This window comes from Thermobia domestica, chromosome 9, assembly GCF_964235325.1.
Source record: "Thermobia domestica chromosome 9, izTheDome1.hap1.1, whole genome shotgun sequence".
In the NCBI taxonomy this organism is placed as follows: domain Eukaryota; kingdom Metazoa; phylum Arthropoda; class Insecta; order Zygentoma; family Lepismatidae; genus Thermobia; species Thermobia domestica.
In genome coordinates, this window is record NC_137462.1 from 141514655 (window position 1) to 141637693 (window position 123039).

Below are 123039 nucleotides of genomic sequence, written 5' to 3' on the forward strand. Positions count from 1 at the left end.
TATGCCGAATATCAACACATCATGCAATCATTATGTCTTAATTTTCTAATCTGGTTAAGCCAGAAGACACTCAGTTATTTTAATAAAGTAACTTTTCGATTGCTCTAACAAAATTGGCAATTTACAGTCATGAAACTTATAGGAACAAGGGTATGCAGAGCAAATCAAGAATCCAATAACAAACTGTAGTAGAATTCTACAACTCCTTTTAAAAACAAAAAAAAAAAAAAAAAAAGAGGGACAATTTATAATGCTAATTGCACCTAATCGGAAATAATTCGGCCAATTATATGTGCTAGAAATTATGCTTTTTGGCAGCAATTTGTAATAATCATACTAGAAGAAGTGATTACCGGACAATTTAAATTGAGAATAATAATAATAATAATAATAATAATAATAATAATAATAATAATAGCGCCTCGGTACCAAAGTATTCGGAACCTCAGATTCATAGTATTTTAAATGCTAATCATAGTACTTTAGGAATTGAATTAAATTAACCACCCCTAACAGATTTCGTAACGAGACAGATATAAAAACAGAGAAGTAAAGAAAACAAAAACTGGTTGCGATGGTAAGTATTCATCGATACTTTTGTACTAGACGTTATATGCAATTGCCTAGGAGTAAGTGTCTTTGCAGATTACCTACTTCACAGCAAGGACAGCGAGGTGAACCATACCGGAATAGGTTCTATAGATCTCAGATAAGGAAGCTCACCTAACTAATTACCGGAATTATGTAATAAGTATAACCTATTTATTTTCTTTTTCTCTATATAAATTAAGAAGAGAAAGGTACATGGATTATTAAAAATTAAATATTATTTTGTGGTAGAGATCAGGATTGCTAGATTGATAAATGATAGATTGATAAATGATAGAATGCCATGAATAAGGTACAATGCAATGTAGTTTGTTTTGCCTCTCCGGGCAACTTTTGCTCTACAACTATTAAGAAAAGTAATTTTTTGTATTTGACGTATAGTATGCTCATAAGATTATCTTAAATTACTGCTAGTTCATTACTGTAATAGTAAATGTTCCTTCATAAGTACGATTGGTTTCATGCAGAAGTATATATTCAGTATTGTCTTTCATTAATAAAAAAAGGGCTTGTTTTCAATGATTAGGAATGATTAGAAACTTCAATAACCTAAAAGTAATTAGTCTAAGACCTAAGCAATAATTAAAAAAAACAAAAAAAAAGAGTAGTACTTAACTGATATTAATGTCACTGTAGCCCCGCGTTGACATCCAAATGAGGACGCTTACTTGCGAACCTTAGTTTTAACAAGCAGAGGGAACCGCCCCAGGAAGTTTCTAGGCATTACCCCGTACCCCTCTGTGAAACCCAAACTAATCTTTCCACCACAGGAAATGTTAATGAGTAAACGTGTGGTTACACACATAGACCAGATAAGCTCGCTGCTAGCTGAGTAAATCATTATTTTGCCATCCTTACGGAAGTAATACTTCTCAACTCGAGTTTGGAATTGTCTCTCAAACTGGGCCCCGCGATCTCAATTAAATTAGCCGTGGAGAGTACTACTGGCTCACCTAAGTGAAGTAGGCTACATGAACAACTAATGCAATCATTATTCCATTTTCGTCACTTAATAAATGGGTTGCACATTTCGCCCCTCTCCCTCTTTGTGTTGTCCGACTCGAATTAAAGAATAAATAACCAAATACTTACCCTATCCGTTTCTTTATGGGAACAGCCAGCCTACATGGAAACTAGGCCGACCACCTAATTGAAACCATTTCCTTGACTGCCATGAACATCAAGTGAAGACAAAACGGTTTCCTCCCACATACCCATTTCATTGATCGAGAATTCCCATAGCTAGATGACTGAGAACTTACCGTTCTTCCTCTTTTCCTCTTCCTAAGATGAAGTCGAAAGGAAAACACACAATAATCAGATCCTCACTAAACGGTGAGTGGTCAGCGCATCTTTTACCGGTAGGAATATAGAAAGTGATGCACTCCTTTCCTTCACATTTAAAAAAAAAGAGAGAGAGAACTAAAGTAACTCAAAATTTCATAAATTCGGTGCAGACAGCACACTTCTTTGAAATCGAACCAACCGAAAGCGGAAATTTTGCGTAGTAGGCCTTACTGTTCAAGATAGGTAAAATTGACATCCGTAAGACGATGTGTGGTTAGAACACCTTCCATCTGTCATTCCCGCCTCTTGCTAACATCGTTACGATTCAACATAAATGACTTCATTAAGAACCTCGCATTAATGTGTGGTATTCACACCTCTCTCTCGTACAATATTTAAGTCTCGGAAGCAGTCCTCGATTATATTTCCATTGACCAAACATACTGCACCTTTGATTACACATAATACTTCAATACTCGAAAAGCACAGGCCTGCGGTGATACTATTCACACCGATGATGGTTAACTAAACCAAAACTTTTACACTGGGTATACTTCTACCCTAATAACCCTATAAGTTTTCACACAAAGAAACCCAAGAATCATCCGATATAATATTGGTGGTAATAACCACAGTCATTTAAAAAAAAGAGGAATTAAAAAAATCAACCTAGTAAAAAAAACTTGTGACCATCCCACGGGTCTTTTCATCTCTTCTCTACTGTACTCATTGTTGATGTCATATTAAAGACCAATGACAGTACGCATGTTACAAGTTGCCTCGTTCCAGGAGACCATTTCATTGAGCTGTCCTGATTACTTCCGTGTGACCCAAAAGGTACCAGGACCCGAGATGACCCGTTGAGCCTAGAGTCAAAGTCTAAGAAGCCGAGTGAGTTTCTACAACTGTTCCAGTGTAGCAGAGTAGAAAGGTTTATCACCGTCCAGCCTAGTCACATACCTGATTGGTGCACGCCAAATGCCTAACAATGGATGCAGATCCTTATTCATAAGAGACTATGACCATTCAACATGACGCTCCCACACTCAAACGTTAAACGGCATGAAATGTTAAGAAGTTTACCAGATGTTAGCTGAATCAGCGGCGATGAACTTTCATAAGTTTACACAACTAATAACCCGTGACTCTAATCACTGTGTATCTTCGGTTAATAACTAAGGAACTCATAATAAAGGCAACAAGTAGCAGTGTCAACTCATCCCCGTGAAAAGTGAATAACATAATAGGACCCATAGTAACCAATCTCTGGAAATGAACATTTTCATTATCTTCAATCATATCATCTCTCTAAAAGAACTAGACAAGGACTATTTCTCTTCATCAGTGTTCTGCCATACGTAAAGGAACTGATATTTAGGGACTTTCAATAAAAACGTCCAAGGCCCAAGTTGTTTAACAAAATATCACAGTTGTCTTTACTTCTATGGACTGTCAAACCCAGGAGAGAAACCCATCAGTGGAATCCGAAATGGTTGGAATGCAACTTAGAACTACCTTTCCGCATCTTGTATAGCCTCGATGCTGAAGCAGAAGGACAATGAACTAAACCGAATATACATCAATATATTGTGCGCGCTTCATTAATCATGTAACTAAGTGAATTGTATATGTGTCATTACGTTTATATTTCGTTATCTACTGGTATTATCTTATTTCTTTATAGCCGTAAAACCATGTTACACTATGAGGCTAACGTTTTAGAAATATTATAATGTATTTGTCTTTTTGTTTACATCACTGAGGGCCTCATGCTATGTTCGTCGGGATTGAACCCAAAACTTCCTATATATGCATCACTAACCACTATATCACTATGCATAGAAATCAGGGATGATAACCGATGATTGTAGGTATCCGGTTTTTCAAGCTAGTATTCTAAGAGATAAAGGAAGTAAATTTTAAATTATGATGAATATTGTAATTTTTAATATTACAATGTTAAAAAAATAAGTATCTTAAAAAGGGCTATTTTGTCCACTTGTTGTGTAGCAGTCAGACAATGAAGCGGAAACACTACATCCTGTTTGTAACCACAATAACTTGTGTGCTAAGAACTGTTTCCGCACAACAAAGATAGGTATTCCTTTAATAAAGCAACTTTCCTGCTAGCTTGCTTAAGCCACAAGAACAGAAATCTAATCTTGTTTTAGATTCTTTTTCTTTTTTTTCTTTTGATATACGAGAGAATCACCTTGGAACCGAACCCCGGACTTACAGACGAACCCCTTCCCACAGTGCTGACTGATGAAAAACATAGTATATCAGTAATAATAGACACTAATCATAGACTGTGGCCGCCTAGTTATCAACTGTCTCGGGCACGGGTTCGAAGCTGATTCACTCGTATGCACCATTTAGTATTACTCGGCCTTCATAAAAATAACAATACAGTGAGAACCTCATCATGCAGGTTGCTAAATAAATCCTAATCATCCTCATCTTATTGGGTTCAGAGGAGGAATCCATTAACTCGTTAATCGATTCCATCTCACTACACCTATAAAGTGTTGATACATAAATTATTTCCACATGAAAATAACTAATAGATAAATGTAATCTTTAACCATTTCTCTCAAACATCGAACTCTTGTACAGCAACTTGAACTCAGTGTCGTTCAGGGTACTAACGAGGTTCGAAGTCGAACAATAAGATAAGTAAGGTTATATGATTATCTATGCGACTAGTGATTCAAAGCATGGAAATTTCCTGTGCGGCCACTGATCGCATGACTCACATAGCCTTGCTTGCGAAGGGCGTATCACAATATGGTACTTAATCCTATTCAACCTATGTAATACTTCAAAGTTAACTGTAAAGCGGATCACTCGCCTAATAGTATCATTCCTACCATGATTCATATATAACTCAGTTCCACAAGGTAGTATTGTGAAGTAAGATTATACCGCCCTTCACCAGTATGATGTATTGTAATTATCTTAAAATGCTTAACTAAATGTAAGCGGTCAATCCATAATCAAGCAGTGGCATTTCGATCCTTAAGGTTTGGTTCTTATGTATTACAACCTAATTATTAGCATGTAAGATTTTGTAAGTACAAAACCAAAAGAGGGTCCATAAATGCAAGGTCTATTATAACGATACTGATCATTAGGTATCCTTGATGTGGAATTTGATCATACCTTCAATTGAGTACTTAAGTTTTATTCAAAAAAAAATGGACATAAGGGTATTGAAATGTCAACTGCTTGACTGGTTCTAATAAGTGATGAAAGGTCAACTAAAGGTAATTATAAGATAGAATCATGAGCAAGGAAATACATATCGATGTAGTTAGTTTCAAGCTATCCTCTCATGTTCAATTCTTATCACAAGGGTCATAGTATCACTTATTGTCTCAGCCTAAATTATTGTACCACAAAGGTAATTAACCTCTTCTAATTGCCATTCTAAAGCCTTTGATTGTAACTAACGATGATGCACTTGGTTATGTTTCCAAGGTTTTATATAGGCTGGTTCAAATAATAGTGGCCACAATTTGGGTCAAAGAAAATTATAATGCAATAATGTAAGAGTTTCAATACATGACCTTCAGGTAATAAGTTTGTGTGTCTCGTTTCAAAGTACATATTGTGTTTGATCTTTCATCGCCACGACTGCTCCGAGGTAGGAAACAAACGTGTACAAACCTCATAAGACAAACTGAAGTTGATATGTTCTAGTCTGGTGTCAAGTATAATTGCTTACCAAGTATTGATGTACTACATCAAAGAATTATGTAATTTTCTGAAGTAACACCAATTGTTCATTATTAACAACAATCATTCTTTTTGTAAAAGGTTTGGCACGTCGCTAATTAGAAATCTCGTTCATTCTCACTCATTCAAAAAAAAATACTCATTCATTACTTTTCACTCAGTTGTTTTAGGAATTTTTATTTTGTTTGAAGCTTGCCAACTAATTTAACCCTTTGACGTCGGATGGGCATGTTTAAAAAAAACACAAAAATCTTTTAAACATACAACGTTAGACTTTTTTTCTTTTTCTTTTTCTTTTTTTTTTGGAAGGCTGGGGCAGATGTTACCATCTAAAGTCGCCGATAACCCTGATGGCCGGGTTTCGATTCTGTGGTTTGGTGTGGGAGCTAGGGGTGGTGACATAGTGACAGGAGACAGGGGAGAAAAATATTCTTCCGGGAATGATTTATTTAAAACTCTGCCTGGCTAAGCTGTGTTCCTGGCCCCTGTTGGCTGTAAGACCGCAGAGCAGCGAACAGAAATATAAAAGACAAAGCAAAGAAGGTCTTGTGCCATTCATGATGGCAGAACGAAATCCAGTTGTAAAGAAAGAACAAGGAAACCCTAAATATATAGATAGTAAAATAATAAATCTCAACAGAAATATAGTTTCGCCGCGAGGTGTATAGCCTAGCATGGGTTAGTACCATAGTTAGCCGCTAGGGCAACGGCAATGTTAGTTGTACTCTGCTTCCTGCCACGTGTCGACTCCTGCCCACGCGCTCCTCGAAAGGTGCTGGATTGACCTTGGCTATCGGCCCACACACTCCTTCAAGGTGAGATAGAGGTCGTAAAGACAATAGAAAGAAGCTAGATTGGCCTTGACTATCCGCCCACATGTGGTGCAATATGGTGCAATAAGGTGAAATACGGAAAGTGGTGCAATCGGATGAAACACGGTGAAATCTGATGCAATAGCCACCGTCCCGAGAGTATAAAAGAGGTGAGTTCGACCTTGCCGATATCCTGTTTTGGGCCGGCACTCAACCTGTGCTGGTCTCGTCTCCAATTTGCAGCAGTTGCGCTACTACTTCAGACTCAGGTATGCTGCCGAACCTAGAAATTATTTCTAAGTTCGCCATCAATATGATTTAACTTGAAATTTCTTAAAGAAGCGATAACATGCCAAGAAAAGCTAAAGGGTTACGCGAGTATTAACACCTTACTTGCTGCTCGAGTCCTGGTATTTCTTAAATCTCTTTTCTTTTTTTTCTTCTCTTCACATTTTTACAATATGTGGAAGTTTCGCGAACTGAGGAGCAGTCTGTAGGCTAGTAACATATATGTAAGATGGAGTAATGTCAGTTAAACTATAAATAGTCTGGTCACGCTTTATGTAACTCGATTGTACTTCTCCTCTTTTTGATTTCTTTCGTAATAAATACTTTATTATGGAATTCTTATTTATTTATTTATTGGACTCATTTAATGATTTAGGTACAAGCCAAGAATCCTCACATTTGTACTGGGCGATTCAGGTACAGTCTTAAAATTAAGCCTCTGAGCTACGAACTTCGATGTTACTTCTCTTCCATTAAGGAACCAGTTACTTGATTCCAGACTAGCGACCAAAGAAAACGCTCAGTTCGAGGTTAATCGCGGATTAATACAAAATCCGTCAGCTAGGAGGAAGAATACGAGAGAGAGAAGTATAGGTTCATTCCATCGAACCTGTCCTGTGCGTATGTTGCACAGGTGGTGGAGCCCCCAAACCCTACTCACACACCAACTTACTAAGAATAAATGTAACAGATTTTTGGTTCCCATGCCGGGAATCGAACCCGGGCCTCCTGGGTGAAAGCCAGGTATCCTAACCAGCTCGATGTTCAGTATCAATTTACTAAGATACAAGAACATCAAAGACAGTTACGTCTAATACGCCGATTAGCTCAACAGGCTATGACGCAAGCACAGCAACGCACAAAATTACGTATAGATCAGAATCGACTGCCGATTAAACTAAAGGTTGGAGATTTAGTCTTGTGTAGAGACTATCTCCCAAAGAAGGGCATTAGCCCTAAGCTAGCACATAAATTTGTGGGGCCTTATTACTTACGAAATATCTCTCCCACGAACGCCTGTAAAATAGAACTTGTAGCCAATCCAAATAAAACCCAGATAGTTACTATCGAAAGGTTAAAGAAATATTATACTCGAAATTCGCCGACCACTGGTGATACGACCAGTGATAGTGACGAGGATTAAATGACAAGAGCATAGATCATTCGAAGCTACCGTGTAGTTACCTTGAGTGCGGTGAACGGGCCCATTTCTCACCATACTCGAAGTCGCTACGCAGGAACTAAAAGTAATCTTAAAAGGGACGTCCCAATTCAAACTATCAAATTAAATTTAAGTGTTCCTTTCTATTTTTGATGTCGGAAAACATTTTGGCAGCTGATCAGTGTGAGTGTGACAAGGCACCAAAGATGGAATGGAATAGATAGACACAATTGGTTAGGTTTAGACTTTTGCCCAAAATCTAAGTCACTGAAAAAGGTCAAACATCAGTGTTAGCTGGCTAACAAGACTATAATCTCAAGGAGCTCCTCTAAATAATTGAACAGGTATACCTGCTAAAACCTTACAATCATAAAACTTTAAAAAAAAACTATGGATCTATGGATGCCATGCCGGAACTATGGATCCCGGTAACGATCCCTTAGGCTACAAGCTCAGCTAATAATAAGTAAGCAAATTGTTCCGTGGTTATCCTAACCTCAATACCTAATCTAGCCTTACAGGTTGCGTTTATATTGGCTAAGGAAAATGTATTTTCGTTCACAGAACGCCTTCATCTGGTTGAAAAGCTGAAAATATTGGTTACTCATCTCAGTCACGTAAGTTAATTTAAAACTTAGTACAAGATTCAGCTTGTGTTTGCTTGAATTGCCTGTTTGACAATTGGCATGGCTACAAATAGTACAGTAACTATGTCGCCAAAAGTCCCTACGATCAAAATTGACAGTTACGTTGGGACACCTGGAGAATCTCTGGAAGATTTCCTCCAGACGTTCAAATTAGCCGCAAAGCTGTACAAATGGAGTGACAGATTCTATTAAATACCTGGTAGCTTATTTATACGGGCCTGCTCGCGATTTCTGTGAACTACACTGTGATGAGCTACAATCTCTGGCAAAATTTGAGGACGCCGAAAGTAAGCTACGTACAGCATTCGGTAATACAGATAAACTTTCTGACAGTTACGCGAGTTTGCATAGTAGGATGAAGAAACCTGAAGAAACGTACTCACAGTATTATTTTGCAATGATGAAACTTTGTCAGCGTGTATCTCCTAATATGAGAGTTGAGGATAAATTCCAACACCTGTTACGGGGGTTACCAGCTGACGCCCTTAGTTATGTAATTGAAAAAGGATGTGATGCACCAGGAGAGGTAAAACTCGCTCTGGAACGTTACGAAAAGGCTCGTGCCCACTCACAGATACGTCGGGCACAAACTTCTCCCTCACCTGCTGTTAAATCGGTAGTCAGGATTTCGAGATCTCCGTATCCTCGAAAACCATCTCCTAAAGCGACCCCCCAGAAATTACAATCAATTGCGGTCGAAAACTCCGAAAAATCTAAAACTAAGAGACCCTTACTGTGCTTCAGATGTGGACGAGCTAGGCATTTGCGAGCTCAATGCTGGGCTAACACCCATATTTCAGGTGTACCCTTGACAGATAAAGCACCAGCGAAGCGTCCGCAAATAAACGGTTCTAGGAGTAATGGCATCAATAACTGGCGAGTTGCTCCTAGTATAAATAAGCAACCTTTCTCTAGCCGATCTTCCCAAGACCAGCAGCGACCAAAATACTCTAATAGACCCCAACCTGTGGAGAAGCAAGTTACTTCTCCAGCGACGCAAAATAAGGAAGATTAAAAAAAGAGAAGAATTCTAATGAGCTAGGGGGAATCATAGGGGGTAGGGCCAGTAATTTAATAGTTTTTTTGGTTATCGTAAGAAGTAGACTATGTTATAATCACCGAAGTAAGAAATTTAGAAATTTTTATGGAAATTTAGAGATTTATATCTAGACTAGCATAAATCTCTACTTAAATTAAGTAAAGTATAAGGCAAGCATCAACATAGGACTATTGTGTGATTCTTTTATTACTTATAGATTTAAGAAAGAAATTAGGTAAAATGGCGCAGGCGATGGAAGAACCTGTGAATTTCCACGTGGACGATGTTCACGCGACATGGGAAGCGGACGTAAGCGAGAACGAGAGATACTATATACCACCCGCTTATTTCTTCGCTCTCGAAAGCTTGCAATTATCACCTGGGGTCCATATATGCAAGGAACTATCGGTACTCCTAGTACCTCCTCGGTTTAGCGACCAGGAACTTGAACTGAATCCGCTTAATTATACTTTGAAACCCTATATAGACTTCGATCAGCTTACACAAGCACAACAAATTACCATCTGGTTGTATGAACAGATTCATACGTTAGAATATGAACAAGGGGACTGCTATCTCGATGAAGCTATCGAGGAGTTACGACCTCGTATCCCCGTTGGGTCAATTATATTCACTTACGGTGAGATAGCCGCTGCCACCTTAAGGGAATTATTTCCACAACTATTCGTTATGGACCTGAAGCCGTTCATTACCACCCCTCTGGAGCTATTACCCGATCCAGAGATTCCTTGTCCCCATTCACCAAACCAATTTGCACAATATGGCTGTGGAATTGACAAGGTTATGCGAATGTATAGTTGGTATATGCAAAAGATAGGATTACCCTGGTGGGTAAATCCTGCCGGCCTACATGGAACCGACCATTTAAAAAAAGGGACCAGCAGCGAGGAACGAGCAAACGTATGTCTGCAAATCAAACAAAATATAGAAATTAAAAGTTATTCAAATTGCACAAGTTATCAATTACGGCGTACCTTAATTCTCGTTGAGTCCCCGGCTTATGAATTAAACGCTTGACCCTTCTTGCGTAGATGACGAAATAAATCCATGGATCTGGAAAGAAACAGAACACAGAGATACCGAGTTAGTTATTTATAATTTGTTATTTTTGCTTTTGCAATATATAAGAATCTATAATCTATAACATGACTTTAAAAAAATCTATCAAATGTCCTATGCATTATTAGTAAAATGAAAAACTACAAGAAATTAAGTAATCTTAAGTTAACCTTAACCTACATCTTAAAATTCACAGATCGGTAATGAACAAACTATATTCCAGTTTTATTTTCCTTTTCTTTAAGATACCGAGAAAGTTACCGGTTCTCACGACACCACGAAGTCAGGATTGTAAGTGACCTTACATTCTTTTCTCCATGTCGCTTGTAACGCGTATGACAACTTCCAAATATTTTGCCAAATCTTTTGCTGCTCAAATTCTTACCATCATCAATCGAAGGCTTTCACCAGACTTAGTGTATATCCATTTAACGCACGATTTCCTTGATTCTTTAGAAGTAATTTGTACAGGCCTTGCAGGTAGAGAACTGTCTGTAGACGAATTAACGGAAGCTATTAGTAGCCTGACCGAGGGAATTATAACCAGTATCCAGTATGTCCAGTCTAGGTCAGCGGCTACGGAATCACTGTTCCTGTTGTCCCTATCGGGAAATGGCTACTCCTACGAGATCCAGTTTTGGAGATCAGAAGTGCCCTATTACAAATAATAAGAGTAGTATCATCCCACTTAGAGTATGGGAATATATCACTCTTTGGGAGCGGAATCTCTGGGAGAAGCTTTTTGCCTTCATACCTCCCCGGCAAGCATCCAGGATGTTACCACCCTTTTTCCGCTACTATTTGCGACGTTACCTTGCATTAAATTACTATAAAATGAGAAGCTTTCTTCTTTTCAAAGCATGGTTACGGGGATTCGGATCTAGAACCAGACGATGGATGAAAGATGTGTATGCCACCTACGGCTTTGGTTTCCGTTTGTATCTTGTCATGGATACAAACGATACATCACTTCAATTGCGAGTAGCATCTAGACCGGTAACTTGGAACGAAGTGTTAGAAGAAGAACGCATTTCATTGTAAATTCGAATGACACTCGCGTCTAACCTTCCACTATTTTTTTTGAGTATTAAAACCGAAATATCCATAGAAAATCTTACCTAATCTATTAGTTCCAATTTTGCACTGATCTTTCCGTCTGAGTGGTGGAAGGAAAGAAACAATTTGTGGCCAGGCCACCTTTCGACCCATACGATAAGCCACTCACGAAGGCGAATAGTCCATTGTTCTAACATGATTTTGAGCGGAACTGAGTTCAGTCCTATGGGTACGTAAGAGGGCAGTGCATTTGATAACACTTCGGTACCGTCAAGAGAAAGAATAATGGGTAGTTCCTCACTTATGATCCACCACCATAGCGCATTATGAAATCTGACAATTTCAAGAAAATATAAATCCTCCTCACTACCGAAGTCCGGCATTACTACTATCTAATAAAGACAGAATATTTGATATTACTTGAAGAAGGAATTTAGGATATCCGCTCTCATTTTGTTTTTGTTTTTTTTAAACGCAAAACTTTGACAAACGGAACAAATAACCTAAATTTTGCTTATCAACCGGTAGCAAGACTAGAATTAGTGACTGTCTTCTAGTCATGTAACCTCTCCTCACCTTTAAGATTATCAATCCTTTGACATCCGGAGTAAAAGCGAAGAAAACAAATCAGCAACCCAAGTAATATAACGGTCCCTTATACAGAACAATTTCTTCATCTCTTCATCAGAGATGTTCTTTTTCCAGTACGGCAAATTTACCAGGAAACCATATGACTAGCTAGGAAATAAAAATTCCAACATAAGTTTATCTGATCATGAAATAATACAACACATTCTTAAATTTAAAAAAAAGAAATGTATTCTACAGAGCATGCTAAGCGGTAAATTTCAAGGCACATTAGGAAGTACAAGATATATATATCGCATGACTTATTCGCATAAATGTTCCTAAAAGGACAAGATTTTTATTATGATATACATCGTACGAGTTCCCTACCAAAATCAACATTCTCCTAGTAACAAGACCTTAATGAGACAATACGGATGTAAAACGGAAGTGAAATAAATATCTACAATAGCAAAGGGTAGAGTTATTCCCGCCTCTGGTATTTCAATTGTATACTCGTATAAGTTCAGTGAATGCATAATAGCCCCAACAAAAGTTGTCATGGCTATTAAGTTACCCTTACGGCAACGTGGATCTACATTACAGCTCCTACATCTCCGATTTATTCCCTTCCAAAGGAAAGAACAAGTCTGTCATGTCAACTTACCGATACGGCAAGTGGTTTTACGTTCACCGGAAAAGAAACTTTTAACAGCGGATTGTCATTTGTCACAAGAATCCATCTGTCTTGCTCGCGAATTCCAACCACACGAATTCGGCACACTACCATGCCTCACGGCTCTTATTCATTCGAATTCTTCTGCAATTCATTAAAATTGTCCTATGACTTGCCAATACTTACCAGAAATAGGGTTATTTCATAGGTTAAACTTCACTACCGTAACTATCTTGGCACGTCGTGAATTATCAATTCATATACTATGTCCAGAAGCCGATATTCCTAACATGTTTTCACCAGACAACTATGGCAGTTTCTTAATCAATCTTGGGTGCAGATGTTCAGTAAAACTACAAGGCATAACTCAAAAACCAATATATCCTTGTATAACAGATAAACTACAAAAGTCCCGAGTAGTGAAGCTAATTCCGGTACAATGGTTGAAGCATATTACTCATTCGTTAGTTCCGTTGTTTTGTCATCCTTGTACTTTGAAATCACATACCTCATATCAATCACTCATGCCTAATGATTATTATACTATCTTTATTATTAATATCATCCTGGTATTCATTTCCCTTATTATTGGTGCATCAGCTAGTATTATGACAGTAATTATATTGCGCAGACATATACTACTTCGACGTCGTCGCCGAAGACAACACTATTGCCACAGGACCTCACCTCCTACCCCTCCGCACTATTTAAGTGTTACGGGATAGTTATATATCAGTATCAATTGTGTATGAAATAAGCTAGCAAGCACGACAAATTTCGTTGTCTCTATCTTTCCAGATCATGGATGTCGACCCAAGCACAAACACGCCCTTTCCATCAACGCACGATCTACGGGAAGAACGAGTTCGCTTGTCCACCTTTACTAACTGGTCGGTACCTTTCATCACGCCAGCTTCCTTGGCTCGTAGTGGCTTCTATTTCTTACGTGCACCTGACCACGTAAAATGTATCTTCTGTAACATCGAGATTGGCTCATTTGAACCCGGGGATACTGCACACAAAGCACACACGCGATGGGCGCCATATTGTCCATTCCTCCGCGGGTTCCAGGGCGGGGACGTACCCTTGATCCCTCGATCCACCCCTCATAGAACAGGTCATGACGTGTGTGGAAGCCTATGTCTCGAACTGAGACCACACTCTCGTTCTGAGCGGGACCCCCTACCAACTCGTTCATCGCCCGAAAACGATGAAGTACCTGTGAAAGGCCCTGTACATCGTCAGTATGTTACCGAACAGTCACGTTTAGATTCTTTTAAGTCTTGGCCTGTGAGCCTTAAACAAACACCGGAAGCATTAAGTACTGCAGGTTTCTTTTACACTGAGAAAGGTGACGCAGTCATCTGCTACTATTGCGGCCTAGGCCTCCATAAATGGTTCCCAGAGGACGACCCGTGGATTGAGCATACTCGTTATGCTCCCAAGTGTGCCTACGTTTCTCTTAAAAAGGGATAAGAATTTATTAATCAAATACTGAAGTCGTCTTCCACCTCCTTACCCAACAATGGAAAGGTGTTGGCTATCGGCCCACACACTCCTTCAAGGTGAGATAGAGGTCGTAAAGACAATAGAAAGAAGCTAGATTGGCCTTGACTATCCGCCCACATGTGGTGCAATATGGTGCAATAAGGTGAAATACGGAAAGTGGTGCAATCGGATGAAACACGGTGAAATCTGATGCAATAGCCACCGTCCCGAGAGTATAAAAGAGGTGAGTTCGACCTTGCCGATATCCTGTTTTGGGCCGGCACTCAACCTGTGCTGGTCTCGTCTCCAATTTGCAGCAGTTGCGCTACTACTTCAGACTCAGGTATGCTGCCGAACCTAGAAATTATTTCTAAGTTCGCCATCAATATGATTTAACTTGAAATTTCTTAAAGAAGCGATAACATGCCAAGAAAAGCTAAAGGGTTACGCGAGTATTAACACCTTACTTGCTGCTCGAGTCCTGGTATTTCTTAAATCTCTTTTCTTTTTTTCTTCTCTTCACATTTTTACAATATGTGGAAGTTTCGCGAACTGAGGAGCAGTCTGTAGGCTAGTAACATATATGTAAGATGGAGTAATGTCAGTTAAACTATAAATAGTCTGGTCACGCTTTATGTAACTCGATTGTACTTCTCCTCTTTTTGATTTCTTTCGTAATAAATACTTTATTATGGAATTCTTATTTATTTATTTATTGGACTCATTTAATGATTTAGGTACAAGCCAAGAATCCTCACATTTGTACTGGGCGATTCAGGTACAGTCTTAAAATTAAGCCTCTGAGCTACGCACTTCGATGTTACTTCTCTTCCATTAAGGAACCAGTTACTTGATTCCAGACTAGCGACCAAAGAAAACGCTCAGTTCGAGGTTAATCGCGGATTAATACAAAATCCGTCAGCTAGGAGGAAGAATACGAGAGAGAGAAGTATAGGTTCATTCCATCGAACCTGTCCTGTGCGTATGTTGCACAGGTGGTGGAGCCCCCAAACCCTACTCACACACCAACTTACTAACAATAAATGTAACAGATTTTGGTGGAGGCGCCGGGTATATCTCTCAACATGAGTCAAATCTATGTTTCTTACTACTTTCCTCTTTAAGTCTTTACAATCTCTCGGAATCTCGAACCACAAGTCCTCGACATGATTATCATTCTTGTCTGCTAGAGAAAGGTACCTGGGGTGAATAGCCATCACGTATTTATGAAGGAAATCAACCCCCAAGATTACATCGTATGAACAACTCTCTGCATCGATAATGACTGCATCGATGTACCTTCTACGAGTGGTTTTTAAATGATCCTTAAAGTAACAATATGTCCTAATTACGGGGAGGCAATCCGTTGGTGCAGAGCCTACTCCTTTTATCTTTACGTAGCCCTTTAGCCTATCCGCGATAGGGAATTTGTGAGAAATATATTTACTAGATACGCACGTTATTTGGGCCCCACTGTCTATGAGTCCTGACGTCCAGCGGTCTCCTATCTTGATTCTAACAGTACAAAGCTGACCCTGACCTCTACCTATTCCGTAGTCATTAACGTGGGTATTCTGATAGCATTTCCTGTCCTTCTCTGTCAAAATGTAGTCGGAAGAATAAGAGCACATTTGCACGAAATCGGGCCTTGTTTCCATCTTACTTTGCTGCCAGTCCCAACGATCATTTCTCCATAATACATCTTCACCATTACGTGTCTGCCTGGCTCCTTTGGCTGATTCATATTTCCGTAAACAGTCTTCATACTGATCTAAATTGTCTGTATCCTCGATATTTAACATTAGATAGTACAACACATCCGGCAACAGACTGGCCCTAAGTTTGCCCAACAATTCCATTCGGTCCAAGTATCCACGAACGTATTTGAGGTCCTTCATTAACCTGTACAAGAACGATACACTATTTTCGCCTGGTTTCTGTTGTCTAGTTGCTATACTATATTCTAAGTCAGCCCGATACGCAATGTCCGGAAAAGCTAATCTCAACCTATCCTTCATTAACAGGTAACTCATTTCAGGATGTGAACTCATCTCCAGTAGTACCCAATCGTATGCACTACCTGTAAGGCAGATAGGTAGGTAATCTCTCATTTGTACACTATCCCAATCGTATATATTAGCTACCCTTTCGTAAGATTGCAAGAAAATATCTACTGACTCGTATCTACCTGCCGAAAAACGAGGTATCTTAACATTTGGATAGATATGAAACTCCCTAATTTGCGTCGTAATAGTACTAGTACTTTTATCCTCGCCCTCGGGCGGAGAAGAACGAGTATGAGCTGTCAATAGTAAGTTTGAAAAATGAGGTTTTTCTAAACTAGGTGGAGAGGGCGGCCTACTGGCCGGACTAGCTTTAAAGTCCTTCTCGGATTTTACACTAAAATTTTCCTTCTCTTCCGAATTAGTTTCTGGAGGAGGCATGACCAATTTCTCATCACTGAAACTGTCATCTGTATATGATGTATGTAAGGAGGTTTCGTTTTTCACTTCTCCATGGTACTTCGGAGAAGACCAAGGTTCGACGTAAGCCGAACCGGAAGAAGTTTCTAATTCACTTGAATGTTTACCGTTCAAATCTGTACCGTAGTATGAACTAGATGCGAAGTTTTGTACCTTATCAGTTTCAATTTCAGTAGACAGGAAGACTCTACTAACTGGGGAAATGAAGACCATTTGCGAAGGACCCTGTCCTTCTGTCTCTTGGTATTTTCTCATTTCTTTAGTCGCTGGAGATTCCTTATCACTACACTTAGAACCAGTACTACATGTAGATGGGGAATTATTTCCTAAAGAGACCAAGTTCGTACCTGTAGTATTTTGATCTGTTTTAGTTATACTCCGGGGAGGAGGGGGGAGTGCGGAAGATTTTTCTTCCCCATTTTCTCCCAAACAGACAACCGACTCGTCATACTCAGCATAATCGAATATCCTTTGTATGTTGTCAAACAATCGGCTTTCGGACCAGGAATCGCTATTTTCTTCTTTTTCTTCGTTCACGATGCCCATATGACTGTTACTACCGAGATGACTGGGGGTAGTGTCACTCTCTTCTTTTTTCTCTGGGGAAGGAATATTTCTTGCCGAAACGGTGTTAACATCGCTATCTTCTTCCTTGTCCTCAGGTATGAAATCTTGCATCATTCGTTGATGTGTTGAGGCGATCGCTGGATCCCAATAATGATAGGAGAGATCTTCGTCAGGGCTCTCTAGAGACAGCGGAGTCTCGTCGCTATGAGGTAGTCTCGGCGCCAAGATCGGACTGCTTTCAGGAAGATGTTCTGTTTCTTCTTCGGAGAGCGAATTTTCTCTTTCTAGCTGCTGTAATTTGTAACCTAACCACTCGTCTTGGAAGGACTGGTCGTCGTCTGAATCTTCACTACTAACGTGACCATTTGACCATCTAACGCTCTTAACGGAACTAAGTAAATTATCAATTTTACCTAGCTGCTCTAATTTTTGTTCCAACGGGATGTTTTTGTCAAACATAATAGGATGCGTTTGCGAAGCAACGGACCGTAGAACCTTAAGATCCGGATCCGTTTCAATGCGGATCATCTTAGGAAACCTGTAGTCTGTCTGTATACTAACATCTCTTTTTGGCAAGGCTTCAGTTTGTATATCTACGTCAAATTTTCCTAACACTAAGTCTGTAGGGCGTAAGCCCTCTATAACAGTTGAAGGATCGGTTTGAAAAACAAGACCTATTTTCTCGTCACCCACGTCTGGACGACGCAATACTGTAACTTGTATTTTCTTATTTCTCATTTGCTTAACCCAGGGTCGAACTAAGGTCCCTACCACTGGTGAAAATCCTGTCTCTAACGATTTTCTAACTTGGTCTACAATTTCATCATCCCTACTCTGACTCAAAGAAATCGAGTCATTTATCTTACTCTCTTTTTCATTTTCCACGTCAATACGCGCATAAATAGGTTCTTCATTCATATCAGCGTCTAAAGGTTCACAACTAATATTAGCATATACGGGTTCCAGTCCAGACTGTTCAGGAACAGACTGGTCAGGAATCTCTGACGGTTCATACTTAATTGGGAAATAAATTACTTCTATGCCCTCAGGCTCGTGTGAAGAAATTTGTTCCTTGTCGTTATTAGTGCTCGACTCAACTGCGATTGACTTATTTTCTAGAGCCTCTATTTCTGTTTCACTTCCCTCAACTAAGTTCGATTCGGTATTGGGAACGACATCTGAAATAGATTCTAATTCAATAGTCCCGCGAGGGTCTATTTGACCTGCAACGATTAATTCTGCTCTTTTTAACTCTTCTGCTAAGTTTAATTCGTTTGCTAAAGTCTTCGGATCGACTCCCGGTGGGGTCTCATTCATTTCCGTCTCAGTAAACAAAGTTCTAGGAAAAGGTTACGGTTTCTCACATGTTCCTGCGTAGACCGTCGCAGGGATTGGTTCAGTCCCTACCGGACTGGATGTTGCCAGTGGCGTCATTACGCAGCCAGAAGAAGGCGGTTCCTCTATCTTAATACTAGGAGGGTCAAGATATAGAGTTCTATCGGCACTAACATTCAGATCTCCTGAAGTATTTATTTGCCCCGGATTAAATGGAGGGGGAGGATATTCAGGAGGACCATATCCTGGCGATTTCATTTTGTGGCAATTTGTACAAAAGACGTTTAGCCATCTATCTATAATATAATTATGCTTTCCATCATAAGCTGGTGAATTAGGACAATGTGATTTGCCTATGTCCCGCAATTTTGTTTTTAGTTTCTGCGAAAAACTCATGTTTGTTTACAATTTTCAGTTCAGCTAGTACTCGTCCGTGACAATGCCCTTGTTAACCTACTTCTTATTTTAGCAATGAAAGGAAGAAGACAAAAACGTTGTGGTTCATTGCGTTATTTCCTTCAATCGTACGGAAATAAAAAAAATATAATTCTAGATTGAATTTATCATAATAGACATACTTCCTTCTTCCTGTATATTTTTATTCCTTTAAAAAAATGTAGGATTTACGCAGTATATTGATATTCCTGTTATTTTTAAAACCAAATTTAATGCTCTGTTTTATTTTATCTTCTTTTACTTTTTATCAAATTATAATTTCTGATAAGTATCTCAAATTACGCCGATATTAATTCGCTATAAAGGCTAGTAGGCTGAAGGGATTACATGCTACTAAGTACGTTCACTATTCGTTTTTTTTTAACTAGCGCAACAACACTGTCTATTTCTATAGTTTCCTAAGCATAACTTATAATATTAGCACTAAGTAATTTACGAAAAGAAAGATAAACTACATTTCCTGCGATAACATAACCAAGCAAGCCAAAGTAAATGTAAGGACTATACAAACCAAAATTATTGTACCCGGCGCCTCCACCAAAATCTCTTACATTTATTGTTAGTAAGTTGGTATGTGAGTTTGGTTTGGGGGCTCCACAACCTGTGCAACATACGCACAGGACAGGTTCGATGGAATGAACCTATACTTCTCTCTCTCGTATTCTTCCTCCTAGCTGACGGATTCTGTATTAATCCGCGATTAACCTCGTACTGAGCGTTTTCTTCGCTCGCTAGTCTGGAATCAAGTAACTGGTACCTTAATGGAAAAGAAGTATCGAAGTTCGTAGCTCAGTGGCTTAATTTTAAGACTACCTGAATCGCCCAGTACAAATGTGAGGATTCTTGGCTTGTACCTAAATCATTAAATGAGTCCAATAAATAAATAAATAAGAATTCCATAATAAAGTATTTATTACGAAAGAAATCAAAAAGAGGAGAAGTACAATCGAGTTACATAAAGCGTGACCAGACTATTTATAGTTTAACTGACATTACTCCATCTTACATATATGTTACTAGCCTACAGACTGCTCCTCAGTTCGCGAAACTTCCACATATTGTAAAAATGTGAAGAGAAGAAAAAAAGAAAAGAGATTTAAGAAATACCAGGACTCGAGCAGCAAGTAAGGTGTTAATACTCGCGTAACCCTTTAGCTTTTCTTGGCATGTTATCGCTTCTTTAAGAAATTTCAAGTTAAATCATATTGATGGCGAACTTAGAAATAATTTCTAGGTTCGGCAGCATACCTGAGTCTGAAGTAGTAGCGCAACTGCTGCAAATTGGAGACGAGACCAGCACAGGTTGAGTGCCGGCCCAAAACAGGATATCGGCAAGGTCGAACTCACCTCTTTTATACTCTCGGGGCGGTGGCTATTGCATCAGATTTCACCGTGTTTCATCCGATTGCACCACTTTCCGTATTTCACCTTATTGCACCATATTGCACCACATGTGGGCGGATAGTCAAGGCCAATCTAGCTTCTTTCTATTGTCTTTACGACCTCTATCTCACCTTGAAGGAGTGTGTGGGCCGATAGCCAAGGTCAATCCAGCACCTTTCGAGGAGCGCGTGGGCAGGAGTCGACACGTGGCAGGAAGCAGAGTACAACTAACATTGCCGTTGCCCTAGCGGCCAACTATGGTACTAACCCATGCTAGGCTATACACCTCGCGGCGAAACTATATTTCTGTTGAGATTTATTATTTTACTATCTACATATTTAGGGTTTCCTTGTTCTTTCTTTACAACTGGATTTCGTTCTGCCATCATGAATGGCACAAGACCTTCTTTGCTTTGTCTTTTATATTTCTGTTCGCTGCTCTGCGGTCTTACAGCCAACAGGGGCCAGGAACACAGCTTAGCCAGGCAGAGTTTTAAATAAATCATTCCCGGAAGAATATTTTTCCCCCCTGTCTCCTGTCACTATGTCACCGCCACTAGCTCCCACTCCAAACCACAGAATCGAAACCCGGCCATCAGGGTTATCGGCGACTTTAGATGGTAACATCGTTTAGATTGTATGGAGAAATGACCGTTGGGACTGGCAGCAAAGTAAGATGGAAACAAGGCCCGATTTCGTGCAAATGTGCTCTTATTCTTCCGACTACATTTTGACAGAGAAGTACAGGAAATGCTATCAGAATACCCACGTTAATGACTACGGAATAGGCAGAGGTCAGGGTCAGCTTTGTACTGTTAGAATCAAGATAGGAGACCGCTGGACGTCAGGACTCATAGACAGTGGGGTCCAAATAACGTGCGTATCTAGTAAATATATTTCTCACAAATTCCCTATCGCGGATAGGCAAAAGGGCTACGTAAAGATAAAAGGAGTAGGCTTTGCACCAACGGATTGCCTCCCCATAATTAGGACATATTGTTACTTTAAGGATCATTTAAAAACCACTCGTAGAAGGTACATCGATGCAGTCATTATCGATGCCGAGAGTTGTTCATACGATGTAATCTTGGGGGTTGATTTCCTTCATAAATACGTGATGGCTATTCACCCCAGGTACCTTTCTCTAGCAGACAAGAATGGTAATCATGTCGAGGATTTGTGGTTCGAGATTCCGAGAGATTGTAAAGACTTAAAGAGGAAAGTAGTAAGAAACATAGATTTGACTCATGTTGAGAGATATACCCGGCGCCTCCACCAAAATCTGTTACATTTATTGTTAGTAAGTTGGTGTGTGAGTAGGGTTTGGGGGCTCCAACACCTGTGCAACATACGCACAGGACAGGTTCGATGGAATGAACCTATACTTCTCTCTCTCGTATTCTTCCTCCTAGCTGACGGATTTTGTATTAATCCGCGATTAACCTCGAACTGAGCGTTTTCTTTGGTCGCTAGTCTGGAATCAAGTAACTGGTACCTTAATGGAAGAGAAGTAACATCGAAGTTCGTAGCTCAGAGGCTTAATTTTAAGACTGTACCTGAATCGCCCAGTACAAATGTGAGGATTCTTGGCTTGTACCTAAATCATTAAATGAGTCCAATAAATAAATAAATAAGAATTCCATAATAAAGTATTTATTACGAAAGAAATCAAAAAGAGGAGAAGTACAATCGAGTTACATAAAGCGTGACCAGACTATTTATAGTTTAACTGACATTACTCCATCTTACATATATGTTACTAGCCTACAGACTGCTCCTCAGTTCGCGAAACTTCCACATATTGTAAAAATGTGAAGAGAAGAAAAAAAGAAAAGAGATTTAAGAAATACCAGGACTCGAGCAGCAAGTAAGGTGTTAATACTCGCGTAACCCTTTAGCTTTTCTTGGCGTGTTATCGCTTCTTTAAGAAATTTCAAGTTAAATCATATTGATGGCGAACTTAGAAATAATTTCTAGGTTCGGCAGCATACCTGAGTCTGAAGTAGTAGCGCAACTGCTGCAAATTGGAGACGAGACCAGCACAGGGTTGAGTGCCGGCCCAAAACAGGATATCGGCAAGGTCGAACTCACCTCTTTTATACTCTCGGGGCGGTGGCTATTGCATCAGATTTCACCGTGTTTCATCCGATTGCACCACTTTCCGTATTTCACCTTATTGCACCATATTGCACCACATGTGGGCGGATAGTCAAGGCCAATCTAGCTTCTTTCTATTGTCTTTACGACCTCTATCTCACCTTGAAGGAGTGTGTGGGCCGATAGCCAAGGTCAATCCAGCACCTTTCGAGGAGCGCGTGGGCAGGAGTCGACACGTGGCAGGAAGCAGAGTACAACTAACATTGCCGTTGCCCTAGCGGCCAACTATGGTACTAACCCATGCTAGGCTATACACCTCGCGGCGAAACTATATTTCTGTTGAAATTTATTATTTTACTATCTATATATTTAGGGTTTCCTTGTTCTTTCTTTACAACTGGATTTCGTTCTGCCATCATGAATGGCACAAGACCTTCTTTGCTTTGTCTTTTATATTTCTGTTCGCTGCTCTGCGGTCTTACAGCCAACAGGGGCCAGGAACACAGCTTAGCCAGGCAGAGTTTTAAATAAATCATTCCCGGAAGAATATTTTTTCTCCCCTGTCTCCTGTCACTATGTCACCATCCCTAGCTCCCACACCAAACCACAGAATCGAAACCCGGCCATCAGGGTTATCGGCGACTTTAGATGGTAACAATATATATATATATATATATATATATATATATATATATATATATATATATATATATGTGTGTGTGTGTGTTATGATATTTTGTATTTACGAATAAAGTATAGTTGTTAAGTGATAATTTGTATTCTCTGCATTTAGGTTATGTCAAATATGTTTGTAATATGCAGTAAGTAAACTGCGTTGAGCATTACAAATTTAACTAAATGTTAATATTGCGTTAAGCATTGCCGTGTTAACTGAGCGTTACTATTTTAATTGTTTCCTATTTTAATTAAGTATCCAATATCTTTATTCGATATTGAATACAGAATATTTTTGAGCAAGTTTGTCAGATTTGAAATTTTTCACTTAGTAAAACATATTTAAGATTTTTAAGATATATATGATTTGCAATTTGTTCATAAAGGTCATGTTTGATTCAAACATTTTATTCTGTATCAAAAATAAGTTAAACTTTTCTTGATTTGAAAGGAAAGAAGTGTTACCATTTTTATTACTTGTGCCACAATCTAAATATATATTGAAGTAATTCACAATTGATTTAATTATATTTTATAAAAGTTGTGGAAATTAAAAATTAAAAAGTTATTCAAATTAAAAAATTATAATAATGGCCCCTTGTGTCGTTCAATATGGCCCCTCGTGTCCATTATCATACCAAATTTCGTAAACTCACGTTTTCAAGTGCGTTCAAAAACTATAATAAGTCAATGTGAATAAACTTAAAATAAAATGTGATTTTAACCCTTTGGAAACCAGTGGAATAGACAACCCAGTTTGTAATTGTGTTCTTATAATGAAGTGTAATTCTTAAGAATTGGAACTTAGGGTTCTTGCCCAATGATTGAGCTCAATCAGTTCACATTCCCCTCCGGCGCCAGAAGTGACAGTAAATTTGGTATGTTTTCACCAGCCCTCGTATTCTTAAGGAAAATTCTTGGAACTAGCGCCTAGCCAGTCGAAATTTGCAGAAGAGCGAATCCATGAAATTTTTCTACCGAGAAGGTACCTTTCTTCTCAAGACATTCTAGTACCTCTCGCCGAACCGTATTTGGAAAGGTGTTCGCTCGTTCCCTTACTCACACCTACGCAGTCTGTTGTCTGAAATATGAATATCTTCAATTATTAATTATTGATTAATATTTAATGAACCATCTAGTGCCTACGTATTGGTTATTCAATTAATAAAATAAATTTTTCTTAATGGTGTATAAGTGACTAAAATGTTTAATAATAATGTGTATTTTTATAGGAACTATATACTTACACCATTCGTATCAATTCGCTCTCTTTGTCTGCAAAAGTGCGTTGAGGCAAGAAAAGCAATCAACTTCTGAACAACCAAAATCAAGAAGGTGGATATGTGTATCCCATACTAGAAAAAACGCATCAACAATCAATATGACTAAGTTTGTGTTCATATTTTATAAGATAAAAGTAAAACTTGGACAACGAAAAAGATTAAAATATACTACCAACCCCTGTAATATTTTTAGTGATAATTGCAAAGTCAAAAGTTTCAATGCAATTCGTTGTGTTAATTTCATCAATAATGTTTTAACTAGAAATATGAAAATGCATCTAAGTTTTAATTATCGACAAAAACTACAAAATGATGTAGCGGAGGACCAATGCTAGGAAGAATAAAACCAGCATGCAGACGGAGTAAACATTCTAATAAACAGCGCTAAAAACTCTCGTCATCAGTGAACAGTGTTCTAGCCTACGTTATCAATTGTTCGACTTTCGTAACCGAAAATACGTGCGCGGAAATATCAATATTCGGTCGTCGCGTAATACGGGGGCCACTCGAAAAGTATTCTAGTGCTTGTAAAATGTAGAGTGCGACAATATGTGAAAAGCTTAAAATATACGTATCAAATATATGTTTTGTGTGAGTTAATTGATATGCAAGTGCCGTAATAGTGTGCATGCTATATAATATTTTGCGTTAGAGGATAAGTATTGTGCATGTGTTTTATTTATTATGTTTGCAGTTTTTGCAGTGCAATAGGTTGGTATTGTCTTTCGTGGAATACATAAAAAATATATATATTGTACTCAACCTTCCCCGAACACTGACCATGTACTGGGTAACCACGAACGAAACGATCAGCTGATCCAGCTGAGGTGGACGCAGGGAGTAATCACAAACACGGTATATATCAAAAGTCCATGGTTCAAATCCTGAGTTTCACCAGTTTAGTTATTAGTTAGTTAATGTTTACTGGTGGGTTGGTATTTCTTAATCCAAAAGTCTGTTTTTTTTTCATGAATCAGTATAAGGACGTTCAGGGATCAAACCCGATACCATTAAATCTATTTACTCAAACGGTAGCCCACAAAAAACAAAACTAACACCCTCTTATAAACTCTGTGTAGGGACAACACGCAAAAACAAACGAATACGGGTTTTTTTATTTTCTGCGGAGAAACGGTTTTAGGGGGGCAAAAGTTCCCACCCAAAATTTTGAAACTTGACTCCCGAAAGGCAAAAACAAGTGGATCAAAGTAAATGAAATTGTGCACAGATACTGTAGACGTAAAATGAGGAGATACAGGTTTCGTATTTTCCTGGAAAAAACTGCTGGGTGGGGCACGGACCCTTCCAAATCTTTGATCACGATGTAACGTTATATTTATGTTATTCCAACCCACAGTTCGTGTAATTTTTAGACATATCAACACAGTCAAAATACCTTAAATAAGACATCTTGTAACACTATTAGCTTTTATTTCTTTTCACTTAACTTCATTAACACGTTAGCCATATTTCGGTGTATTTTGCACCCCATTATTTGTGCATCAGAAGTATGCACATGGCGGCCAACATGTATACTTTTTCTTTTTTCAATGGTTGTCATAGCAACATTTTAAATAAACAATTATCCGCTGTTATGGTAACGAAGAGTACCTATTGTATACATAAAATGAACATATATATTTAGCTACTGACATTAAATCTTATTTCTTTGTATTTATAATCAACTACAGTATAAATTTATTTCTTCTTCTTCTTCTACACGACAGATTGTGTACTTTTATGCACCGTTCCCCGAAACCAAGATATAAAAATGGAAGAAATTCCCAAAATAAATATACAATATAGTTTTAACGAAATGTCAAAAGTGCTAACAACAGTATGTTAGATATGTGTAAAGGACATATAGAATTGCAATTAAACTTTGTGTAGGAACAATACGAAAAAAATAAACCAATACGGGTTTTATTTTTTCTGCGGAAAAACCGTTGTAAGGGGCAAAACCCCATCTAAAATTTTGAAGGTTGACGCTCGAAATGCCAGAAGAAGTGAATAGAAGTGAACGAAATTGTGCATAGTTATTGTACACACAAAATTAAGAAAGGTTTCGTATTTTCCTTAGGAAAACAATTGGGTGGAACACAGATCCCTCCAAAACTTTCATCATGTAATATGAGAAATGCTAATAACAGTATGTCAGATGTGTGTGAGGATATGAAGAATTGCAACGAAACTTTGTATAGGAACAATACTCAAAAACAAATGAATACGGTTTTTTTATTTTCTGCGGGAAAAATGTTTAGGGGGCAAAAGCCCCATCTAAAATTTTGGATTTTGACGCTCGAAAGGAAAAAAACAAATAAACCAAAGTGAACAAAATTGTCCATATATATTGGAGACGTAAAATGGGAAAATATGGGTTTCCTATTTTTCTGAAAAAAAAATGGTTGGGTGGGGCACGGACCCCTCCAAACCTTTTATCACAAAGTATCAAAAGTGCTAACAATAGTATGTCAGAAGTGCTTAAATGACATGAAGAATTGGAACGAAACTGTGGAGTGACAATACGCATAAAAAAAACGAATAAGAATTTTTTCTGCGGAAAAATGGTTTTAGGGGAAAAATTCCCCACCCATATTTTGAAATTTGACTCCCGAAAGGCAAGAAGTGGAGCGAAGTGAATGAAATTGTGCACAGATAATGCAGACGTAAAATGAGTTAATACGGGTTTCGTATTTCCTGAAAAAAAACGGTTGGGTGTTGCATGGACCATTCCAAACCTTTGATCATGAAGTATCAGAAGTGGTAATAACAGTATATCGGAAGTGCCTAAAGGACATGAAGAATTGAAAAGAAACTGTGTAGTGTGAATACGCAAAAGAAACGAACACGAGTTTTTTATTTTCTGCGGGAAATCGGTTTTAGGGGACAAAAGCCCCCATCCATATTTTGAAATTTGATTCCCGAAAGGCAAGAAGTGGTGCGATGTGAATGAAATTGTGCACAGATAATGCAGACGTAAAATGAGTTAATACGGGTTTCGTATTTTCCTAAAAAAAACGGTTGGGTGGGGCACGGACCTTCCAAACCGTTGATTAAGAAATATATAAAGTGCAAATAAGTAGGGGAGACCGGGGCTGGTTAGCGAACTTTTCATTCTTTATTTTTTTATGATCAGATGGTGCACTGTATTGCAATGTTATGGATGTGTACTTACAGACCAATGTTTCCTCTAATAAATTCAATTTTTGTTTTTGTTTTGCTGCTTACAGTTTTCGGGAAATAAATTTTTCTTTCTTTTAAAACGGATTATTCCAACCGACCCTCCTAGTAAGGGGCTGGTTGGCTGATATTGTGGGGCTAGTTGGCATACTTTTTAAATATAGTAAAACACAAACAAAAAATGAATTTATTCGAAACAAACGTTATTTTTCTAAATTCTATTATATATATTGCAATGAAGTAGGCTATTTGAAGTTTGAAATGACTTTTATTCACAACATTTAAAAAAATCAACATCATGAAATATGAAAACTTTTTTCTTTCATACTTGCTTGGTTGTCATGACATTGAATGCTACAAGATTATCAAACCACATCAGTTTTAATATGATTTGGTGTAGGTTAATTCTTCACATTATTTCAAAATGTAATTTAAATAACTGAACTATCAAGAGACATAGTTTATTTCCCGCTGTTCACAAAGTAGCTAAGGGAAACTAAGATATGTTTTAGCTGAATTATCGAGAAATGCAGTTTATTTCCTACTTTCCACAAAGCAATAAAAAGTAATAGCTAGGTCTCTATTTTTGTAACAAAAGAGCACATACAAAATATTCTTGATCCTTAGAATTAGGCCTATTCAGAAAATTCAGAGTCCGGCATACAGTCTTATCTCAATTTCTAAATTTTGACAGTAATCCAATACGTGCATGCTATTCTATAACATTGAAATAAAAAATTGGTAGAACTGTAAACAGCATAACAATAAAACAAACAATGTAACAATAAAAGTAAAATGAAATAAAATTCCACACGGGGTTCTTTGGAGCACTTGCCAACCAACCCCAAATGCTATACGCCAACTAACCCCAAGCCCATTTGTGTAACAAAGTCGTAATTACTCAGCTATTTTTTGGGATTTACGTTTTATTGTTTGAATATCCATAAAAACAAAGTTCAGATCTAACTAATGTTATTGTTAGAACAAGGGTACAAACGTCTACACATCTCTTCCAACTGTACATTTTTTTTTTAATCTCAAAATAAACAAAACTTTCAAGGAATCAACAAAACAAGCAATTTCCCTCTCTCTTTGTATACTCCTTCACCGTCACGGTATCAGTGGTACCAGGGCCTCTTCAACGCCCATTATTAACACCCTTCCTCAACACAAAAAATCACTTAACATCCTCCCACCTTGAGTTGGTGGACAACTCAACATGGTCTACTACAGAAATCTCCCTTTTTTCTTTTACAAATCAAGTCTGTCTGGAACTTTGATATTACGACCACTTCTCGATTTTAAGCATGACAGTTTAGAGTCCAACGGTTTTTCGCGAGGAGCGCTCCAGAATGAACCACCCGATCTTTTCACAAGTTCTGGTTGCTTACTTCTAACGGATGCAAACGTTGCACAGGCCGGAGAGCTAAAAGGAAGACATCCGTCGACAGTGCCGTTACAAGTTCAAAATGCACTGCCCTGTACACAGCACAAGTGAAAACACACACCCAGGCCTTCTGATTACCCTTCAGAAAAAGTGGGTCAGCCATGTCTACTCCTACCACTTCGAACACTTTTGCATCTCGAACGCGATCTTCGGGAAGCGGCGCGGTTACTGGTTTTGCATTTTTCGCAGCATGTCTTTTGCAGCTGACGCACTCGTTTACCACAGCTCTCACTGTTTTCCTGCCACTTAAAATCCAATTCGCTCTCTGAGTATATTCAACAATATTTGTGTACCAGCGTGCTGATGTTTCACATGGTGATGGTAGATCAGTCGCTTCACAACTTTGTGCTTTGACAGTAACACCATTGGGCTTCGGAAATCCTCATCATCTTTCCTGTAAACAATTTTTGTCTTCACCCGTATGACATCCTTGTTGTCTTTGAAAACTTCTAAACATTTCAGTTTTCCATCCTCTACGCTGATAAAAGATTCTGTCTGGATCAAAAACAATTTTTTCCGCATCGAAAAATTCTTTACATGCCAGTTCTCCAAATTGCCTTCAATCGCGTTGGGACCTGCAATTACTCAAGAACCGAAGAATCCAACCCACCATTTGCACAACCTGTTCGTATTTTGAAAACTTCTTGTAGTACCAATCGGCTTCCACAGTTTCAAAGATGGTTAGACAAGTAGTTCGCATCTCGCTTTGTATTGTTTCCTTGTCTTTGGTCTGGTCATTGTAGTTTGAACAAGGCCAAGTCTCAATCGAGTTTGCCAACCATGCATAACCCTCCCACCACTGCACTCCTACAAGGTGCTTTGCCCTGCAGCCCCTTGACGGAAGGTCCGCCGGATTCTCTGCTCCCATGACATACCCCCAGGATGACGGAAAAGAAAGTTGTCGTATTTCTTGTACCCTATTTCTCACGAAAACAGACCAGTTCTCATCTCTTAGAATCCAGGCTAAAACAATGGTTGAATCACTCCAGAAAAATAACTGCACATCCTTCCAAGGGAAAGCTTCACACACCGACTTAGCTAACCGTGCTTCTATTAAAGCCGCCAGCAATTCCAAGAATGTTCAAGGTTCAATGCGAGATTTCGCTGGAAGCAACTTTACCACCGATTTTCCATTGTTTCCTATCCTCAGAAAAGTGACCGCTGCATAATTGTCTTGACTAGCGTCGCAAAAGGTATGGATCGTGCAGTGTTCTAGATTTTCAGTAACTCCAATCCATCTAGGAATACTAATATTACGCAAGACCTTTAATTCTTGGAACCATCTCAAAAATTCTTTCAAATTACCACCGATTTCATCATCCCAGCCTATTTCCAATTTCCAGGTTTTCTGTAACATCATTTTGGGATAAACCATAACAAGGGCAGTAATTCCAATCGGGTCAAAAACTTTATGTGCGATCGATAGCATTGTCTTCTTCGTGATAATTTCCAATTCAACGTCTTCCAACCATGCCAAGTTGAAATGCAAAGTATCTGTCTGTTTGTTCCAACAGAGACCAAGAACTAAAGCAGGGATTAGCTGTTCTTCAAACGAATGTTTTAATCCTCTCAGATTAAAGCCTCCTTGTGTCATCACATCTGTAGCTTCCGATACAAACTTCTGCAGCTGGTCTTTATCCCGAACACTTGCCACTATATTATCGACGTAGAAGCTTTTCAGCATTTGTTGGGACCAGTCATTGTCAATATCCAAAACCCTTTTTAAATGGTATTCTATGACGGCCCCTAAAATAAACGGACTACACTTCAGCCCAAAAACAATTCAGGCGTAGCGAAACACCTTCATTTTTCCGTCCTAATCATTCTCCCACCAAAGAAACCATAGATAGTCTCTGTCCTCCGCTTTAACACTGATTTAGAGAAACGCTTTTTCTATATCGGCAGTGACTCCGATTATTTTCTCCCGAAATCTTAAAAGAACACCAAACTCAATCAGGTTTGGACCACACTCGAGACACTGATTCAATGAAAGATAGGTCGGTAATCTGGAGGATGCATCAAATACGGGGCGGATGCGGGTAGTAACACTAGTGTCTTTTACTACAGGTCTATGAGGAAGATAATGCCCACAAGTACTGGAATCATCTGTTGAAACTTCTTCAGTGATTCCACTTGCCTGCCATTGAAACAGAACCTTTTCATAGTCCTCATACAGAGCTTCTCTCTTCAGTTTGCGCGTGGTGCTCTTCAATCGTTTTTCAGCCTCCTTGAAATCCGTTGGAAGCGGCAGATGCCCATCGCACCATGGTAAAGAAACTTCATATCGTCCGCATACTGTAAATTTTACAGAATCGAGAAAACACTGTTTAACGGAAAGCTCGTGTTCTGCTTTTGATTTCTTCTCGACAGGGTCCGTGATACCTATTGAATCTAATTTCCAAAGGTCGGACAAGTTTCCCTCCTTTCCAAATAACGAGGTTACCATCAAAGCTACATTCAAATCAGCTGTTTCCTCTCGAGGCACTTTTCCCATAAATGTCCAACCCAAATATGTCTCGATAGCTACAAGACCGCACGCCAACTCCACTCGCTGACCCGTCAATAACTTTCCTGCCACATCAGCCCTAATAAGAACGGAAATAGGTTCATTTGTTTTACCGAATCTGACAAAACGATCTTCTTCTCTTTTAATTCTGTCACCCAAGAGCCATTTCCGACCGGAGCAACATCCCCACATATGACAGTCTGATCCAAAACGTCAAAATTACATGTAAATGTCTTACTGAGATTACCCAGACATATCTTGTAGCACTTATGATTTTGACGCTCTGTGTTTAAGCCCCCGAACAGAGCATGAACAACTGTCTCTTCTTTATGCGAAGTGTACCCCATCTGTTCTACTACACCATTTAAAATGTACGACTTCTGTGATCCGGTATCAACCAAAACACGCACGCATGTTTCACGTTGATCAGACAGAAGTTTTACTCTTAATGTCTGGAGAAACACTTTCGGATTCTGAGAAAAATTCGTCATTGCAACATCACGATTGCCTGTCGTGTCAGATATCTCACTTGATGTTTTTATTTCCGCACACATTAAAGTTACATGTTTCTTCCCACAAACAACACATATCAAATTAGGCTTGCACTTTTTCGATATATGGCCTGGTTTCATACACAGGTAACAGTACCCCTTTTCTTTCAACACTATCAATGGTCTAACCTACTCATTTTCTGAGCACTGAAACAATCAGAACTGCTGTGTGATTTCTCACAAAAAACGCACTTATTAATTATGTCTACAATTTTCTGGGTAGCCACTAACCCCGCAGCTTTTGGCACTTGATCCTTTCCCCACTGTTTGTTTGAAAACTTAACTTTCCGAGATTGATTTTCGCAGTTTTCAAACCGAAACCAGCCATAGCAAGATTGATTCTCTCTTCACTTTCAACTTCCGACTTTAGACATTTCATTAGATTGGAAAGTCTTTCTTTCGCATCGCCAACTTTCGTCACATTCAAGTTAACACTACGATTCCACGCCTTCAAAAATTCCTCAGGAAAACATGATTCTACAAGAGGGAATAACATAGAAGCACACTTGTCTGTGGTAACACCTAACGTTTCTAAAGCACGTAAGTAGCACTCAAGTTTATCATATAACGTAGACAACGTCACTACTCCTTTGGATTGGTGAGTAGAAATAACTAGTTTCAACACTTCTCTTACATAGACTTCTACTTGAAGTTCATCTCTACCAAACTTGTTTTTTAAGCTTTCTACTACTTTGGGATAGTTTTCTGCACTGGGGGGGGGGAGGGATATTTCAACAACTTCTCTAGCCCGGGAACCTTCAACAGTTGCTTGAATCAAATACTGAAACTTGTCCTCGGGTGCTATATCTTCATCCTGGTCAATTTTTTAAAACTGGCTCCAAAAATTTAACCAATCTTTTATTTATTTCACCACTAAACTTCCGCAGTTCTAATTTCGGTAACTTAAACTTCTTTACACTTGCACTGCATAGACTTTCCTCTTTATCCGCACTGTTTAAAATGTTACCGAATGACGTGATGGAGTCTGCTTCGGTAATTTTCTACCTCCTCTACTCCTTTGTCCAAATCAGCATGCTCTTCGTCCAGTGAAAGATACATTATTTTGGAGTTTAGCTCATCAGTTCTGTTGCTCTCTCTTCCAGTAACTCGAAACACACGCGCACCTCCTGCTTATCTGGATCACCGTCTATTAATTGTTTCAGTTTATTTTCTGTTTTAGTAAAAGCAGTTCTAGCTGCTTTTCTCTGCTTTTGCAAACGTTCCATGCTGTGTACAGTATTTACTTCACTCACGTAAACAGAAACTTCAAAAACATTATGCAAGTCTTGTCATGGTCGCCACAGAAATGTCTACACATCTCTTCTTCCAACTGTACAATTTATTTTTAATCTCAAAATACACAAAACTTTCAAGGGATCAACAAAACAAGCAATTTCCTTCTTTCTCTCTATACACCTTCACCGTCAGGGTATCAGTGGTGCCAGGGCCTCCTCAACGCCCATTACTAAGACCTTTCCTCCCGTCAACAGAAAAAAATCACTTAACAGCTATATTACTTACCTCTGTACTCCAAGTAGTGACGATTCTGTGATGTTGCAACGGAGAACTGAAAAAAATACTTCAGACTGGGAAAAACACTCTTTATCTAATAGACGCCGCCATAATCCGCAAGTTACAAATTCCATATGAAGGTGGCAGCTGCATCCATAGGTCGCTCTTTTATGACAGCAGCAACAGCTCATTATGCTAATTAATGAAGGAGTTATATGCAGTTCGTCAACCAGCCCCTGCTGCCAACCAGCCCCGGTCTTCCCTATACGTTAGAAGTTTCTAAATGACATGGAGAATTGTAACGAAACTTCGTATAGGGACAATTTGCAAAACAATAAATGAAACGTGTTTTAATTTGTGTTGAAAAACAGTGTTGGGACCTAGGCCCCCTCCGAAAAAGAAAGTAAATATTACCGTAATAGCGCAGGAAGGAGGAGCATAGGCGGCACCACAGTGGGTGCAGTGGGTGCAGCTGCACCCACATTAACTTTGATTTTCAGATTTCCTACAACAATCCTTTCTATTTTGTATACTTCTTGTTTCCTGTGTTTGGATATATTTGAGTCATTTCTTAAGTCTCTCATAAGTTACTTGCTATCATGCCGTGTTTTTTTTGTTTGTTTGTTTGTTTTTTTGTTTTTCTTTTTTAAAGCCAAACTTAGGGATTATTTTTGAGATCTTAAGGCTCAATAGTGTAGAGCGTTCTGGCAAAAATGTTAGAATGTGTTCTCCCATCCTTGTCTGCACCCACATTACCAAAATCCTGCGCCGCCTATGAGGAGGACCGAAGTAAATGAAATTGTGTGTAGATATTAGATATGTAATATAAAGCCTTTCGTGTTTTTCAAGTGTTTTTATCCGATTTGCTTAAAATTTCGCATATCAGCAGTAAACAGGAAATAAATCGACACGTGCTTTTGTTTATGTGGAAAAAGGGTTAAAGGCACCTCCTGAAATACTATAAAATACGCTATACTGTTTACCATTACTATTAATCTGCCAAATTTGAAGGAATCGGATGGAGCCACTTGTGAAACACGAAAAGCATTATTTTACATATCCAATATTTACATACTATTTCATTCGCTTCGGTCCGCTCCTTCCGCCACCCAACGCCTCGGTCCATCCAACAGTTTTTGTATTTTCAGGAAAATACGAAACACGTATTACCTCATTTTATGTCTACAATATCTGTGCATAATTTCGTTCACTTCGATTCACTTCTTCTGGCCTTTCGAGCGTCAATTTGGATGGGGCTTTTTGCCCCTTAAAACGTTTTTTTCCGCAGAAAAAGAAAACTCATGTTGGTTTATTTTTTTGTATTTTCCCTACACAATGTTTCGTTGCAATTCTTCATGTCCTTTACACAATCTGACGTACTGTTATAAGCACTTTTGATATTTCGTGATCAAAGGTTTAGAGGGGTCCGTGCCCCACCCAGCGGTTTTTTCCATTAACATATGAAACCCGTATTCCCTCATTTTATGTCTAAAATATCTGTGCACAATTTCATTCACTTTGGTCCATTTCTTATTGCCTTGGGATAATGATTTCTGGTGAGTCCACCGTAAACACCGTAAACATTCGCGAAGACAACTCAAGAACAGGTTTTCTCTTCTAAAAACAATAAGACGAAACCGGGGAGAAGGCCGTGGAAAGAGCTAGAAACCACCTGCTGCTCGAAAACTCTTTCATCTGAGTCATTTTTATGGACCGTATGTACTCCCGAAGTTAAAAGCAGCCAGACTTTTCAGTGTACCAAAATTCTGTACACTTACGACAGGTTCCATACACTAACACACTGACAGCTGCTAACAAGACTACCGTATGAAATTTTATGGTTACGACGGAAAAATACGCTAGTGTGTGGGGTGCATTACTCATTTTTTTTTCAAGATAAACTGGTTCTTGATCAGGAGCGTCATTTAGGGGGCAGAGGGGGCAATCATCCCCGCAAGAGTTTGAGAAATACATATACTTTAATCCATTGTCTACTAATATAATAGTACAGAACTTGAAAGTCTTTTGTCGGTGGTGCTCTTGCACCCCTCAAGAGAAGTCTGAATAGACGCCACTGTTCTTGATCTTAAAGAGTTATATTGTGTTGAACTGCGTTATGGTGAGAGAGTAATGTGTTACAATTGTTTGTTGAATAGGAAGTAGTTTCAACATCTACTATAACTTTATCTATACAAGTTTCAGAGCGCTGTGTCATACGCGCTGGAATGTGTATTGTGTGATGTAGGCCGAAGGATTACAAAAGACTTGATAATATTTTTAACTACAGGATAAAAAGACAAAGAAACATATTCAGCATTACAGATAATATAATAGTGGTAACTGTAAGTATATTTGTTCAAAACTTTTTTTTTTTTTTTTTTTTTTTTATGTATCTGATCTAAAATATGCATCTTTCTTAGCAGTAGCGCTATCCTGACAATACTTTCTGGTAAAATTCTGGCGGTGTTGTTCAAGAGTTTGGCGGAATTTGAGGTCTCCTTGCAACACTGTTCCAAACAATGAGAGTGGGAAAATCATGATCAGCTGAGTTTGTTTTTGTAGTCGTCAGGAGAGGAACGTTCTGCGCACAAATTTGTTTTAAAAGGTGGTATAAAATAAAAAAAAAATGCAGGAAAGATATTCGACGAAATAATATTAGGAATATATCGCTCTATTTTATTGTTAGTTTGAGTGTTTTAGAATTAGTGCAGATTAAAGCCGTGCTTGTACAGAGAATTTGCGTGTTGGTAATGATTCTTTGAAGACATTTTCTGTAAGGAAGCATGCGGAAAGTATGAGGATATACCTGTGGGCGTGTAAATACGGAATATAGGGGCCGCTTTATGAAATTATTTCACATTAATTATTTTCGATGATCTTTACAATATCCGATCTAGTTGGTATCCATACGTAGGTACTACAGATTATATTTGATTAATTTTTAACAAAATTGATGCAAATTTTACTAAGCCTAAACTAACCCGATCCTATTCTACCCAAGTTATCCCTACTCTGGTTTACTCTACAATACCCTTTTAAAGCGTGCCCACTTCCTGATACGCAGCTGGACCCAGTATTGTAAATTTTACCCATTACTTTTTTTTTTTAAAAAAAAAAAGGCCTTAATGTGTTCTACAATGTTATTTTTTTCGTGCATGTGTAAATAACAACGGTCAATGTTCCGTTAAGGGGTCCAGTGTCTTTGACACCACTTCTTTCTATTGATTTTCCTTTGATTACATAATGCAGGGGTGCCCACAAGGGGGGGCTATGACGCAAACTGCGTCATTGAAATATTGGGGGGGGGGTAAAAATCTATATAAATATGTTTGAGAGGGTGTAAAAATAAATCGAAAAGATTTTTTTTTTCATGGAAGAACACCTACGGATAGGCAATTGAGGGGGGGTGCGTCATGGACACGAAGGGGGTGGGCACCACTGCATAATGTAACGTTATATTAGGTTAGCTTAGGTCAGGTTATGTTAGGTTAGCTTGAGAGGGTCCAATGTAGTTCTGGACCCCCTTAACGGAACATGGACTATAACAACTTACAGATTGATAATATGCCTGCAATCTGATATGCTGTGAAAGCGTTTGTTTATGCAGAAAAAGTAACATTCCATTAATCTCCGCCAGGTTTGCAGCACGGCAAAATGTGCAAAAACAAACCAGCTTGTGCTAGGTTGCCACTAAAAACCACGAGTGGATCAATTCACTGCAATAGAGCCCCATAGGAGCGATACCTTATTATATGAATTAGTCACCACTACACAGATATTCACCGTTTCTTCATGTTAGAAGTACTACTTTAACAAATATCTGATAGACATTTTTATTATAATCAATCATGTATATATGTATATTTCTGTTGCTAGTATTCTGAATACGTATATTATATGCGTTGATAGTGGCAAGGTTCTAGATCACAGGTCCCCTTTCTCATTTAGATGTAAGACAGAAAACAACGTGCCCTGCGAAGCTCTAACCGGCTTTCTCTCGGTGCAGTGTGGAATCATTATAGGTGCAGTGTGGAATTCTATCAAAACTACGTAAAAAGCTGCTGTTCACCATAAACATGCACTAACCTTTGTTAGAGGTGGTCACGAGAGCGAAAACTGCATCCAGTTTGGTGCAGAACAAGACAAAGCTGGTGACTGCATGGGAGTACGTCTGTACGAAACAAGCGCATTAACGACGGTGGGTATTGCCATGAACTATCATCCACCTTAAACATTCAGCAACTAGTGTTTGGTGGTCGTACGAATAATATATGCCATACCTATTTGGACCTACCTTTATTTCAGAGACTTTTGGAGAATCCCTTGCACAGAGCCTCTTTGTTCCTCGTAAAAAGATACTCGTGCATGTATCCGAAATGTTGAACAGATGTGTACGGCTGCATATAAGAGTACGGTACAGTTACGTGAGTTCTTTTATAATTTTGAAATATGTGTTCCATACATTCTATTAATCAATATAACAAATGGCCGAGCACAAAATTAGTCATACGAAAATGTGAACATACAGTATATAAATTGGAATTAATATCAGTGGATGTCTCATTCTTAAAAATTTGCAAAAAAAAAAAAATACTACCTTACCCCAAAATTTCTTACTTGTACCGACGTCACTTCGAAAAATACTTTACAAAAAGTTTAAAGGGCTCTGTTGAAACTGATGGTAGAAACATATGAAGAATTTTCTGCGTAACATGTATTAAGGCTCTTTGTTGCTCGTAAAAGGATGCTTGTGTATGTATCCGAAATATCGGACAGTTTTTTACTGCTTCTAGGAATACAATTATGTATTTGTTTTCCAATTTTGAATATGTTTACTTTCCTACCGTTTTTGGCACCCTCTTGCTCGGAAATATGCGGTTTAGATCATATGTTTATACTGACATTTTTTTTTTTTTTTGTGATGCGTGGTGTGTGTGCATTAGTTACATTGCACATAAACAGTAGTAGTGTGGAAATATACAGATTAATACCAGATAATATAAACTCATGCTCCTCCTAATTGCGGTACAGATTCAATCAAAGGTCGCAATCAGTTCATTACAATACTAGCGAGAAGCATCAATCAAAAATGTAGCATTACGCGGCAAACTGATGGGGAAAAATAAAGAATAAAAAGTATGAAAACAAATTTTGAATATTCGTAGTTTGAGTAACGTAATGCTACTTTTTGTTTAGGGAGTGTACCAATTTATGTTACTTTTTAGTTAGGTGTGGGTGTCTTCTGAGGATTTAATATGGAATTTTTTCTGTCCTCTTTACTTTGATATCCATAACATATTTATTTATATATACGCGGATATTTCATTTATTTTTGTATGCCTTTTCGAAGTACCTAGTAAGAAATGACGTAAACACGTTCGTAAACATGGTTGTCCAAAAAGTCGAGAGAAGTAGTTATTAAATGCTTGTTCAAAAGTTGAGTGAAGTAGTCCTGGTGAAAAAGATTTCACCCCACAGTAAATCTTAAGTATAAGCGTTTCAGTTTACTTTATAGAGAGCCATGTTTATGCGTTGCTGTGTGCTCTTTTTCTTCTATTTTATATTTCTTTAAATTACCTATTTCTGACTGTTTCACTGGTACTTTGGAATAATTACCGAGCATATAGACTTATCAGTATGTACAATATTAAACAAATGTTCTAATGAATATCAAGTAAATAATAATAAACAAAACTTTTCAAGTGTAACAGTTAAATGATAATACAGGGAATATAAATTCAATTGTGTCTGAATATGTCTATTTACAGACCATATTTTGTTCATTTTCAGGTATACACTGATGGATATTCGCCTTGTAGTTTTCTGGACCATCTATGGTGTTGCTTTTTGCCAAGTTTCATACCAGCCTGAGCAGATACATCTCTCTTATGGAGGCAAGTATTAGATTTGAAGCAAATTGAACATGTCTTTCATTAATTGGAGGGAGACGATCGCCAATTACCTTCTTTATTTTTGTGTTTTCTAGGCAGAGTATGTAGAATATTATCATTAACATTACATTCAGAATGTTGTGTTTTTGGTATAATGATATTATTCTTCGTATTGTTTACAATATATAGAAATATGCATGTAACAGATGCTTAAAGCTTACTTTTGTTATTACTTTTTAGATGAATTGTTAACGAACTCGATTGTGTTAGGATACTGTGCTTGACTCTTGGGAACGAGCCCTGAGCAACCATCCTCTGGCCTGTAGAGCGGTTCTCACAGTGGGGAGCCATGTATACGAAAGGTCAAGATGTGCCTGCGGTAACCTGTGAGTAGAAACGGAAAACTATCGCCGTACCTTTTCCAAAATCATGCAACATAGGGAAAAAGAGAGGAATCACGCCATTAGCTATGGAGGGAATGACATAAGAAAAAATACCTAGAAGGCCATGATTGAAATATACTAACTAAATAATACAAGATGTGGGGGCAAAAAAATTCCATAGAAATAAGAAGTCTGGCTCAGGATAGGAAAGGATAGAAAACATCCCGCGATTATGCCCTTTAGGCAAAGGGAGACGATGATTAAGGCACATTAATTATGATGATGATGCAAGGATTGGTGAAATGAGAAAGTGGGAGGAATCGGGAGCACCCGAGAAAATCTACGGGCACAATGTTGTTCACCACAAACTTTCTTGGCCTGGGATTAAACCAGGGACCCCACGCACCAGAGATAAACGCTCTACCACTGAGCCACCGTCTTCTCCCCTTCCAAACCAATCAAACGATTGCTGACCTGAGAAGACGAATTAAGTTTTATTAAAAATATGATCTTTATAATTCGGTCCAAATATCTGCAAAGTGTATGCGCAATGTTTCGTTGTTTTGGAGAACTAATAATTCGTAAGTATTTATTTATTTCAGATGACCCAACCCAGATGGTAGTGACGTGGAGTACAATAAACGATACAGGTACATCGGTTGTGGAGTTCGGTGTTGAGGAACTCAATCAAGTCACTTACGGCAATCCAATACGTTTTCAAGATGGCGGAGATGAGAAAAGAATCCAATATATTCACAAAGTTAAGTTACATGGATTGCAACCTGGTCAGAAGTACAGTAAGTTTACTTTTTAAATATGTTGGTAAAATGTGTATATTTGCCAATTGTTTCATTTTAATGTACATTACATATAATTTTATATCATAATTTGTCTCGAAAACTTCAGGAAATCAGAGAAGGTAATTTAGCTCTTGGAGTGGCGAACTTTGCATCGATACAGAAGATACATCTTTTCTATCATCCAGAGGGATACATCTTTTCTATACTGAGAGACTATTTGTTTAATGAAAATTTTTTCCTGTCCTAATTCATTTATTAGTTGTTTCTTTGAAATTAATGAGACTTAAAATGGTAGTATGGGAAGAAGTGGAACAGAACTTACGTCACATAAGCATATCTTGCTAGACGTAATCCTTAACCATGTATGAAATCACAAGACACAAAATACCATATATTTCTGAATCCAAGACGACCTCCATTTTTTAACAAAGGATTACGAAAGAATACATCTACTGTGTACAGCACATGCTGGTATATTCTCAAAATTTACTACAAAACTAAACTAAAAATGAAAGCAGATACAGATCCCTCTGACTCTCCGTGACTGGAAAGGTCTGCTGAATCTGCGAATGTTCAAGTCTACAGCGATAGGCAAGCAAGAAGATAAAGTTAAAACTTAATGGGAGATTGTGATGCTGTTCAGTAAAGAAAAACTGCACATTATATATACGAAAACAAGACGGCTCCATATTTTTGGGCACGAAATTGAAGGATGGGGAGTCGTCTTGAATTCAGAAATATACGGTGAAACTAATTATTACTATTGACAATCCGAATTGATTCCTCACAATCAGAATTAGTCATTTATGAGTTATGTTTCACTTTACTGTTTAAATCCTTACCTTCCTTTTAAATATGATTACGTATAGCTTTGAGCTATATTACTGGAAACTTTTAAAAATAATTTGGAAAGAATTGGATTGGTTTGCGTTTAACGTACCATTTCAGCATCAGGGCTATATAAAACAAAACCTACTGTTTAAAGTGGTGTCCAAACCACTATTTGAGTTTTTATCCAAACCAAGTACCCTCTCCGGGAGTCGAACCCATGACTACGCACTTTAGCCACTAAGCAGTGGAGGCATGTCAAATGGAGGGGGAAAAAGAGAGAGAGAGAGAGAGAGTCGTTTTATTCGCTGTATTGTTGTAGACACAGAGGTTTAAATGAACACTAGCAGCTGGCTTATGCGTAAAATTCAAGTAGAGATGGAATGGATAACTGGAAAGTATCTGCATAACAGTTAATCATACAGACAAAGTTTTCCTCGATGGTTGACTTGTTCAGTAGATAGCCGTAAGTTAGCTTCCAATTTTTGTTCTTAGAATATCTGCGTCTGTAGAATACGTGAACAGAAACATCTTTGATTTCTAAGGGTTGTAGAAAGTTCAATGAACAACGTCCGTTGAGAATTCTCCAGACAGTATAGCAATTCGGAAGGTGATTTTGTGGAATTTGGCTGTTGAGTATTTTTGAATTTTTGAGATAGGTTTTCTTATATCTATTGACAATTCAAGGTGAAAAATGGACTTAACAGCATAAGTAGAAAAGAAAAGGAACTAGAATAAGGAAATCTGCTTACTGTAAGAATTGTGACCACAGCAAATGTGTCAGCAGTGATGATGCAGGTGTGTCTGTGGCCGTAATTAATTGCAAACCTGGCCTAAGATTGCACGTTAATGGTTCCAAATAGTTCTTCCAAATTAAAACTGCGAGAAAGATATTCTGGTAAACTACTTAACCTTCGTTTTCCTACATTCTTAGCGCCTCATTTATCCCACTAGTTTTATGATCCTCCACTTATCTACTTCCAATCTGGTAACCCTGCAGTCCAACATACATCCAGGTGGACGCTTCATAGCTATTTATCATTCCTTTTTCTTTTCTGACGATCTTATCCACTCTATACCTCAAGCAGCATGTAGCGAAAGGGTTTATAAATACACTTCTTTTTTAAGTGTAATTGTGTTTTCAGGTAACACCTCTCCCCATAATATTCTACTGATTGCACCGTTGATTTAAATTAGTGAAAACTACTTTTATTTCTTGATGTAATCACCGTCTCCCCTAATGTACATGCAGGAACCCCTGTCGTGATCTTATAATTCTGCTGTCTAAGAGGCCAGTGTGGTGGAGAACGATCTATACTGCAACAGTTGATCTTGAATGATAGTCTGCGCACTCGCCATCGACGCCGGTTTCAAGCCTCGGTCATGATACAGACCCCACATTAAGGTCCTGTCTTCCATAACCACGATGTTGCATAAGGACTAACACACAAAAATACAATACAACTGATGCCATTTATCGCCTGTGCCTGCATTTTATTATCACTAGCTCTTGGATACAAACAGCGTTGAAAGATTTCTTAGTACACGAAATCCGTAATTGGTTGTGTTTCTTGTCATGGTCTCAGCTGAAGTTCTGATCTCAAACGAAAGGTTCATACAAGTGAAAGACCTTGAGGCAAGATTTAAACTGTAACTGGTGTGAAAATAAAGTTTCAATCGAATTCCTGTAAGATGCAACCGTGTAGTAGGCAGTATGCAAACATGTATTGCCTTGGAGAACGAAACACCTTTCAAAAATAGGTCTTTTTTTGAAAAAGCAATATCCACATCTTTGGAAACCTGAAAGCAGTATCCTCTGGTCCAATATATTTTAACAATATATGGTAGTAAATCTGCATGCTTTCAGTTTTGAAACAACACTCTTATTTCGGGAGATATTTTACTACAGCTGACAATTAGATCGAGAAAATACTGTCCTTGCATGTCAAAACTTTTGAACTCGTTGCAGAGTTTCAATCATCGTTGCCAGTTGGTTGCACACATACTACCTAATACTTCTAACACTCGACGTACGTCAACTTTTCGGCACTGTAGTTGTTCATAAATTGTACTAGTTACATCTCACTTTATACTCAATTTTTATTTTAATTAATTTGGCGTATTAAAGTAATTTTCTGTGCATAGAAATAATTTTTATTCAGTAAAGTGCTTTCCCTTTTTTTCCTTTGTTCTCAGTTATTTGTAAGACCATAAAAAATAAATAAATAAAATAATAAAAAAACTATATAGCAGATCGCATGTCTGTTGCTACTCAGTGCTCATATAGTGTTAACCAATGGTAACACACCTGCAGACGTCGCGTAAATAAAAACGCATAGTTTTAACCTTTCAAAAGCATAATTTTATACAAGAGAGCTAAATCTAAAGCTTACTGCACTTTGGTGGGAGGAGTTAGCTAACCTCCAAGCCATTGTGCAGCTTGGTATTAATCAAAAACAACGTGCATGAGCCACGCTCTTCAATTTGCAAAGACCACGTTTTCTTTGCATATCGTTTAGTATTTTTAAGTTATATATCATTTGTGGGCCCAAATCATGTTGTAAGTATGCATTATCTTTAAATCTGCCTTATTAAGTACTTTATGTTAATTGTAATTTATCCAAGTTCGATTCTTACGCACGATTTTCTGATGATAACTGTGCATATGTGTACAAAATTTTTAGGTTGCTTTCTTAACGTGTTTGGTACAAAACCTCTTTAAGATACACTCTATAATTGTTGTCCTTGTACTGAAAAGTTTCTTTTATTTTCCATACCCTTATTTTTCATTGACAGACAAAAAAAAAAAAAAAAAAACTGTCATATCCATATAATCGCTATATCTTTAATTTAGCCTACACCCGAGACATAAAGGTTGTAAAAAAAATCTCTGATACATTTAATTTCTGTAAAATGATTGTGTTCATAGTTCTTACAAAAATATGTGTATGGTCCACAAGCTAGTGATATTTTATCCTCAAATGTCAAGAATCAGCATTCCATGCGCTGTACATCAGAGGAGTCCGATTCATGTTAACATCCGTTGAACAGCTTGCACCATTCAGTTATTTTAATGCACTCAAGAAGAACTCTCTTCATCGTACTTGAAATCTTCTGTAAATTTTACTCAATTTCACACGTTCATTCACAAGAAATTTCATCACAACACACTAATCCACATTTGCACTCACAGACTAACATGTGCCATCATTTTTAACAACTGATACGCATACCTCGTGATTTTATTACACCATGCGGTAATAGTAGACACTGATATCTTACAAGCATAACCAATATGCGTTAGGTTCAGTATGTATGTTCATTACACACAAATTTGTTGTCCTCGTATGAAAGAAAAGTTTGAATAAAATTACTGTAAATTTTAAAATGTTATAGACCCATCATGAAGAAAAAGCCAGAGAAGTTTTGTAATGAGTTGAAAAAGTAATTATTCTTGTCTCTTTGTTATTCTTAGTTTATTATAATTTAATTTGCATAAGAAAGTCGATGTTTGTTTATTTGATTTGGTGATTGAAACTGTAAAAGTAATAATTAATATTCATGAGGTAATTTGTATTTACTTCTTATTGTAGTTTATCATTGTGGAAGTGATTTGGGTTGGTCGGAACTGTTTACATTTACTGCCATGAAAGATGGTGTTAACTGGAGCCCACGACTTGCTATCTATGGCGATATGGGAAATGTCAATGCCCAGTCACTGCCTAGGCTGCAAGAAGAAACACAAAATGGCAAATATGATGCAATTCTTCATGTTGGCGATTTTGCCTATGATATGGATACGGTAATTTATTTATTTTCGTGTTTCTGTTTCTACGTTTTATGTTTGAGTACTTACTTCAAATTCAGGTTTATATTTCATTTACCAACTATAATACATTTCGGATCGATTTTCTGAAATACACTGTTTGATTTTCGAAGATGGCAAGTATTAACCCACACTAAAGGCGAGAACACTATCTAGCTACTTAATAAAACAATAGAACACGTAGTCATAATAATGCCTAATTATTTCATAAATACTGTCAAGAGGTTTGGACAGAGGAAACACAGACAGTGCTGACGAAATATTAATATTCTTTCGGAAGACAGCATGGAAGTGTGGAGCATGAAGACATCTACCAGCTTTGAAAATGTCCACCTTGATCCTGGATGCGGGCCTGGAGTCTGCCGGCGGCCACTCGTTAATGGAATTACGAGCAGTGGGGATGTCGAAGAGTCGAACTGCCTTGACCAGAGCGCGCTTCGGGAGTCTGTATTAAGGTACCTCTTCTTCGAGGCCATTGATTAAAATATTGACCACAGTTTATAGTCGAGCGGGTTCAGGTCCGGGCTGCTAAATGATCAGTGTGATGTGAAGATGAAGTCTGGTTGTCCTGTTAGAAGGTCCACTATTGGTTGGGGAACATGGTGGTACTCATTGGTTTCATAGTGGCTCCAGCACTGTAGTTTGGTAAACGATAACCAGTATATTCACCCCTTGCTCAAAAAAAAAAAAAAAAGCCGTATTGTGCCATTGAAGCTCACACCCCACTACACCATGACTGATGCTTGGTGATGGGACCTTTACATCCTGGAATGTTTAGCAGTTTACAATGATGGTGATACGTACACACTATCACTTGGAGCATTAAAGGACTGCTCAAATGTGAACAGCTTCTCGTCGGGAAAGAAAATTGCCCTGCGATCATTTCCTGCGTAATGCTTGAGGAGACGTGTGGCTTTCACCACGCTCTGCTAACGTATCGCACCAGTCAGAGGATGACCTGTACGTTGTTCGTAGACTCTGAGTCCCAGGTCTTGACTGAGCATTCGTGACATTGTTGTCTCGATATGGGCATCCCTGATTCAGTCCTGACGGAATTTTACCGAATCCTTCAGCTACTGCTTTAACAGCTCGTGGTATCATAGCGCGATCTTTCAGTACGATCATTGACACTTCCCGTTTCATTGTAACTCTGGATGGTCCGATAAATAAATCGTTCACTGATGTGCTGGGGTTTCAGGGTAGGATACCTATTTTGTGTAGCGCCATGACTACAACACGATTCTCGTAAGTGCCTCACCATCGGTACACGTTCCCAGTGCCAGGCATCTCATCGTTGAATGAGCAGCTCAGGGATCCTCTTTGCCCACGATTCCTAGATGGCAGTACTCACTTCTCCACCTTGGTTAAATGGCGGCCAAATTTCTGACAATATTTATGAAACACTCATCTGAAACGTCCGGGTGTAAACCAGCTTTCACATACACACCCAAACAAAATTACGTTGCTCGAAAAACTACATTTTTCGCAAAAATCTCCTTCCTAATAATTGGGGCCATGATGACTCAGTGATAGGGCGCTAATTTCTGGTACGAGGATCCTTGGTTCGATATCTGGTCAAGTGAGTTTGTGATGGATTACATTGTGCCCATGGGCTTTCTCGGGGTTTCCCCTTTTTCTTCTACATTATATTTGTATCAATTATTTTTCCATCGTTCATCTGTTTCCTTAGCCTAAGAAACGTAACAGTTGGATGTAAAGTTAGAATTTTTCTTTTTTTCTTGTTAAAATAATGGTAGTCAATTGATAGATTTTTTCTTAGATGTTCTTGCTTTACAACTAGAGTAGTCTCCCTGTTACCAGTATCTAGACCTGAAGTAAATGAACGTCGACAGATTATTCATTTGTGCAGTAAAAGTCTAAATAGTTCCACACCACTTTTGCTCTCAATTGTGTATATTCAACTACTGCTACCGCTTGTTAAACAGTAAAAACTAAAATCTTACGGTTGATGATTGTTTAGTAAAAATATTTAATGGGCGTTGAAGGATATCAGGTATTGAGTTACTCATAATTTTCTTATATTAAAAAAATATCGAAACTGTTTTTACCCTTATTCCACGTAGACCAATTATTTGATGCACAACTACACTAAATGATTCCATAGTACTTTTCCTGCACTGTATATTTGTAATTGTTGTCCATTTTGAGGAATACTAAAAACTATTACTTTGAGGTAGATGTTTGTTTTGACAGATTTTCAGTGCGGTTTGGGAAAAAGCACATTGATGATGCCGAGAATTTATCGCTGAATGTATTTGCGAACTGGTTTTTACTCGAATGTTTCAGGTGAATGCTAGACTATCCAACTACGAGTTTTTATTTAAGTAAGTATCGTTTTGAAATTCGGCCGGTGCATCCCGCCCATGCGCACCGTGTACATATATATGTTTGCAAGCCACAGACGCCAGCCGTTGCGCAAATAATCGACCGTGTTCACGTTTGTTTGTGAGTAAAATGCCTTTGCCGCTTGAGAATCGCGACGATTGTGAAATACGCGCTGTGATTTTTTTTTAATGCTAAAAGTGTGAAAGCGATTGAGATTCATTGCCAGATTAGTGAAGTATATGCAGAAAACATTGTGACCGATGGAATGGTACGGAAATCGGTTAGAGCTTTTAAAGATGTCCTCGCGAATGTTCATGATTAGGAACGAAGTGGGCGAACTTCTATCATCACTGAAGACTTGGTGCAGAAAGTTGATGGAAAAGTGAAAGAGAACAGACACTTTACGATTTCGTCGTTATGTATTATTGCTCATAACGTTTCCTCCATACATTTCACTAATCTGGCGATAAATTTCAGCCGCTTTCACGTTTTTAGCACTTGAAAAGAAATCACAGCGCGTATTTCACAATCGGCGGGATTCTCAATTGGCGAGACATTTTAACTGCTCACAAATAAATGTAAACACGGCCAAATGTTTCCGTAATGGCGTCTGTGGCTTGCCAACATAGGTACAGAGCGCGCATGCGCAGGATGCCAAGTGCAGTGCTGCAGCGGCCGAACTTCAAAACGGTGTTTACTTAAATAACACGCCAGGTACACTCAAATTCTGTTTAAGTTGATATCAAAACGGAAGCTGTGGTCATAGTCGGTAGTCAACGAATGCAGCGCTACACTACCACAATGATTGTCAATCTCGAAGCGAGATTCAATCTTACATTATCACCAAAAAGACTTGTCTTCTATTTGGTACTATTGTGCGCGGTAGGCGAATCGATGTTTGACGTTGAGAAACCTTTCATGTCAACCAACGCGCTTATTACAACATTAAACCCTAGGTCTACTTTTGATATAGCCTCTGTACTGAAACAAACGCTAAAATCCAATTCAACTAACCTGCCAATAATAATAATGTTTTGTTTTGTTTTGTTTTCTGGTGGTACGCACTACCGGCACCTCTTTTCTGAACTTTTTTTTTTTTTTTAATTTCGATTTCTCTAACAATTTTTATTTTTGTTTTTATGAAATGATTTTTCAATTTAAATCGATCTGAAGATTGGAACAACAGTATATTCTGTTCATTTAAAACATAATACGATCGATAGATGACAGTATTTGCTAATTTCTCCCATTTCTTTAGATTTTGATTCTTTCCTCAGAAGGCAGTCGGAACGCATAGAATAGCATATTGGCACCTTATTTAAAAAAAAAAATTAAAAAAAAAAAACTAATAATAATGCAGTTAATACTTTCTGAAACTGATTGACTCAGTCGTGTAAGTATAACCAACAATAATGACATCTTTCTCAAGTAAAGAAATATATATATATATATAACTTATGAAATCGACTCATCCTCATTTTAGTTTTACTTCTTTATTTGGAAATCATTTGTAAATTATAGATACTCCTCTAGCCGACAGTATTTATTGAAAATTTTGGGTTATCAACTTAAAAAAGTTTCAATGTATGTCAGATACACAAAGTCAATAAATCTAAAAATAGCATATATTAGCCTACATTACTTCCAAACAAATATGCTATTCTTTAGAAAGATAGATCCAAGATCCAACATCCAACATTAGGGATGTGTATAACTAAGATAACACATTAAGAGTAAACTGCCGGCCACTCAGGAACAAAGTATGAGGTAACGGCAAAGCAAATAGTACATAGAAAAATCGGTCGAATTTTCGTTTGTTTGCTGTCGTAATCCTTTTTTTGGAATACTAAATATGAACACTTTCAGAATATTATTCAATATCTAGAACTAGAATTATAAATACATCTAGAGAATGACAAGCTGCAAATAAAATAGGTTATTTTTTATACTTCCTTTTTTGTTGATAGTACTCTTGTAAATTTTGAATTCATTTTCAGGATAATGCTCGCGTTGGCGATGAATTTATGAGACAAATAGAAAGTATAGCAGCCTATGTTCCGTATATGACGTGTCCAGGCAACCATGAGCAAATGTAGTAAGTTGCATTGTTTCTTTTTCTTTTATATATATAATGAACATTTTATTTAAGGGGTAGCGCATTACATAAAATCATAGAAATGTGGTGCGAACGAAAAATTTGATACTCTTCCCCCGCTAGTGTGGTGGCTGGCATGCGCGCCTTTGGTGTATCGGGTTCGATTTCTGATAGGAGCATTTTAAAATTTGAACACATTACGGTGGTTCTGATTCGACTTTAAACTGTAGGTCTATTTTTTTCTTCGATAAAAAAAAACTATTGTTGTCTTTCCTTCATAACAGAACTATTCTCTTTGCTTACACATGAAGCTATAGATTAAGATAAATGTCCCCTCGAAAACCCAGTGGTTCCCTCAGGGGTGTAGCCACGGGGGGGCCCACCGGGGCCGGGCCCCCCCAAATGACCAGCTTATAAAACATCATCGTAAGATTACCTCGCTTCAGTCATTTAAAAATAACAAAGTTTACATATAATTGATAATTTTCGGTAAAATAGTATGGAAAATACAATTTTACCATACCGATCGAAAAATAGTATGGTATCCAGGGGCGTCGTTAAGGGGGGTAAGGGTGGAGCTCCCCCCCCAAAAAAAAGTTCTCAATTTCTTAACAAGTTGGCAAATTAAAATACCTAGTTGGCAATTTGAAGAATGCTGCTTTGTTCGTGCTGCAAATCATGATCAGTTCTTTTATAGACTTGGCATAAATTTTGTGTAGTTTCCTATCTTGAAATAAATTGATATACCGGTATTCGTTAAAAACTTCTTTACTTGTTGCAAGTGATCAGTGCCGGATTTACTTACAAGCTAAACAAGCTATAGCTTAGGCCCCCACTGTCTTGTAGGCCCCGGAAACCTGAAGAAAACTGGATATCCATTTCCAATGTATAAGAAAATCAATAAAATAAAATTTACATATGCGTAGGACGTAGCAACAGTGCTTACTGTTGTGTAGGCTACTATGATGTAAGTGATGGTGCCCTTCTGCTAGCTTGCTTCCTAAAATATCATTAGTTTATCCATTTCTGTATACAGGGTGCCTACGTTCACTGGACACGTAAAGGGCCCCATTACCTTCAACAGCTTAGGGCCCCACTAAACCTAAATCCGACTCTGCAAGTGATCACACTTCACTTTTGTTCATTTGATATTCCTAAACATTTTGAAGAATCTTTAATGAAAAATCGGGAAATTGTACAACTGACAAAAGCTGAATAGAGGTGGCGTGCAAAATTAAAACAAAGACAGACAGAAGAAGCGTTTCGGTTGCAGGTAGAGCATTGGACGCAAAAGCATTTGATACAAGAGCGTATACAAGACAACACGCAGATTGTGGAGATTAATAAAAGAATAATAAGAATTAATAGGCCTATTAATAAAATAAGAATAAGTCAGTGACTGGTTAGTATAAACTTTTTACTACCTGTATGTATAGTATGTAAATTTGACAAATTTAGGAGTTTTTTCCTAATAGTAAAATATCAAAGGGAACTAGATTTTGATACCAGAGTGAATATATTATGAAACATGACTAAATAACAGTTATGTTTAGCTTGATTTCATCTATCCCTTTTTTCACTATGAGACCGATAGATGACTAGATTTTGGGGAATCTTCTCCACCACCAGCAACTTACGCTGGAATATAAAAGTAAATCTCATCTGAAAGATAATTCTACAACTAAAGCATGTGGGAAATGTAGCTGTATTTAGAAATCATAACTCATACTCAAATTTGCTTTTAAAATGGCAGCAGATAAGGGAAGGAAAATTAAGTATAAGAATAGAGTAACAATTATGTAACCGTGTCTGCTTTGTGTGTGAATAGCTCTTTCCCTTTGAACAAAAGTGATCATATTAATACGGAGGAAAACAATAGATTATTTCAGTTGTTTTGCAGTAAGACTATTTACAGGGCTTTACGAGTAGAGAGAATTGAACAAAATGTGTTTTGGGAATGGTGTCACATTAGATTTTTGGGGGTGTTGTTCGGTAGGGAGAAAAGCTACAATGGAAGTCAAGCAGTGCCGTACCTTGGGGTGGGGAGACCACCCAGGGTGCAGATGTAAAGGGGCACAAACTTCGGGAGAAAAATGCATGTGCGTACACATGTATAAAATGCAAGGAAAAAAGTAATTAAAAGTGATCAAAATCAAGAGAAAGCAGGGTTTAATTTTGAAAATTTTCTACCGCTTCGCGCCAAGCATGGTGGCGCTTCGCGGCTGGTCTGTCGATCTTACCCATATGTACGGCGGCACCGTCGTATACTCTCTCCGGGCGCTGACTTACCACGGCACGGCACTGGAGTCAAGTCATTTCGTCGCTTCCACTGTGAACCTAAGTCCAAGATTTCAAAAGTCACATTTTGGGGTTCAAAACGTCTGTTGGGTGAAAAAATAGACCGGTGTGTGTTTCACTTCATTTTCATACAAATATGTTGCCTTTCCTACCTTATTTTTAATCCTGTAATTGCTTCTTTCGAAAGTAAAACAAAAATTGCAATTCTTTCTTTCTTAAGTCAAAGCATTACATATGTAGCTCACAGGGCCGCAACTATGGGGGAGGAAGCGAGGCACGTGTCCCAGGTGCGTGGTTAGAGGAGCGCCTAAAAGGGAGGTTATATATTAGTATTTTTTTCTGCCGGTATTTAATATATTTCATCAGAGTGCGAAATCATGAAATCGAAGTGGGAGAAGACGAGGACTGAAGTTTAAAAAAAAAAAAAAAAAAAAAAACTTTGCGCACTCTTATGCTTTAAAGTTTCGATATAGAAAGTTCACGTATTTAGGCATCCAGAAGTAGTAAATTATACAAAGTTAGGAATTATACTAGTATACCGCTGATCACTAGTTCATCTAATAATTAAATATGAAATACACGTTGATTACATATGAATTACGGTAATTACTTTGGAAACTTCTGACATTTCAGTGTATTATCCCCCCCAGCAAGAATTTAGTGAGGGAATTTTGTCCAAAAATATTCAGTGGGGGAATTCCCCTGTTCCTCAAGGATTTCGCACATTGTTTTTCACAATAAATTTCACTATTTCAATTCGATAATAAATAATGAATTTTTTGTAGAATCAAATCTCATATCATAATATGAATTATAGTGCATTTTCATCTTCTCTAACGACATACATTATTCATTTTGGTAGAACATCATTCTACAAAGACATTCTCTCAGTCTTTCTCCCACTTCTCTGCCAGAGCCTTTTTCCGCACCCTACCCAACAAGATCCGGCGTTTTAGCAAACGTCCTTAAAATATGAGTTACGTAGATGAGCTAAGAAGGTATTTGTGTGCAGGTTAGCCTGGTCTCTCACTGAACCCCTCAATTGAATGTTTATGAAAATTATATGTCCCTATATAATAAGCAGTAAATATAGCCTACCTTATTCTACGTTTTTTAATGCACTTCTACAACATATTATAGCTTTAGAGGCTCTCGTGAGGATTGGGTGACGCGGATTATCTAACCTAGCCATAAGTTGTCAAATTAGCAGTTGTGCATCGTGCATGGTAATAATGATCCTGAGTTAAGGTGTAAAATTGCACTCCAAAGTGGAACAAGGTCTGTTCGTATTCGTACCTGAGACGAGGCATGGAATGGGACGAATATGAAAATAAGGTTGCTGTAATAGATTTCCACAAGGTTGGAACAAGTGAGACTAAGATTTTCAAAACACTTTTCATTTTTTAATAAGACTTGGCAATTTTTAAAATCAAGACTTGGCAATGTCAAGTTTCATCCCCCCCCCCCCCATCTTGTAATGCTCGCTACGTCGCTGATGGTATCTCTTCCTTATACCGATCGGAAAGTAGCATGGTATACTTTTTCTGTGACAGCAGATTACACAATTTACTGCGATTTATATTTGACAGTTTGATGACAAACGTTTTAACAAGGTACTATAAATACTACCATAAAACATTGGTACTAAATTAATTTGTAAGTACAGTACATTATATTTTTATATGCTTTATCTCGTGTTTTATAAAACATATTTTTTATCATATGTAAAATTTGATAAAAAACAAAGTTTTTATTCAATTTTTCAGTCTGGATTTCATTTGCTTTTTTAAAAATGCTACTTGGTGTAAAACAGGAAGTAAGATATAGCTGTTAATAAAATAATGTTTGTTCAGTCACGAATAATAAATAAATATTTTTGTTAGGAAATCTTTAAGAAATTAAGTGCAATTTTAAAGAAAATCAATCTTATGTAGATAGGTTCTGTGCACAAAGGCTTAAACTGAAATAGTTACGCACAAAGGTGTAACATTTGGTCCGGGACAGTAGTTCTGAGTTAAATATAATAAAAACCATCTGGAATATAATTCATGGAGAAAGAGTATAATAATAATAATAATAATAATAATAATAATAATAATAATAATAATAATAATAATAATAATAATAATATAATAATCTTAAAAAGCAGTGCTTTTAGTTTTCCGGAAGGAAACCAAAATTTTCGGGATTATTTCCGGCCTCAAAAACACCAGCTGCAACACATTTTTTTGGCTTGGCCCCCCTTGAAAAACGACGGGCCCCCCCTACATTAACCTGCTGGCTACACCCCTGGGTTCCCTTTAGGTGACTTTAAAATTCTCAATAGGACAAACCAGTCTACTTCGAACCACGCACCATATTACTGGAAACTGGCCATAAAATTGGCGACAAAGAGAGCATATACAATTCAACATTTTCATAACATTTAGAAATTAGGTACTTGAGTGGCCATTCGAAATCTAAGGAGACGTTGTAATAATGATAATCGAAAATGCTATGCAAATTTAAGTTCGTGTAGTAGTTTAATGAGTAAAACGCAAAATTTAAAAAGAAACACTGTTGTATGTATATATATATATATAGTATTGTGCAAATTATCGAATATCAAGCGTCCTGTTTCCAAATTGCTGTTTGCTACCGCTGCTTGATTTTTGGTGGTTGGGATTGTGACCTTCTTCCAAGATATCTAGATTTTAGAGGGTGAAGTGTCACTGTGCAGCATGAAAAATGTACAGTAATAATGTAAGTTCTTCGATGGATATATTTTTTTATTGGTGACCAAAAAATTGAGCAGCAGCAGCTTTAGAAAACTTTGTACCTTGTTAAGTGTTGCGGTATAATGGAGGTTGGTGACTGCATTACGTTTAAGAAAAATGTACCATACATTTTTCTGCAATAGTGTTATGTTCCTACTAAGCAATGTTGTACAGTATCACTCCAAAGATGCCTTCATTTCTGCAATTAATGATATGAATGGTCGAAATCAAGAGATATTTCGTTGTCCCATCCCTAAATAGGAAATCAGAAGAGGAGTTGCATTTGAAAATCAGACCTACGAAATAATAGTAATAATATGTCTTTATTATATCTATAAAACCTACAATAGAATTTTTTTTTAAGAAACTCATTTTTACAGAGAAATGACAGTTGCAATGTTACGAAAACAAATTCTATGAGGAACATTTCAGACAAAACTTTTATATGTATATTATGATATATCAGTACAACTATGCTATAGGAAATTCTGAGTAAATTCACTATCTTCAACTTTTTAGTGTTATATACGATAAATCGGTGGATTTTTCTTATTGTTATCGGATGTCACTGCGATATACGCATTAAATTTGAACACACATTTCTCGAGACATTATCCAATGTTTCCTGTGAATTGAATGACTTCTGACATGTTTGCGTTGTTAAAAAAAACAAAGCAAATTTCAAAACTAATGTACATATATATATCATGGTTTATTGTAAAGATGAAACCAAATGTAAACATTCATGATTTACTACATTTACAACCATGTAAATTCGTTGAAACTATGGAATTAAATGGACTGTGAAAACCGTGTATTCTAATTTCTCAACATCAATATCAGAAAAGTCAAACCTACCACCAATTTTCTTGAGAATGCTTTAGTTTGTTTAATATTTTGGAACGTCTTACACTACGTGCATCTATTTTGGCTGGGAAATGGCCAGATTTACAGATTTTCTTTTTTCGCATATAGTTTATTAGAAGCCTATTTTCGTTATCATGTTAAATGACTTTTTCTCTTTTATTAGTAGGTTGAAAAATTCTCAATTACAAAGAGCACGGATTTGTAATGTCAAGACTTGATTGCCATGTAATTCGTTATACCGTGCTGCACGTCTCGTACAGCTTACTGGCTCTTACGAAAGAGTCAGAACGCTGGTAGTAATGGCCACTAATGCTTTCCCATTTCCGAAATTCTATCCTCATTTTCGCGTATTTATATCTGTAACAGATAGGTATATACCCATTACAGCACAGTCATATTCTGGGCAAGGTACTAATCTCATCTTCCAAGTTTACTAAAGTTCCACTTGGCAGCACCTTCTGACAAAAGTGTTAAATGTTCAATTTTGTAAAATGAGACTGGTGTAATAGTCTGTTGCTTACCATATCACCCGGTGCCGACTTTCTTTTGCAGCAGTAAATTCCATCTAATTCCTTCGACATTAAAAACAAAGCATTGATGGAATAACATTATTTAAGTAACGTATATCTAACAGAATTCGTTTCAGAATCATCTGACAGTGTACACGGTCCATTCCATTTTTCTATACACATTTTATTTTAAATAGAACTCACGTTTATAAAAGTTTATTTGTTGTATCTATTGATGAGTTAGGGTTAAAGCACAACTTAATAAAAAATCGGTGCTAAAAAAATTATGGTCACAGTGTAATAAGGTATATTTATATTTTGAAATTAGTGAAGGAGGAGTCAGTAAGCTGTAAAAATGGTGCTTCACAGAAAAGTATTTTTTAAAAAGTTTTGACGATATTCAATAGAGCTTACAATGAAAGAAAAATCATGTTCATTTGCGGAAGTTTTCGTGTTAAAGTTTTAAAGGGTAATAAAAATGACTATATTGTTTGTACAAATAGTTAGAAAAGAAGAAAGGAAAAAATAATAATAAAGATTAGTAGACATCAAAATTAATGCATGGATCAAAATTAATGCATAATACACTCAATAAACGTACTTAGTTTCAGAATCATCTAATAATGTGCAGGGTGCTTATGAGCTCTTTAAGTTATTATACACAGGGAAGCTAATTTTTGTACATATGTTTATATATGTATAAAGTTCTTATTTTTTGTCAGTGTATTTTATTTGCATGTGTGTTGGTGGAGAGGTAAAATGTAACATTCTACAGATTCGGGTAGTAAAAGGTGTTTTATTTTGCAGTATCGTACTGCACTTTTTTTTAATTTTAGACACTTTGGATATAAGTCTTGTAGTTTGCCGTTTGATTTCGCACCTGATTTCTCGTTCAATGGAGAGATGAAGTCCACTACTTATTTCTAGTTGATGTTAAGATATGTGTAAATATGAATACGCAATTAAACTACAGTCTGCTTCTAATGTATTCAGTACGTAGACAAATGACTTCTAAACTAAGACCCTATTGTTAGTCATGCGTTTATCCCAGTATATTTTTCGAATCTCGTTTATTTGTTATTGTGTACTAATTTTTTTTCAATATTAATTTTCACGTGTAGACTATTTTCGTAGCTTATTGATCACTCTTCTTTAGCATCTCGTAGTTACAAAAAAAAAAAAAAAAAAAAAAAGTTTACTGTGAGCACATGTTTTAGTACCCAGTTTCTAGCGTGTTTTCCTTAGCTATCTACTCAGCATTAGACTTAACAAGTAAATTACTTTTAAAATGAGCTCCACTATATAATAAACGAAAATGTATGTAGAAGAATGAGTTCAGACGATGGCTTTTAAAAGACCCTGGTGCATCCTGTACGTGTCAAGCGATTTCAAAGCCAAGTTATTTTGTGTCAAGTATGTGATTATTTAAAAATGTTATTCCATTCGTGTTTCATTTTTGTAAATTTATCATACTATTTTAATCCACAATACAGTATTCGTCTTGGCAGTGTGGTCGGCTCCATACATGTGTAAAAATTTAACGAAATGATTTTCAGCAAAAATATAATTGAAAAAAAAAATGTTAATCTATTTTACACTAACATTTCCGACTAGAGTGTAATACATAATATATATTACTTCCGGCCGATTTTCATTGCGTACTGCAACTTCTTTAGCCCTCATTTCTGGGCTGGTGCCTAGTGCACTCGTTTTTAGTGGTTAGGGTTCTACACTTGATTTTTAGTGGGAGAGCATAAAACACCTTTCGACAGTTCTGATTCCACCTTAAACTGTAGGTCCACGTTTCCATACAGCCTCCGTGGTGAAAAGGGATGCTAAACTTAAACAAACAACAACAGCAACGACTTCTTTGTATAGATTGTTGCATTAAATTAGAATGTATTTCTTAAAACCAAGGGTACATTTTTATTTCTAGTTCAATATAAATATTTGTATTTAGTTATAGGACAAGGAGTAAGTGTTGGTTGACCCTATGAGATGACAAGTTTGCGTAACTGAAGAGTCTTCTTTCTGTGAGAACTTAATGGACATTCCAACTAAAAAAAACGTCCATTAAAGAATACTAATTAACAAAGTGTATAGTGGTGTGTTTTTCTTCTTTTGCAGCAAAGATACAATGGTTAATGCCTTTAGATAAATTTTTCAGGCTTTTTTAAAGTAGTGCTGACTTATTCTTTAATAGGATCTACAAATAAGTGCATTGGTGTTTTATTTCTTTCTGTGACTTCTTATGTAAGACTTTTTAAAGAGTTTAGTTAACTTTTTTATGTCTGTGTCATATTCTCAAGTGATTATTCAAAGGGTCAGGTTCTTGTGATGAAATTATGATTGATTGCTTTTGTATTATGCCATTCGTCATTCAATTTTTGTACACAACAGTTACAAACTAATTTATATTATAGCACTTAAGATAAAAAAGATTTGTACATCAAGCAAATACTTGAAGTATTATAGTTCCATAAATCTTATATTATCACTGAAATATTTATTTATACCTTGTGTTACCTGAAACTCCTTTGCATATGCTTCAAGTAAGTCAGCGATTTATTGTATCTGTATTGGACATCACAAGGTTACTTCAAAGGTCGGATGTATAATTTTGATATAATGAATATATATCGTTTCTCTGCCATGGTATCATGAATGTAACTAACATAAGTATAAAAAGTACCTAGGTAGTTTCATTTTTAAAATATATGTAGGCAAGATACAGTTATTGCATCACTAAGGTGCGAAGCGTACCAGAAACCTATTGAAAAACTGTAAGGGTTGAAACGTGGTATAGTGATATATATAAAGAAATATAATTCCATTTGAAATAGTCACTTAGTAGAAAGAATAAAAGCAATCGCGCGCACGCTACGCGAGCCAATTTTCATTTCATTTTTATTTATATTTGTAGCAACTTCAGCAACTATAAGGCAAGATTTTCTATGCCAGGTCCTTACGACAGTATGATGTACAGCTTTAATATGGGGCCAATTCATTTTGTTGCAATTTCGACAGAGTTCTACTACTTTCTAGAGTACGGATTAAAGGAGCTCGTAACACAGTATGAATGGTTACAAAAGGATTTGGAGGTAAGTCAATATGATTAGACAAAAATAAGCTAACGTTTGTAAAAATGGCACATTTCAATTTTTAAAAATGTGTATGTCTGTTATTATTTGTATTACTTACTTGTTCATAGTATCTCACTCCAGATTCTTGAAGTCGTCTTGCTGATTTTACCTGCAAGTAATTTTTTTTTTTTTTCCTCGTAGCTTTAGATACTCTTTAGCAGTATTAATCATGCTATATTCTAAATTGAATCGAAATGTATCTTTTAAAATATAATTCCGTATTTCAGTGTTCAAAAAGGGATTACATCTGAAGAGATTATTTTTGACTCTAATCGTTGAATAAGTTCACCTGTTAGCATTAGAGTACAGCGTTCCCTGTTGTAAATTATATAAATTTTTTGCTCTTTATATATTAATGCTACCAAAACCTGTATTGAAGTTGATACACCCATTGAAAATTAGTGAACCAAGGAAATTTTTCGTGGTAAAATACGTCAAAGTTTATAGTTTGTGTCATATTTTTTATTCTTTGATTTTATAACAGTGATAAATAATTGAATTTCAAAAATTGCAGCGGAAATGAAACATTAATTACTAGTGTAAACTTCATTTTTTTTCTTTCTTAACATAAAGGTAAAAGCCTTCCTTAGTACTTTTGTTACATTATTTTTTAATTCCTAACTCTTCGTAAAAAGTATATTGCAAGTAGCCGAAATTATTAGAAACAATTACAAGATTGAACACTTAAGTCAGAAAAAGAAATACCTTACTTGTTCCAACAAAATTATTAAGTTCGTGTAGTACCAATATTGAAACATATAAATCATGTGAAAAAGAGTATATTATATTGGAACTAATACACTGCCAATTATTTTTGTAGGAAGCCAACAAACCTGAGAACAGGGCCTTCAGACCATGGATTATAACATACGGCCATCGACCAATGTACTGCAGTGATTTACATCACGATGATTGCAGAAATCATGAGACAAGAGTTCGAATTGGTGTACCATTTCTTCATTGGTAACGTTTCCGTTTAATTCTTGATTCTTGTTAGGAATATTAATAACATAGGATATTCTGAACTTACCATAAAATATAACTATCATTCTGTGTGAATAACTCACATACTGGTTTTTAAAGAGAATTTGGCAAGAATGTTATGAGATGTCGTCGATTGGTGTGGACAACCGAATTGCAAGTATAATGCGGCCTTTGATTTTTTTTAACCGGAATCGAACCTGGAACACATGCACCGATAAAGGTACACGCGCCTTACACTTACAGGTACTCAAAAAGGTTGACATCCTACGAGTTTTAGAGGCTATAGATTTTTGACATTCTTATCGTGTTCCGGGAACCATTGCTGCAAAGGACGTGTGCGATGCCTAGGATCGTTATCGTCTTGGAAGATCACAATGGAAAAAATGCAACATTGTGGAATATACCTAGTCTACCAGGACCAGATAAATCATACGTTCGTCTATAACTACCAGAAGACCTAGTTGTTGCCACATAAACATGCTCCACATCATAGATCCGCCGTCACCACCACCCCGGCTGTTGACACCATGCACGAGGGCTTCAGTATGTCGTAGCTTTCCACTCTTCTATTATTCAATTCACATGTTCGTTGCACCAAGAAAATCGTCTACGTTACTCAATCCAGGTTAGGAACGAATGACTCTGGGTGGGGCATTTGCTGGAATAGATCGTATGTGTTGTGTATGATGCGTGATCATAGGGGATATGTCTTTGGGTTGGCCACATTTTTATTGGATACATAGCTTTACTGTAACTGCTCTCGAATACTCCACTATTGCAGCCATTGTACGATCGAGCACAGCCCTTCGGGACTCCACTATGTAGCCTTGGCCACTGATCATTCAAATCCTCACTAATAGCACTACTAGTAGTAGTACTAAATAGTTCATAAACTACCAGAACGTGTACTGCATAATCATGAAACTTATGTGCAACAAGGTTGAATTCACTAATCGGAGGAATAGCCATAACTCAGTAGTCGGTCAGTACGTGTGCATCACCCTTGGGGCGTTCGAAATTGATGGATATTGGATCCCGTATCTTATTTTGTGTGCCGAAAAGAAAAATATCTCGCAATAAACGTGACTCTGAAGGGAAAGTGCAAGGAGTTAGGAATCTTCGCTTTGAGTAACACGACAAGTGGATATACAGGCCACATACTCTTATATTACAAGCAGTATGTTGAAAAGCAGCTTTAAATTTCCGGTTGCTGTAAATGTTCAGAGATCGTAAGGAGAGTGTTGCAAAGGTAGCTTACTAATATCTTACGACGGGTAATGATCCAGAAAATATCTGACGTCGTAATCGGTGAATTTCTCACAATTCCGTGCCTCAGAATTCAACCGCGAAGGAAACAGAGGTGGATGATCATGACAGCTACACTACGGCCAATGGGATACACACTCCATTTTTGCCGGATTTAATAGTCTCCATTATGCTGTGTTCAACAATATGAAAGAATATTTGCAATATCAAACATTCGCCGATGTTGTTTCTGTACAGGACTCTAGCTACGAGTGGTGTTGCCTTATCCTTCGGGATTGGTTCCACCTCTGTGATTCCGTCACTACATCGGAGTACATCGAGCGTGCCGGAGGGTCGGTGTCATATATATTTAGCAAATTTAGGTTGAAATTATTGTCTTAGTTATTAGTTAAAGTTGCAATGTGCATCCTAATGAAATAATTCGGAATAACTCCCTAACAAAACCATGGGTGAAATTCTCATCTGTTTTGCTGAACGCAGTTACTTAGCGAAAACACATCTTGCTGCGTTTGGCTGTCGGAGTTATTCCAAGTAAACAGGCACTGTTTTCTGAAAGAAAGAAAAAAAAAGTTAACCTTATTTACGGTATTTTTTCATTGATCCTATTCTATCGTATCCCTATGTATAGTTTAATAAATAATACTACAATATCCCCTCGTATTGGCAATGAACACCACGTATCTCATATTGATAAACAAAGCCACGTGCTTCAACAATATTGCTGACGGAACACGAAGAGGAGCCCATTCAGCAACGCTGAAGATTGATTATATAAGCGTAGAAGACATCAGGACGTTCCAAAGCAGGAGACATCAGTTTTCAACTGGTGTCTTCTCACCTAATATCTCTAGTTGCAACGGGCAAGAGATACTTACTCCTTTCTGTCCAAGCTGCAACGGTCGGGAGAGACTCTTCTAACACTTTCTCCGTGTTGCAACGGACAGGAGACTCTTAACCTTACCTCTGTGGTGTAACAGGCAAGAGGTATCCTCACTTTTACTTTATGTTGCAATGGGCAGAAGAAATCCTTGACCCAGCTGCTACGGGCAGGTCATTCTTAATCGTCAACTTCAATCTCCATGTTGCAACGAGCAGGAGATTTCATTGCACTTAACCTCGAGGAATTCTTAAAGACGTATAGAAATCACTTATTTGTGATCTATGGTGTTATAAACCATACCAAATACTTTTATAGTTTCCATAATAAAAGGTGAAGGACAAAACACCCGTGCACCGTTTGTTTTACCAAATATTACAGTACTAAGTTTAATTTCTTACAATTCAATGAGTATCATCATATAAGCTATTATTTTAGCAGAATTCTATTTGTACTGTGGGATATGTATGTCTTTAAAAGAATGTCAGTTCTCTAAAAGAACCATGTTGACACAAATAAAATGCGATACCTTTGGTATTAAAAAAAAATATTCGTATATTAATCGCACCCTAGCATTGTACACTTAAAAAAAAAAAAAAAAAGTTATGCAGAACTGTACCATTTTTATTACTTTCCCGCAACTGTGCAATGCCTTGAGTGACTCATCAAGGTCAGACATATATATCATAGTAAATAGGTCATGTTATTAATAGTGACTTACCTTGTGCTTCAGTGTTTATTATTTTAATTGATCATTTCTTTTCTCTCTGGGAATGTCATCAGCACCATTTTTATTACTATCACCGGATCTTGACTTTTACATCTCCTATTGTAATTTTTGTTTTGTTTTGAAGAACACCTAGTGCAGTGTATTCCGTGACAATTTCGGTTTTTGACTACCCTTAATACTTTCTTCTGTATGACAATCACTTCAATGTTTTTACGAAAACTCTATTCACATTAATAATTTATACGGAATTCTACAATATATATTTAATTTATTGCTCTATGTGATTGTAGTGGGAGATAAATTAAATATATTATGGAATTCTGCATAAATTATTAATGTAAATAGTGTTTTCATAAAAACATTGAAGTGACTGTAATACAGAGGAAAGCATTAAGGGTAATCAAGAACCGAAATTAGGTCACGGAATATTCTGCACTAAGTGTTCTTTAAAAGAAAACAAAAATTATAATAGATGTAAAAGTAAGGATCCGGTGATACAGGAATACCGTAAAGATGGTGAAGATGTTCTCAGAAAGGAAAGAAATATTCAATTACTTTAATTACTTTAAAGTAATAAACACTGAGGTACAAAATAAGTCACTTTTCCTATGAACATGTACCCTATATTTTCTAGGTCATGTTGTGGTTCAATTTGATCAGAAATTATCTGTTTTTACCACGCTTCCACACGATATTCAAATCGATTGGACTATACTTTCCGTATTCAATACGATTTTGACTGACATTTATTTATTTATTTATTTATTTTGTAATTAAATTGGTAGGTTTTCCATTATAATATTTTCGAAATGTGTGTAATACTTTATGCTTGGTATTTTTGTTTTTTCATTAAAATCATCTAAAAAAAAACTTGGGTTCATAATACTGTATTCGAGCTAATATCGTAAATATAATTTATTAATTAATTGATCTCTACATTAATGAGATTAAAATTCCTGTTATAGTATAGTCCTAAATGGTTTTCACAGGTACCTGAGACTCAGAGACTAAATTTCGTACCCCGAAGTGTGTGAGTAGTAGAGTAGTAACTGCTTAACCCCGTGGCTTCCCACATTCCCAAAACGTAGGTTTATCACTACAGAAATAAAAGTCTTCCATGGGAACCAATGCATTGTACCATTTTACCATCTATTGTAATCAGAATCGTTGTTACCCAGCTTTAAAAGATTTATCATTATATTATACTTCCATCTTGGTTAGCTAAAGACTTTTTCCCAAAGGCTTCCCAACAAACTCAAGCACGTAGTAGCAGCAATTTTTATGGGAGATTCAAGTAAAGTATAGAGGGATACAAACCGTTACTTTAATTGATTACGTCAGGTGTTATTATCGAGGCAGGAACAATTTAGGGAAACCTTTCTGGACGGTGGGTCTCCTAAGTTTCCATGGATTCCGTCCATACTTTTCGTATGCCTCAAATGATTTGCTCATTTTAAACTTTTTTGTCTAATTATTTGTATTTCGCGATTAGTACATGTTGTGGGGTTCCTTATTGTGTAATTTTCCCCATATACTCATCTGTTCTTCTGTTTTCCTTCAAACTATTTTCGACCTGAGTTTCCATTTGTGCATTAGCGATAAATTTTTGCATCAATAGAGTACAACAAACTTTACTATACTTTTCCTATATTCGATTATAGTTGCAGTCATGGGATCACAGTGGCTCAGTGGTAGAGCGTTCACCTCTGGTGTGTGGGGGTCCCTGATTCGATCTCAGCTCGCGCCAAGCGGGCTTTGTGATGGACAAACACCGTGGCATGGGTTGTTCTAGATTCTTCCGTTTCCTCTCACATTCTTCATACCACTATTTAATTCATTTCTTATCATCGTCACCTTAGCCTGCACGGCATAACCGTAGAACGTAAAACTGAAATTCTACATTCCATTATATTTACGGTAATAAATCTTTGTACATGATAGTAGCACTCATTTCCCGCCATTGTCTACCTTTAGTTTTCTCTTTAATTTGGTCAGTTCTTGCTACATTACACAGTTTAAATATTTAAATTTACTCACTTCTACATTAATATTGATTACTTTTATTTGTTTTTAAATACAGTTTATACTCGCCACATTTTTATTTACTGTTATCTACATTCATTTCTAAACAGATTTATTTTTAACACTAATAAAAAAAATACTTTCTTTTCCTACATTGATTGTGTATCATTGTCTGTCAAGTCTGCGTCGTTCGCATAAGCAAATTGGTTACTACCATCCGGTATTACTTTTCAGTGCTATCTTTGATTTTCCAAATCAGCTACCAGAGATAAAGTCTTTCCCCCCTTCTTAATACCGTTATGAATCTTCAGATGACAGAGGTAACTTCCAAACTCCCTCTTTCCACGGTGTGAACAATGTACTTTTTAAAATAAGACAATTGAGGTCAATTCATTTTTATCTAATATGTTGTTAAATTTATTTCAAATACCTTTTCAGTATTCTGATTCCTGGCTGCATCACTGGGTATATCCAATACTCAACGTTTGTCTGTATCACATTACTCTACGTCGTAATTTTAAGAAGTAATAGATTAGTTATTTCAAGAATAGGGAATCAGAATACTGAAAAATTCGTTGTGAACACTCGAGTAGCCTATTGGAATGTGATTCTTGTAAGTGGCAGTATTAGAAAAATTAGATACAGTAATAGTAGTCGTAGTACTTTTTGACCCTCTGTGAATCGTTTTGGGAGATCATGTAAAACATTGAAACACTAACAAACTACCGGTCATTTTGCTCTACTTGTATAATAAAATCTCTGAAACAATCCATTCTTTGGCTTACAAGATACTTACGTTTGAGTCTGTTTTTTTTCAGGTTTGGTCTCGAAGATTTGTTCTATAAGTACGGTGTCGATCTGGCAATATGGGCTCATGAACATTCATATGAACGGCTGTGGCCCGTTTATAACTACACGGTTTATAATGGAAGTTTAGAAGAACCTTACAGAAATCCCAGAGCTCCAGTTCATATCGTTACAGGCTCAGCAGTAAGTTTTAATTAAAAATATAGTTTTGTAAGGTTTAATTAAAAAAGACAGAGATTACTATATATAATCTACTTTAGCCTATAAAAATATTATTTAGCCTATAATAATATTATCTGTTATTTTGATTGTACTTTTAAAAAATACAGATGTATGTATTTATTTATTTTAAGGCGTTACTGAGACCGTTTCCGATGTATATTGCAGGGTTGTTGGGAAGGACGTCAGAGATTTCTGCCGTACTTACCTGATTGGTCGGCTTTCCGAAGCACGGATTATGGTTATACACGTCTTCAAGTGTTTAACGATACCCATTTGTATACGGAACAGGTGTCAGATGATAAGGTAAGAAATTGACAAAATTTTCAGAGAATTGAAAATTAGTTTGAATATTAGTTCTAAAATGGCGATACATTGCTTATCTTAGATTAGAATTACCAAAGGGCTATTTTGTAGTCATGATTTCGATTTGAGATGTGGTTTACATAAGATTTTAGTGTTGAAGGTCACAACAAAATTTTATTATTAATAAGAGTATGCAAAGTATCATTTCAGCACCCTATGCTCATCTCCAGCACCTCCCATCTAAATTTATGGTAATCGCAGATCGTCATTTACACTCATCTATTTTTTGATTACTAAGGAAAAGATTGTGAATGAGGAGAAGAAATAATAGACAAGAATATCGCTTCTGCAAATAAATATTGAAGGCAAAAACGGTTAATCCATTTTCACTGAGAGACGACGCATGCATTCAGCAATCATTAACATTATAGGTATTTTGCCATTATTGGCAGATGACTTTCCGCAACTGAGAAGCTTCCATGCTCCACGATCTTCAGCTAACCTCTTTGTTCTCACGTACGATTTTTTTTTTTTTTTTCTGTTTCGTTATCTTCCATTAAGTTGTAGCCTCCGTCGCCCTTCCCTCTTTTTTCTGGCACGTTCCTCATGATACAGTTTCTTCTTAGCCAATATCCCAACCAGTTTCTCTTCCTCTTCTCAGTAATATCTAGAATTATTCTTTTCTTCCCGTCCATTTCTGATACCCCCTCATTCGTTTTCCGCTCGACTCATCAAATTCTCTTCATTTTTCTTCCCACCCGCATTTCGAAAAGTTCCAGTCGTTTTTAATCTTTTTGCGTAATGTTCATGTTTCTGGCCCATACAGTACAATGCTCCATGCGAAGCATTTTATGAGTCTTTTTTTCAGCTCTGTATTCAGGGTCTGCAAGGAGCACTTCGTTACCTTGCTTGATCATTCATGTTATATATTTTAATATTAAATCTATATATATAATTTAAGTTGTGAATATTAATTAGTAAGTCAGGCCTGACAGGTATTATTCTAACGCATTTATCTAGTACTATTTATTTAATAAGTATAGCGTAATATATATAATCTTACTGTGTTTATAATATGTAAATATATGTAAATATCAATTAGTGCATTATCCCCATCATTTATATATGCCAAATTTTCTTTTAAGATTAAGATTCAGTTAGTTAGATCGAGTATTACTTTCGCTCCCACTTGATTATAGATCTGGTAGAGAGGCTAGTTTTTTTGAAGATTTCTCTTTTCTTGCTTGCTTTTCCAATAATTTTCCACTGCTGTAGAAGTTTCTAGAACCGTTGAATACTTAAATTTTTTCTTCATTTTTTCTGTCCTCGGCAAAACATAAAAAAGCGGATATTTAATGGTTGTTGCTGTTTCAGCTAGGGAGGCCTGTAGAGTAGAGATCTATGCTGGTGGCTGTTCAGTCCAAAGGGAATCAGCAAGTAAGCTTTTTCCTGGGGGTTTGTCCTTTAGATTAGTTACTGGATGACCAGTGGATATGTTAGTCCGTGACTTCCTGTCCCGCTAGGGAAAGTGGTCTCTGGCCGTGACTTAGGTGAATTCCAGAGTTAGGAATAGGAATTAAAGAATAAAGTAGGATTTTTGAGCTCTACGTCAGTGTAATGACTTAAATGGGCTCTAGTTAATGGTTAGAAGGAGTGAAAAGTAATTTGCTCTTGGGGTGACCCTAGGGAGAGAGTGAACCCAGGGCACTTAGGTTTTTTTGAAAATCTCCAGGTGCTGGAGGTTTTTTCCCCATTAAAATTGAATCCAGGTTGCGTTTTGGGTTCATTTCACGTACAGTCAGGCAATAATGAGGCTTGGCTGTGTTTTTTGTTTTTTCCCACTGCGACTTTCGTGTTTGAAAGTATTAGAGTGTGTGTTTACCTTTTAACCTAGAGTCTTGAATGGAAGACGTAATAATATAGCTGGGCCATGAGTGACGGCTGCTACTCCTAATTCCTAAGTTTACCGATCCTTTAAGATTTTAGTTAGTTTCCTTTTCTGGATTTCTCAGAATGTTGAGAGTCCAAACTAGGTGTAGGCCAGACTGTTACTGTAGTGAAGTTAAACAGTCTTTGAAAGCAAGAAATATGGACCTAGAGTAGAGAGAGTACTAGTTTTCCATATTACCGCAGTTCCCAAAGAAATGTTAGAGAAGTCTTTCATTGTTTATGATTAGTGATATTTCAATTAGTCTGTGCTCCTTGAACTCTCATGATGAGTTTTTGGGAAGCCGAGCAAAATATTAAAGATTTTCTTTCAAGGGCGAAGTAACGTCCTTTGAACCTCAAAATTCTAGTCACTCACCTTACCCTACTTAGAAAAATATTAAGTTAATAAATCTAGTTATCCATCATAAATCCTTTGAGTGGTTATTTTTAACTCAATCGTATTTTGAACCTGTTACCTAGACAACAGCGAGCGGACGATTTATTTCTTAAGGAATTTATTTCTTTTGTTGTAAGGTAAAATTGGCAGACTCGTTAGAGTGGGGTGATAAAGAATCTTGATTAGGTTTATAGTTTTCATATAGATGTAAAGTGATCAGATCCGAAACGATTTGAAGAGTGAGATAGAACAACATTAGTAAAATAGAAGGATTTTTTTCTTTCTTCTTACAGGTCCAATAAAATAGGCTTTTCATTTTCCTTAAGGCTTCTTGTGCCATCCCTATTCTTGCTTTTGTTTCACGTTTGCACTTCATATCATCACTAATAATATTACCCAGGTATCGAAAATTAGTTTGCTACTACTTCTACTTCTATATTTGACACCGACCCCTTCGTTCTTATCACCATGGCTTTCGTCTTTCTACCATTTATTTTCATTCCATATTCTTCACAGCTCTTCCTCAAGTTTTCTAACATCTTATTGGTTTTCTTTTCAAATTCCGCAACAAGCGCCATATCATTTGCAAACCGTATACCACATTCTACTTCCTACTGAAATGCCGTCTTCACTACGTAGACTCTTTTTCACTATCTCCTCTATATAGATATTAAATAATGTCGAGAAAGCATTCCTGTCGAACCGCCCTTCCAATTGCACACTCCTCTGTCATTTCCTCATCTACTCTAACACTTACCTGTTGGTTTATAGCAAGAAGCATAATAAAACTTCAACATAAATATTGGAACAGAATAGAGAATAAATTATTTTAGTAAATAAGTTTCACATGAGGCGAACTTAGACAAGCTTCTGTAAAATAATAAAAAAATATTACAAACATAGTAGCAGTACAAAACAAATATGTAGGACACTTGTATTCTGTTTAATCAGGCATCTTATGAAATTCTAAAACGTAATATTGCATTCCAAGTCAAACCTAAGTAAGAAGAAAAAATCTCATAAAATATACTCACAAAACATTACATCATCTTAACATTCATCCTAAAGGGAGGATATGGAGAGAATAGAAACATTATAAACATTGAGAAAATAGTCAGATCTTGAATAAAGAATTTATGGAGATTATATTTGACAGCTAATGTAAATTGTAGGATCATAGGATGTATACATAGACTATACACACTATGTAGTTATGGATGTAAATCTGAAAAATCTCATTATTTTGAAAACGCTGTTAAAATATTAACAGATGTTACCAATCTTTAAAAGAACATGTGAAAACTAACAATACCAGTGTTGATAAGATCATGGAAATAATTTATGAAGCTACACTGCTTTCCAACAACTTCAGAAAATTGATTTCTTTTTAGAGTTTTAAAATTATAAAAATATGATTTTGTTAAAAAGTAATTAACCGTATGGCCTACGGAACCCGGAGGTAAATGTCTCGTTCACAAAAACTCTCCATTGACTTCGGTCCTGAGCCAACTGGATCCTCGCATCTGCGTTTAAGTTTTCCTAATAGACGTTTTCTGATTGGATTTCCAGTTAAAATTTTGAAAGCGTTTCTACTTTCTTCTATTCTGGCTACATGATCTGCCCACTTGAGCTTCCTAGACTTAGTGACCCTAATAGTGTTTGGTAAACGGTATAAAGTATGCTGTTCCTCGGTATGAAGTTTCCGCCATTCCCCATTCTCTTTTCTTTTGGCAGGTTTTTTTTTTTTCTTTTCTTTTCTTTTTTTTCTCAAACACTTTAGTCTGCATTCTTCCCTCAGAGTAAGCGACCATATATCAATGATGCAGCACAACAGGTATGATTATCGTTTTGCTGTTAAGTTCCATAAATAATACGCAACCACACAGTTACTTTATTTCTGCAGTTTAGGTGGTTGAATTTTAGGTGTACAGCTTTAAGAAGATATTTACGTTAATGCTTTATGTACAGTATTAACAAGAGTAATAATATAGACATTGGAAGATTATAGAACGAAAACTACCTAAATAAGATTTGTTTCATTACAGTTAATATATTTGTATTAATTCTCCATTTATTTTTCCTCACAGGATGGTGAAATTATTGACAGTACTTGGATAATTAAAGATTATCACGTCCCATATGCAAACTCGAAAGTATCATCAAGGAGCCATTAATGTTGCTTTAATTAGAACTTGTATTGTGATGGTGACCTAGAACTATCTGCCCAAAGAAAGGCAGTTATAGTTCTGGTTTATTTTATGAAATTATAACAGATTTCATACATTGTCTTATAATGGTTTTTATACCAAAGTTCACTATGTAGTTAGAAACATACTGTCTCTGTGATATGTATACAGAAAGTAAATTTTATATATATATAAAGAGAATAAATATATGTATAGAATCATCTGTTAGTTGATATATGTATAGTTGTGCGGAACATATTTGTATTTTCTAGTAGCATTGAAGTGTTTGTAGGATATTGATTCGAATTAAGACCAAATAGAAATTTAGTTTTCATGTAAAAATATTTGCAGAAAGAAAATAAAATATCACCAGGTGTTAATTTTAAAATAATAGCTAAAGAATGTTAGTTTCAAGAAGTTTTAACTTTATGATTGTATTTTCATTTTCAAGTTGCTCTCAAGCAATATATAGCAATCTCAATTTGCAATTGTACATGATATTTTGTAACAGTCATATCTTTTATAATAACAAGTTCAAATGTATGTTTGGTGCAGACTTGTAATATTGTGCTGTAGACATAAGTTGGTATCAAGTGATATGTCATATAAACTTTTACAGTACGCTTAATGCAATGTGCATTGCAAAAACTGAGACTAAATAAAATATATTTATAAATATATAAGTAAGTTGACAGCCTGCAATATCTAGTCAAAAACGTAGGTAATTAAAAAGTAAATTATATTATATTTGAGAAAGAATACAAGAATAAGTATGCGTGAGTAAAGTAGAAATTACTTAATTTTTATTGATATAATTCATATTGCATATATAGGGAGTGAATAAAATTCATGTTGATTTTTTTTTTTTTTTTTCAATTTTAATAATTGGTATTTTACTACTATTACTTTCTATTATTTTCGCAGCAGTAACACTTTCACTTCCTACCTATCTGACGAAGCACTGCATTTGTTTTGTAAAGTCACAATTGTTGTGTTTATATGGTATTATTGGTTTAAGGAGTTATGGGGAAGGGAGATCTGAGTGGTTTTGTGCATTATTTTACAGGATGGCAAGAACATAGAAGCACTAAAAGTCATTACACACAGTTCATTTCTTGGTTTGTTATATCATAATATTGTTAAAAAGAGGTTTGAAGCGGAAAATATAAACTACAAAGAAAAAAAAATCGTCACGTACAGGATATTAGAATAACTACTATAAAGTGTTAAAACCTCGTAGAAAATAAAGAAAAAGAAGACTTATTGCATTTGTTGAAACAATAAAAAGAGCTGTGTGTGCGATAGACAGAAGTGCGAAAACTGTTATTAAAATTGGTATATTTTATTAAACCTTATTATTTAAAGTATATGTATAAGCCTACAATGTGTAGACCATATAAACGCACTCAAGCCTATCCTCTCTTAATATAGTGATATCAAAAATTGATACTGCTAACATGTAATGTATTCTATTTGTGATCCCCGATATCATTTTTCTTATATTTTATCACAAGTATCGCACAATCATGTCTAAAAATTACTTCCCAGAATCTCCCTTTAACCCTGCACATAAGATTTCGAGAAATTGGTTACGTATCGTATTATATTTCTTTACGGGAGAGAACTCTTTCTCGTCAGCATGTACTTCAAAATTACCGTTTGCGGGTGAAATGGAAATTATTAAAGAATAAACAGGGCGCTCCTGCTTAATCGAATTGTTAGTGCACACGACTTCGTAGTGCTTGGTCTCTAGTTCTACTCTCGATTGAATTACTAATGTTTTCCGGTGTTGACTCATCATCATGAAGGACCGTGGTGGCTCAGTGCTAGAGCACTCATCTCTGGTTTGAGGGGTCCCTGATTCGATGCCAGCTCGCGTCAAGTGGACCTTATGATGGACAACCACCATTGCATCAGTTTTCTCGGTTCTCCTGTTTCCTCCCACTTCTTTTTTCCTAAAATTTCGTTCATTAACTCCATTGTCTCCTTTAGCCCTCAAAGCAATCGTGAGACGTAAAACAAAGATTTCATTTCTTCTTCATCATCATCATAAGTTGGAGAACTACGTAAACTAAGAAGAAGCGAACTCATGTCCAGAAGATCAGAAATAATGACACCTGAGAGGATTTAGTACTTCTTTCTATCTGTTAATTTCATCAATATTTCAAACGGGAATGACTAAACAAAATTGAAAAGAATGTGATTTGCTTGTTATCTGTCTACCCCAAAATTCGGCTCACCTTTGTGTACTGAAATAAAAAACATAATGTGACATAATCGCAAGAACACATGAAAGCCTGTTCAGCCGTGCGGCGAACATTTCAGTCTATGACGCATGGTCAATGCAGTTCTTCGACATGGCAGTTTATTAGCTCCGTGATGTTTTTCTGACTCCGCCACTGCTATAGACATGTTAAATTAGTACTTCTTTTTTAAATACTATTTAATATTATTTAAGTTCTACTTTCACATGGAACAGTTAACTTAGCAGCCATTTACATGTTTTAGTATTTCATACCGTGTTAAATATTTTTACATATTCAGTGTAAAACGACTTAAAGTGTATAAATGACTATAGGCGGACCCAGGGATCGAAAGGTCGTTCTCCCCCTCTTTCCAACGGCATAGTCACCAGTACTGAAAAAAGCCCGGTGTGGCCCAGTGTATACCCCTATGGAGTCTCCTGAATCCGCACCTGTAACACGGTTGCTTTTATTAAATTTGATTCAGTTCAGCATATCCTTTTCATTTTCTTGAAAAACTTCATATAAAAGAAATCTCAGATGACGCCAGTACCTCTGGCAATTCTGTCATGTGGCTGACATCACTTGTAAACAAGAAATTAGTTCTGAACTTTGTCTCATTTACAGATAAACGAGTAACAGTAATAGCTCTGGAAAATAATGACAATTCAAGATCTGATATTTATCTTTTATTTGTTTGAAGGAGGGTATTATAGATACAGTTGTGCTTTTGTCAGGTTTGTTTATTATCCTAATTTTCTTACGAATATTTAGCATTTAATAAAATAAAGGAAATAAAAAACATTCATTTCTTCTAAATTCTAAGATAAAACTTGTTTGATTGCAACTTTAGCTTACAATACCATAAACAGAATGTAAAAACATGAGGAAATCCTTGTGAGCTTTAGCGAGAATATAATTCTTTTATTGTACTGCTAAAAAGTTAATAGCGATTCCGAAGACTGTGTTAATGAGGTGTATATTTTGATGTATAAAAAACAGAAAAAATGAAAAAGATCTACTAATATCGTGTGTGTATATTTACCTAAGTACACGTTATCGTATAGAATTCATGGAATACCTTCAATACAAGCCTTCAGTGATCAGTTTTGGATTTCGCAGACATATGTTTTCTTTTTGAACACTATTTTTTTTTTTTTTTTTTTTCATATAATATCGAAAAAACTATTCTAAATAATAGAATCATGTGGTTGTCTGGTATCAATCGCAATTCAATCGAAGCTCTCTTTACATAAGGTAATTGAGTGTTACTTCCTTATATCATCCAATCTACTTAATGCGTTTAAGAAAACATTTCTTGTAAATTTAAGTCTTCAAAAGATGAATCGTTATTACTTGTTTTTAAATGTATTCTTTTACGTTGATGGAGGTTTGTTATTGAATGGCGATGATTTAACTTCTATGGCCATTAAACCTAGCGTTTTGTTGAATTATTGTTTCTGAGTATGTAAAGTAATATTTTTCAGCGTGAAATAAATAACTTAATAAATAAAAGAGAAGTTATTGTATTAATTCAGTATATTGTTTATAATTAATGAAATGGGTACAAATATCTTGAACTATGATACATTAAGATTTGAAAATCGTTTTAACAAAAAGTAAAATATTCACATCTATGCAGACTTAACGCTCCCAAACTATGCTATGCATAGGTCGTCTTGTAAAGCGACTCTGTTAGGAGCAAAATGGCAAGAAATAGTGAGGAATGGTTTTCTGTCCCTATTAATCCCTATAGAGCAAAATTGGCAAGGATATATATAGTGGATTCAGCATGTCAAGAATAGATTGCGTCTCCACTCATTGAAATTAGAAGTGGTATATATATATATATATATATATATAAAACACTTCCGGTTGCAATATCGAGTACCAGTAATTTGGAAGCCCACCATACTTTTACAATGTGAAACGTACTAATTCTCTCATTCATCTTTCATATAAGTTCTATAAGGACACAAACAAGCGGTCTTCCATACCTCATTTCTCACAATGATAAATGTTTTTTTCTATGTTGATACTTGTTGGATTTTGTTTGTCCTTTTCTTTCTTATCTTCTTGAATGTGCACCTTCGTATTCTGTATGGAAACAAAAATGATTGAAGAATGGGTCCTATCGCGTTGTTCTATTTTTGTGTGCAATACTTGATAGCAGAGTATGATTATTGACTATATTGGACAAAATAAAATAAGATTTTACAAATCAATAAATTTTATTTATATTTTTACATATTTAACAATGATATATATTCTATTAAGTCAGTAACAAAATAACTATTAACAATTATGGAAAATATACATTTGTTTCAGTATTAATACACATAAGTATATTTCATAATTTTTCATACGAAATTATATATTTTCGATATTTGTAATATTTTAATATACATATAGTTACATATTTATGAACAGCACCAAAGTTCAGCTTCTACTCTTTCGTAATACTTTGGATTGAGATCAGTTATCAGGGAAAAATCTACAGAACTGAAAACAAAAAACCTTCATACGACCATCACGGTCATTTCTTTAAAAAATGTATCAATTTGCAGACGTGAGCATTTCGAATTAGAATAATTATATACGATAATACAGGATAAAAATATACAATTGTACATAGTATATGAGCAAATGAAATGTAAAGTTAAAATATAATATTCGTAGAAATTTTTCATATGCTGTGTTAAAATGAATACTATATCAATTTAGTCAAATCTATATAATTGAATACACCCGTCAAAGTGTTAGTAGTACCCTTCTAAGTGAAACCCTCAATATTATGGATATTACTATACCTTACGTAAAAGATACAAGTTACTTACTATATAATAAATTGGAACTTTTGCTTTGTAATATTTATATGATATAAGGAATTTTGAAGAAGCCAGAAACTTCATAGAAGTAAATCTCATTATCTATATGTAACATGACACATACGACTAGTATAAGTTCAAAAATTAATACTTTTATTGAATTTATAATTAGATATTTTATCTATTTCCACTTGGATCAGGTTTGTGTGGCAAAGTAAGTCCTGGTTATGGACTTTTGTCCTAGGAACATGACACTACCGTTTGCAATTAATGAATATATGACGACACATACGTCACTGCTGTGTGATATACGTTTCCATATCGACATTTACATTTACATTTCTATACGTTTTAAACTTTTTTTTTTTTTTTAATAGAAAGCAAGGTTAACAAGTAAATTGAAGTTTCTGCGAGTATCGTGAACTAATCTGTTCAAATAAGTGTTAAAACTATTTCTATTTGAAAAATTCGCGGATTTCATGGCTTGGCAAAGTTTGAAATCATCACTTGTTCCAAAACTTTGAAAACATATATTTTATTATCTCATTATAAATGTACTCGAAAAAATGAAATGAAAAAAAAAAAAATGCAGAAATCTGAAGACCGGTGCTATCTAACTATAAAACACCATTAGTCATAGTGTAAAAACAATCGCGAATTTTATCTTATTATTGTTCATTGTACGTAGTTTGTTTGTCTTAGTAAAATTCAGTGAATATTAAAATTTACGGGATGAAATAATTTATAAATGTAGGATACCATGTTTTCTAGTGTAATTAAATTAGACAGACCTCAATAATTATAAGTTTTAAGAAATCACTCTGAAATAATACAAAAGAATAACGTCAAACACATGTTACAGAAAGTTTATACATGCTGACACATCTTTATGCTAGGAAACAAAACCCATTGCCGTAATATATTTTCAGGGAAAAAAATCCCAGAAATGTTCTGTGAGTGCTCTTAAAACATATATAATTAAACTTGACATTTCACTGAGTTAAGAAGTCATAAAACGCGGAAGTTAAAACTACTGTATATAATGCCCGATGACGCCTGTATTTCATGTAACTATATTTTACTCGAAACAAATAAACGCCTAGGTTCATACCATGCTTAAATGTGATTTACTTTATCCGAGATACAAGCAAATGCAAGATTGTACTGTATACAGTCAGCGACAAAAGTTCCTTCCGTATGGTAAAATTGGAAATAACGGTAGTATGGCTGGAACGTACAAAACATTTACATTCTTTTTTATTTGCTAAATACTATACTCAAATTGTTCTTCCATTCTGAAATTATTTATGAAACTAATTTCATCCAACGGAAATAACTTTTGTCACTGACTGTACCAGGGGAAAGTTTCATTCATTTACGAGACTATAACATCGCCTGTGATAGTTCAATGATTTTTTTTAAAGTACTTTATATATTGTGCGGTAATTCGTGAATAAGGTAAGATTCGTTTCTATCAGTAATCGTTCACCAGAGTGCTTGTTGCTTCAGAAAGTGGAAGTTAGCTAAGCGGCGATCTAGCTAATTTATTCAGCCGATAGAAATATTAAAAACGAACATCCAGTCACAAAATGACACATCTATAGAATTTCAAACTAAAGTGATCAAATATTTTGTGCACTCGCATAAGTATGTGAACAGTAATATTTCGTACACATAGCCCTTCGAAGCTGAATTTTCAAAACTTGGCTATGCCTATAACGTGCCACAGGTAATGAACAGTCATTATACCAAATATTGCTCGATCTATTAAGTAGTATCGATATCGGTAGTAGTGGACCCGGAAACGGACATTCTATTGTATGTGCTAATAATAGTATTTAGAATTACTTAGAACATACATGGTCATGATCAGAAAACTTTATATGGTACAAAGCGTGTCTTTGAGATTGGAAATTTTAATATCCAGTTTCCGGACACCGTGAAGGCGAGCTGTTGAGAAAATTTGTGATACCTGCTCGTGAAACTTAATCTTGTTATTTTTATTTTTAATTATATTTTGAAAAATGCGAAAATAGAAAGTGTGCAAAATGCGTTGTTTTTCATTTACATGAACTGATGAAATGAAATGAAAACTTGACGCGGTAAAATGAAAGTATAGTCAAAGAAATAATATGTAAAATTATCTATTGATCTTTCGGAGAAAAAAAAAACTTAGAGTATATTATTATTATTATTATTATTATTATTATTATTAACCCAGGGAAGAGCCAGACCAGTGTAAAAATGTCAAGCGTGAAGACTTCCAAAAACATATAGGAACTCGTTCTTTCGTACGCTAATACAGCTTCTGCATTACAAGTGTTAGAAATGAAATGATTAACGACTTGTGCACTGGCCTAAAATTGATTATGATAAACCTAAACGAACGTTAAAATTTAGGGCGATTCAAAAGCCGATATACGTCAAGTTTCAAACATCGAAGTAAGTTTATTCGGGATATAGTTCCAAATATTTCTGTATGGGTACGGTTTTTGCGAAAGTACATGTAAGGTGGGTTTGGCCCATAGAACTTGTAATGCGTATAGAGTCTGGACACATTATGAAAGCGATAATTTTGATATTGTGTATTAAACTAACCGATTTCCTTTAAGGTTTTTTAATTCTTCGTGTAGTTCGCGACAAACTTCTTAATTTAGAATACGATTATCCTTTACATTGAACAAATGAAGTAAAATAGACCGCTTCGTAGCCAAGTGGCTAACGCGCCTCTTTTCTGTGCGTGAGATCTAGGATTTGATTTCCAATGAGATTTGCAGCCTCGAATACAAACCTGAGTAATACGTATTCTACTTTAAGCAGTAGGTCCCGTCATATATAAGGTACGTGTGGACAAGGGGCTTTCAGTCCAATTAATTAATCAAATAATGTAAAACGAGATATCCCATATTGTATAACCTCCGTATGGACAAGGGTCGTTAACCCTTTGGGGATCCTATGGTACAATTTTGTACCATACGCGTTTTTCATGGTACATTGCGTTATTTCTCTTCTATTTGAGCTTTTTCGTCCGTTTTTTTCCAAGTCCAGAGGCCTTGTAGAAGACATTACGTATGGTTTCAGACCTTCCTGCGTCCAGACATAGGAGGTGATGACGTCATAAGTCAAAAATTTATTTTCTCATTTTCTAAGCCTATGTTCAATATTTTTTGGCGGGCTGATTTTTCCACGTAGAAGATTGAAATTTTGCACAAACATTCAGTCCACCGAGTAGTATTTACCAGATTTTTTGTTCCGATGTCAGTGCTAAAACAGGGGGGGGGGGACCAGAGGGGCAAAGGGGTGAAAAAAGGGATATTTTTACCCCAAAATCCCGTTTCTCATCATTTTCCCGCCTCACATACATGATGGGGACACGTGAGTCATACCGTCTGAAAGGCAGTTCCATTCTGAAGAGAATGATGGTCGAATCACTGTCCTAGGGTAATTAGGGACGTCTCAGGGATTTTTTGAAAAATATACTTCTATATAGGGAAAAATGGGACATGGTGGGTATATTTTTTTGGGGCGGGCTTACTTTTGCACCTAGAAGATTGAAATTGTGCACAAACATTCAGCTTACCTAGTAGTATTTATCAGATTTTTTCAGATCTCTGCGTTAAAACAGGGGGTCCAGAGGGGGAAAAACTGAAAAAGGGATTTTTGGACCAAAAAAATCCTGTTTTTCAGGATTTTCCCGCCTCACATACATGATGGAGACACGTGAGTCATACCGTCTGAAAGGCAGTTCATTCTGAAGAGAATGACGGTCGAATTATTATTCTAGGGTAATTTGGGACGACTCAGTGATTTTTTTTCAAAATATACTTCTGTATAGGGTAACATGGGGAAATTTCTGAATTTTTTTTCTGGCGGGCTTATTTTTGCACCTAGAACATTGAAATTGTGCACAAACATTCAGTCCACCGAGTAGTATTTAACAGATTTTCTTTCAGATTTCTGCGTTAAAACAGGGGGGGGGACCAGAGGGGCTAAAAGTTGAAGAAAGGGAAATTTAGACCAAAAAAATCCCTTTTTTCTGCAATTTCCCGCCTTAGATACATGATGGAGACATGTGAATGGTACCGCCTGAAAGGCAGCTCTATTCAGAAGAGTTGTTGAGTTGAGTTCGAGTTTAACGTCCCGTTCAGCAGCGAGGCTATATGAGACGTGGACCTACTGATTAACGTGGAATCCGAACCACATGAGCTCCCACCGGGAATCGAACCCGGATCTCGGATCGCCACAGGCGCGTACGCTAACCGCTTAGCCACGGAGGAGCTCTCTATTCAGAAGAGAATATGGGACACGACCCTAGGGTAATTAGGGATGTCTCAGGAATTTTTGTTCCCTGAGATCATAGTGTTTTGTGGTAATTTGGGGCATGGTGGGAAATTTTGATAAAATTTCTCCCTCCCTTACTATTCAAGATAGAAACTTGAAATTTGGCACACACATTCTCAGATTTTTTTCTCAGATTTTTTTTAGATGGCTACGTCAACACAAGGGGGGTGCAGGGGGGCCAAAGTTCGAGAAAAAAAATTCCCTCCGAAACTTTCACTTTGACATTTTTTCCGCTTCTGGTATATGGTATGAGCATGCAAGTGGTACCATTTGAAAGCCAGCTTTATTCTGAAGAGAATGAGGTATGAACCATGATCCTAGGATAAATAGTGTCGATACAGTAGCTGCTTGACTGAAAGTCTAAAAAATAGCCCAAAAACCCCGGATCCGGAAAGGGTTAAATCCAACCAAGCAATCAAGTGGAGTAAAACAAATTATTCCGTCTTGTATAACCTCCGTATGGACAAGGGATGCTAAAGTCCAATTAATCAAATGGTGTAAAATGAGATATCCCGTCTTATATAACCTCCGTACGGACAAGAGGAGTTAAAGTCCAGTTAATCAATTAAGTGGTGTGAAACGAGATATCCCTTCTTGTACAATCTCGCGTGGAGAAAGAGTATTAGATTCAATTAATCAATCAAATTATTCCGTTTCGTATAACCTCCGTATGGGCAAAGGGTATTAAGGTACAATTAAGTGAAGTAAAACAAGATATCTCATTTTGTACAGCCTCCGTGTGGACAATGGGAGTTATAAGTCCAATTAATTAATCAAATGAGGTAAAACGAAAAATCCCGTCTTGTATAACATCTGTGTGGACAAGAGACGTTATAGTCAAATAATACATTAACATTTTTATATTGTTATTTATTGGCTTGCCCTTGAGTTAATCCTCAAGACCTTATCTATTATAACACGGTTTCTCATCCGGGTTCGATTTACAGAAAACCAGGAGACATATGCAAGGCAGGATGAAAAGAAATGTAACTAGGTTCTTGTTGACTAAGAAAAAAGTTTACTTTTTCTTGTTATTATGTGGATTGCCAGATAGAAAATATGGTAAGAGAGTGATGAAAAATGCAGGGTTTGGGTTACGCACAAGACGAAAACAAACATAGCTCTCCCAACAGAAACACAAGTATTTTTGAGATGAGATCATTTTCACGACGCATTATCGAGATGAGACAGCCTCAGATCTTTCTTTCGTAGGGATCTCTGTGCACCATAAATAAATAATAAAAAGCATTTAACAAAATATATCTTCGTTAAAGTTCTTTTATGTAGTACATATACTATACAGTGTAGCAAAAGTCCCGTCATAGAGCAACTATGTTATAGGTAAAGATACGAAAAAATAGAAAGAGCAAAGTTGTTGGAAACAGGTGATTTTCAATCTAAAATGGTGGAGTTTTTTCTGTTGCAGTATCTGTTTTAGCTCCACACTGGTAAGGTGCCCTATTTTAAATGAAAAAGAAACGTAGCCAGTTTAACGGGCTCTTCTCTTGGCACCTCATCATCATACCAGCACTATAGTATTGTTGAGAAACGGATTCTAAGTGTTCTAGGATCCCTTACACAACAATGTACATGTTCTTCGTGTCATTTTAACGTGCTCTTAACGTTGCGTTCGAACAGCTTGCTGAACTGGAAACGTTTTTTTTTTTTTTTTTTTGTATCTTACGTAGACAACTTTACCAGTGTAGAGCTCATGCTGATGTGATTGCAAAAATTCCATCGTTTTACCACCAAAAATGTAAAAAAATGTAAAACCATCTGTTTCCAACGATTCTCCTTTTTTCTTATCGCATCTTTACTCATAACGGAGTTGGCCTATGGCCCCGGACTTTTGATACACCCTGTATTCCTTACAGAGGTTGCTCGTTACCCGTTGAGATTCTCTTAAATTCGTTTTATAATTACACCCCAAAATTCAATATCTATCTACAAATTTTCTCCATTTTTCAGACCTCCAATAACTCCTCCTCTCCCTCTTCCTTTACAGATTTCATTAAGATGTTTTCTTGTTGCAAATTTTAACTTTGAACTTCTTAACTGGTTAAGTATTCCATTTGTCTTCATCTAAAATTTCAATGACATAGTTACCTTATGATCCTTTGTGGGCACCCCTGCTTTGAGGCGTCTTATATGCCTTCTTTTCCCTTGCATCATCGTGTCTGCAGGGTCACGACTGCAACATTGCACACATTATCGACAGAGAAGTCATAACCATTCGTGTAATTTCAATGGCTTTTTATTTGTTTCGAGGAACTGATTATTCAACAATCACCCCTCTACGAGGCGGCTTTAAGATTTTAATTTTGGGTAGGCCCTCTCCCTCGCTTATGGATACACACATTTAATTGATTAATGTCAGTAGGAAATTACTTTTATAGTAGTGATTGATGCTATTTGTTAAATAATTATCTGCCATTAATATAAATAGTGAAAATATACTGTATTTACTCTTTATTGTATCTTTCAGCGTTTATATATTTTTCAAAATTTTTTTGGTACGCCCGTGCCTACCCGGCCTACGCTAAAGCCGCCACTGCCCCTCTAACCAACCACCAGATAATGAAGGAAGGCAGTTACCTTCTTCTTTCGTCTATGAAACAACTACATAACAACAAGACAACAAAAACGAGAGAAAAAAGAAAAAGGAAAAGAAACAAAACGAAGGAATGGTGATTTCTACAAATTGATGTGAATTAAAAGGGGAACAACTTACGTTATTATTATTATTATTATTATTATTATTATTATTATTATTATTATTATTATTATTATTATTATTATTATTATTATTATTATTATTATTATTATATCTTCCTTACCCTCAGAAATCATTGAATCAGACGATAACGAGCGCAGTGAAGAGGGATGGGCTCAGACGTCTCAATATCATTTCAAGAGGCTCCAAGTAGGCTACATATAACAAACTTTTACGATTCGCGATGACAAATCATGTATTCCCGACTAATCCACACATGTTCATTTGACAAGAAAAGTGTTCCCGAAAAAGGTATCAAAGAAAGCTTACAATTAGTTCCTTCTTTTGTAAAGAGTGAACTTAATTTCAAATAGAGGAATGAAATGAAATATTATATGAAATTTTAATTAAATATTTTTTTTTCGAAAAAAGTGCCCTACTTAAATTTATATTATATTTTTTGTATTCCTATCCACAGCAAGTATACTAGGGAAAGAGACAGGTAACTCCTTATTAAGCGACCATCCTTCTTAAGGACTAGTTTTCAGTTGAACTGGAGGTGATTATTTAATAGAAGTTTCACTGTGATATCCAAATACAGTACCTTGAAATGAAAACTTTCTAGTGTGTATTGGATATGATCTAAATAACGCTTTGCATGTCACATTATCTGCGAGCCTCTTCAATAGTTTACTCTTGTGGGGAAAAAAAGAAAAAAACATTCCGAAGTCCCAGTTCGTGTTTGGCAGTTGCAGAATAAAATTTAAAAAAAAAATCAATGGAAGAACTAGGAAGAAAACGAGACAAAGGAAAAGAAACAAAACGAAATAATGTTGATTTCTTCAGAAACGATGTCTTATTATTAAGGCCCGGATTTTTACGTAAAAACTTTTTTTTTCAAACATGTACAAGTCCAAAACAAAGTTTATTAGCTCAATTAAGAGTCTGCAAGTGTAAATTACAAATTTTACTTCACATAAAAATATGTATTATCTGAAAAAAGTTACGTAAATAAATATTTTGGACATTTTTATAATAAATACATATTTTTGATAATTTTCCATTATTTTATTCTTAATTTCACAACTAATTGTTCTTTTCTTTCTCTTGAAAGAAATTAACATCGGGAAAAGAATAGGCTACATATTGACATGTTGACATGCCCTTATATATGATAAACAATACCGAGCTCCGAAATTTTCTTACCAAATATACGAACTTATGTCCTCCAGATGAGTCAACGCTTCCGAAAACTACAGCTATCTACCCAAGTGCTATGAAGAAACATTCACACACATTAGGTCCGTATGTGAAAGTGGAAAAAATTGGGTGAGAATTGATGCAACTAGTGATTCTGTTAGTGTTAGAAAAGTGGGAAATGTTACGGTTGGTGTACTGAAAAATGATGAAGTAATTTCCAAACATGTCTTGCTAGCCTCTAGAGAACTTTCAGTTACGAATCACGTGACAATTATTAGGTTGTTCAATGAGTCTTTGCACATTTTGTGACCGAATGTTGTGAAATATAACAATGTTTTGCTTTTTTCTACTGAAGGTGCTCCTTTTACGAGGAAAGCTGGTGAAGCTCTTTCTGTATGCTACCCTAATATGATTCACGTGACGTGTGTCGTATACGCCCTACATCGATTGCATGAAAAAATCCTAACCCTTTGTCCTAAACTAGACAAGTTAGCGTCAAATGGGGAAAAATTTTCGTAAAATCGCCAAATAGAATTCAACTTTTAAATGAAACAAATCCCAATCCTTCACTTCCATAGTGAGATGTCTGTCTTAATGCAGTACTATTTTATGCGGAGAATTTTGAAGCATTTGTATCTCTAGTAACTAAACTAAACCCAGACAACGCTTCATCCATTGAAATTGTTCAAAATGTAGTAAATTACAGTGGCCTGAAATGTCACTTGGCTTTTATATCTGCTAATTTCGGTTTCTTGACTCGCTCTAAAAAGAAACTAGAAACTACGATAGATTTATAAAGTACTTCGGTTCAATAACTGCAGTGCGTTAAAAGAAAGCTGAATGTTCTTTCTGCTTCGAAAGCTGAAATCGTAAGAAAAAAATTAAGGATTTGATTTAGAAAAAGATTGGCTATAAAACCGTATGTAAAATATCTGAAGTATTTGAAGGAAAAACATAAGTGAAGTTGATGGTGTGAATATTCGTGCTATGCCCCTTTTCAAATACGCGAGGTTAACATCATGTGATGTAGAACGTTTCTTTTCTCAATATAAGACATTATTCCGTGACAATAGGCATGGCTTTACGATGGACAATTAAAAAAAAAAAAGTTAGTTATTCACTGCAATGCCCATGGAATTTCGACATTTGATGAATATGACCTATTGGTGAGAACCAGTATTTATTTTTCTTATTTTGGGCATTTTCCCATACTTTTCCTTGATATTTTTTGTTAAATATATATATTTTTAATTTTTAGCAAATATTTTTTTTCCATTTTTTAGCACATAAAAAATAAATATTTTAAAGTTTTTAGCACATAAAAATCCGGGCCCTGCTTATTATATACTAATTGTACAATGACACTCACGCTTAAGCTGCGAGAAAGATATAAAATTACGTTCAAAAACAGTGAAACACTATTTCCGCATTGTAGGAAACTATTTATACCTATGCATTCTCCAGTTGCGGATCTAGAAGGTAAAAATTAGCGGGATTTGGGGGCAGCCAGAAGCAGACTATGATAGGCATAGCATGAGTTTACAATTTTTCATGGGTCCTGCAGAATTTTCCAACTTAACTCTCTCCCAATGGATACTATAGCTACGTTGGACGTTGACATTGTGGACCTTGCACATTGCATAACAGAAAAATTGCAACTATATCTAATGTTTCAAAAATTTTCCAATACAGAATAAAAGGTAACGCTTACTATAAACTTTCAAAATATACAAATAATAGCTTAATTTTTTTTTTGTCACAAAAAACTGGGGAGCCTAGGTCCCCCGGTCCAGGGCTAGATCCGCCAATGGTGTTCCCCCAGATTTGAATTACATATTTAAGGATAACTAGCTGAACCTGCGCTGTCTACTCAGAGCATCATTCGGTTATGACCATGAATCTCCTTCCCACTGTACATGTCTCCTTACTCACACAAGTAATGGATAGGAAACTCACAAAGGAAGTGAATTTGCTATGTATAGATGTTAGATTGAGTTTGTAGGAAATTTGTAGAAGTAACACCATATCAAGTGGAAATATATTTCTTTTCTAATGAATCCAATCCGTCCCAGTACGCCTCATTCCGTCTCTTGAGGCCTTTGGAGTTGCAAGCATGCAATAGGTTTTGCCATTCAGATTTAGCCCCTTTTAAGATCTTGGGTTTTGGGGTATTTTTAAGACTTTCAATCAAGCAGCTACTGCATCATCACTATTTATCCTAGGATCATGGTTCATACCCAATTCTCTTCAGAATAGAGCAGGCTTTCAACTACACCACTTACCACTACATGCCACTTACATGTGCATACCATATACTAGGAGGTGGAAAATTGAGGGGAAACGAGAAATTTCCAGAAAATTTGTTTTGTCACACTTTGGGACCCTATGGAACAGCTCTGTGTGAACGTAGAATCTCATAAATACTACTCGGTAGACTAAATGTGTGTACCAAATTTCAAGCTTCTATCTTGAATAGTAAGTGCGGGAAAATATTTAACAATAATCCCCACAATGCCCCAGATTACCGCAAAAGACTCTGATCTCAGGTAAAAAAATTCTTGAGACATCCATATTCATCTTAGAATCATGGTTCGTCCATCATTCTCTTCATAATAGAACTGCCTTTCAAACGGTACCATTCACATGTCTCCATCTTGTATCTGATGCGGGAAAATCGCGAAGAAAGGGATTTTTGGTTAAAATATCCCTTTTTTAAAACTGTCTGCCCTTCTGGAGCCCCCCTGTTTTAACGCAGAGATCTAAAAAAATCTGATAAATACTACTCGGTAGACTGAATGTTTGCAAAATTTTAATCTTCTAGGTTCAAAATTAAGCCCGCCAAATATATATATATACCCACAATATTCCAAATTCCCGTATAAAGAAGGACCTTGGGTAAAAATTTCCTGAGACATCCCTAATTACCCTAGAATCAAGGTTCGCCCACCATTCTCTTCAGAATAGAACTGCCTTTCAAACGGTACCATTCACAGGTCTCTATCATGTATCTGAGGCGTAAACATATCGAAAAAGGGATTTTTTGGTAACAAAATATCCCTTTTAAACCCCTTTTTCCCCTCTGGACCCCTCTGTGCTAACATAGAGATCTGAACAAAATCTGATAAATACTACTCGGTGGACTGAAAGTTTGTGGAAAATTTCAATCTTCTAGGTGCAAAAGTAAGCCCACCAAAAAATAATGAAAATAGGCCTAACAAACGAAAATATATTTTTTGATTATGACGTCTTCACCTCCTACGTCTCGAAGCAGGGAGGCATGAAACCATATGTAACGTGTTCAACAATGCCTCTAGACGAAAAAAAAAACGCTCAAATAGGAGAATTATAACGTAAAGTGCCATAAAACACCCATATGATACAAATTGTTCCAAAGATCTTAAAGGGGTTAAGCAAAGCGCCTGCTATGTCCATCAACCCGCCATACGTAACTTCTCTACTGGTTGCCTAACCGTAGTTTCGGCCTGCAACAATATTAATCTTACGGGTTCACAACGACTCCTAAAATGAATAGAACAATAGCGACACGGTTTTTGAAAAGTTGAATGAGAACAGGGCATAACATTGAGATATATCATTAAGACGCATCTATGAATACGTCTCTAAAATATAGTTGCATGGATTGTAATTATTTTTTTAGTCAATTGGTTTGTTGACTAGAGTTTAATGCCCCTTTCCAGCATGAAGTCCATATAGAACGAAACCCATTATGTAAACAGGAATTCGTACCACTACTTGACTTTGTATGCAAGATAAGCACTGCCCAGAAATCGAACCCGGGATTCACTCGGGCAAGAAAGGATATTGGCATCACGTGCTTCACGTATACATTTAAAAGGGATATTATGTTTTAAAAAAAGAAGAAGAAGAAGAAAGAAAAGAAAAGAAAAGAAAAGAAAAGAAAAGAAAAGAAAAAATGTAACTAAAACCAAGATAACTTAAAATACCTATACTACTGTACATATTTTATGATTATCTAATAAAACGTTGTTGTTGTTGTGTTGAGTTTAACGTCCCGTCCAGCAGCGAGGCTCTATGAGACATGGATCTACTGATTAACGTGCAATCCGAACCACATGAGCTCCCGCCGGAAATCGAACCCGGGTCTCCCACGCCAAAGGCACGTACGCTAACCGCTTTGTAATAAAACGTGTATGACATTTGCGTCTAGTTTGAGGACTTATGTATTATTATTATTATTATTATTATTATTATTATTATTATTATTATTATTATTATTATTATTATTATTATTATTATTATTATTAAATAAAATTTCATTTCTATTAAATGTATTCAGTTAGTCTATAACTGAAGCCAAGTTTCCTTTTTCTCTATCCTTTGTGCTCTTTTGTAAGTTAAAAACATATACTTTCATTTACCAATTTATTTGCCAAGACCTATACGGTTTGTTGCAAGGATCAATGAAGCATTGGAATAAATGTAGCAATATTTTTGTAAGATCAGTGCAATCATAGAAGGTAATGTAATTCCAATACATTATTCAATTAAGCTTCAACGCATTCCTGAATGTATGCAACTAAAATATTTAAATACATTCTGAAATTTTGTTTATTCAGGTGTACAGTAAATGTTCGATTATATAATGGTAAGCAAATATTTATATCATAAAACAGTTAATTTATAAATATGTCTACTTTATTTTTAAAATAATACAAATGTAAATTACTAACTTATTCTTCCCTTTGCAACTTCTAGAAATTCTCCCTCCATTGTAACCAGTTATCCGAAAGTGTCTATGAATTGTGAATGAGTTGAAGCCTACTTGACTCATTGCAGGGGTGCCCACAAGGGGGGGCTATGACGCAAACTGCGTCATTGAAATATTTGGGGGGGTTAAAAATCTATATAAATATGTTTGAGGGGGGTAAAAATTAATCGAAAAGGTTTTTTTTTCATGGAAGAACACCTACGGATAGACAATTGAGGGGGGGTGCGTCATAGACATGATGGGGGGGGGGCACCACTGCTCATTGTGCAATAATTTAATTGTTTCCTACAATTACACTTCGTCAAATAACGTTGAGTTTGTTTATAAAATTAAAGTAAAACAACTTATGTACTTTGATCTAGAAAATTAATTTATAAGTAATTTATATCTACATGGTTTTGGCTGTAGTTGTTCCTAATACTACTACTGAATTTTTCATTCTTTTTCATAGATCTATCTTAGGACTATTTAACAGTATCTTGCATTGTAATCCATATACTTTTAAGCGGGGTTAAAAGTGGATCTGAAAAGGTAGGGGGACGCATGACGTCACGCCGCCCCCCTTGTCTTTGTCTACTATATTTTTTAGAAAGTGGGGGACGCCACAGATATTTTGTGGAAGTGCGGGACGGCGTCCCCCCTCACTTTTACCCCTGCTTTTAAGATAAATTTAGTAAAACGCAGAGGACACTGAATTTATATTTTGAAACCTCAAAAACGTGGAATATGCCGTAGTCTGAAAACGAATCATGATTTTTAAAAAAACGCCTTGCTGATAGACAAAATAAAATCCAAAACCGAGGAAACGCCCCTGTAATTGAGACATTTAATTGAAATTGACAACACTGCGTATTTTTCCCTTAGGACAGTATACGTCGTTAACAGTATCATACAAAAATCCAGTTATTGGATCGTTTATGCTGTGACTGCAATAGTAGAGATTATTTAAGAGGAAGGAAGGAAGACAGTCAATATAGAATTAATAATAGATTAACTTGGAGAAAACTTAGAAAAGTTTTATGGATTTTACTTCACCTTTTCCTTTTACCATAGGTGCCCACCAAGACTTCCTTTGCACAACACACGATTTCTTAATCGATTTTTTAGGCGGACGTCGACTGCACTGTTTATGGTAACACATTTCAGCATGTGCGAAAAACCTTTTCATTAATCGTAAGTTATTACCGCTTGGACCCACCATGAAATCACATTGGTAGTTTTCACTTTCGTAAGTTTCATCTAAACAACATTCGAGATGTTCAGAATGTGTAGTGAAAAGCGTGTTTATAGCACGATGGTGAAGCCCTGCCATTCGTGCTAAAATACCTGTTACGTACACATCATCAATCCAAAAATAAGGCACTTTAGGTGACAAATTGACTAGTTTTTCTGCTGCTATGGGTGTGGTTACGTACAGCCATCCTGATAAGAAAGGATCATATGAGGATTGTGGGTACTCCTCCTTTGTAACAAACCATTTACTTTTTGGATCGCGCACTGGTTTCATCCCCCGTAAAACGTATCCAAGCAAAAAGTCAGTTTCTTCATATCCTTCAACGAACAATCCTTTTAATAAATGTATGAGCTGATACATGTCTACTATTATATCATCATCCATTTTAATAACATAACGGGCTTGTTTACAATAATGCACTACCCACTGTAAACCCATTATATGTTTGTAAGTTAAATTTCTGTATGCTTCTTGAAAATCACCCTGTACTAAATCCCCATAGCGTGCGTTTTCGTGTACTAGAGCTGCTTGCGATACGTAATTTATATCACTTCGAGGCTGGCGGTCATTCACAGCCAATAAAAACACGCGTCGCACTCCCAGTTGTTTCAATGTGTTGCTAGGTAACGATTGTCGAATTGCGCTTCGGGTCTCGACGTCAGCAGCGTATGACGTCACAATCATAATAGCATAAACATTTTCAGAGTTTCCGCAAACTTTATCGTTAATCAGGTAATGAAATCTCGGCAAGTCTAATAATCGTAAGTTCGATGGATAGATTGGATCTTGACTCACGGGTTCTGGTCTTCGAAGCGGTGGAAACAAAATTCTATCAAAGGAATAGCTAAGTATCACCACAAATCCAACACAGAAAAGTAAAACAAATATAATTCGTGTTTTTCTCATTCTTATCTCCGTTGAAGACACACCTGCTATCAACATTCATTGCGATCGTAACGCTGAGTTGGTATAAATGCTTTTGATATATCTCACAAATATTCGTCTGCGATGACACGTTAAAATATGCTTTAGATATTCACACATAATCATTCACAACATATTCATTTTCTTCTACGTGTAATATATATTTTTCAAGGAAGTCCTTTCGGCGTTTATGCACTTCACTTCACACTCAGCGAAACAGTGACCTTTTTTCATATAGCGCTTGCCACTAGTGGCACAAACCTAGATCTGAAACCTGTCCGCTGGATACACAACAGAATACTTCGTGCCGGTAAATAACTTGAATTCTTTTTCTCCGAGTGGTTAAGCATCTCACGTGTGGACACAACAACGTGGCCTTGAGGAACAGGACGTGACGTGTCTATACGCCATCTGCTTGTATTCAACTTGAATGCAAGTACTTTAATTAAACTTCCTGGGAGAAAGTTACGTGAACAAGTCTGCGCAAACCAAAACAGACTGATGGAGAAAGAGAAAATAAAATGAGCGCACAGCGATTTGCTGCCTACATTCATAAAAGTAGAACAAGTTGCTTGGGTTCGCTTTTTTGCTAAGTGCTTTTTGTAGTCTGTTAACAGACTGAATGATTCCGATGCTATATTTGTCAAGGTGGATTGAGGCACGCGAATAATCCTTTTGCCTTCGAGTAAACACATCTGATTGGTTTATATCACACCGCTGAAATCTCTCTCTCTCTCTTTCTCTCTCTCTCTCTCTCTCTCTCTCTCTCTCTCTCCTATCTTCCCATATACATACAGTATAACATCAGTGGGATGCTATTCGGAAAATGCTCAAAAGGACGAAGAAACCTGAATGTTTTAGAGCACTTAAGTTCAAGATGTATTCTTTCCATTTATTAGGTGATTGGCTAGTTGGCACTTAACGTCCCGTTCATCACCGAGGCTATCTCGAGATGTGGACCTGTAGTTTACGATGGATCATTACGATACGTTCGAATTTCAAGGCCTTCCCACCGACAATCGAACCCAACTCTTTCATGCATTAATGTGTTGTAATAGGCAGATAATAATGAAATAATAATAATAATAATAATAATAATAATAATAATAATAATAATAATAATAATAATAATAATAATAATAATAATAACCTGAGTTTCATGAAATGTGGTAAGTCTATTTATTGCGGCTTCTGAATGGAATCTATTGCTTGGAGTTGATGGATTTTTTTTTCAGTTTAGCATCTCTTTCAGCATCGAGGCTATATGAGACGTGGACCTACTGCTTAACATGGGTCCAAACCAAATGAGCTCCCGCCAGGAATCGAACACCCAAAGGCGCGTACGCTAACCACATAGCTACAAGGTAGCTCTGTATTGCTTAGAGTTGAAGTCAGTCAACGACAAAGGGATGAATTCACCCTAATATTAATAAAGCAATTCCAGATAACTTTAATTTTGTTTCTGATTTTGATTCAACATGAGTATATTTTAACGCTTAAAAGATTTGCTCTATTGCTTTGGGTATAAAGGTGTGAATTCATCCAACAGTACAACTATGCTAAAGGATAGCGTGAAGTAGACAATTCGTGTTCCCTTTAAATGTTGTTAGCAAATGAGAGAGTTGCGCTGTTGCCACGATTTGTTTACCTCATAAAAGGAGAGAACTAGAAAACGATATATATATATATATATATATATATATATATATATATATATATATATATATATATATATATATATATATATGTCACTCTCACGCTTCTCAGCCAATTCTTAAGCAGATCGTGAATTATAAGGAGCGATGAGGGTGATTTTACTCCTAATCATATTTTGATCCTACAAAGAAACAAACTGAACTGTCCCTGGCTGGGACGCTTGTTTTCCTCCCCAAACTATGCTTAATGGTAAAAAGTTTTAGCATATTATCAAATACGATTCTCTTTTGTCCTATTATCTACACATAGATTAATGTAAGATACTTTCAAGCATGCCTCGGAAAAATAGATGCGAACATCTCAGGTAGTAGCTATATACTGTAGTTTTAGTACTATATACTATCAGTAAATCGCTAAATTTAGTGATTTTATATATATGTAAGCGTTTTTTTTTTAAGATTTTGACTTTAGCATAGCAAAATGCGAAACAAACTTAAATTTGCATCGCAATTTGTAAGTTTTGTATCGCACTCTCGGCATCCAAGATAAACATTATTATTATTATTATTATTATTATTATTATTATTATTATTATTATTATTATTATTATTATTATTATTATTATTATTATTATTATTATTATTATTATTATTATTTCATACAGTGAAAGAGTAAACATTTTCTATGGATCACAAACAAGTGTGATAATGTAAAGCAAAGTAAGGAAAAAGTAACAGAAATTATATTTTTAGAAAGTTCTAACTTTGACATTCTACAGATTGTTTAAGCTGGTAGCTGTTTTCGAATGAGTCCGTAATTATGGGCTTATATTATGAATTATATTTCTGGGCTAATATTATGAAACAAATGAAAAATAGAAGGGCAGAAAAGAGTACTGCTAAAGTCTCATATTTTTGCTAGTGATCTAATTTTTGAAAAGTGAGCTCGAGTCTTGGATTTGAAACCGGTTGAGCCACTTTCTTTACAGATAGAATAAAGTGTCAAAAAGGATATGGTTTCTGTCATCAGTTCTACGGTTGTGTTTCCAATGATTTGGTTTGTAGTCAGTAGTAGATTGTGTTCTTGAGAGCTGATAGACACCTAAAGGTAAACTTCGGGTTTCCAAGAAGACTAATTGCTGAGGACTGAGCTTTAACTGTACGTAAGATTGAAAGAAAGTCATTCTGTCATATGAAAAATAGCCCACTTTGGTAATAAATTATGATGATAGATGCATCGCATTTCTAGGATTTTGTGTAGCAAACTGCGATGTGATACTGCTTAAATAAAACGCATATATATATATATATATATATATATATATATATATATATATATATATATATATATATATATAAATTGGGTGTCTCAAAAGTCCTCTGACATAAGGTAACTCTGTTATTATCAGAGTTACAACAAAATGTAAGAGGGGAAACCGCCTCCAAATGTAAGATTTTCAACCTAAAGTGAAGGATTCTTTTTAAAAATCGGACGAGCCTTTTAGGCTGTACACTCTTTATGCGCCCAATGTTAAATGAAAATGCAATGTTGTCATTTACCTAAGCCTGCCATACGAAAAATGAAAAATCAAAAATTATGACATTTTCTAGGAATCCTGTTTGTAGTGAATGAACAATAAGCTGTAACATGTAACAACTCGAGCAAATAATCACACCACAAGCCTATAGATTGACAGCGCAGAGTTGTAATTGTCCGTTGGCAGCCAAGGGAATCTGCAATCTTTGATAAAGTGCACGAGCTGAGCTGTTATTGATAATACTACAAGTGAAGTGTTTCAATTTTGTATCAACAAGAATGCCTAACCTGAAGTGCATGTTTTCTTCCAATTTGAAGGACAAATACCCGTTTCTAAAAGAAATGAAGTTGAACTATGAAGTTGATTGCAAAATTTGCAATGCTACCTTTTCCACTGCCCCTGGTGGAGACTCAAGAAGAGTGCAACACCAAAATGCAAGCTAACATAACATGACTCCGAGTGCTTCTACTTCTACAAGCACAGGGAAGATGAGTGACTTTTCTTCAGCAAGTCACTAGATAAATTAACAAGAATTATAAATAATTTTTTGAGGGGTTAAGACCCCAGAATTGTGCTTTCGTCTAGGGCTTAGAAATATATAAATTCAACCCTGACAATTACACACGGCACAAAGAGAAAAATCGGTTTTCACCAGATCAGGGCCGTACCGTGGAAAATCAGCGCCCGGGGCGAGAGTATACGACGGCGACCCCTTCCATATATTCCAATTAATTTTTCCTTTCTTTTGTCCCCTTTTTGGCCCGATTTTTTCACCCCCTTGCTTCAGCGCCCGGGACCGTCGCCCCGCTCGCCCTCCCCCCACGGCACGACCCTTTATCTAAATTGAAGATAAATTATATCACTGATTTAAATAAAACGAGATTATTTGCATATCATTTCCCGTAAAGCATTCTTATAAGACGTCATCTTGAGTTTTTAAGGCGATTCTTCTATAGTTGAATTGTAAATATTTTCACTCCTTACAATTAATAGCAGGGAACGAAGAGAGAAAAGTAGCTTCAGTTAGGAAACGTTCGTCTATTATACTGCTGTTCATAGCCAGAGCTACAATCCATCGGATTATATTGGAAAGTTTATGGGAGGGGGGATCGAAGGTGTCATGATTCTCCTGAAAAAAAAAATGGCAGGTTTACATTTACTTGGGCCCCGTAACATAATTGAATTAAGTTACTGTTTGAAATTGGGATTGGCCATCGACATGTTAACGCAAAAGACGTAATATATATAGGGTGCATCAAGAACTAAAGAGTGCGTTATTTATCATTTTGTAGTACCTTCAAACCTTTCTGTTTTCTTGGACCCCATATTATTCCCCCATATCAGTAACCTAAAACACACATTGCTCCTTTGCCACATTGCAGCGTCACGTCACAGCTTTCGTTTCATTCGTCTAGCCCATACGTTACCTATAGCGTTCCACACTTTAACACTTGAAGCGAGCGCAAGTGAACTTCTACCATGCGATAATGTAAACATTATTAATTCATTTGTATACATGTATGTCTTTCTTTTCTGTTCCAGGATAATATTTTCAAAATTCGGAAATGTAATGTGTATTTTCTTCTAAGCTTCCCAAATAGCCATATTGCTTGGAATTGAAACGATCAAGAAAAAGAGAGTAAAATGGAATTATATTCAACCTTGCTTGGGTTTTCGTGCATACGTATTAAATACCTAAGGTGATAACAAAATCTTTTACAGTAATTTTCGTAAAATTTATTCATTACAGATGGAATATGACATATGCTTTCTTTGACGCTTCCAAACCATCCCTGTATTTGGGTTGAAATCAGTTGGAACAAGAGATGGATTAACTTTTTCTTTCTAATGTTTAACTGTATCTTCTAATAATTAGTTGACTTTCATATAACATAGCATTTGATATCTTTTATACTACCTAATGAGGTAATTTCTTGGAGTTAAAAATCAGGCTAGAGCAAAGGTTGTGTTAACCCGTCTCTAAAAATTTGCATTTTCATTTTCGCAAATAACAATATAAATAAATACTCTTTATTTTACAACATTAGCATTTATCGTAAAAAAAAAAAAAAAAAAATGAGACATGTGCCCATCAATGGATCTGAATGAGCTGAACAATATAATGTTCGTGATTGTAAAAGCTCATGCGTAGTTCTCGAGATTGTAAATCTAAAATTTCATTCTGTACGAGAACCATGTCACTTATTAAGGTAAAACTGATTATGAAATATATTCTTGTTAAGTTCTTCGCTATGACTAGAGCCCGGATTTATATGCAAAATGCATTATCATAGTAACATGCAGAAACGTATGGAAAGTATTTTTTTTTTCTTTCCGACGGACTTCTAAGGATTCGTTTGAGATGCATATGATAGCGCATATAAGTGCATATTTTGAGTGAATTTCGATGTACATGCATATTTCGTAAACTTTGCAGAATACTGCATATTTCAGAATTTTATTGCTGCATATTAGCATATTCCAGAGTATATCACAAGAAAGTAGGTTATATTTAGAGAACTGAATCACTTTCTATACGCAGATGTAGAACAAAAAGATTAAAAAAAAAAAAACATTGAGTTCTTGCTCACGATCCTATTTAAATTCACTTTCGACTGCAACAAAGGTCATTAAGGTAAGATATTTTTGTAAGAAATTCAAATTCTATTTTCTTAGCGTATATTTTAGTGCATATGTTAAATTTATCATGCATATTTTAGAGCATATTTTTGATATTTTTGTTGCATATTTTCATGTATATTTTTGGGTTTGTTTGTGCATGGAAATCCGGGCTCTAGTTATGACACTAGCAAAGTTGCAGTACATAGTATGGATAATGAGATAGAACCTAAAATTATCGTTTACTCATCTGTTTAATTAGATTATTGTCTAAATATAAGACATATATGGATATATCAGTCAATAGACCACAACTATTTAACATACTTAACGGTAAATTATCACGGGTACTTTACGAGAAAATAAAAAAATAAAAAAATACGAACTTCTCTAGCGCTAAAAATTATATCGTTCGTTGCCAATAATAATTGACATTGAGCTCTCTCCTCGTTGCTAACCGGTTAGCGTACGCGCCTTTGGCGTGGGAGACCCAGGTGCGATTCCCGGCCGGAGCTCATGTTTTTATGATTCCACGTTAAGCTATAGGTCCACGTCTTATATAGACTGGCTGCTGAAAGAAATATTAAGCTGAAAAGCAAACCAAATTCAAATAATTGACAGTTTTTATTTTGCTGGAAGAAAGCGTTATTTACTTATACTGTGTATGTAGTAAAATACGAGAATATTGTTAACTTCCAGATAGTGTATATTGTATTTCGTCTTCTAATAATGGTGGCAGACATACTTTTTACGCATTACGCATATATTACTTGTAATAATAATAATGATAATAATAATAATAATAATAATAATAATAATAATAATAATAATAATAATAATAATAATAATAATAATAATAATAATAATAATAAAACCATTAAACATTAGTTAAAATGCTAAATAAAATCATTTCCAAGGAATTTTGAAACAAACGTTTAAAACGTGTTTAATCTCTCTATGTGTAGCAATGAAATTCCAGACCTGTCCCATTTACTCCTTAGACCGAGATCTTGAATCGAGATAAGATACTAGTATTTACAACTTTTACCTTATCAGCGTTTGTGCTTTTAATATAGCTATTTTCTTTTTGATCTCTTGACTGGATGGGACTGCAGGTCGCGGTGGCTCAGTGATAGAACATTCACCTCTGGTGTGTGGTCCCTGGTTTGATCCGAACTCGCGCCAAAGAAACTTTGTAGTGGACAAACAGCGTTTGCATGGATTTTCTCGGAAATTTCCAATTTTCTCCCACTTTATTCATTCCGTTATTCCGTTCATTCTCATCATCGTCTTCTTTAGCCCCGGTGCATAAACGTGGATCGTCAAAACAACACATTTTGTTTCATTTATTCAGAATAGAGTGGGGATGTAAAAAGTTATACCTTTAAGAAACACACTAAAGCTAACCTTAAAAGAGCCACACAAAACATGGACAGTGTTACTAATACCGTTCGTGAAGATTGAGTATTGCAGCATACTAATAAGAATTTGTATATATTCGATAGCATCCTTCTGTCAGATTCGAAATTAATAACAGCAGTTAGAAAGAAATAGAATAAATAAAATTATCTGAAAGGTATTTAGAAAGTTCAAAACGTAAAACCATTCATTGTATATTCGTCTGATGTGCAAGTGTTTCATCAACGATTTTTTTTTCTTTTTCTTTCTTTCACTTCGAGCATAAAGGCAATTTGTTTCTCGTAACACAGCGCTCAACTATTAACAGACACAGATGTTGGCACTAAGCACACACATATACATGCAGATGAAATTTTAACCTTCCCTCCTTGTTCCTTGTAGATTTAAAATTAACATTCTGTTGGAAGTGCCGCGCCGGGTTGGATGTTTGCCAACATGTATCCTTTTCTCAGTCCTACCCTAACTTTCTGCGAATTTGCATGATCAACTTGTGAGTAACAGTCTTCAAAGTTGTAATGAAAGTTTCTTCATTCATTGCAATGATCTCTTTTGTAATATCAGAAGTTCACAATACTTTTTCAGTACTAGAGCATTTAGTAACTATTAGATTTCTCAATCTACAGACCAATTATTATTTAAATATGCCATGAATGGCTCAAGGTAGGCCAGGGTCGGATCCAGGATTTTCTGAGGGGGTGCACCAATAGCTACCAGTACATCTGAATTGAATTAGAGTTTTTAAAATGCCTTTAGGCATCTGTGGTGTGAATGAGGAAATGCTCTGGAAATGCTAAGTGTCTTTTCTTTGTGAATACTTTTCTTTCAACTTTTAGAAAATTGACTTAAACTATCGATTTTGCAAAACTTTCCTTTGTTTTAAGCCCAAACGGAAACATGACAGCTGACATTTTCGGAAAGTGTTGCTATTTTCACTACTAGTTTCTAACTTTTTCTCACTTTAGGTAATGTGTATTTAGAGCGAAGGGGGGTGCACGTGCACCTTTGCACCCTCCTAAATTCGGCCCTGTATATATATACAGAATGTCAAAATAGTGAATATCTGTGCGTCTTGCTCAAGAGTGAACTCAGAACACAACAATAATTAGTTTATATGCAGTGCTATAATTTTGTTCTTGAAGTGCTGCAGCTGGTATCAGGAGTGTCCGCTCAGGTTTTGCCATGGGTGGGGCAAGATTGTCCCCATACATAAGATTAGGATTTAGATTTCTGGGCTTTCGGCATTTAAGACCATTTAGCCCGTCACGTTTGAGGGGCGACTTTCCTCGGCGATCACACTATCCGAGAAAGGGAAGGAAGAAAGGATTGGGGAAGAAAGGAAGCAGCTTGGGACCTATAAGTTAGGTATCACCCCGGCATTTGCCTGGTGTGAATGAGGAAAACCAAGGAAAACCTCATTCAGGGTGGCTGGCCTGAAAAAGCTTTTTACTTTTCCGACCACCACCAGGAATGGAACCCGGAACCGCTCGCACCGAAGGTGACAGCGTTAGCGACTATGCTACGCAAGACCCACACACGTACATAAGAGTTTCTCGATTTTAGTACTATATTAGTATATATATATATATACCGGTATATATATATATAAATCAAGTTTCTCAAACGAAAGTGGAAGGAGCAATTGCCCCCTGCTCTACCCAAGTGTCATGGCTGCTGTGTACACAATCAAGAATGCAAAAAATACCGAAACTGTATCGGTATTTTTGAATACCAAAATTTCGGTACTACTCATATCCAAATATCGATATACCGAAAACGAAAATACTGAAAATACCAAACCATACCAAAATATCAAAATACGAAAATATCGAGCAAAATCTTAATGATATTTTCATGATTTTTTTCTTTATTTTCTCTCGTGTTAAGACAAATCTATTCATCTTTTTTTCTACTTTATATAGAAGTATATTATAGGCCTATATTATCTTTCATACAGAGAACCTAATCACCTTTTCGTTTTTGTTTTTTTTTAACTTTACAAACAAACAAAAATATATTACTTATATCTTAATATGTGTGAATTTTCTTCATGATTATCGAATTCACAACATGTAAATAATACATAATTGTAGTGAATATTCGAATATATTTGATCTAATTAACATTTTCTATTATTGGATTGTGGTGGACAAACACCGTGCTCGTGGGTTTTCTCGGAGTACTCTCGTTTCCTCCCACTTACTTCATTCCACCATTTCTTTCATTTCTCATCATCACCGTCTCCTTTAGCCTAACCAGCATAACCGCGGGACGTAAAACTTAAAGATTTCATTTCATTTTCTATTATTGGATTTGCATACTATCATTTTGCACGATTTTTAATGGACTACTTAATATTGTATCTTTTATTGTAAGGGAAAATAATAACCACCTGTTTTCCTTAATATCCTACAACAACATGCATTTGGGATGTACAAAATGCATGTTCGGTTGTATACCATTTGGTGAGCGTTTAATGCGAAAAATTATGTATATGCTTTTAGAAGTTCCTTGTTGTAGATGATTTATTGAAAAAAAAATATACATTTGCATTAATTCAGTTTATTTCTTTATTATTTAGTTACGTAGTTTGTATAATCAGACTTGTACTATCGGTTGAAGTACAGATGGCTAGTTACGATACTTGTGAAGGAATTGTAATGATAACGTGAAATAAAAAAAAGCAAAGAATGGGAGAAATAATTAGAAGGAAGAAATTTTATTATGTAGATCCTTGAATAAAGTGTTAATAAAAATAATAATACCTTGCTTCGTGTTGGTGGAAACATGAACATTAAACATATACAATAAGAACTAACACAAGGTTGAAAAATGCGGATGTGAGGAAGAATGGTGAGAATTAGATGGGTTGAACGGGAAACGAATCAGGAACCTTTGGCAATGGTAGGAGAGAAAAAGGAATATGTACTTGGTATGTGGAAGAGAAAATGCTTGGAACATAGGTTGAGAAGGGATTGTGTCATGAATAAGGCGATAGGCCTAGGTAAATGAAAAAAAATAAAGGATTCCCTTTGATGATCCGCTTGAAACTGAAGAGATTAGTTATCTTACGGCCATAGTGTAAGTAAAACTTCTCAGTCTCGCTAAATTACTTATTAATAATGATAGAATATTTATGATGATAATCATTTCTTTTAATAAGTACTAGCTGAACCTGCGCTCTCTACACAGCGAATCATTCACATATGAACATGAATCTCCTTGTCATTTCTCACATCTGTACGTTTCTTTCCAGACACAAGTGAAAAACGTCTTGATAAAAGTGGGCGAGGAGTACTATAAAGGGGAGATTTATTCGATTATTTTTTCAATATCTCGCGCCGTTTGCAAGATTGAGTCTACTTCCGGTTGAAGTTTCTAATTCATGTATGATCAGTATTTTTTTTTCTTTTGCATTTTAGTGTGTAATAAGCAAATACATTATATACACAATTAATTATAATGTCAAAAGATTCAACTTAGCATGGAGAAATGGTTATCCTGCGTTTTAGTTATCATTTGGCCATGAAACAAACGCCTGACGGATATACAACCCCTGTATACAGCTATGCTGTGTTGAAATGTAAAACTCATAGGATATGATACTTTATTTTTTTTTTTTTTTAATTTCAACACTTCCAGTGTACCCCTAAAAACTGAAATAAAGAAATAATTGCATGTTTTTTTTTTTAAATACCGGTATTCAATTAGAACTGGACAATCTACACACAATTTAGAATCGACCAGTGAAAAGGCACGTTTCTAGCACTTGCGGTTTTCGAGATCTCATTGTCGAAAGGATTGGAGACAAACATATAAACTTTTCTTTGGAGACAAACATGTAAACCTAGCATTTTAATATACATATATTTTGCATCGTGTAAAAGTGTATCGTTTGTGAATTTGACGGAAGCAATATGGCTTATGTGAAGGAAACTCTTAACATGATTGGGAGAGAAATGAAAGATTTGCATATTATTGATAGATAATAAACTTATTGACGCAGAAAGTTGTTAAATGAATTGGTAATATAAGTTATATTTGCTAACAGACAAGGAAAGTTTTGTAAATCTCTCTCTCTCTCTATTGTATATACTTTTTAGAGTTTTCTCGTTTGTTATTGTTCTATTGTATCAGGCATGTAGGCAAGGAGGGGGCGGGTCCGGACCCCTTTCGAAACCAGAAATAAAGAAAATGAAGGAAGGATCGGGGATACAATGGGGCGTGTACGGGAGTATACGGTGTATACCAACCAAAAATTTTTATAGTCGAACATATACTCATCTTAAATTAATGAAAGAATGAGTGTACGAGTATATTGGAGTGCGTATACGCCAAGTAGTCTTGCGTATAAGCTATATTTTTGAAACCGATCGATCGTATACCTACCAAAAATTCTAGCATTACACCACTGAGAAGGGAGAAACGAAAGGAAACAACAAAAAGAAGAATCAGCTAATAAAAAGCTATAGCAAGCTGTAGGTTACTGTTTCTTATGAGGAGATTTGTACTACTTGGAATACAATGTGGCAAATGAGCGAGAAAGTTGGGGAATTGGAATTAAAAAAAAAAAGTTACGAAATTTTTAGAATTTCTTCTACTAGTCAGGGAAATTTCAAGCTTTCGAAAAGAAAGTGCCGTTCTGTAATAGTGAGGACATTTTTTCATCATAATTTTTCGTCATCGCCTCTGCAGTATCGAACATGTCATTTCAGAAACAGTTTTCTACTGCTCCTTTAACTTGTCATTTCGAACAGACAGTAGATGACGGAATGATGAAAAAAAAAAGTTATGTGGAAAAAAATTTCTGTTCACATTTGATTCAACAGAGAAAGGAATGCAGATATTGTAAAATATTTACAAGATAGTATTGAGTATGTACTTTTTATAATAGTGAATATGTACTTTCTATAATAGTTGACATCATAATGAAATGAAAATTGTTATATTTGAATGAACAAAGGAAGGAACGTAAATATTGTAAAATCTTTTCAATACTTTTTTAATATTGTTTCACGCGAGATTTCTTCATAGTTTGTTATTTAAAAAACTTACCAACATATCTTAATTTTATTGTCCTAACAAACCAATATATGTTGCCAGTAAAATAGTTTAGATAGATCCAATTCCTGGGCCTTGAGTATTTCATGTCAACCCCCCTCCCCCCGATTACGAAATCCTGGCAAAGAAAACCAATATATATCCCAGTAAAATAGTTTAGAATGATCGAGCCCCTGGTGTGATGACCACAGTATTTTATATCACGGAACTCCCCCTTTCCGAAATCCTGGCTACGTGCCTGTATTGTATAAACGGTAAACTAATTATATTTTCTGATACCACCACCGATTCTTTTCATCAACATTAACTGGGTATTGTTCAAAATTCCATTTCACGATATTTGTTCCTATTTTCATCAAAACATTAGTTGGAAATCTTTTAAATATTTTTCTTATGGATACGGCTACCCATACACAAATAATTTAATTTTATGCTAATTATCATTCGTATAACAATTCATTTACCTGTTAAAGCTTTTTTTAAAAATATTCTTTTCATATACAACAGCTGCCATTTTTATTAGTTATACTATAAAATAAATGAAAGCATGCGCATTTGTCAACAAAAATGTTGAAAAGTTGGTTACTACCTACTTGCCCGATTTTTTCATAAAACGAAGAGTTAGGAAGAATAGAACTTTTTTTTAAACTAAAGACAAGCATTTCATTTCATTTCGCTGTTTTCCAGACATTATCATTATTCAAAAATATGTGCATACATTTTGTTTCATTTGAATAACTTCATTTGATTTCTTTCCTTTTTTACATCTGTAAATCTATAGATTAGCGTTGAACAATGCATAACGAGTTTTAAGATAGGAGGTTATGAATTCCCAAGATGTGCAATCATACTCTTATTTAAGATTATTGCCTACTATGTAAAAACATGGACACATGAGAAAAATTTCCTCACTTGAATAATATTAAATGACTTCAAGTTTTCAATGCATTTACAGTATACAATATAAGACATATAATAAACAGTTATAAAATATACCTCTAGCACCCATCCCTGCGTACGCCCCTGGCTTAGACCCAGTCATTCCACGAGAATTGACAAGGCTCCGGTTGCTGCGCCACTGACCTCTTAAGTGAATTAGTTACTGTTCGTTATTCCTTTCGAGACAATAGATTTTTTTGGTTTTTTTTTTGTTTTTTTTTTAAAGAAAAAGAAGCAAGAGAAGAAGAAATAAATACCAAATTTCTTCTGCTGAAGAGCAAACGCTGAATTGTGGACAGCAAAATCCTTCTCTATTTGGATCATTTCATTGCCTGATAAAAAACAATAGGAAGAGTGAATGAACAGGAAGTTCTCAGAGAATAAAACAAAAATGAACAGCGGAAATACTGTAACAGTTCCCTTGCTCTGTGTGAGCGATATAGAAATGTTACAACGCGAAACGTGATGCAATGTGAAGGGAACAAACCATGAGAAATTTTTAAGTACTAAACATTTTCTTTTTTCTTACAGGTCAATACCCTGTAAAAATAATATAATGTATTAATGATTTCAAATTTCTCTATTTATCGGTTTAACATCGAAAATTATTCACATTATTTCCGATGATAAATAGATTGTAATTTTATATATTATACTGTTAGTTCCATAATATCAGAGAAGGCCTGCAGCAAACCATAGATGGGAGGGGAAACATAAATATAATTGGTGAGTATTTGGACAAAGATGATATGTCCATTTTTTTCAGGAAGCACAAAAAAATTCAAGGAATCTCATAAATCAGAGATTCATGGAAAACTTTGTTTCTATTAAGGTGGATCATCACCCGGAAGTCAGTACATATTTTAGCTCATTACCTTAACTACTGCGCAATGAAACGTTACATATTATAAATATTGTACTATAAGATAGAGTATTGTTTCAGCTACAGCACAAGACACTGACTCATTTGGTTGTGTCTCCTGATATCGAAAAACGTAACAAAAAAAAAAAAAAAAAGAAAGAAAATATTTGATCCGTTTTACAATAAACACACAAGATGGCACTTGCTCTTAGATCTTACTAGAAGTGCTCAGTTTTATAAAATGTTTATTTGTATGTTTAAAGTATTTTAAGTAACGATCTTCTCACGAAATAGAAATATTGTTTGACCATTTTTCGTGTTATGTTTCATATTTTATTTAAATATTATTTTACATTTAAGGAAATACATTTTGAGACGAAACTTGCGCAGAACGGCATAATGCGTTGTTGCCAAATTTTTGTGTTTACTGTAGTAGTCATAATAAGAAAATTCCTGAATTCTAGTGTTGCAGTTTGAGAAGCGTAATTGTGTTAAGGGTCGAAAAATAATTTCTCCAGTAAGTATCTAAGCAGAATTCCATGATTACTCCCTTTATTATCTGGCATCAGTAAACACTCGACACTATATGGCAATGTCGTACTATTCAAGCAGCGTTTAGCATAGCAGAGAACAGCCAGTGATCACCTTAATGGAATATTTATTGGAAGTTATTTTGTTTTTATGCACTGTGCTATAAAGTGTGTACTGATCGCTGTTTTCAAGATCAATCCGTTTTCAGCGATTATGATGCACACTCATGTCCTAAATTATTGTCGCATGTCTGTAAATATGTTGTTGTAGGAATATAATTTGATAACGAATTCGCCCGGTATTTCTTGTAATGTTAGTATGTGTATAATCAGCAGAAACATGTATGTGGCAAATTTCCTGTCAAAAGAGCACTAAATAAGAACAATAAAACGAAAATAAAACTTTCTTGTCCATTTAGCAACATTTTATTTTACTCATTCTAATTTTCGTATTTTTAATTCTTTTCCTATGAAATTTACCACAAATATACATTTCCCGATTATACATATAGTATCAGTATTAAAAGTACCCTGCAAAATCATTATCAAACTATATTCTTACAAGGAGACAGTTATAGATATGCGACGATCATTTTGGACATGAGTGTACATATCACTTTACATAGGGAAAAACAATTATAGACAAAAGTTGTAAGTCCAGATAATCAGTCTTTTGCAAAGTAGCATTATGAAAGTTTTCTTATAAACAAAAGTTTTTTTTTCTTAGGCAATCAAAAAGAGATTTCATGAATATGACGACAATGTATTCTCGAAACAATAATTTAGACATTTTTTTTTTGTATTTCAATTTTTTTTTTCTGGAAGAAAAGCCTATGATTGTCAGCATGAAAAAAAAAAGACGTGAACCTACAGATTAACGTGGATCACATAAAAGACGTGATTATAGATTATTTACACTATTGTTCAATGCTTTTTCACCGAGAATCGAATCCGGGACCCCGTCCACCAAAGGTGCACGTGCTAGCCGCTAGACCAGCAGGGAGGGCGCAAGGGCTGGGAAGAGGACTTTGCTTATTTGGATAGTGATTTCAAAATATTTACTGTTTTGCTTTTTATGCAGGGTGGCGCATGAAATGTCATATCATTTGTTTTGTTCATTATACATGTATTTATCATCAAAATATTACAAAATTAGTGCAGAATTAATTGTATGAGCATGGAAATTTAGTTCAATGTAGTATGTGTTTAACGTGATCAGTAGAGACCGGATGTTTAGGCATTAAAAATTTGGAAAATAGATGGTAAAATAGGCACTAAAATGTAACTCGAAATAATGAAGATAAATACTCAATGCAACTAAAAAAAAAAAAAAAAAACTTGTTGAGAATGCTCCAAGAACATTGTCAGAACGAACCTGAAAGAAATGGAGAGATGGACTGGAAAGGATAACAGTGATTTTCCTACATGTAAAAGTAAATCTTTTTTCCGCACCTTCTTCTATTTCTCGCAATATGTCATGTCTATGACTTACGGTTCCCGAGATATGGCTCCTTAAATCTCTCAAAGTCGGAACTATTTTTTGGCCATACAGAACTGCAAGTGCATCATAGGAATTCTGAAACATTTACTGCATCAAATGGCCCGCTAATATGTATAAATTTCGTTTTTGTTACTGATGCGCAGCATTTTCAACCCGAGAGAACGAGCGAAAAAAAAAAACAAAAAAAGGTCATTTAAAACACGTAAATGCATTGTGCTTTAAGATTACTCGATTGATGCAGATGTTTGCATCTGGTCTGATGCATTTCTTCTTAATGAGAGCGTCACCTGTCGTGTTTTGTTTGAAGCTAGTCTCCAGCACTTGCTGCGCATGCTCGACTGGCTTTCGTGTTGTTATGGAGCGAATTCTGACTTGTTATTGTGTGTGTTCGTTTGTCTAGTGCTGGAGAGAACTGCTAAGAAAAACGGAGGTAAGTGTATATTAAAATACGATATTACTGTGTTAGGTAGTGGAAGTATGTGGTTATTAAGAAAAGTGCCGTTAGCAAAACAAAAATAGGAACAAGAAAAGAGATAAAGGCATAAGGGATTATCAGAAAAAACTCGTTTCCTGCACAAATTCACAAAGGAGTGAAGAAATATTTAGGTTAACTACAGTATATACTGTATTTTCAAAGGAAACTCACTTGCTTGTGATTCATTTCCAAGGAGTGAAAAAAAAAACACTTGACAAAAATCATTGTATAAACACACCAGTAATTCGTGACGAGTGCATGCAAGTGACTCATGTTACTAATTTACATAAAAGTACGTATGATTTCGAAAATAACTTCAGCTTTAAAACAAAAATGGTGCTGGCTCTCATTAAAAATATCTAATGCATGCGTGAACTCCGAAGCGCTATTATTATTATTATTATTATTATTATTATTATTATTATTATTATTATTATTATTATTATTATTATTATTATTATTAATAATAATAATAATAATAATAATAATAATAATAATAATAATAATAATAATAATAATAATAATAATATTCTAATTAGGTGAAGGTTGATTATTTAGAAAAACTTCATTTAGCTCGCATAAGTTGGTAGTCCTGTACCAAGGGCACCGATTCTGGGGGTTTAGTGGCCTGGGACCCCTAAAGCTGAAATGGTCCTCTAATGAGGGGGCCCAAATTGCTAAGTTGAAGCAGGTTCTCCTATTTCTACAGTACATGGTCATTCCTTTTTCCCTTCTACTAATGCATATCTTTCATAGGACCCCCCAAAGTTACACATAAAAAGGAGCCCTTGTCCTACACATACCAATAGTAGAGTAATATGGTCACATATGGTCACGTAATTGTGATGTTTTGGTTAGAGTATCGGACCAAAAACCCCGATTTCGTGATATTGAAGTAAATATTGACAAAACACGGGTATGCCTACTATTGAGCAGGAAATAAATTGAAGGTTAAAAACTGTAGCACGGCGTTAACCCTTATATATATTGTATTTGTTTATACGCTACGGTAGTGTTTTCATTATTCGATTAAAAAAGTACTAATACATCTTTTTTTTAGCGTGGAAGCATTGTAGAACACGTTACGTATGGTTTCACGCCTTTCTGGGTCGAGACATAGGGTATGATGGCGTCATAACTTAAAACAAAAGAATTTTTTGTTAGGCCTATTTTTACTATTTTGGGGGGGGGATGACTTACTTTTGCACCTATTAAGATTGAAAATTTGCACACACATTCAGTGCACTCCGTAATATTTTTCAGATCTCTACATTAACACAGGGGCAGTTCAGAGGTGCAAGAATGTAATAATAATAATAATAATAATTCCCTTTTTCTCGATTTTCCCGCTCAGATACTCGACGGAGACATGCGAATTGTACCGTTTCAAAGGCTCTTCTATTCTGAAGAGAATGAGGTATGAACCATAATCCTAGTATAAATAAGGATGTCTCAGGAAATTTTTACCTGATATCTTGTTTTAAACGGGAATTTATTGTACTGTGGGCATATTATTTTTGGCGGACTTACTTTTGCACCTAGAAGATTGATATTTTGCACATACATTCAGTGTACTCCTTTGTATTTTTCAGATATATTTTAGTTCTCTGCGTTGCCACAAGTTGTGTTCAAACGCGTAAAAAGGTTTTTAAAAAGGGATATTTTAATAAATCCTTTTTTCGAGATTTTCCCGCCTCAGATACATGATGAAGACATGTGAATGGTAGTGTCAGAAAGAACTTTCCATTCTAAAGAGAATAAGGTGTGAACCATGATCCTAGGGTAAATAGGGATGTCTTAGAAAATTTCCCGTTTTAGGCGGGAATTTGGGGTATTGTTGGGGATATTCTTAGCACATATGTTAATATTTTTACCTTACTTTTCTAAATAGAAGCTTTAAATTTTGTACACATATTCACTATGGCCTTAACATTTTTCAGTTGATTTTGAGATCTGTGTGTTAACACAGGGGGAAGGGGACCAGAGGTGCTAAGAAAAAAGGAATATTTTTAACAAAAATCCCATTTTTTGCGATTTTTCCAGCCTCAGATACATGACGGAAACATATGAATGGTACCGTTTGAAAGACTGTTCTATTCTGAAGAGAATGAAGTATAAAACATGACCATAGGATGTCTCAGGAAATTTTTATATTACATCCGAATAATCTTTTTGAGCCATCTGGTCCATTGTTTGGATGTTCTTAGCTGATTGGTAATTTTTTCTCCCATCCTTACTATTCAAGATATAAGCTTGAAATTTTGTAGACACGTTTCGTACACCATTTAGTATTTTTCAGTTGACTTTGAGATCTGTGTTAACACAAGGTGTTCCGGAGGGTCCCAAAATAGAAAAAAGGGATTTTTTTCTTCCAAAAGCCTTATTTTTCCTCAAACTTTCCGTTTCAGGGACATGATAGGGAAATGTGAATGCTACCGTTTGAACACAGCGTATAATAAGAAAAGGAAATTTCAAATGTAATTTCTGGCAACACTATCAGGTTAACTTTTCTGAGGTTAACAGGATTTTCCACCAGTGTTATGTTCTTCCAATGAATTCAATTTGATTATGAGATTTAAACTGACTGTTACTTCTTTTTAATTAAAATTCAGAGTTTTATGAATGGGGAATGAAAGAAACATGACTCAGCATGTCAGAAGGTTACTGATGATGTGTCAGTAGAGACAAGAGACACACCCACTACAAAACATGCTATAGGTTAAACCAGTAACTTCTTAGTTACTGTTCCATTCTCTCTTTTTTTTTTTTCAGAACATGCGTCGTGTACTTAGTTAACATCCTATAACACTGAGAAAGTAACACTGATAGCGAAATTCTGATTTCAGATTTGAATTTAACATGGTAAGTTACTATAGACCTACAGACTTTTATCCCAGAAATATAACTTTTTTTTTAGAACATAATTATAGATCACAAAAACAGTTTTCATGTTTTTGTACCTAATTCGAAGCGTCCACATATTTGTCCGTTTGCAAAATATATCTTTAATAATTAAACACAGGAAAAATGTAAGTGAACAATTCTTTCAGATGATTTTAAAATGAAACTTTGGGTGTCTTCCAGTTTCGCCTTGTGCCTGTTTTCATTATTGCTAAGATAGTATATATGCTAATTTCATTGCAAGGCGAAAGAGGAATTCCCGTTTGCCCTTTCCATTTCGCCTTACACCAGCGAAAGGAATTTTCAAATTATGATAGGGAAATTTAGTGTCATCTCCAAGAAAGGCTAGTAGTATTTACGTTTGAACGGAGAGAATAGCGTATAATCAAAGCAAGTATTCAGAATACTGTGTTATTTGCGTCACTGTTTAAAAAATTGCTCATGTAGCCTTGTATTTGTACCTCACATATGAAGACGAGAGCGGCGGAAGAATGAATATCAACAATTACTAAGACATATAGGTAAGTATATATAATAGTTGTAATGGGGTATAAGTAATTTTGACATTGAAGCTTCTCTGCATGCTTCTAATAATTATTCTTGCAACTTCTCCAAAAGTTATTTTAGAACTTTAGATGTGAAACTTTTCTTAAATGGCATTCTAGCTAGCACACAAATACATAGCCCATTTTTTTAATTTATAGTGTAACCCAATTAACCGGTCGTAGTTAAGTAATATTCCGTCTGTCTTTACTTTCTCGAGGGAAAGTATGACATTTTTTTTCTGTTGATGTTTAAAATTAATTTATTTTCTTCTCCCCAGGAAGGAGATTGCTAAGGGAAATTACTGTAGTGAAACTGCATCTGTTGTCCCTATTTTTGGTGCCGTCAAACACTTTTTATATAACGTCCGAGCATGAACAGGGCACCACTATCGCAAAGATTGAGTAAATTGAAGGTGGAAGGATCGTGGAGCGAAACGCACGACGACAAAAACTTCTATTGGTGGATGAAGGCGTTGACACCAGTAGAATTCTTGTAAGTTATATGTTAGTAATCAAGAAAATAGTTTATCATTTCCTACTTTCTTCTTCTTGAGTTTTTTTTTTTTTTTTTTTTTAATCGTGAAAATCTGATACGACAATAGTAATAGAAGTAAGAATATTAATATTAAAGCATTTTCTTTAGAACGTCTGTGTTATTTATTTTAGTCTTTCTATCTTCAACAGGTTTTCGGCACTACTGGAACTTTGGAGATTCTGTGTCAGTGCGACAGGATTGTAATGGATGGGACACTTAAGACTGTAGCTCGCCTTTTCTCCCAAATGTCACCCTGCACAGAAAATATTTCGGCCAGGTATTTGTTCTCTTCTTCTGCATATTTCCCAGTAAAAAGCAAGACACACATGTAAGATTACTGGAGGTAATGAGGGAAGAAGCTGAGAAATTTGGACTGCGTTTCAAATTGAAAGAAGTTTCTATTGATCTTGAGAAAGTAGCAATCAATGCTGTAAATAAAGTATTTCCTGGTTAAAATCAGAGGATGTTCCTTCCACTTCTCTCAGTCTGTGTGGAGGAAGGTTCAGCAGTTAGGACTTTCTCAATTGTACAAAGAGAACACTGAAGTGAAAAGATGGATTCGACATGCAGCAGCACAACCTCTGGTACCAACTTCCCATTTATATGTAGTGTTTGTACATTTGCAAGAAGATGCGCCTGACGTTCTATGTAAGGAGGAGTTCCATGATTATCTTGTAGACACTTAGCTGGATGATGGTGACACGTTATTTTCTCTGTAAGTATGTTTTCTTTCCTTTAAATAGATGGCGTTTAGTGCAAGTTTTATTATTATTATTATTATTATTATTATTATTATTATTATTATTATTATTATTATTATTATTATTATTATTATTATTAAATCATTAATTAAGCTATTCCGAGCACTCTACAATATAGCATTTTTTTTTCATTAACACCTCATGTAAAGTGTAATATAGATTTTCTTGCGACGTGCATGTGTTGAAGATTCTGCATTTACTGATTTGTAAATTATCAAAAGAACACACATTTTGCTATCGACTTTCCAACGTAGATTCTCCTGCAATCCTTTGAATTTTTAATGTGCTAATGATGTATTTTTACCCATTTGCAGTGACTTTGAAAACGATCAAGAACAAACGACTAACAATGCAGGAGAGTGGCACGTCAAATTACGAAGAAAGGCATCAAGGGATCACTTAGACATACATTCTTTCATTGAATTAATGAAAGACAAGCAACGTGAAAATGAAAGACTGTGAGTACTTCTTTAAGTGGGTTATCAGGGAATACTTAGAAAGCTAAAGTAGAGACAGTTTGACGACAGGATTCACCGCCTAGAAGATAGACTTAAGGACAGTGAAATTGATGTAATTTCATATACTGATGCTGTTTCATATTATATCCACATAGAAACGATATGCTGTTTCGGGTGTGATAATAAAATTTATGTTCTTGTAAGATATTTGAGTTTAATTTGTCTGGAATAGAAGAGACATTGCAGTTGAGAATAAGATAAATCCCTCTTTGTTACCGAAACAGAATGAAAATTCCCTTGTATAATGCAAGGTCAAGCAGGAAAAGGCCAAACGGGAATTCCCGTTCCGCCTTAAGATAACATCCTTATCGGTTGTATGTCAAAATGTTTTGAGGGCATAAGGCGAAACGGGAAAAGGGCAACCAGTGGGCATAAATTAGTATACTAAAATACATTCATATAAAAAGCGATAGAAAGATTCAGAGAACATAGACATACAAAGTTTGATTTATAATACAAAATAGAATCTTAGTTGGCAGTTTCCACTTTTTTTTTTTTTTTTTTTCATTGTAAAGTTTCTGTTTCCCATCGCTAGATTTGCTATCGGTACGATTTTTCTAACATTGACCCAAGTTCTTTTATTTTACCAAAGATAATTTTTGGTTTTAGCTTTAGTAAAAATGGTAAAACTGCTGTTGTAGAGCAATCTGTAAAACAAAAAGCTATGTATAATAAATTGAGTTCTTTTCTTTTTGGACTTGTAAGATATACTATTTGAAGGCCTTATGTTTGTAACTATTTTCTCATAATTGTTAGGACGTAGTTTAGATAGGTCTCAAATTGAGTTTCCTAAATTGTATATTGTACATCTGATACACAGGGTTGTCAAGGATGTGAAAACGATGGAATAAATTTAGAACACTACCAAAACTATGAAATCGAGGCTTATTGGTGTGATGCATGACAGAGTGAAAATATTCCAATTTACATGAGAGCTTTTGCGACCATTTTGGAAGGTATCATACTAAATTTTAATTAATTCAGTCAAATGGGAACTTTACGATCCGATACTATTGTTGAAATAGAGTGTGATTTCGTAACGATAGTATGGTAGTTTCCTCTCTGCTTGTTTTCATCCTGAACGAAATTATGATAATAAATTTAGAATGAGAAGTTTTTGTATATGTTCTACACCTACGTATGTGATCAAAATTTCGTTAACAAAGAATATAGAAAACAATCTTATTAATGTCTTTAAAAATCACACTTTAATTCAAAAATAGTAGTGTATCGTCAAGTCCATATTTCACTGAATTAACTCAAATCCAGTATGGCAACTTCCAAAATGGCCATAGAGGCTCTCATGTAATATGGAATATTTACACTCTGTCCTGCATCACCCTAAAAGCCTCGATTGCATATTTTTAGTAGTGTTCTTAATTTATTTAATCGTTTCCACACCCTTGGAAATCCTGTATATATTTGGGAATATGCAACCAGCGATGCAAACCACTGTTTCAATTAATGCATGCATATGCTTCAGTAGGAGACAAAAATGCATAAAATTTTGTGATTTCAGCAACACGTTTATCTGCATAATGAATTTTATGCACACAAGTGCATCAATTAACACAGTTTTCATTATGCATTTAGTTGCATGCTTAAAAATTATGCATCTAAACGTTTTGCTGAAATCACAAAATTTATGCATTTTTTTGTGTCAACTAACGCGTCTGTGGTTCTGTGTGCAATATCTAGGGAACGGTAAGTCATAGAGAGATGATATTGGTGTTGTCAATACCTAAGAGGATGGTGAACATTTTGGTACCAATATCAACTGGTGGCCAGTTGGACAGTGCCCACCCGATATTTTTTCATTGATCAACGCCAGTATCATCTCTTTATAACTTATGGTTTCCGAGATATGGCTTCTTAAATTTCCCAAAATTTGACATTTTTACAATATCTCGGTACGGCAAGAGTAATGAGAAAAATTCCATCACTTTCTCAGGTAGTTTTTGATGCTCTACCGAATGGAGGACTCAAAATTGAAAAATTCGCAAATAACAGGCAGACATAGAGAATTCAGCAGCAAACTTTTTAAGTTCGTTATTAAATTCAAGTGCTAGATAATATTCAAAAAATATATAAACATATATGTTTGTTAATATCTTCTTTTACTGTATACCTAAAAACAAAGCTTGACATGTATTCCGTGTATATTTGGTAAATACATTCTCTACAGCAGTTTATCACTACACATAACAATCCAAATTTTATACACTTACAAGTACACACAGTAGTCCAAATTTTATAGCATTTTATTAGTACAGATAGCAGTCTAAAGGTTTACGACATCTTACCACTAGAAACAACACTTAGATTCTCGGAAAAGTTAGGATCATCCTTTCTTGAAATACTAAATTATATATATTTTTCTCCAATGAAGTTAGGGGCTGCGGTGGCTCAGTGGTAGAGCGTTCACCTCTGGTGCTTGGAGTCCCGGGTTCAAACCCTGCTCCCGCCAAGTGAACTTTGTGGTGGACAAACACCGTGTGCGTGGGTTTTCTCGGGTTCTTCCGTTTCCTCCCACTTCTTCATTCCACCATTTCATTCATTTCTCATAATCACCGTCTCCTTTAGCCTAATCGGCATATCCGTGGGACGTAAAACTCAAAGATTTCATTTCATTTTTCTTCAAGAAGACATTTTGAAGAAAATACATAGAATAGGCAACATTAGTCACTAAAGCAATTATTTGGGCAGAAACGGGAGAAATAGGCAAAATAAAATTGGCTTAAATTGAAACTATAACCCTTCTACATAAACTTTAAAACATTATTTTTGATCATATCTTTAATATTAAAGAATATGCATTTTGCCTAACATCCAGTCTCTAGTGATCGCCATTTAGTTTCATAACTTCTTGCAAGCGAACCTTTACATTTGTCACAACCTTTCTGCACAAGTCTTCCGAAATTAGTCGGCAAAACTGCATGATGAGAGCGCTGAGTAGAGCTGCACTTGCAGGCTTCCTTGCGAAGACATCTTTCAAGCAGCCGAACAAGAAGAAATAACATGGATTGATGTCAGGGCTATGCGGGAATCACTGTCTCCCACTTTGGTGACGCTCAGGAAATGAATTACCTAGGGATGAGCACGAGTCGAGACATGTTTCGAATCTCGACTCGACTCGACTAGAATTCGAGTCGAGATTCGAGGTGAGACACACTTTGTAAAATTCCAGACGAGTCGAGACAAACGTATATCTCGGCTCGAATTTTCGAGTCGAGACTGCTCGTAAAAGTCTCGACTTGACTCGAATGTCTCGAAAATCTTTCTATAATTTTTAATATTATTTTGAAGAAAGTATTCACTCAGAAACAACGCTGAAACCAATTTCAGCATTAATTACTTTAGAAAGGTACAGAATGCAATTCAGTTTATTATTATAAGAGTGTACGTTTAAGAATATATATATATATATATATATATATATATATATATATATATATATATATATATATATATATATATATATATATATATATATATATATATATATATATATATATATATGAAAATAAGACCAAAAACATCAAATCAATTGTTATATAGAATGGTCGGGTAAAACGAGATACTACCTCGTTTTGCCGTACCGATTGGTATCCTGTTTTGTCCGACTCTGTAATGATTTAGAAAATATTTCGCCTTCCGAAAAATAAGCAAGCTGACAAAAAGTATTTTAAGTGAAATTATAGATAAAACATTGATTTACTATAGGTACTCACTTACCTTCAAAGAATCGACACACTAGCCACAAATTCTTTACTTGTTCCAACTCAAAACAATTTAGTGATACATCTATTTTTTAAATGTTCAGGTTTCAATGCCACTCATACTTTTCTCCATCAAGACTCACTGCTCAAAGACAGCTGTTACGTTGCGACATTAGTTCTATGATCAGACACCAGATAGAAGCACTAGTTTACGAATGAGGCCCGGTATTCCGTTTTACCGTACTATTCCGTTTTAGCAGACTCTCCCCTAATAATATTTGATTATCTAGTTTGTATAAAACTATTATCCGTATCCTATATCTAGTTTGTATAAAACTACTATCCGTAGCCTATATCTAGTTTGTATAAAACTATTGCGATAAAGTGAACTTCATAAATTCTCTGAATGAGATGGGAGGGTGTGAATCCGTCGTGTTCCAAGGGAACAGCTCCTTGACACCTGTACTGCGGGAAGGAGACAATGTGGCGGCGGCTTAATTATGCTCTGGGGAACATTCACCTGAGCATCCATGTGTCTAGTGGAGCTCCAGCAAGGCACCATAACGGCCGAGGCGTATCGCACACTGCTTGCAGACTACGTACACCCCTTCATGAAGACCATGTTTCCCAACGGTAGTGGCATTTTTCGATAAGATAATGCACCATGTCACAAGGCCAGAAGTGTGATGGAGTGGTTCGAGAAGCACAGGGGGGAGTTCCAAGTGATGTGCTGGCCCCCAACTCGCTGGATCTGAACCCAATCAAATACATCTGGGATGTGATTGAACGTGACGTCAGAGTGCATCGCTCCCCTCCAGGAATTTACGGGAATTAGGTAACCTGTGTGTGCACATGTGGTGCCAACTCTCTCAGGCGACCTACTAAGCATCATTGCTGAGACATGTCGCTGTTGTTATCCGTGCCAAAGGTGGACATACTGACAATTAAATTGTTAGTCATAATGTTCTGGCTGATGTGTGATATATTTTAATTCGTATATTTTGTTTCGACTCGAATTTCGAGACGTCTCGTCTCGAATTCGATTCCAATCGATACAGAAACTGTCGAATCGAGATACGAGTCCAGACAGAAACATATTTTCGAGTCGAGACACAAGTCTAGTCAACATTTTCTCGAGACGAGTCGAGACAGGCTTAAATCTCGACTCGTGCGCATCCCTAGAATTACCCGCCCATCAAACATGTCATACAGCTAATCAAGAACATTTTCAGTGTGTGGACAGGCTCGTCTTGTATGAACCATTGAGTTTGTAATGGGAGACCTATTGGCAAGAGTTCTGGAATAAATCTGTTTTCCAACATATCCTTATATCGATCTTTGTTTACTGGCTCATCAAAGGAAAATAGTCCGGTGATTCAATCGGATGAAATTGCTGCCCGTACACTGACCTTTCCTCCATAATTTTCTATTTCATGCAGAATGTGAGGATGTTCACAGAAACGACTTTTTAAACAGTTTTGGGACACTTTACACATTTACAACTCGTTTTTACCCGTTTACTTATTGGACACGTCAGAAGTTGCATACAGAAGAATATTTTGAACATTATTTATTTCCATTTGTTTGCTATTGTTAGCATTTCCTATTTATGACTGTTAGGATGCATTCTAGACATTTTTTCTCATTCATAGAACCAGTGGCGTATTTACGATTTTGTTTCGGGAGGGGCTTTGCTAACTTTCGGGGGGGGGGGGGGCTTTGCCTGGAAATGTGAAAATTCTGCAAGTTATTTCATTTACTTTACTATACTAAGTAAGATTTCGGGGGGGGGGCTTAAGCCCGGAAGCCACCCCCCTAAATACGCCACTGCATAGAACACTTCAGGACATTTTTGGGTATATTAAACAATGACCAAAAGTCATTTCTAAAAAAATGTCCAAACATTGATTTGCTATTTGTAGGTTGGTAGGTTCTCCCTAGGATGGCCAACATCCCTACCAACTCTAACTGAATTGAATGGTAGGTAACATTAATTTCTAATAGACGAGAGCTATTTTAAAGGTGAAACGAAAATGGTATAAACGAAAATGATATAGAATACTTCTAAGGCCATAGCGTACGACGGTCAGCCCAATCGGTTTTAGACGAGCAGGGCAGTAACTTGTAGGGGAGCAAGGGGACAATTGCCCCCCAGGGAAGCTTCCCGCCCTTCGAGGGGAGCCCACTTTGAGACAAAATTTTATTACTCCATATACGATACGAACATGAAATTATAAATGAAACATCAAACAGGTTCATTACATTACATAAAGAAAACAGCACACACAAGTTAAATAAAGCAAAAATAAGTCGTGGGCCCATTTGAGTAAAATACGGACCCTACAATAAGTTGTCCCTAGGGACCCTACAAATAATATTTATTCGTATGGCTTTGAGATTTGTCAATATTGTCCTCTTAATTAATTTGTCGTGTATGGAAGGGAACCCAGGGGCGTAACTAACGGCCCCGCAGACCTTGCCGTGCGGAAGAGCCCACATAGGCTCCGGGGACTCACAAAGAATAAGATGGAAAGAAGGGGCCTATTTTCGAATTTTGTGGTGGCTCAAACAACTTTTTCTAGGGGGCCCAAATATTAATGCTTGCCCCCCAAAAGAAAATATCTAAGTTACGGCGCTGTAGACGAGTAATGTACAGGGTGTATTAAAAGTTGGAGGCCATAGGCCAACTCGTTGGGCTATAAGTAAAGATACAAAAAAAAAAAAAAAAAAAACGGAGAGAAAAATTGTTTGAAATAGGTGGTTTTCAACAAAAATGGTGGAAATCTTCCAATCGCGCCAGCCATTTGGGCTCTACAAAGGTAAGGCGCCCTATGTTAAATGAAAGAGAGAGAGAGAGAGATCTTTGCCAGTACAGCAGGCTTTTTCTTTGGGAAATCACCATACTAACAACCCAGCATTGTTGGGTAACAGCAGGGGTGCCCATCCCCCCCAAAGCTGATGGCGCACTCCCCCCAAAACTAATAATCTCTTCCCTCCTCAAAACTCAAGTCCTCTAAAAACAATTGCCCAGTGTAGCAGTAGTTTTTATAGTACTAGTAATTGTTATTTTTGTTGTTGTTTTTATTTCCTGTAGTAGTATTATAGAATGCTTGTAGTAGTAGTAGGGGCAGTAGTAATTATAAAAATGGCATTACTTTTATTAGTAGTCTTGGTAGTGTACAATACTAAATATGTTCTATAAGGATATTGAAGGGTATAAAAACTTCTACACAGTGTGTATGGCACAGGTATTCCTTTTTTACAATTAGTAGTATTATTTTTTCTTTACAAAATATTGACATAATTCCCTTGTACGTGAAAAGTAAGACGCAAGTTACAAATTATTGAGTTTGATACCAAAAGAAAATGTTATCCTCGAAATTAGCCTACAAAAAGAAGTGATATCCAACAAAAAAACATTCCTGTAAAAGAGCCAAGTACGAGTGGCCTAAAAAAAGAATTGAAATCACGAAAATAGGCGCCAAGTTCTGGTGGACAACAGTTACAAACACTCACTGGCTCACTTCAAATTTAGATTTGAAACTTGGCTGTTGTCTGTATGATTACCACTAGCTCACAATTATGTCAAACAACTTTATAATTTTCAACAGACAACATAGGCAAGTTTCAAATCTAAATTTGAAAGTGATTCCTTGAGTGTTTGTAACTGTTGTTCACCAGAACTTGGCGCCATCCTTTCATATAGCAACTTACGCGGTATTTCATTCATAGAGTTTCTAAGCAGGGGGTAGGGGGATTCATTCTCGAGATTTAAAAAAATCTCATCGTGTTCCAATGTTATTCTGACGATAGCAAAATTACATATTCGACATTAGAGTAAAATTCTTCCCCAATTTTTTTATTCCCCCATTTTTTTCCTAGATGGCACAACTTGCGCCATTCATCCCTCCTGTGGGCGGCCCTTCTCTCTTAAAACGAACCAACCTTTCCTTTCATACGGCTACTTGCGCGGTACTTCATTCATCGAGTATCGAAGCAGGGGGTACGGGGGTTCACCCCGGAAAATTTTTGAAAATTAGCTTCTCAAAATCGTGTTTTAATGCTATTCCGACAGTAAAATTGCTAGTTCGAAAGTAGAGTAAAATCCCCCCCAAAATTTTTCTCAATGGCGCAGCTTGCGCCATACATCCCCCCTGTGGGCGGCCCTGGGTAACAGATGCAAGATGTTCTAGGTTCCTTTAAATAGCAATGCACGTTCTCTGTGTCATTTTTGCGTGCCCTTTAGTTTTGTTCGAACAGCCAGTTGAACTGGAAACGTTGTTTTTTTCATTTAACATTTAATAGTTTTAAGCAGAGAAAGAAGATCAAAAATGGCAAAGTGAGTTTTTGTACTCTACATTATCTCCTATATTATTTACGAATATCTTTCTACACGTGAGTGGGTAGCATGCATGGTCCTCAAGCTCCAGTACAAACTTGGTGGTTGTTGAATGGAAATTCTTCCAGTTACATAGTTTTCCCTTCTTCGATCTTCCAACATTTTGGTTTTCGCACTTTTTCATTTCTTAAAACTGACGATTTAATTATGTACGCCTGACCTCCATTTGTCTGGCAAAGAAATATTGCCTGTACGAGATAGCGAGAAATGTTTAATTTCATTTTTTTTTTTTTAAATATGGAATTAGGTTTCCAAGAGTACATCCCATCCCTATAATTATCTATCTATTTAAACCAATCGCCTCTCGTTTCAATATTCATTGATCTCCATTGATGCCAAACCGGTAGTAGATAACGACGAACGGTTTTTTAAATACGCATCAGCGTCCGAAGAATAGTCTCAACCTAACTCTGCCTTTATCTCTCTATCTAAATTGAAAGTCGTAGAAATCCAGCATTTTTTTTTCATTATTGGTGCCTATAGAGCAAAAACTGTAAATGGTAACAAGATACGTTCACTGACGTTGATCCAGTTTCTCAAGAATAGATCCCGTTTATGCCCTTTCCTTCTACTGAAAACTGAAATAATATAATGTATTTTTATTTCCGGCTTCAATAGAGTAAAATTTGTAAAATATAGTGAGAAATATATGAATTTAGTTTAGATTTCATCTCCTGCCTTATCCTTCCATTGACGTCGAAAGTGATGAACCTATCGCTTCTACAGTAGTTTCAATATTTAATATCAATAGGTTGATAGTCTTCCGTAGTTTCACAATTGAAACGAAATATCTCTATTGTATTTGAACTGATAAACTAAACAAACTATCACACAGTAGCGAAAATACGAAAATTAGTAACCACAGTAAAAAGATCATTCACTAGAAGTTTCAATTTCGTGCGGTAGATGTCTACTGATGAAGGATTTTTACTGCCATCTAACGGCGCGATGTGTAACTTCTACTACTTTTGTTTCAATAGTAGAAAATAAGATATGAATAGCCACCATTACCCGTTAAGATGTTAACGGATTTGCTTTTATTAACGAACCCGGGCAGGTCTAGCTATCTATTGCAAAAATCAGAATTCAAAAGCTCGCTCTCGTTCAAAATTTATCGTGTGGAATATCGGATGAACATAAGTCACCATTATCTCAAATATGTTATCAGATATACTCTATCAAAGAACTCAGCGCAAAAAAAAAAAAATAAAATAAATAAAAATAAAATAAAATAAAATAAAATAAAAAATCGTTCTTGTTTAATAGCTGTCGTGTGTAGTAACGGACAGACAACTCACCGTTACGCGTTAAAATGTTGGCGGAATGATTCTTATGAAGACTTTGGCTGAAATATTTATTGCTAGAAACAGAATTCATTTTTTTGTTTCTTTCGTTATCGTGTGAGGTAACGGACAGACGGATGAATAAACTAACTTTACAGTC

The 123039-nt window shown here is 35.9% G+C and overlaps 3 protein-coding genes across 6 annotated transcripts; 1 reads left to right on the top strand and 2 right to left on the bottom strand.

Moving 5' to 3' along the window:
• Window positions 1-31231: 31231 nt before the first annotated feature.
• On the bottom strand, window positions 31232-32053 carry LOC145661048 (uncharacterized). Its single transcript, XM_081726486.1, has one exon. The coding sequence runs from the start codon at window positions 32051-32053 to the stop codon at window positions 31232-31234; it is 822 nt and encodes a 273-aa protein (XP_081582612.1).
• A 4334-nt stretch (window positions 32054-36387) lies between these two features.
• LOC145695069 (acid phosphatase type 7-like) lies at window positions 36388-75096 on the top strand. 4 transcript variants are annotated; one of them, XM_081771912.1, is made up of 10 exons: window positions 36388-36529; window positions 39715-39818; window positions 40801-40995; window positions 45420-45628; window positions 49996-50093; window positions 59447-59624; window positions 60487-60629; window positions 66364-66535; window positions 66740-66877; window positions 71291-75096. In XM_081771912.1, the coding sequence occupies exons 2-10, from the start codon at window positions 39725-39727 to the stop codon at window positions 71375-71377; spliced, it is 1314 nt and encodes a 437-aa protein (XP_081628038.1). In that variant the 5' UTR covers window positions 36388-36529; window positions 39715-39724; the 3' UTR covers window positions 71378-75096. The 4 variants fall into 4 exon arrangements, with proteins under 4 accessions (XP_081628038.1, XP_081628037.1, XP_081628039.1 ...); XM_081771911.1 differs by lacking the exon at window positions 36388-36529 and adding an exon at window positions 36782-36834; XM_081771913.1 differs by lacking the exon at window positions 36388-36529 and adding an exon at window positions 36813-36838.
• A 2302-nt stretch (window positions 75097-77398) lies between these two features.
• LOC145695070 (beta-1,3-galactosyltransferase 5) lies at window positions 77399-92241 on the bottom strand. Its single transcript, XM_081771916.1, has one exon. It carries the CDS (start codon window positions 91638-91640, stop codon window positions 90471-90473), a length of 1170 nt encoding a protein of 389 aa, XP_081628042.1. The 5' UTR covers window positions 91641-92241; the 3' UTR covers window positions 77399-90470.
• Window positions 92242-123039: the final 30798 nt, after the last annotated feature.

Coding starts and splice junctions, on each gene's coding strand:
- LOC145661048 (XM_081726486.1), bottom strand. CDS start 32,053: ATGTGGGGATGTTGCTCCGGTCGGAAATGGCTCTTGGGTGACAGAATT.
- LOC145695069 (XM_081771911.1), top strand. CDS start 36,797: ATGATCTTTACAATATCCGATCTAGTTGGTATCCATAC. Junction 39,819..40,800: donor GATACATCTCTCTTATGGAG/GCAAGTATTAGA, acceptor TATTTATTTCAG/ATGACCCAACCCAGATGGTA. Junction 66,878..71,290: donor AACAGGTGTCAGATGATAAG/GTAAGAAATTGA, acceptor TTTTCCTCACAG/GATGGTGAAATTATTGACAG.
- LOC145695070 (XM_081771916.1), bottom strand. CDS start 91,640: ATGTTGATAGCAGGTGTGTCTTCAACGGAGATAAGAATGAGAAAAACA.